The sequence below is a fragment of the Pavona decussata genome, unplaced genomic scaffold (assembly GCF_977016875.1).
Source record: "Pavona decussata unplaced genomic scaffold, jaPavDecu1.1 SCAFFOLD_98, whole genome shotgun sequence".
In the NCBI taxonomy this organism is placed as follows: Eukaryota; Metazoa; Cnidaria; class Anthozoa; order Scleractinia; family Agariciidae; genus Pavona; species Pavona decussata.
In genome coordinates, this window is record NW_028145514.1 from 2916384 (window position 1) to 3058954 (window position 142571).

Genomic DNA, 142571 nt, shown 5'->3' on the forward strand with positions numbered 1-142571 from the left:
AACCAATCACAAAAGAAGTCCTGTTTCCTATGAGGTCTGCAATTTTTAAATGAACCAATCAGGAAGGGCTTTGCAAAATTTGGATCCTTTTGTGTTGTAGCCTGCGCGCGTAGCAAGCGTTCCGTGCTGTTTCCGAGCAAGGACCGCGCGAATATGGCGTTTTCTATTTCTTCCAAGTTAGCCTTTTTTTATATATTTATATTTTTTACCGAGAACTAAAATGGTGAGATTAGAGATCGGCGTATTAAATCGCCGATATCTGACATGCCAGATATCGGCGATTAAATTCGTCAAGTGTGCCCTAGACTGTTCACAGCCCCCCTATTTTTCCGTGGGATTCTCGAGACCGGTACGCTTCGTTATAAGCGAGCGCGATCTGGGGAGTGTGTCTAAACTACCGAGGGGAGCGGGAGTGGGTGTTAGTATAGTGGGGGAAGGGAAGCGAAAAAATAGCCTATTTTCCCGCCCCCTCCCAACTCCGCTCCCCTCCCCTTGGTAGTTTAGACACTCTCCCCAGATCGCGCTCGCTTATAACGAAGCGTAACGGTCTCGAGAATCCCACGGAAAAATAGGGGGGCTGTGAACAGTCTAAGTGTGCCCGTTCCCGCGATTTTTTTACGCTCATCGCTGCGAATTGCCAGTAAAGTCAATCAGTCAGGTTGGGCGGTTTTATCACATGAACAACGCCGCGATCGGCGAAAAAAAAAATCGCCAGGTGTGTCCGCATCAATCGGTGGCGAAAATCACTTGCGATTTTCGCTGGCGATCAAATTCGCTGCGATCGTCGTATAAAATGCCCAGGTGTGTCGCCAGCTTAAGACGTATTGCATCTTACGTAGGATGGCAGTATCTTATAGCCTGCTTCGGCGTCTTAAAATTTCCACAAGACCAAAAAACGTCTTAAAATAAGGACCCCATCGACTCAGATTAATACAATTAAGACTGGTCTTTCTTAAAGTAAGATGCCTCAATGTTGATTAAGATAAGCGCTTCTCAAATGAAGACGATTTAAAGACAATATTTAAGACGATCTTTTATCTTATATACTAACTGAGACTCCGATAGTCTTCATTTAAGATCTCCTGTGTTAAAATAAGATGATTACCGTCTCAATTTAATGTGGTGGTGGTCTTGCATAAGACGGGAAACGTAAGATAAAATCTTAGTTTAAGATTTTAGTTTTTACGGAGTAACTTTGTCGACTACATGCATGTAAGCTTAACTCTTTTTCATGTTGGAGTACTTACTTAAATTATAAGAGTTAAAGCTGTAATGAAGCTTAACTTTTATTAATGCAGCCATTAATCAACGAAGTATCTAGTAATGAAATATAAACTGACTGGTTGATACTTAAGCTTAAGATTACGTTTCATTTCGAAAACAGAAGCTCACACCATTTCACGTCAGCTTCGCGTTTTAATTTCCCGCCATAATTACTGAGTTAAATGACAATATACACCAACTACACGTCTTGTCGGGTCTTCTATTATACTCAAACTTACCCCAAGCTCTTCTTTCGATCCTTCTCCTAAAATATCAGAGTAATAACCTCTTTGTCGAATTGTAGGGTAAGATAATCCACCTGAAGCAGGGGACTTCGGAGTCCCAGTTGATGTGTGTCTCCCATTTCGAGAAGGTGCTCGCCTCTGAGCACTCATAACGATTCAATTTGTCTGAAATACTACAATCTTCAGAAACAAATTATTTTTCGACCGATCAATCGTTTCAGACGGATGAACAACACAACCTTTTTGTGCGTCTAATTATTTCATGCTACTGTCCGCCATATTGTTTCTTTACTAAAAATCCCGGGCCTGAAGTTGCTATGACAACGTTGGCGGACGAACACAGAACAGTGGAAAGGCGTTTGTGGTAAAAGTTGGCAAAAATTATTTTGAAATTGTCATTCTTAGGATAGGTTACCAGCACTTTCACCTAAATATGATTATCAAGAATCAAAATGATCATGAAAACATTCGTGTTTACTAGTAAACCGTTCATTTGAGCAGTGTAAACATTGAACAACTTCGTTTCGCTTCGGCCAGTGTTCGGTAATCTTCGAACTTTCCGATATTATAGCAAGTCCCGGATATTGGTTGGTTTCAAGATGGCGACCCACAGTGGATTGTGTTTGGGTCGCGCTCTTCTTCGCCGTGCTGTTTTCCAGAGACCACAGGTTTTGCTAGGAATAAGGAGAGGTTAGTTTTTTTTCCTGTTAACATTATCCAGTTGTCATCCAGATGGTTTTAGATGCAATGATCGGGGAGATTAATAAAAAAGTGCCAAAGTGATTTCATTTATAAGCTTGGATGTCTTTGGTAAAGATACAAATATCCATTTTTAAGACTTAATTCTCAGTAGTTGAGCGTCTTTGGGGTTACCCCATCTTCATTTATTTGCAATAATACGCTCGCTTTCCCTTTTAAAACTCGGAAGTTTTTGCAAATATCGTTTTCAGTTTTGCATGATCACGTAAAGGCCAATGTATCGATATCAACATGAAGTCTTGATTGTAGATGTTGTGATGTTAAGAACAAGTTTCAGCTAACATACTTTTGTATTTAAGGTTATTTTAAACCTTCAAAAGCTTTCATTGTCGCATAGGCTTAAAACTGGTAGGACAACGCAAAATTTGTCAAAAGTTTTCAAAAGGAAATTAACAGAATTTTGTAAACAGCGAAGAAATAGTCACTTACAAGTGTTAAAATTAATTGTGCAATTGCTATACTGAGCAAGTTTCGCTTGACGCAGACAAATTTACATTCACCTCCCTGCCGGCCATGGAGCTACAACAGGTATTATTTCCACTGTTGCCCACAAGTTTTTGAAGCCCTCTTCATTAAGCTGAGATGACTGAGAATTTACTTCTTCAATAGGTTTTCCATCCATTTTGTAGCTCAGCAGCAGTTCCGACAACCAAGTAAGAAAACAGTGCAAACAGTTGAATGGTTTCCAGTTCTGATTGCCTGGCTACATTATTTCTTCTTTCTTATTGGCTCAAAGCAGCAGGCTATATTACCTCCTTTAAATTCTCCATTTAAGCCCACAAAGTACACCGTAATGCCCATTGAAATTATTATAATATTGATTTTCAATACCAAGCAAATGAATAATTATTAATCTTTTCATGTTGCACTTATCAATTCTACTAATGCGTTTTAGTATCCCAAACTAATGATATTTGTTTATTAAACTGATTTGAGCATCTTCAGCTGAAGTAACAACTGGTTGCACTTTAAATGAAAAATTATGTAATAGCTACTCACTTCTTTTATACAGAACCTGTTTGATTTAAGTTGTGTTTTTGTCTGTTACACTTCACAGCCCATGACGATCACTTAAAGTTTCCAATTCCAACTCCAGAGAATGACTGGAAAGGATTTAAACGTGAATGGCCCGATGATGGATACGCTTTGGGAGACTATCCTAACCTTCCAGATATTTCTTATCAAAGAAGACAACACAAGGGATGGTGGGATTGGCAGGATCGTAGAAACTTCAATGAGCCAGTAATTTGAGTCCTGACATGTGTTGAATATGTAGAGAAGCAGTGCTGTTATGAATAGCCAACAGCCAGTTATTATGGCTTGTGGCTACTTAGAGTTTGAAAATCACTGAAAACAACCAACAAAAATGAGAGACTTTGTTCCCTGTTTTAGTAACAGTCCTGAGTTTTATCCAGTTGAACCACAAAGTGCCAGACTTTTGTACCAGTCAGTGACCAGGTTCTTTGTGACAGCATAACGTACAAGTTAACATTGTCAGTGCTTTCAGCCTGTAATCCTGGCCAGTTGAGTTAGGGACACTTGGCTCTTTTTAAATTTCTTTGCATATAACCTTGCTTCAACAGTATTAACATCCTTGCTGGAAGTTGCTCACTAATGTAACTCCACCCCCTGTTTTATGTTGCGCATTAACACTAATATCTTGTTAATCGAGCAGGGATTCATCTTAGTTCATCAACATTGCAATGGGTGTGTGTTGGGGGGGGGGGGAGTGAAAGCCATGTCAAGATTGGCCCCAGCAAGGCCTCTGTTCTGAACAATTTGGCCAGGATATTAGCAAATGATCCCTACAGCTAACTTGTTCCTCCCTTTAAGTGATAGTCGTAACAAAATTATCCTTGTTGGGTCTCCAATAGCACAGTCAGGCTATCAGTGACCTTATAAAAGTCTTTTGTTTTGTGATCTTTTCACTATGTTACAATAACTTTTATTTAACTTTTCACTTTGTTTAGATTCATGAGAATGAAGATGGAATGAATGTTTGGGTGTGGCAAGAGGTCGAATGCAATGACATTTATACACCGTAAGTATACAGACAAACAAAATAATTATTGATCACTCACTAATCAGGTGTGGCAATAATATTTTTTATGAGTAATTCGTAACATTTCAGTAGCTGTCACAAGGCTGTGCTGAACAGTCAAACCACATTATGAGCAACACTCATTGGACCAGAGAATGTGTTGGGTGGGACCAAGAAAACTGTCTGTAATAACAGGGTGTCCACATTGAGTTGATGTCCATATTGCAGGGTTCCACTTTATAGCAGCCTATGTGACTATTAGAAAGTTTCTTCTAAAGATTTTCAGTAGTGATTTTGTTCAGTAATATATGAGTTACAGTGTAGCTGCAGTTTGTACTCTGCACTGTTGTGTCATACATGTGCATCAGTGAATGACCACTTGGCCCAAAATTGGCAGTGACTTGTACAAAGTACCATCTAGCTTCAGCTCAATTTATTCATCTGCATTGTACACATTTATAATTTAATGGGCTGATGACCATTGTAATTTGTCGCCAGGTTCAAGTTTTATTCCTCCTTGGGAAAATTGGTCTGTTTTTGTCTGCCCTCGTCTTGAACCCAATTTCCCTCATTTGTGTACCGGTTTATACACAGGATTATATAAAGTCAGTAAGAAAGTTACCAAGTTACAGTTACCCCTTTGGATACACATACTTTCCATTTGCTTTTGTACTCAAGCTAATTTTTACTTTATCTACAGACATCAAGCACTACTGCATATGGTTATTGCTTTCTCCATTGTTGGCTTTGTTGGATTCTTATCTTACCTATATGACAAGACAGACCGTAACCCAGCGGTGAGAGATGTTTTCCAAATAAAACATAGTAATAATTTTTAGAGACTTGGAAAAGCTACACTAGTCAAGTCACAATCTAAGCCCTGTTACATTGTATGTTATAGAGGAGAGACAAAGACAATAATAGACCATTTCTGAGTTGCTATGAACCTCGATTTAAATAGCCCGCAGAACAGGCGTTATTTTTTTTGCATTTTTCAGGCAAGCAGAAGGAGTGCACCCCTCCCGCTGTGCGTGACTCTTGCTCCACGCTTGTCTCGCATTTGCCTCCACTCGTCTGAAAAATGCAAAAAAAAAAAATTAATAACGTCTGTTCTGCAGTGAGGCTAAGTTCAAAATTTTTATTATGAAAATTCATATGCAAACAAAACTAATTTTCATATGAAAAGCTTTGCACTTAGCCTCGCTTTCATAATAAGGTTTCGCAGCAACTCACAAACCATCTATTATATAGGTAGAGATGGAGACACTGGCTACTTGCATGTAAGTGCCTTGAGCACTAAAATGGGAACACTGTCTCGTGGAAATTTCTTCTTTTGTGGCTTATCAGAAACATCTTTCATAAGCAAAATTTGCATTTGGCAAATATTTTGTAATTGATTGAAAAATTCCCTTTTTTGGAGCAAGACAATTTTGCTTTTCTGTACAGCTAGGTGGTGAAACAAAAGCGTCACATTGTTTATATGTTTTACGGGTTTCCTGGTATTTTGTCAAGTTTCCAAAGCACTTTGTTGCCATTTATTAGAGGAGATAGGTGTAGCTTATTAGCCACAAAATCAGGTGTGTGTTTGATAAGATAGAAAAAAACGTGGAGTTTCACCTGCCAAATTTGAGGTCAAACACTCTTCCGTCCCTTTTTTGATGTCTCAAAACAGTGAAAAGGTGCACCAGTAAAAGCATGCTTACCGATAGTTCTCTTCAAACCACTTCCATGGTTATGTTTAATTTGTTTAGTTTTAAGTGATTATTCAAAACAAGTATGAAAAGTATTGGGTAACAGTATGTTATATTTTCTTGAAAAAAATCTCAGTCAAATTTTATTTCATCTTGTATTTTGGTATGAGTATGAGAGGTAATGGGTAACAGTATGTTGTATTTTCTTGAAAAGAATCTCAGTCAAATATTTTGTCATCTTGTATTTCAGATTCCAAAGGAATATCCCTTCAATAACCTCTACTTAGAGCGGGGAGGGGATCCTAATAAGGACCCAAGTGAGGAGAAACATACCTCGACAAAAATCGTTACTGGCAATGTTTATGGCTTTTGATTAATCGCTTCTCTTTCTCAAGATAGTTATCATCGTAAGATGGAATTTTTAACAACGTTGGAACATTCATCGTGTGAAGAGTTGAAAGTCGTGTTATAATACTGACTGTGTTTGTGCAAGGGTTTTAGTGTGATTGATCTTCCCAGCGGTTCGCAGTCTAATTTCATTAGATGGCTTGAGAGATGTCTGTTTCTTAAATTGAGATGTACATAACATGTAATTTTGATAACTCGGTATTAAAGCAATACAACGCATTTCGTTTTGTTTACTGCGTCTTCGGAATGGCCTCATCTAAATGTTAAACTAGCTATGCTTAATTGATTCGTCTAAGACCGATATGAGAGTTTAAGCAAAGGCTAAGTCGACGCGTTCATATTTCTATTGCAAAAAGAAGATCTTATTCTCCTCTGCACAATGATTTAGCTTCAGCAAGAGCTATATAGATGGAAATTTTGCGTAAAGCACCTCACGCAAAGATACATTTAGCGATACTGAGTGATTTAAGACATACAATTGTAACAAAAAGTTAAGAAGCTACTAAGTATTTGAAACAAGGTTCAAAGATTCACAGTCAGATAAACTTTGCTCGTAGATTCTTTCTTACCGGTTTTCTAACTAAATTCTGTTGGTTTCATTACTTCCACAAGTCCGCGCGAATTTTTTCACACACGCCTCAGACAACCACTTTTTAAGCCTTGGTCAAACGGTGCATGATTGTCGATGATAGCTGAAACTCGTACTTTCGTTTGACAACCAACCATAATGCACCATCATCAACTGTCCAGGGTTCGTACGGGTCATGGAAAACCTGGAAAGTCATGGAATTTTAGAATTTCATTTTCCAGGCCTGGAAATTCATGTAATTTAAGTGTGGGTCATGGAAAGTCATGGAAAAGGTGGTTATTAAAAAGTAAAAAAAAAATTGGGTTTATTTGCGAAGAAAATAGTAAAAACATGCGCAAAATAAAAGATGATTTTCAGGAAAATGTTCAATTTAGGTCATGGAAAACTTGGAGAAGTCAAGGAAAAGGTGATGGAAAGTCATGGAATTTCAAAAGCTCAAAAAAAAGTACCAACCGTGACTGTCTAAGCCTGTTCAAATTCTTCTTGACAGCTTCTCCCGTTTGACCACGCGCACGACCGTTGACAATAGTTTCTCTGTCAGCTGTCCCCCCTCCCCCAAAAAGATTGTGGGCTCGTGCTCTTGAAAAACTATAAACACAAGAACAAGGAGAATACACGTTTATCTTCTAATGAAGATGCTGACTACAACAATGTTGAAAAACGAAAATCAGAAGAAAAAAAGGCGTCACCGTTCATTAGATGGGGGATAGGACAAGAAGAACAAAGTGGGACCCCTCTTTCACCGAGAAAAATCATGATCTATCCTTGACAATTTTGGTCATATCGCAACGCAGCCGGGTTTTGTACTATGCGAGCTTTGATATGTGGTTCTATATGTGCGCGCGCTGCCCAAGGCACGCGAAAGCATCACGAGCGTGCAAAATCACGAGGAGTTAGCTGAGGAAATCCCGCGAGCATGGCGGCTCTCGGAAAAATTTCCCCGTATATTCCAGGTAGGTTCCAAGGTGTGCTTACAGTAGCTAGATTGTGTTTGGGCTTGAAAATTCAAAAAAAAAAAAACGTGTTGTCTAATGGTTGCCGGTCGTTAACAGCCTTAGTTGTGATTTTGCGCCAAATGCCTGAACACAAAGGCAGCATAGTTGGAGATCGCGCGCGCTGGAACCCGGGTTTTCCCGGAAACAAGCATGCGCAATGGCTTTCTCATCGGAGGTCGCAATAACTTTTTTTTTTTTTCAAACCTAACCGTACAACCTACGTTCAAATTTTTGCTGTTGACAGAAAACACTAAAACGGAAACGTGAACATCTTTTTAAGAAAATCTGTCAGAACATTTTTGAGGAATTTTCAAATATGACAAAATCTCCCAATTTTTCATTTGCCAAATTTATACCTGGCAAAAATTCCGTATTTTTCCCCGTAAATACGTATTTTTGCCCACTTTCCAAATCCTGAAATTTTGAAGAGGGGTCTTACGGCTAACTTTAGAGCAAGACAACTTTAAAAGGTGTAGTTTCCAGGCCTCCAGGCCAGTAAGACTCATTCTTTTGTATTTTTATTTTATTATGACACTTTTTGAGCATAATTCGCCCCCATAATTCACAGGTCCCCGTTCACTCTAGTTTGGCTATGAGCACATTGTATAGCGGCTCGCAGACAGATGGACAGACTTGAAGTGAGCTGGTAATACTGGTAATACCTTAATTGCCCACACCATACCTTTAATTGCCAACGAGTCAGCCGAGCGAAGACGCGAGGCTGGCGAGGCGGCAGCATTATAGAGCCGTGCGAAAGTACTGGTGCAGGCGGAAAAAATCTCGAGTGATCGAGAGGCTCTCTCCTCCACAGAGGCTCCATCAGTGGAGAAACGTAGCTTTAATATTTCTCTCCTCCAGGCTCTACTCGTTTAATTTCTCTCTCCCCAGGCTTTCTAAGAAGCCTCTGCGGAGGAGAGAGGTTTGTAAGGTAGGATTCCTGAGTGTAAGGTAAGATTCCTGAGATTCCAATGACGTAGCGAAAATTGCAACGGACCAATCGTAGCTCGCAACTCGCAAAGATTGTGACGTCAATGCCGCATGGTTCTGATCGTCGCTTAGGCATTTATCGAGTGTAGACCAAGTTTGAGGCAAGAAAAACGCCATTTGGACCCGTTTTTGTAAGGTCTATTTGTTTTTATTACCAATTCTACGTGAGTGTACTTTACTAAGTGCCACTGTGGTATATTTATCGAGCTAGCAAGCTCAACAATCGGCCAGAGAGCCAAAAGAGTACTCGGCCAGCGTGCCACATCCACGCTAGCGGGCATAAAGCAATCAAAGAAACTGAGAAACCTCTTTAAACTGAATTCAATCTAAGCAAAGCTAAAGCAAACGACAACTGTAGCACTGAAACTATCGGCCAGCGAACCACACGAGAGTAAACTCGACATCGGCCAGTGAGTCAGCTTTGTCACCGCCAGCGAGCAAAAGGCAATCAAAGCAGCTGAGATTTAACTTAATCAAATTCAAAGCAAAAATTAACGTTTCAAGCGACGAGCGAGCAAGCTACATTCTGGGAATTCAACAGCCAAAAAATTACAGGTTTGATTGTGAATTTGTACTGAAATACTATTCTAATTGACCGATTCTTTGTACTCTGAACAGTTTTTGCGAAATATTTGAAAAACGTGCCCCGCACGGGTCGATAAATTCGCTTCGAAATGGACTTGTATCCTTCAAATCGCTTGCGCGTCTCTCGTCTCGCGTTTATAATTATACGCGTTTCTTTCTAAGGCGTAAACAAAGACTTTTCTGAATAAATTTTTCATTTAAGAAAGCTTTCTGTGTGTTTTTCTTTCTATTTTCATTGAGAAAACGTTACACCTTTGTAATCTTGCGTAAACAAACACATGCTCTCGAGACGATTCAAATTTCACCCATGTGATGCGCGGATCAAATTTCATCGAAATTTCGGAATTTTTTACCGTCAAGTTTGTTTTTTTGGAAAATGTTTAATCGGCAACTAGTGTATTTTATTCCATAATTAGTAATTTTAACTATCTTAGACGAAAGGGGTGTTGTTCTTTGCCAATTTTGCTGAATTTTGGAAAACCTCTGGAAACGGCTGGTGCATAATGGGTTAATACCATTAACATCGAACTGGCCCTTGCGTACCAAAGCAAACAGTTTGTGCATGTCCTTTGCCATCTGTTCGAATACGAAAAACATAAAATAATTGAAATATTTTGTTACTGTTTATGCTCACATGTTAAAGATTTCACTAAACTATACAACAAGTCTCGGAACGAAATGCATGTAATTTTCTGTGTAAAGCCTCAAAAAACGTTTTTGTCAATGAAATGTACAATACTATTGTTCATTGTCCAAGTACGTCATAAGATGCATTGAAATTGTTACTGTCTACAGCTTAAGAAGATAAAAAGTTGTTGTTGGGTTCATTTTTGTTCTGTATTCTTTTGTTAAAACCGTAATATCGCGATAATTTAAAACCAAAAATCTTCTTCCATTTTGGCAATTCTGGGGACAATTCTCCGCTGTCGATCAAAATATTCACATAACAATTCAACACATTTCAAATTGTCTTCAATACTTCACTACAAAAAAATGTCGTACACAAAACATGCATGAATGTGTCTTCAAATTATCAGTAGTTCTTTTGAATGCCTGCTCGTTGGCACTTAGCGAGAGCTATATCTAGTAATAATATCACAACATGATCAATCAGCAAATAACCTTTACATACTATTTTACTATTAACTATTACCATAACATAACGTGAGGTAATGAACACAGCCTCCCTTTGGCTCGGCAGCAACAAACAAAAATCAAAGGACCTCTTGTGTGATCTCTGGGAACAGAGCATTAACTCTAACAAGAATCATTTTACCTATAGTATTGAGATAAGTTTTAAAATCAAGAAGTCGCCGATCAGTAACTGTGCAGGTTGTCAAGAACGACAACCTTGTTCCTGGGATAACGAGTTCGTGTCAGGTGAACTAATTTTTTTTTTTTTTTTTACAAAAAAGCTTCCCCTCTAAAGAAGGCTCTCGTGCTGTACGTGAATCCTTTCCTTAGGCGATGAAACACATTCAATACCATCAATTTATGATGGAAGTATGCTCTGAGCCAAGCGAACCAACCCAGTCCTATGAACATTCGTTCAAACACTCACTCATCAAATTACCAGTTGTTAAATTGACATTTAAAGCGACCGAGCACTCAAGTTTATTGCCTTTAGGCATATTTATTACTTAGGTATGACAATCGATGGTCATACATTATTGGAATGTATCTGTTTGATGTTCGAAACAGCAGAAATTCGACGCGTGAATCGGTTCCGTACTTCTGTCGGGTATTGCGACTTGCGGCAAAAGTTCGACGGCCGATATTCAGTCGCGACCTGGATTAAATTCGGCACGAGAAAAGTGCGACATTTAAACCGGGCTTTAGATCGTACTTCACTCCCTTATGTATGCTTCATTGTTTTATATACACGAGTGTTTAACTGGAAAGTGTACAAATCGTAAAAAATTCATACGAAACTATATCCGGGACCCGTATTTTCCATATCCTCACAAGTGAGAATATCGATGACAGCATTACCCGCTTTTACACGGAGGTTTATGCAAACAGTCTGTAAAACACTCGTGTCCATATCATATAAAGAAAATTACACTGTGGCTTGAAGATATGCGCTCGTTCGTTAAATATTGTTTTTACTACTCGAAAATAAAATTCATATCTTCGCGCTGCCGTGTAATATCCTATATATATTCTTGCAAATCAGTTCTGAAAATCCATCGCCCAGAATTCTATTTTGTTTTGCGACATGCACTTGCATAGCCTCCCACGCAGTCGTTTTTAGGGGACTCGTATTACCTCCTCCCCACAAACGCCTGCTTACCCAAGCGCCACATTCCTTTCCCATTGTTTTACTCCCCAGCACCCTAGCCAATCACCATCGAGGCGTTGTCTAATGATATCAAATCAAATTCCTGGTTACAACGGCCGCTTCCGTTTCCCGCGAGCTTTGTACAGTCTCTGGTACAGTCTTGAGAGATGCGGAATATATGTATTTTTTCACTTCTGGAATGGCTGGTCATGGCTGAAACGCCAAAACAAATGTCGAATGTGAATACAAGCGCTTCTTGTGCGTCATTTTAACACCGTTATCTGCTGGGAGAGTCAAAATCTTCGGGAAAGTGTAATCGATCGTCTCCGCCTGATCGAGTTGACAGTCGATGAAGATATCACCTCTTATGGGTGCGGAAACTCTGTAGCAGATTTGTTTGTTTGTACGAAGTGGTTCGAGAGACTAACTCGATTCGAGGGGAGATCTACAGTATTTATCAGTCCATTAAAGACTATTAAACGGAAAGTTAAACGACAAAGAGGCGATCAACTTGTGGTCCTTGTAGAAAATGTCGCACATGCCCCCGAACAAATTGCAACAACAAAGCGAGTTTCAACTGCAAAATCTTTAAAGTTTACCGACATATCTTGTAATATTTCGGTTTCCTCCACACCTACAAGGTCGACAAGATTGAAGGGAAAGCTTGATAAATATTAAAGCGACTTTGCGTTACAACCAGTCGGCAAATTGACGAAAATATCGCTATTCCCCGTCACGAATTCTTTGATTGCAGTCAGTTTATAGGCATGTAAACGAGAAATTTTTAACGTAGGGCACACAGCTCACGTACGCTCGGTAAAGTTCTGTCTCCGCCGTGATGTTTTCACTGTTCGAGACCGCGAGAGGCGTTCTGAGGTCAAGGTCAACCTTCCAGATTTTAGAAGGTTCACTGTGATTGGCTTAGCGGCGGAAAGGAATGTGGCGCTTGGGTAAGCAGGCGTTTGTGGGGAGGAGATAATACGAGTCCCCTAAAAACGACTGCGTGGGAGGCTAGCACTTGCAGTGCCATATTTTTTTAACTCTACGCATAATGATTTTCTTAACTCGGCCACGATTGGTCAACAGATTTACCTCGGATCTCTTCGCAGAGTTCAGGTGTCGTCAATCAAACAATTGGAAGTGTGAAGCAAACTTCAAGACGTGACATATCGTTTACCGTAGTGCTCTAAATAGGAAGCGCTGCTTATTCAAAACTATTTTAAACAGCTTTGAATAACAAAAGAAGATCAGAGAGTTTGAATACGCAAAAAATTAAATCGTTGACGGATTAAACGATGCGGAAAGGTTTCCCCATATATCTATGAATTATTCGCGGTTTGGAAAGTTGTTATCATCGAACTAGGGCGAATAATTGTGTGATCTAATTTAAATAATTAATTATGCGGTCCTACATGAGTTTTAAGCTGAATAATGACTTAATGTTATTGTTTGAGTTTTATAATAAAGATTAGCTAAATGCTCGCCTTCAAGACACTTTTAAAGAAATTATCGTTGGTGCCAGTCTGAAAGCCTGGTTTCAACTTAAAGACTCGTATAAAGCGCCAAAATCTGTCAGAAGTAAAATACGTGATCGGATATATGCTAAATGCTGACGTATAAGGACGTAGGATGTCTTTCTATCGTTTTTTTTTTCACATCTGATGATGGATCGCCTGGAGCACTTATTTTAATTTATATTGCTTCCCCCTTAGTAGACGTCAACAAGTCGTAAACACAAGTCAATGAGTTTTTACTTAATCTAGGTTTTCTGTAAAAAAAACAAAAAAACAAAAGGTTTACCTGTCGCAACCGTCAATGGTGACGTTTACACGTGGTGCAGACATAGCAACATTCATTCTGACCTAGTTAAAATATTAATTTTAAAAATGAATGGATTCATTGTATAAATATTATTATTTATATCTGGCTAAAAACGTGATACCAAGTGACGTCCAAGCGTCGTGAAAGTATGACATGTAGTCGAGTGGTCATCTGAGAGGGGCATAAGAGATTAAAACAACGAGGAAATGTTCATGAAATCTCAGTAGAGCCTAAAACCTCAAAACCTGATTTATATTTGAGCTAATGTAAACTAATGAATATTGTTATCCATCTTTCGAGGGAAGTAGCTAATGTAAGTTAATTACTTTCATAGAACTGACCTTCTGTCACGATATTAGTCCACCTATGATTTGCATAAGCTTAAAATAAATAAAGCGCATTTTGCTCGAAAACTCACCCCGCCTCAATCCAATATTTACTTGAGGCTATGTTAACACACCTTTCTTCCAATTTCTTAAATTTCAAACCCAGTGCTTTGTAGTTTAGACACCGGAACAACATGGAAGTCAAATTATGGTTTTGGATTCTTGGCTGGATGCTAACCATATTAACGGTTTCTGGCAATGCTTTGTTGATATATCTTATCATTTCAAGAAAACGTCTTCGTAATACAGACAACATGTTTTTGTTTTCGCTCGCTTTGGCTGATCTCTTCGTTGGTTTGACACGTCTTCCAATAATGACGGCCTGCAATTGGCCTGCTGCTCCCTGCAAAAAGTGTGTAACGACAGTTATTGGATGGTTATTTCTCAATTTGTCAATGACCAACCTATGTGCACTGTCCATTGATCGCTATATTGCGATTGCCTACCCATATACGCACACGGTGTTCAAAGCTAAAAGACGGTATTTCATCTTACTAGCGGCAGCATGGATTTTACCATTTGTAATCCATTTTGTCCCGTTTACATGGATCTACTGTGCTGGGATGAAAAAAGCTGTGAGACATTTTTTGACGGTCAATTTGTTCGTGTTCAAGCTTCCTGTATTTCTCTTTTTACTCCTCAGCTGCTTAAAAACTTTATACACTGCTCATAGCCAGAAAAGGAAAGCCTTTGTTCAACTTTCTCAGCTAAAGTTTAATGGATTTTCTCCGGTAGAAACAAAAACTCTGAGAATACAGACACAAGCAAGTACTTTTGCCAAGGCTCTGGGGATCATTGTGGCCATCTTTTTAATTTGCTATGCAATTGAAGTTGTTCGGCTTATCTGTTACACCTTTCGTTGTTCAAAATATATTCCTTACGTTTTGGTGGAAGTACAACATTTGCTATTCATTTTTAATTCAGCAAGCAATCCTTTTGTGTATGCTTTTCTAAAACGAGACATTCGTGAAGAACTGAAACGTTTCCGCGTAAAAGTTAAATGCACCTTAACTTGACAGCAAGAAAATGCAGTGAAACGTTCGCAGAGCACACAAAAACTTTGCGTGAAGGAAGAATGACTATTGTTTACGTGTTTACTACAACATAATAAAATTAAAGTGGTGTATGCAAAGCTACGTGACTGTGTGATCAGTCATCAGCTCAGCAGATCTCCAGCCATTTTAGCAGGTTTGTAACTATAATCCTAGCTGTAATTAAGGTTATAGTAAGGTTATTTGTTTGGATAGTTTATCACTTCAAGCTTTCGGTTCGGAACGCCAAAAGCTGTTGACTTAACGAAGTGCCAAGGTACTAGGGAAATTGGTTCGTTATATCGAGGTTCTGCTCCATACATTTTATAAAGGCCTGGCTGGAGAATATCGCTCGTTATACTGAGAACTTCGTTACATAAGATTCGTTAAATCGAGGCTCCACTGTACTATAAACTATAGAATTTAAACCTAGAAAAAAATGAAGTTCAAGAAAAAGCCCGCCCAAGAAGAAAAACTAGTATTCGAAGAGATCGTAACCCAAGTGCGCCTAAAGGTTAAAAAAGGAAGTTGAAAATTGTACAGGGCCATGTCCACCTATACCCACTGGATAGCAATGACGATGAGGCAATTTTCACTGACTCGAAGTATGAATATGCTATTAATTTGTTGATTTATTCTGTCAATAGGCGATAAGGAAGACCACGGATTATGCATTCAGGTGAATTACCGGCCTTTAAGTGTCAACCCTTCTCTCTCTTACAGTGTTCTCTTGTCGATACAAAATTAACCAAACAAACTGAACTTTCTTTCAGTCTTAGTTTCCAAAGATTTGCATTCCTTAGAATCATGAAAAAAAAGAGATAAACCTACTCCAGCGCATGAGTGGAAATCAGTTCAGTGACGAACGAACGCTCCGTTGTCGGTTCCTACTGCGGCTCGGATGACTGATAAACCATTTCACAACAAGAGGTCATCAATAAAAATTTCATTATTTGGCTTCGACGCCGGTGTTGCGGCATAATGGGCAAGCAAGTTTATAAGAGCAGTTGAAGCGGTGGCGCATTTAATGTCTTAAAAATATTAGGAATGTTAGTTTAAGGCCTAACTCAAACGCCGTACTTTTCATGTTAAAGTGCCTATCACCCTTACACAGTTTTAATGAATTTCGAAAATTTATGCATGTCTAAGACGCTTTGCGAAGAAATAAATCGTATTCCATGTTTCGTTTTGTTTTTATCAGACGACAAAATCGCTCAAAAATAGGCCGTTTTCCGCCATATTGAATACAAAAAGGAGCAGTTGAGAGACTGGGTTCTAACAAGCTTGTGACGTCGACCCGGTATCTCAGCCACAGAGCATTTGCTCATTTGTCACTACATTCTCTGTACTGAACTTGGAATGTGCCAGGAAGGTATGTGGTAGGTGAATATGCTGCCTTCTCAGTTATGTAGATAGATCGATTTCATGAAACAAAAGCGGGCTAACCCAGAAAATCGTCAATATGCTCCAAGCACTTCACGAACGACGACTTCATGCGTCGATTCTGATTTATTAATGAAGTGAGTAACAAGCCAATCCTCTCAAGACTGAAACGAGATGATATCGGTATTAATGTGACGCCATCTGCCCATGCTAAAGCGGTGACCACAAGTGAGGTGTACTGATTTGAACCATTGCCAAACATCGCCGCGAACGAGCGGTAAGAAATGTTTCATTTCTTTTTATTTAGGCTATTTAAGCTTATAGGTGCAGTCAAAACAAACGTACTGAAATAGTAAACTTATTTTAATTTATAATTGGTCTAGACTCACAAGAATGCGAAGAGGCGAATGGAGTCTCTTACTTCTGAGACTGCTGTCTGTTGGCGAGCGGATGAAGGGCCACAGTGACATGATAAAGCTAGTTCTTTTTCTTTCTCAATTCCACGTGTATAAATTTGGGAGTAGCCTTTCTACGAAGAACAGATCATTCTTTTTAAAAAAGCTTCAGTCTTGAATTTGTCTGTGAAGAACGAGGTAAAGAGTCAATCGAACATCTCGGTCGATTGACATGCTGCTCAAAATACTGCTCAAAAGGTCGGCTTTTCTTACCTGGAAATCGAGATATTTTGAAAAATAACACACGCAACGGCTTTCCAAACGTTGTGCAGTTTTACTTCTCTAACTACCAGACCAATTTCAGCTAAAAAACAATTTAAAAATGGCAAAAATATCAACTGAACAAGCTTATATTTACGCCACGAAAAATGTCTCCTCAGCGGTCCGTATGTTGCCGCGAAGTAAAATTTGATGTGGTGGTTTCGTTGACAAAAGGCAAGCCTCTTGTTCACAGGAAAAGTCTTGCTTGTTTACACTTCTCTCGGGCCCCAGTAAAATATTCTTTAAAACCGAAAGATTTCAAATATTTAGAAAATAGCAAGCTCCCCCAACACAAACCTCAGAGCGGAGCGAAGCGAGGCGATGCAAAGGGTCATGCAAAAACGAAGCCGTAACTAAACAAACTTAAGCCCTCAATTTCACGCATTGCATAGCTCTCGATACAGTGCTAGAGAAAAGAACAAAAAACAAATAGCAACGATCATGCAGAGACACAACATCTTGCCACAAAAACAAGTGGCCGGGCCCCGTAATACAAAAACTGTAAGATAAACTGATGTAATTGCACAGTTGAATCCTAACAAAGACAAGAAGCTGTTTTCAGCTTATACTCGGGCCATATTTGACTGCGTGCTGCGTAAGCCTACGATCTTTTAGCAGTGATACCTTCCAGCATCGCTGACTCCCCAAAATCGATAGACATAGACGGAGATATACACCCAGGAAAAAAAATAGTTCAGGCTCCAGAAGTGATTCATCGTTTTATTCCTACAGCTCTGTTTCGTATATGGTCGGGAGCTGACCACACTCATCACGCAACTTCAACGAATGACCGTAAAGTATATAAAGTTATCAAAAACTGGTGATTTAAAGCGAGCAGCTGGTAGGCGATAAAATACAATTCCACGTGCCGTGAGAGAGTTCACGTGCCATGATACAAACAGTTACGTTACGTTATACAAGAGGTTTTTGGTACGTATCTATTAGGGCATGGATTTATGAAATCATTGGAACTGGTGATTTAAAACAAGCGTTTACTGGGCGATGAATTACTAATGCTCGTGGCGTGATACAATTCACGTGCCATGATACAAACGGTTACTTTACGTTTTTCGAGAGGTTTTGAGTACATATCTATTTCTGTGGGGGTTTGGACTTGGTAATTCATTGCTTTTGTTCAGGCTACTAAGATCTTTTCTACGGAAATAAACTTTTCGTGAAGACATAGGTTACATTTCTTGTTAATCAGTGTTATTATCGGGTTTGAACTTCGTGAGTACTTGCCATTTAATTAGAAATGTTTTGTTTGCGTCCGTCAGGGTCCATATATTGTTCAGATAGTTCCGTTGCATTGCGTCTGTTGGCGTTTCGGAAGAATGTGTTGAGCCAGTCCCACGTACGATTCAGTTGTTGTTACCGGCGTTCGCTTGGAGGCATTTACCATCAAGTGGGCATTCTGCTTTAATTTCTTCCTGCAGTTGCAGCTCGGGTCATGATTTTGGTTTGGGGTTGTTGCTACATTTGAGAGTATCTGTTTTTTTTATGTGATGCGATGATGGTTTTCATGTTTGGCATGCACGAGTAGCTGAGTTTTAGTGTCTGTCTGTTGAAGACCTTGTTTATTGGGTGGTTCTTGGGGAAGCATTTGTCGACTGACGATGGATAAAAATTTCTGTAAAATTGACAATTTCTAATTCTCCTATTTAGTATACACTGACATAAACACTCTAATATCAACTTATCCATGTAAGCTCAAATTCTTTTACTCAGATTTATCAACGATATGAAACATGATTTAGCCAAACAAAACTCTGTGAGCAGGATAGGACACAAATTAAAGAAGTTTGTTGACAAAACGGTTTCCTTCTTGAACAAATTCAAAAACTGATGACAAAATTGCAAGTACGTTTGCAGACCTTCGCATGATTTTTCGTGTGTGTTGTATTCCTTGGCCCGCCAATTTTTCTGCACGTGCCTTGTTTCGCGTTTCGTAATAAAAATGCTCCGCGCAATAACCCATGAAGGGTCAGGATTTTTCCGGCGGAGGAATCAAACACGAGAATTGTCATCGCAGGACGGAGTGTGACACGATAGCGATCGCGTCACCTATTAATTACATCTCTATAAAGTCAAATTGGAAAATTAGGTCTTATTGTGATCACCTAAATCAAAGCTAGTCAAAAACTGTCTCTCTTTTCCCCTCTTACTCAGCGTGCACTTGCATGCGATCGATCGTTCGATTCTACATGACCATTCTTCTTCTGTAAAACATTCGCGTTGCTTGCAGTGAGGTCTGCATTCGAACCTTTGGAATTCTTTGAATTTTCTGACCATTCTGCAGCGTCTTGCGAGGGTCCAGAGGAAAGCTGCAAAACGTCACTACACTTTTCTGTTTCGATTTCGCATTCGCGTTTTCGATACCCACCATCTACATCATGCAGAGTTAAATTCATGCGCTTGCTGCTCGTGCGACAAACCTCCCAAAGGTTCATGATTTCTTGCACAACTGTCACCCTCGCTAATCAGACGAAACAGAATGCACCATGTTCAAGCTACCTCCTCTTCTCTTATGCCAGGGCCGTAGCCAGAAAAAAATAACGACTGAGGCAATATCCATGGTTGAATTCCCCGCCCAGCTGTTTAGGGTTTTAAGTATGATGGCTACGTTTAAACAAAACACTGGAATCAAAGCTTATTTGACAAAAATTCCGCTAGGAGCCCTAAAGGCCGTATAGATCTAGAGATCTAGGTGTATTTGGGGGGGGGGAGGGGGGGAGGGGAGCTATTTAAATGCTACTTAAGGGGCTCTGTGTTCTTGTATGCGACTTCTCGATGTGTTTGTTGGTGGTTTGTTTCTATATGAAGGCCTTAGATAACAACGACCTAAACCAGGTTCGGCTGACCAGCGGTTTCGTGAAAAGTAGGGTCTCACAGGCTCATAAAACCTGGTCTCGGACGTTCTCGTTTCTAAAAGGCAACGAATTTAGCTGTTAAATGCCAGCGTGATTCACTTGTTCTCACTAGCATCCCATCGCTGTAGAACCTCGAGCGGGTCCACAGGGATTTCGCTGTGGACTTGGGCTAATGCAAGGCCATTCAACCTGTGCTAAAATACTGAATGTGACTGGGCTGAAAGCCTGGCCTTAGCAGTTACGCCCGACATTAAGTTTTATGCAAGTCACTCCAGGTCTTCAACTTGCGGAGAGCGCTAAAGCTGCGCTCGCACGAACAGCTTCCTGTACTTAGTCGCGCTGTCGCTTGTTCGCTTTCGGCCTCTACAACTTCTTTCCCACCACCTTCTTCACTGACATCCCCATCTTTACTAGATGGACTGAAAGTCAAAGTTGCTTAGCTAAATAATGTCAAAACAAGCTTAAATTTTGTTTCGATTATTGAGAAGAACTGAAAGCATGTTATGAGAGCATCTACTTACCGCTTTCTTTGAAAAAAGCTGTTGATTAGATAGAACGTTCCCTGCTAGCAGAGGTCTCTGACGGCAGAGACCTCTGCTATCCGGGAAATAGAACGCCGCATTTTGATAGATTTTCCTCACTCAGATCAGAGAAGACAGAAAACTCGAGAAATGACGTCAAAACACATGAAAAAGAGGCAGTTTTCTTTACGAAGTCGCTGCCTGGTTAGCATGAATTTTTGCTTAATTTTTCTCATCTGTAATTCAGGCCACTGCCTGATTCGCGTTATCATTAAACATAATTACATAATACCATGTTGCGTTAACATTTATTTTTTTATATTAATTTAACTGTTTGTCAATTTATTTGCTGCTAGTGCCTTTCTTTCTCCTTTAAAAAAAATCTTACTTTCCCCGAAAAAAAAAAAAAAACAATGACTGAGGCAAGTGCCTCGGTTTGCCTCATACTGGCTACGGCCCTGTATGCTATATCCACGGGCTTTAATCCTTACGTTTAAGCTTTCTTCGCCACTCGACATGCTATTATTGCCTTCACCTTTTTGTTCTAACGACTCCAGAACCCTATCTGCGCTGAGGGAAACGTTCACAAACGCTTCACAACCGACGCCAAATGTTTTGATTCGAAAGAATAGTGACTCGCAAAAAACATCGGGGAAAGGGAGGGGGGAGCTTAGGAAGCAAAAAAAATTGGGGAGTTCGGGACCCTCCCGTCCCCTTCCCCGATTACTTAACTCGGCGCCTCACGGCCCGAGTACAAAGAACGCGAAGAATTTGATAACCCCACCGAAAACTTTACTCGTGCCACTCGAGTACAAAAAACGAGACCGAGAACAATAACTCGTGGCCCGAAGTCTTATCTCTCGGCCCATCGCGACCCCAAAGAGAAAAAAGAATTTGATAATGCTACCGAGACCTTAATTTGGTCCGCCTTACGGCCCGAGTAATAACAACAATAGCGGTCGCTTTCGGAGGTTAAAGATTATCACACGGTTCAATCCTAACTAGAAGCTGTACTGTCACCGGACCGCGAACTGAAACGAGCCAAACTAGATGTAAATACTAGTAAAATGAAATGGCATAAGAACGACAGCGGCTAAACAGAAACAACAAGAGGTGAAATAAACAGGTGCTAAACGCAGAATTCTAAACCCAAAATGTCCTTTGAGATCAAAATACAAAACATGCTACAGTTAAGCAAATGGTTTTGTTCTATGATTATCATACAAATCCTTCAAATCGTCATGCCAACCCGCTGTAAACATACAAGAAGCTAAATTGATCAAAAGACTGAGATAGAAGCGCTAAACATGCGAGTAGGAGTTGTGTAGGCCGTTCATTCCTATTTTAGGTCATTTTACCAACCTCGTTCCCAGGGTCTCTCCTCTTCTCGTCTTGGGACGTGAAGAGGAGAGACCCTGGGAACGAGGTTGTCATTTTACGTGCTTGATCGTCGCGTCAATCACGTAGCCAGGGTTGTAGTTAAATTCTGAATCATCTGAGTTGTAGCTTTGCTCGGATTCGGTGTCAGTGTTCGGCTTTTGGGATAACAAATCGGCCAGAAACCTCAAACAGCTCGCGTAGAATTCACTCCGACTCACTACTGTTTTGTTGTGTGATACCGGGTCGACGTCACAACTCACTAGTGCCAATCCTCTAATGGCGCGGTTTTAACTTCGGAAATTGTGATTTCGGTCGCGTTTTAAAATCCGAGAATAACTTCAAATCTCATTATTTTGCTTGTTTTGGCTTACTTTTTACGTCTACTTTTGAGAATGAAAGGAATTGGGTAGGGGTGATAGGCACTTTAATGAGTTGAGTCGAATTGAGTTCCGCTCATGTGAAGTTCACCGTTTGACCCAGACCTAACAGATGTATGTAATGGTCACCTTTAACTTGGTTTTCCTGATATGATTGCTAAAAGATTGCAAACGATCCCTTCGACATTACTGGCAGTCTACAAAAACTGTTGAGTACGGATCGTCGGCGATGTATCCCTCTTGTAATAAACTGTGCCTTAGTTTAAAACTGATTTTGACTGAGTGCATTGTGACGTTACCTTACATCAGAAACTGCAGCGGGTATTTTCATGCTTGTCGTCCTATTTTGTATTTTTATTTATTTTTAATTTAAAACTGAAGGATCCATAAATGGAGACTGAAAGGAGGATGACCTTTGATGGCGATTTTATCTAGCATTCACTTCTTCCTGCCAGGGTTATTCACACACAAAAAGCCAAGAAATTTTTTCGTTGTTAGATATTCAAGTGAAATGAGATTGATAAAGGACTATTCTTGATGCCGTTTGCGCCTTTTTCTGTGGTATATATGTTGTGCTGGGAACATGATTTCAGTTGCGGTTCAGTTTTGTTTTGTTTTTTTTTTTTTTTTTTTTGTTTTTTTCAAGAAGACCTCAAATGTTTGACGTTCAAAAAAATGTGCATTAGCGCAAAAGGAAATTTTGAAGACAACAAAATACAAAGTCAATTTATGTACCATTGAATATGACGACAATCTTGGAAACAAACGAAAGAGAGAGAGAAAGAAAACGAGAAAGCAGGCGACGAATAAGCGAAGTTCAACGTGAAATCATGTGGTGAGCAACTCGCAAGTCGGGTAGAAATCACATGCATTCTTGCAGGAAACTGTCGTTTATTTTCCATATTAAGGGTATTTCAAACTATACACAGATACTTAAACCGTTGCCATAAAACAAATATTCCAGATATTCGTGGATAAATGAATTTTTGAACGTCCACAGAGCTATTTGCAGAGTTGAAATATTCACAGAGTTATGAATTGTTTGTAATTCATTCGCAGCGCATATTTTTATATACGCCCTAATTTTTAAAAACGCTCAAATATTTCGGACCACAACCAAAAATTATAATTCCTTTTTTTCCACGATTACATGCTAATCCAAAAATGCACTGAAAATAAATCTTGCACCGACCGGCTATGAAGAATTTCTGTTTCATGTCCTGTTTTGTTTTGTTGTTGTAGCTTTAACTTGAAGGTAAAGCCATATAATAAATCCTTTATTGACCAAGCTTGTTCGGTCAAGATGGCTGGATATTGGCCTCGTTCTTTTTGTGCGTTTTTATGGACCGAGACGACAACGCAAAAAAAGAACTTGGCCAATATCCAGCCATCTTGACCGAACAAGCTTGGTCAATAACGCATATATAAAGTTAGAGCTCTAAGATAATTTAGGATTCCTTGTTTTCCACGATGACATGCTAATCCAAAAATGCACTGAAAATAAATCTTGCACCGACCGGCTATGAAGAATTTCGGTTTCATGTCCTGTTTTGTTTTGTTGTTGTAGCTTTAACTTGAAGGTAAAGCCATATAATAAATCCTTTATTGACCAAGCTTGTTCGGTCAAGATGGCTGAATATTGGCCTCGTTCTTTTTTTGCGTTTTTATGGACCTCGACTTCGCCTCGGTCCATAAAAACGCAAAAAAGAACTTGGCCAATATCCAGCCATCTTGACCTCACGCTTGGTCAATAACGCATATTTATAGAACTGACCTTCTGTCACGATATTAGTCCACCTATGATTTGCATGAGCTTAAAATAAATAAAGCACATTTTGCTCGAAAACTCACTCCGCCTCAATCCAATATTTTCTCGAGGCTATGTTAACACACCTTTCTTCCAATTTCTTAAATTTCAAACCCAGTGCTTTGTAGTTTAGACACCGGAAAAAGATGGATGGCAAATTATGGTTTTGGATTCTTGGCTGGATGCTAACCATATTAACGGTTTCTGGCAATGCTTTGTTGATATATCTTATCATTTCAAGAAAACGTCTTCGTAATACAGACAACATGTTTTTGTTTTCGCTCGCTTTGGCTGATCTCTTCGTTGGTTTGACACGTCTTCCAATAATGACGGCCTGCAGTTGGTCTCCCGCTCCCTGCAAGAAGTGTATAACGACACCTCTTCGCTGGTTAGTTCTCAATTTATCCATGACCAACCTATGTGCACTGTCCATTGATCGCTATATTGCGATTGCCTACCCATTTACGCACACGGTGTTCAAAGCTAAAAGACGGTATTTCATCTTACTAGCGGCAGCATGGATTTTACCATTTGTAATCCATTTTGTCCCGTTTACATGGATCTACTGTGCTGGGATGAAAAAAGCTGGGAGACATCTTTTGACGGTCAATTTGTTCGTGTTCAAGCTTCCTGCATTTCTCTTTCTACTTATCAGCTGCTTAAAAACTTTATACATTGCTCATAGCCAGAAAAGGAAAGCCTTTGTTCAACTTTCTCAGCTAAAGTTTAATGGATTTTCTCCGGTAGAAACAAAAACTCTGAGAATACAGACACAAGCAAGTACTTTTGCCAAGGCTCTGGGGATCATTGTGGCCATCTTTTTAATTTGCTATGCAATTGAAGTTGTTCGGCTTATCTGTTACACCTTTCATTGTTCAAAATATATTCCTTACGTTTTGGTGGAAGTACAACATTTGCTATTCATTTTCAATTCAGCAAGTAATCCTTTTGTGTATGCTTTTCTAAAACAGGACATTCGTGAAGAACTGAAACGTTTCCGCGCAAAAGTTAAATGCACCTTAACTTGACAGCAAGAAAATGCAGTGAAACGTTCCGGCGCAGAGCACACAAAAACTTTACGTGAAGGAAGAATGACTATTGTTTACTACAACATAATAAACAGTTAAAGTGGTGTATGCAAAGCTACGTGACTGTGTGATCAGTCATCAGCTCAGCAGATCTCCAGCCATTTTAGCAGGTTTGTAACTATAATCCTAGCTGTAATCAAGGTTAGAGTGAGGTCATTTGTTTGGATCGCTTATCACCCCAAGCTTTTGGTTCGCGAGCCAACACTGAACAGATCTCTTATAATAAGCAAGAACTCAGTGGAAAAAGCTGTTGCCGAGGGACTGGGGAAATTGGTTCGTTATATCAAGGTTCTGCTCCATACATTTTATATAGGCCGGGCTGGAGAATATCGTTCGTTAGTATCGAGGTTCTGCTCCATACATTTTATAAAGGCCGGGCTGGATAATATCGTTCGTTAGACCGAGGACTTCGTTATATAAGATTCGTTAAATCAAGGTTCCACTGTACTTTAAACTTTAGAATTTAAAGCTAGAAAAAAAAAAAGAAGAAGAAAAGCTAGAATTCGAAGAGATCGTAACCCAAGTGCGCCTAAAGCTCAAAAAGGAAGTTGAAAAATTGAACAGGGCCATGTCCACCTCTACCCACTGGATAGCAATGACTTTGAGGCAAGTTTTACTGACTCGAAGTATGATTATTCTATCAATTTGTTGATTTATTTTGTCAATAGGCGATAAGGAAGACCACGGATTATGCATTCAGGTGAATTATGGACCATTAAGTGTCAACCCATACAAAATTAACCAAACAAACTGAACTTTCTTTCAGTCTATTTTAGCTTCAGATGGTCATGATCTTAGTTTCCAAAGATTTGCATCCCTCATGAAAAAAAAAAAAAAGATAAACCTATTCCAGCTCATTGCAGTGATGAACGAATGCTCCGTAGGTAGATATGATCATGTCTATCATATCATATCATATCATATCATATCATATCATATCATATCATATCATATCATATCATATCATATCATATCATGAAAATACAAAACTGAATACAAGGCTGGCTCATATCATATCATATCATATCATATCATATCATATCATATCATATCATATCATATCATATCATATCATATCATATCATATCATATCATATCATATCATATCTTCTTGTCTTACTCTGCCCGCTTCGATTAGCTTTCGCTACCCGCGGTCCAGTGTATTTAGTAAAAGAAGTTGCATTTCTCTGTATTTATACATTTAATGTATTTATAAATTTAATGTACACTTAATGATGAAATAATAAAGGAAGTTGTCGTAGGTGTCGACTGTGGCTCGGATGACTGATAAAGTATCTCACAAGAAGAGGTCATCAATAAATCTTTAATTGTTTGGCTTCGACGCAGGTGTTGCGGCATAATGAGCAAGCAAGTTTATAAGAGCAGTTGAAGCGGTGGCGCATTTAATGTCTTAAAAATATAAGGAATGTTAGTTTAAGGCCTATCTCAAACGCCTTACTTTTCATGTTAATGAGTTGAGTCGAATTGAGTTCCGTTCATGTCAAGTTCAGCGTTTGACCCAGACCTAACAGATGTATGTAATGGTCATCTTTTATTTGGTTTTTATATGATAGCTAAATCAAGATTGCCAACGATCCCTCCGACATTACCGGCAGTCTACAAAAATTGTGGAGTGCGGATCGTCGGTGATGTATCCCTCGATTTGTACTGTAAACTGTTCTTTTAGTTGAAAACTGATTTTGACTGAGAGCAGTGTGACGTTACCTTATATTAGAAACAGTTATAGCAAAAATTGTCTTGCTTCAAATTTAACCTCTTTTATTTTCTGCAATGCCAAGGTAAACCAAATATAAGAATATTAAAAAATTATGCGCAATGAAAGTTTAATGGCCTAGTTTAATGACCTTAGCTCCCACGAGTCTCCTGTAGCTCAGTAATAGAGCATCCGAACTAGTAATCGGAAGTTCTAAGGTTCGACTCCTGATAGGAGCACTCGGAAATACATCATTCTCATTAAAATGTCAGTTTCCTTTGCCGGTTAGTCGGCAGGAAAGCTTATTTCCACTATAAAAATTCGTTTAAAATACACATGGACGTAAACTGCAGTTGGAATACACGTGTTTTAGCCAGTTTTCATGAGAACTGCAATAGTTATTATATTTTCTGTATTGCACAAGAATTAAGGTGGGCTAAAACAGTTTTCTAGTTTGCAGGTATTAGTAAACGTTAATTCGACTGAAAACTACATAGTTCAGGGCGCCCGAAATTAGCATGGTGCAAGATTAACCAACAAGGAAGAAATTTTGATACGTGTTGTTGAACTAGGTACCGTTGCCTTCGCAACGCAGCGAGCTATTAACCGTCCACAAATAATAGTTTTCCTTAATTTTAAGAAAATGCGCTCGTTAGATTATTTTTCCATCTTTGTCTCCAGATTAAAAAACTCATAAAATACTGACATGGTGACAGTGCTTTCATCTCTTGTTAATAACAGTTTTGCACTTTAATGTTTTGTGAAGATACCCTCTGTCAGATTTGGGTTTTTGTTTGTAGGCGAGTTACGCTTTTAGAAAGCTACTGTTTTGTCAAATTTCATGAAATTCTAACGAGCAGTTCCTGAGAAAACAGTACATTTCCACTAAAACAACCAGTAGCAATTTTTTGGTCAAATGCGCATGCGTGGCTTTTAATTCGGTTTTCACGAGGTTTTCACAGCAAAGATGAAAAGCGCGCAAAAAGACTTAGCTCTTCGTGAACTCACTTTCTTTGTTCGGTGATAAAAGAAGAAGGGTTCACAAACGAGATCTGAATTATTTTAAGAACAAGACTCGACGTTGTGATCCAATTGATATAAAATTGATGGATCGCTTTATCGACGCCATATTTGCTTACCACAACCCTAGCGCGTGCTTACTACGTGTCGCGCAAATTGTGTGCGGCCACCTTAAAACACGGCCTCTTCTGTCACCGTTATTTGCTATCACGCCTGTAATCAAATTCTTACGCTTTTATTAATATGTACAAACTCATTTTCTCCTCTTAAAGGAAACCACCACTCTTGAAATAATTTAACGTTTAATTGTTGAAAATACAATCTAATTTCAAATTTCATTGAAAAACATATGTCCATGAAGTCTGGGAAAGCCCCAGGATATGACGATATTTCTATGTATGTTATCAAAAACACTTTTGAAGTAATAGATCAAACACGAGGAAGAGTGTTTCCTTCGATTTCCAAACACCGAGAAGTAGATTGGAAAAACGAGGCGCAGCCGAGTTTTTTTTAACCAACTTTGAGGTGTTTGGAAATAGGAGGAAACACTCTTTAGAGTGTTTGATATAGCTTCTCAAACTATTGATAATTCTTAGAAAAATTCGAAGCAAAAGTTCACAAAAATTTATGATAATTAAGATCACATTTCCAAACCTCCTTCACGGTAGTGATTTCCTTTGTTTTCTCTTCATGAATTATTAATGCATTTGAGAAGTAGTATCGGAGCCTCTTAAGAATATTATTAATTTATCCTTTTCCAAAGGAATATTCCCGGACAAGCTTAAACTTGCCAAAGTGATTCCTGTAGTTAAAGGTGATGAACCCGATTTATTCACTAATTACAGACCAATCTCACTACTTCCTAATTTTTCGAAATTATTCGAAAAGGTCATGCACAATCGACTGGTAGAAATCGGAAATAGCCATGACATTTTTTACCAACTCCAGTTTGATTTTCGCAAAAACCATTCCACTGCGCTGTCGCTAGCTTACCTTGTTAATAAAATTGCAACGTCCATTGACCAAAATGAAATCACGGCAGGTGTTTTTCTTGACCTTTCTAAAGCGTTTGACACGCTAGACCACCAAATCTTATTTGACAAACTTGAACATTATGGTGTCTGTGGACTAGCATTGCAATGGATTAAAAGTTATTTCTCCAACTGTACCCAATTCGTCCAGATTAACGATACCCGTTCCTCCGAACAGATAATTAGATGCGGTGTTCCACAGGGTTCCATATTAGGCCCTTTATTTTTCATATTATATATCAATGATCTTCCCAAAACAACTAGACTGGCAGAATACCTGCTCTTTGCAGATGATACTAGTATCTTTTACTTCAATTCAGACCCTGATCATGTTGCCTCTGTAATGAATAGTGAACTGACTAAGATTAGCTTATGGATGAAATCAAACAAACTTTCTGTTAACATAAAGAAAACCAATTATGTTATATATAAAACCAAACAAAAATCTGTCCACATGAGCTCCCAAATTTCACTTGACAGTATACCCCTCAAGCAAGTAACAGAAGTTAAGTTCTTAGGTATTTATATTGATGAAGGTCTCACCTGGAAATCGCATATCAGTTATATTTGCAAGAAAATCTCTAAGACCGTTGGTATAATGTACAGATTTCGTTTCCTTTTGTCATCAAACACTAAAAAATCTTTGCATTATACCTTAATTTATCCCCATTTAACTTATTGTACTACAGTTTGGTCTTCTACTTATGTAACAAACTTAAATCGAATTTTTCTTCTTCAAACACGAGCTGTGCGAGCTATGACAAATTCTAATCACCTTGCACCTTCTGCACCTTTATTTGCACAATTGAATATCTTAGATATTTTTAAAGTGAATTCCCTTTATATTACAAAATTTATGTTTTCCTATCACCAACGTTTGCTGCCTTCGCCCTTTTTAAATTTATTTCCGAATGGTGGTCAAATTCATAATTATGATACTAGAACCTCAGCTCATTTTCGACCTCACACCTGCCGAACTAATATCAAGCAATTTACTATACTCTATAGAGGGCCAAAAATATGGAATGCTTTGCCATTATCATTATCAATTACGTCTTCCCCTAGTCTATCCACCTTCAAAAGAAAGCTTCTTGATTTCCTCAGTTAATTGCATGAAACGTCCGACTCTGTTATGTCTTTATAGTCTTACCACCGTATGTTAAAAAATCTAAATACAATGTCTTTACTGGTCTTAAAGTCCTAACATATCTCCGAGGAGATCTCTCAGTATAAGCCCGGGGGTTTCTTGAGGTCTCCTCGCCACTTTTTACTTCTTCTTTTACTATTATTATTATTTACTCTAAACTTATGTACGATCCTAGTCTATTGTTCATTGTAACTTTCTATGTTTGTATGTCGTGGTGAATAAATAAATAAATAAATAAATAAATAAATAACATGGAAATAATATTTCTGTGTCTGACAAACCAGAATTTGAGTACCGCCTATTTTTCATTTTAAATTTCCCGAGCGCTTCTGACGTTATAACATAGAGGGAAAAATTACCGAATGCTGATAAGTCAAGACAGAGGGCATCCTTTCACCGAGGGCAAAATAACTCACTCCTGATTGGTCGAGCGGCGAAAATGCTTGCTCCTGATTGGCTGAGCGCGCCATTTTTACATTTAATTGGTTTCTTCATTTTGTGCCGCACATTGCCGCAACAACTAGACTTCCTTCTGGTTTTTTAGAGTTTGACTTTTTAAGCCAGATTGTTTGTGCCACAAATACCTGGAAATCAAGTGCTACAGCTACAAAAGAAACTGCTAAAGGTCAACTTTCGTTTCTTACAAGAAACAGCAAGAGATTATTTGTGTCAAAAGTTTAAAACTTGATCGGATTTGTTTGGTTGAAAAGCTGAAATCATTCATGGCCGCGACCAAGTGCTTTCGCCTTGCTACGGCTTTTTCCAACGATCGATAACCGAACCTAACAATAGTGCCCTTGCCTTTTGACGGTAGGAAGGAGCAGGTCAAATTTAGTGGAAGGAATTACTCTGCAAGTACCTTTTTTTGACCCACGGTTTGCTATTTTTATCGATCTGTGTTCGTGTGATTTTCAAGCAGTAGAGAGCTTCACAGTGCAGGTGAATCAAAATTATTGTTGCCTAACATTTAGTTTAATTGTTGTTAGTTCGCTCATGAATTAAACTTTAATTCTCTCTTAATTACATCTATTTAACAAATAGATTGCATTTCGCCGTGCGTCTGTACTCTGATAACGCACAGATGACGTCAAAACGTGGTGAGAGCGGCTCGTAGCGTGACTGATACTCTCATCACGTTTTGACTTCCTTTGTGCGTTATCAGAGTACAGACCCACGGCAAAATGGAATATATTTGTTTTATACAATAACGAGGACATTTCAACACATTTCGTGAGCGAGCATCGCGTTGCCTGAGCTGAGACAAAAACTTTCCAACAAACTCAGTTTTAGACTACTACACACATGCAGTTGTGATCTTCTAAATTTGAGTATAATCTGAAAGAATTTCACCAACAATATTTTCAAAACTAGCCTTTATTCCAGAAGGAAATCCTGACCCCAAAATATTACGGCATGTAAGTCACTTCACTGCGATTTGTCAGTAATCGATTTACTCGCCATTACTGGATTTTTATCGGCGACATATTTCGACAAATATTTACTTCCTTTTCACGTCACAACAAAGTTCTAGCTTTTTTGTCCTGGTTGAGGTCGCTCTCAACGGTCTTTGCCCAATGTTTTATTGGGCAGTTTTCCTTTCCTGCGAAAATTTGCCTGTGTTTGTCCGCTACTCACAAAAACAGTTTGCAAAACTTTGTTGACCAGTCACTCTGGCTCTAGACTCTGATCACGTGCGCCGGTCACACCACTCGATGACGTCAATCGTGATTCTATACTCTAATCACACACTCCTCTAGACCAATCAAAACGCGAGTTTTACAGAGTTCATTGTATAAATAACAATCAACGTTTCTCGTTTTGTATTTGTCTTGTATTTTCAAAGTTTTCGCAAATTGCCCGAGTCGCTTGCGAAAACTTTGAAAATACGCGTTAAAAATAATCCTTAATTCTCCTCGACCTCATGCGATTACCGTATACTAATACGGTTGCCCAATTGTTCCAAACTTCTGCTTACTGACAATAGCGGCAACCGTGTGACGTCATGAAATCCAAATTGGCGGCGCCCGGGGAATTTAAAATCGAAAATAGGCGATAATGATATCTAATTTTTAGCACACTCGAATGTCTCTTCTACTTTTTAAACTAAAATTTAGAACTAAGAAACTATTTCTGACAATTTAACGTCAATTTGTTGTCGGAGTGCAGGTTCCCTTTAATTTCAATCCATGAACTCGATCGCTCGCGCAAATAACATGCAACGTGTATAATGATACTGGGCTTTTGGTTGGATACTAACCATTCTGACAGTTTTGGAAAAACGGTTTGATGATGTATGTTAAATGTCCCTTAGCACGGAAGATCGCGGCGATCTGAGTATAAAATCGCCAGGTGTGTTGCCGGTTTTATGGACGCACGGCCTTGCGTACGTCAAGAAATGTACCACGATGATGCCAATAGGAATTAGATAGGGAAGCACGCGCGCTATGTTATGGTTTATTGAATGTAGTCGACATTGTTAAACAACGGAAGAAAAGAAAGGACTTAATTAACATACTTGACCTTGCCCGCAAGAATAGACGATTGGGCAAGGTCAAGTATGTTAATTAACGATAAATCTTTCAAGGCTGGATCCAAGATAAGGTGTTCTTGTTATGTTTTATTCTATTCTTGTCCTGGTTCAGTCGTTTGAAAAAAATAAGTTGTCCAAACTCGTATGAAGTACTACTTTTCAATTCATTTCATTTTGTAGAATCATAGTCTAATGCCAATAAAAGTAAATCTCTGAATTAGACTGCGTTCTTGCATAAATTACCATTTTTTCGCAAAACCATCTTGAGAATCTCGATTTGTCTTGCAAAGCGAAAAAAGTCTCAGGCTCACAACAACATTGCTCGTCTGGCCGTCATTTACCATTCATTACTGTATGCATAGCCTTAAGCTCGATGCTGAAACCTTGTTACTGATTCCATCTTACTGCCCGCGTCAGTTTCTTTCCAATTTTGAGTGTCATTGCTCCTCCCGAGCCATTTCTCAGTTTGGGAACGCTCATTCACTGTCTGTGAAAATTTTTCTGCACAACGATTTCTAGAACGAAAAATACTGCTCGGCAGTCATGACTTGTTAAGTTCAGTTAAATGTGTGAAATGTGACAGATTCGCCAAAGTTATACCCTTAACCTGGTAATTAACTCTTCTAATTAAAAGTGCCACACATCACCGAATTCTCCAGTGCTACTTCCAATACAGGTGACCGCACATTGCTGGGAGAGCTACAAAGAGGATGACGGCAGCTTTTGGATTTCTGAAGATGTAAGACAGCAGTGGTTCTCAGCAGGGTGCCAGATTACATCCAAACACGCTACGCAGCTGTAATCCCGTTTGGTTTATTTTGTTTTTTGTTTTTTATGGCTTTCGTAGGACAAGTAAGAACTTTAAAATTATTGAATAAAAAAAACAACATTTTGGCCATGGAAAACTCAAAGTTTTGGGACGAAGCACTTAACACCTGCCAATATTTTTTATTCAGTCATCATGTGTGATCAGGATCATAATACCTTAATTAAATAAGCATTTTAAAAACACTTTATCCATACAGAGATATCACGTTCCAGTATAAGATTAGCTGCACTTCATGAAAAGTAGATAAAAAGCTCGATAAAGGACAATTAGATGAACGGGATAATTACACGTCTGTGGAAATCAAACAGAAAGATTTTCTACGAAGAAGGTCATACGTTGAACCAGCATAAATTAACTCCCTCTGAACTTCGATTCCCTGACTGTAGCCTTGACAGTGATTTATTTGATAGCCATCAATTAGCGCGGGTCCTTACTTGCATGGAGAGTTTTATAATTATTGTTATATTGTTTTAAATTCTTATCTCAGTTACCCCCCCCCCCCCCCCAAAAAAAAAAAAAAAAAAAAAAAAACGTTTCACTTGACACAAAACTGAAAATCAAGGACGACAGTAAAGTTTTGTATGAATGGCTAAATCTTTGGATTTTACTCACGGACTCAAAGATCGGAATTGTTATATATCCTTACATGTTATTTTTGTTGCTGTAACTGTTTTATTGTCACAAAGGGAAGACTTCGATAATGAGAGAATATATGACCCATTTTTGTACTGCTTTGACATTGAAGGCGAGCAGATATGAAGCACGTAGGCTTGGTCAAAATCATGACGTGTTCCGACTTGTCTTGAACGGCAGCAAAACAACTTCCAACAACGTCTGGCAAGAGCCTTTCCATCGATCATGATGGAACCCAAAAAAAGGGGATTAAGAACAGAGTTACAGTACATAAAAATGTTGCTAAACGTTGAGACTTTTCTGAACTCAGGACTTGATGAACCTCCGCCGAAATCGTGCCACAACCAAGTGACATGTGTCGGTAACATGCAAAGGGCGAATACTACCACTGCTACGACAAATACTTTCACAATTTTGACGTTCCTCTGCAATCGTATGTCAATCGATTCCCTCGAAACCGGGATTTCTCTCTTCATTTTTAAGGACTTGATGTCTTTGTAAAACACCCGAACCATAGTTGAGTAGAAAAACGTCATGATAAACAGAGGCACCAGGTACAGGAATATGAAGATCGTAAGAGTAAATGCTTTTCCGCTGAACTCCTTTGGCCACTGTTCAATACATTCAGATCCGGTGAACACCAAAGCAAGTGAAAATGGCAGAACAACCAAGCAAGATAAAACCCATATGCTAATGATGGTAATTATCCCAGTTTTGAATTGAATTCTCGGCTTCATCGGTGTGACTATCAATCTGTAACGTTCAGCGCTCATGAATAAAAGTGTCAAAACGGAAGCATAAACAAGAACGGACTGGATTGGGTAAATAACTCGGCAAAGAGCGGCTCCGTACGGAAATCTACCAATCAGCTGCTCAGTGATGTCCAAAGGAATACTCACAAGGCATGTCCCTGCATCAGTAGCAGCCAGGTTTAAAAGGAGATATTCGTGTAGCTTTCTCCTTTTCAAGCTGAATATTGCTTTTAAAACGAGTAGGTTGCCAATTGCTCCAAGGAACGAAATCAGAATAAGAAGGGAAACTGCCGCTATTGGAGTTGATTGTTCTTGTTCCTCGCCGCTTCGGTTGGAAGACGTTTCGTTGAACAGAGAACTTCTGTTTGAAATAAAGGTGGAATGTAAAGATTCCTGGCTTGTATAAGCTTGAGACATTTTCTCGAATTTTTGAAAGACTACCCTGCTCTAAGTTGCCAGTTTCGGATGTGGTGTACGATTCACGCGCACAAACCGACGGACAGAACTTTCGAGCCGTAGGGCCAATTATTGTAACTTACACTGCCAATGACGGTGGTCGTCACTTATCACACTGAAAAAGGTCATGGGAAGATCACATCCATTCCTATTTTTGTTTAAAATAAAAGTAAAATTAGGGTCACGTCTTCCGAAAATGGAACCCGTCTTTACAATTGGAAAGCAGAGTTTCAAAAAAACAAACCCGTTTCATCACAACCAAGAGTCATTCTGCCCATGTTGTAGAATTACTTCGTATTGTTCTAATTTTTAAATTTTTACAAACGGTTGTTTTACCCGGTGCTAGAAAAACTAGTTTTCAGAGCGAAACTGTCAACATCTCATAATATATACGATACAGTGAAGTAAATGACTGTACATCTAGAACCTTCTTTGAGTAAAGACTCAAGGTTTAAAGATACGTATATAAGACTCCAAACTTGATAATAATTCCACGTTTTTGATTTGATAACATTTTCTTGTTTTATGTATTGTGTATTTGAACGGGGGCAACTTGCGTTCAGTAACCGGAAGTTTCCTTCCCTGTACTAACAATGTAAAGTTAAATCTCAGCGAAAACAAGAAAAGGTTTTTTTGTACCATTTCCAATGTTTTGCTATGGTCAATGTTTTAATTTTTATACAGATTTTTATCAGATCATACCAATCAATTCTTTCGAACTGTGCTGTTGAAATGAATATTAATATAAGCAATGTATGAACTGACATATTTGAACTGCAGATGACAGATTAAATAGAAGAAAGACCCTCGTAGTTAGTCACGCAACTGAACGACGCGGGTCCTTCTCTGACCTCTCGCAAGTCTACGTACACATTTCTTGCACAACGCAAACATTGGTCGAGAATCTTGCAAAAAAGAAAGAGACAAATGGATCCTTGCATAAAAAAGCTATCTGCAAAAGAAAGCTTAGATAGCTAATTGCAGCGAAACTTAGGAAAGCACCGTTTTCCATTTTATAGATTTTTTTCGCTTGCCGCTTGATTGTTTTTTTGTTAGTTACTGACCGTTTTATACTTGCTATGTGATAAAAGATTGGTTGTGGGTCTATTATCGAGTTAAGGAAGTATGTATGCATGTGAATAGATGTAAGGATGTGCATCCTGTTGGAACACTAACTGCACCAGCTTGTTTGGGCCTAGTTGACAAAGACAGCTCAGTACAACGGAATGAATGCTACAAATCAGTCACGCGTCGCTTTCATGTTGGCTGTGAGATAATTGACATCTTACTGCCGTGATCTCATAACATAAGCTTCGTGTGATTGTTTGGTGAGGGAAATTAAATTATCACATTTTGCTTCGGTTTTTTTGACGGAGACGAAACGCTTTTCTTTTCAACTTTCTAGATGTTTTCTCAAAACGTCCAGCCAAAATATGGTATTGGCAGAAATCGAAATAATTACAAGGATCATTTTTATCAAAAACAAGATTAAAATGATTAAAGCGAGTGAAGGTTTAAATTAAGGTTGTTATGTTAACAATTGTCCAAACTTAAAGTCATCATCTCTTTCCAAGAAGAACTGAGGGCTGGAATAGAGAGCACACACGTTTTTCCATAAATTACAACAGAACGTGCATACAGATTTTAATAGAGTCAAGGAGTAAAGGAAACGAGTGAACTAGACCTCCACTAGACCTCCTCAAGTCTTGCTATCCCTGCACCCTCATGGTTTTTAAGCATTTCCTGTTTGTATTTCTTTCGTTTGAAACAATAATCAAGTAGGAAACCATTTCCTCCGTCAGCTTCCCATTGTTAAAAACGATGATGACCGCATCAAGGCTACTTTTATACTATAGAATTTCGGATAGGATCCATCTTGTATGGTGTTTTGGAAGAAATCTTTACTGTCTCTGTCTAGTGCTCTTGCATTACTTTGTGTAAACCCCAATCAAAGGCTGTTTGGAGATTTAATCCCTTAGAGCATTTTAATCGTAATGGTAATGTATTTATATACCGCACATATCACATAGTCTCGTGGCGGTTTACAATTCCTCTGTGGGGTGAGATCGGACGTCAGCATGTAATGGCGCCACACTGGCAGCCGCTATCAGTCCATATTTTGACCTCACCCACCCACCCAACCCACCCATGAATGTGAAAAGACAGTTGAAAACAGAGCAAGAGACAGATCACCACACCGGGTACTACGCTTTTTTAGCAGTGTGTGGGTTTTTAACGTCCCACTGATTATTAGGAACAAATGTTGTGTGTTGTTTCATTTATTTTACGAGACCTACGGTTATCGTCCTTATCCGAGAGATTAGAAAGTCTAACGGTTTTGCAGATGTCATTACAAAGGCAGCACCCTGAGTGTTGGTCCGGCCAGGGTTTGAACCCGCTATCTCTCATACGGTAGTTCGGTGCTCTCCCAGCCGAGCTAACCCCTTAAAAGCGCTATTTAAGGCACTTTGGCAGTATGCTATCTAGTAGCGGTAAAACATGTGTAAATATATATATTTTGGATAGGTCGAAAAAATTGACAACTTTTTTCGTTCTTGTGTGCATGCAAAATTGAGAACTGTCAAAAGCAAAATTGTGAAAGGAAAACGTTCTCGTGTAAAACCAACCCTAGCGATCGATCAAATATATGCTGATGAATACTTTCCTGTATGTGTTTACTGTTGTGTCGTTTCCAGCTGGCAAAAGCCTCTTGTGCTTACACAAGGAGCAGGGATGGCGCAGTGGCGAGAGCACTCGCCTCTCACCAATGTGGCCCGGGTTCGATTCCGTGATTCGGCGTCATATGTGAGTTTAGTTTGTTGTTGGTTCTCTTCCTTGCTCCGAGTTTTTTTCTACGAGTATGTGACGGGAGGTTTCTCCACTCTAAGCGAACTGGAACGTTTCGGGCTATTCTGTACTTCAATGGGAAACTTCTGTGACAATTCTCGGGGAAGATTAACTCAAAGGAGAGCTCGCTTGCGAGAAAGGGCCGTCACTCCATCGACGTACCACGATCTAGCCGCAACTGGATGGCAGAATTAACAGCGATAACTGTAGTAACATGAGGTCCTAACTGACCGCTGACCGGCGATAGCGATCAGGGAGTTGTTGTGCATTGATTTGTGCATGCGGTATGAATCGATCGTATTAAATCATGCTGTGTTTATGCCTGTGGTCTTGGTACTTTTCCGGACTCAACATGGTGTCAGAAGCGAGATCTTCCTACTAGCCTACAGCTGCTGAGATCAAACCAGTCGAAGAAACGATCGAATAGACGGCTTAATCGGTCAAAGTGCACGTGGTTTCAAACAAGATGGCGGAAAGCATGCCATTCGCCAGACCGCCGGAACCGCTGGAAATTTCGACGGGAAATCCTGCTCACTCGTGGGGGAAATGGAAACAAAAATTCGAAATTTACCTCAAGGCAATTGGAGCTTCAAAGAAACCCGATGAAATGAAAGTGGAGCTGCTTTTAAACCACATCGGCGAGCCGTGTTTGGAAATTTACTCAAATTTTACCTTCTTACCCGAGCGTGACGACCCCGCGGGAGGAAAAGACAAACTTCCAGCCGAAAATTCCGACAACTACGCGACCGTTACGGCAAAGTTTGATGAATACTTTCAGAAACGGGACCCTCAACTCATGCCGCGAGAGAAATTTTGGATTCACCTTAAACGAGAGCCGACGCAGACCTTTGATTCGTGGGTCGTGACTGTCAAAGAAAGAGCCGCCGAGTGCAAGTTTCCAGCCGATTTCTGTGAGCAAGCAGTCAGAAACAAACTTACCTTTTCCTGCAAGGAAGACAATTACAAGCTAAAGCTCTATGACGAAGGAGCAGCCCTTTCACTCGAAAAGGCGGTAAAGATCCTGTCTTTGAAGGAAGCAACAAAACGCGAGTTACAAGAATCAAAAACTGCAGAGATTGAGAGTGTCACACCGCGAGGGAACAGGTCAGGTCCTAACTCTGATCAAGTTACAGATCAAAGGAACTAGCGAGACTCTAAAAGGAAGCCCTTCCAAACAGTTGGCCGAAACTGTAGTTATTGCAACCGCCAGCACCCCCCTGGAAGGAGAAACTGCCCAGCCGCAGATACACGATACAGCAAATGAAATAAAATGGGGCATTTCCCTATCATATGCAAGAGTGTAAAAGTCAACCAGGTTCTCGAAGCTGAGAATGATCTAAGCCCCACATTTGTGGGAGGGGTAACCACACCCACATGTTCCAATATTTCCTAATCAGAACCAGCTGAAAACCCTCAAACCGGTAGGTCCGACGCCGGATGGCATGTGCAGCTCAAGGTCCAAGAGCAAGACATGCTAACATGGTGCATTGACACAGGAGCACAAGTGTCTGTGATGCCTGAAGCCATCTACAAGTCATCATATGGGCCGCTTTCAAAATCCGACAGAGAACTTGTCGCAGCAGGGGATGTTCCTCTGGCGACCCTTGGATGTGCAGTCATGAACCTCACTCTAGCTGGAACAGTCATCAAGGAACAAGTGTACATAGTCAGAGGGAAGTTGCTTCTTGGGATGCCTGCCATCTGAAGTGTTGGCCTTATCCATGAAATCCCAGAGACATACAGTGTCAAAGCTGTTCATCTGACGCTTGATAACCATACACCCCAAAGGAGTGTATCAAGCAGTACCCAACACTCTTTCAAGGCCTCGGCAAACTGGAGGGTGAACATACAATTCGTTTAAAGGAAGGAGGCACACCCTTTTGTCTGACCACTCCCAGGCGAGTACCACTGCCACTTATGAAAAAGTTGCAGGAAGAGATCAAACGTATGGAACAACTGGATGTTATTGAACCAGTAGACGAGCCGACAGAATGGTGTTCGCCGATTGTGGTAGTGCCAAAGGATTGGTCAACCACCTAATGAAGTTCTGTCCAGATCTGGCTGAGAAGACGAAACCCTTACGAGACTTGCTCAAGAAAGAGAGTGCCTAGGTATGGGGCCCGGCCCAACAAGTAGCCTTTCAACAGTTGAAAGCAGACATGGCATCCGAGCAAGTTCTTGCACTGTACGATCCAGAAAAGGAGACCATGGTCTCATCTGATGCCAGCAGTTTTGGACTAGGTGCAGTTTTTATGCGGAAGCAGCCATCCGGCGAAATGAGGCCAGTGGCCTATGCTGAGACAGAGCGTCGTTATGCCCAAATTGAAAAAGAGGCTTTGGCTATCACATGGGCACTTGAACACTGGACAGAATTCTTGGTCGGAATGAGATTTAAAGTAGAAACAGATCACAAGCCATTGATTCCGTTGTTTTCCACTAAATTGATAGACGAGCTTCCAGTGCGCATACAACGTTTCAGGATGAGACTCATGAGGTTTGACTTTGCCATCGCGCATGTTCCTGGTAAACTCCTGTACGCAGCTGATTCATTGTCACGATCCCCCCAGGAAGGTAAAGCCCAAGAGTTCAAGTCATGGAAGGACCTTCATGACGAAGTCGAGTGCTATGTGAATGCTGTACTAGTGACCTTACCTGCCTCGAACCAGCGGTTAGACGAGATACGTTCTGAGCTGAAGAACGACGACACACTCAAAACCGTGATGCGGTATGTTCAGCATGGGTGGCCGGAAGAGAAACGAAGAGTCCATGGGCCAATAGCTAAATACTGGAGAGAGCGTGGCAACATATCCCTTTACAATGGGCTACTCCTGAGAGGACGACGAATCATTATACCTCCAAGGTTAAGAGCAGATGTACTAAGGCGTACATGATGGTCATCAAGGGATTACCAAAACGCGTGCGAATGCGGCCTCTTCGGTGTGGTGGCCCGGGATCTCCCAAGACATCACAAATGTCGTGCAAAACTGTGCCATTTGTGAGAAATATCGCAGAGAACGCATTGAGCCAATGAAAGGTACTGAATTTCCGGATCGACCGTGGAGTAGAGTCGGCGTAGACTTCTTCCAGCACAAGGATAAACACTACCTGCTGGCTGTAGATTACGTTTCAAGAGATGTAGAGATATGTCGAGTGTCCAAGGATGTGAACTCTGCCCAGACTATCCTGCAGCTTAAAAGAGTTTTCAGTCGTCACGGGATTCCAGACATCTTATTTACCGACAATGGCCCCCAGTTTGATTCACGTGAGTTCACCGCCTTCTCCACTGACTGGTAGTTTCAGCACGTAACCTCTTCTCCAAGATATCCCCAGGCCAATGGAGAAGTGGAAAGGGCAGTCCAAACTATGAAGATGGTCTTAAATAAGGGTAGTGACGAATACTTGGCTCTCCTGAATTACAGAGATACTCTGTTGCATCACGGTTACTCTCCAGCACAATTAAGCATGGGTCGGAAACTACGTACTAGAGTCCCCTGTCACCCGGATAAGCTGAAGCCAGAGACCCCTAACTATGATCACGTCAGAAGAAAAGAGAAGGAATACCGAGCAAAAATGAAGTTCGATTATGACTGGAGGCACAGAGTAGTAGAGGGAGAGGAGCTGTCATCTGGTGACCGCGTTTGGATCCCTGACCTGAAAGCAGAAGGGACAGCAATTACGCAACACGAATCTCCAAGGTCCGTAGTCATACAGACCTCAAATGGACAAGTGAGAAGGAACCGGAGGATGACAAGAAGAGTTCTTGATGAAAGACCTCCAGCCTCACCCCAGAATGAGGGCTGTGGGAATCACGAAGCACCACCAACAAGAGAGATGAGCCCAGAGGGCCAAGAAGACTTCGGAGAACTGCCTGTCCCTGAGGACCAACCAGCAGGAAATGAGCCCTTACAGCCTAAACCGCTGCTGACCCGCCTTAGACCTAGAGGAGCTCTTAGAAGACCAGAAAGACTTATTGAACGATGCTAAGATTAGTATTTATTTATGACTGTGGATGTGCTTATTGACATTTAGTTAAGTTAAAAAAAAAGGAAGATGTAGTAACATGAAGTCCTAACTGACCGCTGACCGGCGATAGCGATCAGGGAGTTGTTGTGCATTGATTTGTGCATGCGGTATGAATCGATCGTATTAAATCATGTTGTGTTTATGCCTGTGGTCTTGGTACTTTTCCGGACTCAACAATAACTTCATTTTTGGTTCCAACAGTAGTTTATTCTTGAAAGTCGAACTGACATAAGTTGGTCCAACAGTAAAGGTTGTAATCATGTAATCATTTGACAATAAAAATCTGCGATGAAATATTGTAAAACATAGCACGACGTTTCGACGTTTCCAGAACGTCACTGATGTAATCACCGATGTAATCACTAAGCGCTACATACAGGGTTGTATATATATATGATTTGTACATGTATTCATTGTTGACGGAATACAATAAGGGCAATAAAAATAATTACAGAGGACGCGGCGGTACTTTGAATAACGCGTAGAAGATTAAAAAGCCAAGTTTTAGCACCAAAACCTCACTAACGACTACACTTGTTAATCAAGGAGAACTTGCACTATTCAACTGTCCTAAATTGAAAGTTCTTGATGTGCTTAAAGGTAGCCGGCAAATGAGGTTTCCGAAGTGTCAGTGAGCGCCGCGCTATTACCGTTATAACAGTTCACAAAGAAATTCACTTAGTATTCATAACTAAAAGGTTGAGTTAATCATATACAGGGCGGAGCGGGATCCGTAAAGGCTTAAAGATAAACGACAAACTAACACAAGTTGTTGATTAATCCGATTGAATACTCCAGAAAACGCAATTACAGAACGGAACTCATTTCAAGAGTATTCAACGAAATTGACCAATTTACTTCTACCAACACTTCTAGAACCTTTAAGTTGATTAACCTTATTCAGGTCTACGAAGATAATTTAAAACTATTTCCTTGCATAGTTACTGTCGGCTTTTCTGATTATTTTCCCTTTAGTAACAAGCATGATAAGGTTTTCGAGCTCTTTTGCACAACTTGGCAAATTACTGAAAAACTAAAACGGAAACTAAGTGAAACTAGGTTACCATTGCTCTTACTACTTGAACGATATACGATATAGAACCAATAATAACACAACCTTAAACCACAAAATATACTTGGATAAATATGAAATCATTCCCTATAAACTCGAATACGAGTACGATAAATATCGACCGAAATTTCCCTAACATACGCCTTCCCTTAAGAACTCGACGTCCAAGTCGAGCAAATAAGTAATACTCACTAACTTGTTGTCAAACAGCTAAAGGAGTAATGATAATCGCCCGGTGTCGACATGCTAAATATTGTTTATTTTATACGCACATCATGGCGGTCCAAAACATAATTTGTAAATCTACAACGAGAAACCCAATTAAATGTACACAAATTCAATAATTTATTGATTTTCTCTCCTAACAAGCACTCTGGTTTTCCTCCCTCCACAAAAAAGCAACATTTCCAAATTCCAATTCGACCGGGAACGCACGGTCACCTTTGAACGAGTTCCTAGAGATCTCTTTGGTGATCGGTGGGTGAATCAATTACATTTACGTTTATACTTGCACGTGTGCTTCAAGTCGGTTTTAGGCCATGCACTAAATAGGCCATTTTCTTGATGGCGTTCTTGACTAAAACAACGGAAATTAATTTCCTTTTTCCTTTGAAATTATGTTATCCCAGAGGGGAGAAAGTAGTTATAGCTCTAGTTAGTACAGAAAACAAAACAAAGCTAAGTTAGAAGGGTTTTTATTGTCAAATGTCCTATTAAACTCATTTCTCAACGACCTCAACCTAACTGTTCAAATGTGAAACAAATGAAGAAGCGACAAAATAAATTCATAAAAAAAATATTGTGAGTACTCCCAACGCCAGGTGCAAGTTAGATGCTCTATCACTGAGCTGAGCGAGAATATATTTATACTGGTTCAAATGTGATAAAGTGCTGCCAGAACTGCAATTCTCACATATGTCATCAATATGTCAACAGCCAAGTGAGAAATGAATATATATGGTAAGTGGTCTGTAGTTGGCGAACTGGATTAAATTCAGTCGCCATTTCACATATTTATGTTCATTTCTCGCTTTGTGTCATGTCATCGCTGAGTTTTGTGTCACAAAAGAATCCTGAATTGTTCACCACGAGTCCCAATATACCTCAGTGGCAGAGCATCGACAGACATCTGGAAGGTAATGAGTTCGACTCTCGTTAGGAGTTCTTCAGTTTTTATTTCTAGTTTATTTCGACTTGAGAGCAGTGTCATTCTTCATTTATTTCATTTAATCTAGGTTGCCATTTCACTTATCATTTGTTCACATATGACTCAAGTGGAACATATTAACATGCAGTCTGTTTATATATAAGTTTGTATGTTAGATGAACTCAGTGATCCAGGTTCTCTTAGCTGTAATTTGTTTCTTTTCAATCGAAAGTGATGGGTAAATAGTGGATCTGGCGCCAAATTAGTGTCTTTGTTGTCTTTGTTTTTCTTTGAAATTTCCTCAAATAATTTAGTACAGTTTCTCTAAGAGCGGCGCACATGTTTTGAGGGACTTTAAAAGGGCCGCAAGACTTTGCTTTCTGAATTAATAATATTTTTTTACGCTTTCAATTGCGTTTCTTAAAACCTACCAAACATTGTAAAAGTTCTCTATTCGCATTTTTGAAAAAATTCCACATTCAATATTGTATGTACATTTTGTAATGTTTTTAGAACTATTATAACGAAATATAAGTTTTATCCCCTTTGCGTTGTTTCTTGTTGTTCCTGAAAAGACCCATTGGTGGGGTTCAATAATGTATGCATGTAAGTATTCAAAAACTAATTCACGTCACGTTGTTTTGACTTCGCCATTTGCTCCGTTGTTAAGCAATATTTAAATATATGGCCTTTTTCCAGCTGGCATTATACATTAGTAATACACCTAACAGTTTTAAAGCAACATAAAACTGATACCGCTTTTATTAAATGGCAGTATCGGAAAATGGATACTCAGTTGGCACCGATATTTCCCTGATTCAAACACGTTTCATCCGTGTAAAAGCAAGCAAATGACGGTGGGGAAAAGTTTGTGATTCCAAGAGAGTTGGAAATACTCCATCTACTTTGCCATGTTACTGTTCGAGAAAGACTGCTCCGATGTACCTCCTCCGATGTTCCTTTCGTTCTTCACGACAATCATTTCTATCGTCCTGATCTTCTTTACAGTGCCAACCAACTTTTTAATATGCCTAGTGGTGTTTAAAGAGCGAAAAATACTTCTTCGAAACGCGTTCAACTGCCTGGTGGTCAACTTAGCATTCGCCGACCTCGTTGTTGGAGTTGTAGTAATGACGATTTCTACCTACGTTCACATCTTAGAAGCAACAACCAACCATCCTAATTTACCAGTTCTTCCAGTAGGACACATCTCTTATTTTATTTGCTGTACTGCCTCAACGCTCAGTCTAACAGCAATGGCAGCTGAACGCTACATCGCTGTCGTCCATCCCATCATCTACAGAAACAGGATAAAGCAACGACAAGCTCTCACATCTTCTGTCTTTATTTGGTCTGTATCCATCGTGTTGCCGCTAGCTCTTTATTTCCAAGTCGGTTTCATTAAATACGCTTTCATTTTTGCCAATACAGCTATCGTTGCGACGTTGGTGATATTTTTTTTTTCGTACATCTCCATTTATCGCAAGCTCCACGCGCAGTTTGAAACGTCATCGAAACTGCAATCTGAAAGTGCGCAAAGGCGAGCATTGGAACACGAGAAGCGTATAGTGAAGACATTTGTTCTCGTACTGTTGGCGTACCTCGTTTGTTACGCGCCGTCATGCGTTATAATCTACATTTTGAACTTCTGCCGAAGTTGCAGTTGCATAACAATTCACTGGCTTAGAGATCTTCAGTACCTTTTCATTTGGATCAACTCAAGTCTGAACCCTTTCCTTTATGCATGGCAGATTCCTAGCTTCAGAAATGCTTTGTTAGCGTATCTTCCCTGCAAAAGAGAAAACAGACGTTTGAGCCAGGTGTCTCCCGATCGGCTAGTTGCCAATAATGGATGCGAACGCATCAACAATTTGTCAAGAGTAGCTAGGACTGAAGGGCTGACAGAAACAAAACTCTAGTTCGTAAAATACTACATGTTTTAAAGCAGAAATCTTGAGACAAACTTACAAACATTATTGTCTCATTCCTTCGATTATTGCCTAATCGGAAAACAGAAGAAACTGCTCAAGCTAAAAATGCCAAGAAGACCTGAATATGAAGAAAGACCAAGAGACATCCTCTCTTGGAAAGACTTAATTGCCAAAAGTTGCACTGTATAACACGACTGGAAAGGTCAAGATAAAGTTGCAAAATGAAATCCTTATTATTTTGCCACCACGTACAGGGGCGTGGCCAGGATTTTTCCAGAGGTACGCACAATTTTCCAAATCCCCCTACACCCCCCTCTCCCCATCCAATTTTTTATTATTATTATTTTTTTTTTAAGTGCTATGATTAAATGTTCTTTATCGTCAGGATGGTGAGGTTAATTTTTTTAATGTAAACGTGATACCAAAAGGCAACTACGTCGTCAAATTCTTTGCTGCTTCCTTGGGTTCATTGAAGTGCTTCGGACCCTTCATCCATTAAGCCAACAAGCTAGCGGTATCTCAGGATTTTATTCACAAATGAGTACTTTTTGCCACTTTCGACCACATCATTGTTTTTGAGCAGCATTAAGTACGCACTTACTCGTGATCAGTATAAATATACAAATAAACAATTAAAGTGTACATCGCCAAAAGCAAAAAAACTGAGACACCAAAAATTAATATAAGTGTAGATACTTTAGCTTTCATAAAGGCATAAGGGATATAACGGTTGACCGTTACAACTATCGGCTGTCTTTCCTTCCAGCAAAGACAGAAATGACCTCATTGAGGTCTATTTCCTTGTGTTTGTGAATAGTTATTACAGATAGCGAGGACAAGGTAACCTCGCATCTGACTTAGCACTCCGAAGTGGCGTCTTAGGCCTCTCCACGCCAATAAAGCTTCGCTCTGCAGCACACGTAGACACAGGCTACGTGAGAAGCGTCTTCTAATTCTACTAATTCTACGCCTCGGAACTGATTTGTCGCCTCTTTACCTACTCAAGTGATGTCCATACGTATAATACTAAATTTTCTGATGCTGGTAATGTCTATGTCAATAAATCAAGATTGAGTGTTCGACTTAATTCTTTTTTGTAGCTAAGGTGTGGAATTGCTTGAAGCCTGATCTGCGTAAGCTTAGAAGGAGACTTTTTAAGTACAAAATTCATCAATTTTTGTACATGCGGTGCTTGATGATGAGGATGATTATGTTGATGTCTCGTCTTTAATCTTTAAAATCACTAACTATTGCCAATTAAACTTTATATTTGCTTTTCTTCTTGTTCTTGTTTTCCCCTCTTATTATATATGCGTATATATGTGTATGTATAATTATGTATATTCTACTTATTTAATTTTCTCTTATCTAGTTGCTTAAAAGGACGAATGAGTGTACTTATCCTGACTTACTTTATATAGTTATATTTACTAATTTATTCTAATTTTATTCATGTTTGTAATAATTATTAAGTTACACAACCCGCCTCGATTAGCTCTGCTATATGCGGGCTGTGTATTCCTGTAAAAAATATAGGTATATCAAATAAAGTTGTGGTTGTTTGTGTTTTTCCGTCAGGTTTTGAAGAGTTCTTGAAATTTTAATCGGTCTCTGCTTCTTTTATCATTAATTTTAATCACGTCGCTTCTCTGTGGAAACCGACATTCGGGTGTGGAAAAACACACTCCGTTGCTTTATAAAATTATTTCAAAGACACAAACTGAGTCAAATGACTTGAATTGATTGAAATTGTGTTTTTTATCAAATCATTAGGTTTTACTCGTTTGCTTTTTATTCATTTTATTCTATTTCATCTTACATGATTTAATTTGATTTTCGAATTCCCCCCCCCCCCCCCCCCTTTTCAGGTAAGCACGTGTCTGTGTGCGTACAGGTAGTTACGCCCCTGACGCACTCGTAACAGAAGAGAAAATATTAACCTGAGTAACAGACCCAGCTGTGTTTCCACAACAAGGAACGTACAAGAGATTGAGCTTTGGGTGATAAAGAATTGTTTTTGCAATGCCTTGAAGTTTAATTTTTTAAACTCAGTTATGTCACCACGAAAGTGGAGCGCAGAAAAGTTGTTCTAAAAGCTTCAGGGCGGCTCTTCGTCATTATACAGGAAAACCATTGCGATTAAACGGAGAGGCCTGGAGTAGATCAATGAAAAGAACTCTCTCCTCTCTGTTGTTGACAATTTTCTTGCCTGGATTGCGGTCATGGCCTAAAGCAGTTCACCAAACCACATCTCTGCAACACCTCCTTGATTTTGAGCTGGAAGAGGGTGGAGGCGAAGTCTAAGATGGAAAAACAATCTTCGACAATGTCTGAGGATTGTTTTTCCATCTTAACCTCCTCCGCCACCTGCTTCCAGCTCAAAATCAAGGAGGTGTTTTATATTCATTGTGAGAAACCCACACTTAACAGGCAAATGTAATTTCATGTAAATCTTTCGCTAGCTATTTAATAATGTTTGTCTACTCAGTATGTATTTTCTGTTCCGTTCCTTTGTTATCGTCACCCAGTAATTAGCTATATTTTTACTTTACTTGTAACGTTGTAATTGGTTGGTTGCTATCTTTATTGTCACGTCAGTGCCATTAGCTATATTGTATACTTCTTGTATTTATTTCACACCCACTAACGACTGAAGATGGATGAAGTTTCATTCGAAACTTGTTTACTTTAAGAAATGTCGTAACCTTCATAAAAATTATTTCAGTCATGCCAACTGACTCTACGAAAATAGTAATTAGCATTATCAAGGAGAATATTGTTTGGAGCCGGGCTGTTTAGAATTAACGTGAAACGTATCCTGTGTAATAAAATGCATCATCAATGTTGCTACTGCTATTTGGTCCCTTGCACAGCAAACATTTTATTATTAAACAAACGAGATAGAAGTTCCCAACATTTTGACGCCATAGTTTAAAATAAAAATGTAGAATCAAAACGTTTGTGCCATGTTCCTTTTAGAGAAAGACTGCTTCCAGTTCATTGTGATAGTTATTTCTTGTCTTTATGGTCATTTGTTCCTCGGGTGGAATGCCAACAAACTTTCCCCCCTTCTTAATTGTGTACAAAGGGCCACAAGAACATTTGCCAAATGCTCGGTGAAACTGACAACTTTGTAATGGCTGATCTCGTTCTCAGAGTTTTTGTGCTTTTATCTGGTTGTTGTTGTTGTTGTTGTTGTTGTTGTTGTTGTTGTTGTTGTTGTCCAAAATGGCGTCGGTTGTGAAGCGTTCGCGAACAGTTTGCTTTTAGCGCATTGAGGGTTCTGTAGCTGTTACAACAAAAAGATAATAGGAATGATAGCATGTCGAGAAGAAAAGAAAGCGATCTATATCGTCAGCTGCAGTATACAAGCGACGGATCAACATACAAGTTAAGTATAATCTGTACTGCGTGACTGTGTTATTGCGTAAGCACATGTCTGAAATGCAATGAAATGTTATTTATATTTCGAAACCTTGCTTCTTCCTTCGGATAAATGTCTAGATTTATATTTGAGTATAGGGAGCTCGATCTATTTAAAGGAAAAAGGTTATCTAGCTGCTAGGTATTTCCTTATATATGACATATATTGAGAGTGAAGTATAATTGTATTTAAAAATATTGAGGGGCCGTAGCCAGGAGGAAACAGTTAAAATTTTCGGAAACGACCTCTGGCTAAAATGACTAACAAACTACGAGCTTTCGACTTCCCGAACTGCGGTCTTCGACGGGTAAAATGAATGATATGAAAGCGATGAGAAAATTTAAACACAAAGGGTGACTTGCGAAATGAAAAAAATGTAAATAATTATGAATGTTTGTTAAAAAGAATAATGTATTGTCCAGGTAACGAGCAAGAATTGTTATCTGCGTTAGGTGTCACTCTGGTATTCCACTCTTCTAATGTTTTTCTGGTTCTGAAGGTGCCTTTGTCAACAATTGACGCGTTTTCAAAATCAATGACATGGTTGTTGGACAAGGCGTGATTACCAATTCTAGAACCTTAAGCCGCAGTTTTGGTGTTTCTCGAATGTTCTTTTTTTCGGGTATTGAAAGCTCTGCCGGTTTCCCCAATATAACACCACGACCAATTTGTACAGGGAATTTTATACACGACGTTGGTCTGCGATTCCATCAAAGGTCGAAATTTCGGGGCTGGGAACTGTTGTTGTAGTGTGGTAAATGGTTTGTTTACAACTGTGACACGTATCCTCAAAAAACACGATGTGACACCTAACGCAGATAACAATTCTTGCCCGTTACCTGGACAATACAACATTCTTTTTAACAAACATTCATAATTATTTACATTTTTATTATTTCGCAATTCACGCTCTTTGTTTAAATTTTGCTCACCACTTTCCTATTATTCATTTTACCCGTCGAATATTGCAGTTCGGGAAGTCGAAAGCTTGTAGTTTTTAGTCATTTTAGCCAGAGGTCGTTTTCTAAAATTAACTAAATTTGAAAACTGATGATTTTTGAAAATAGAAGGAAATGTGAAATAAAGTTGTTGTTGTTGTCGCTTTGATCGTGAGCTTACGCAGCGTTTAGTCAAATATGACACGAGTTTAAGCTGCTATCAGCCTCTTGTTTACGTGGGGCTGATACCATGTATGGACTTCAGCTTAGTGATTGCAAACGCTTCTTCGCTTCGAGTTACAGTGCAGTCAAGGCTATCAAAATTATGCAATTGAAAACAAGAAACTGTACACCAGAGTTATGATAGACATTCAGCACCACGTACTTGTTTTAGTTCCTCCTTCCGCACTTGCTTTAAACCACATGCAGTATTGGAAACAACACCAGGAAATTCTCCTGGCCAGAAAATACTACAACATAAGATATTTTCCACAATGCTGATACACTTAATTTTCTTTGACCGTTTATTTCAGAGTTGGTTGTACCGCACCCCACAAGTCCTGGTGGAGGCCGATTCAAGACCATTTTCTCAAGCTGTGTTTCACCAAGTTTTTGTCAATTACTTCTTTATTCTTTCTAAAATGCTTTCTTAATGTTAGCTTAGTGTTCAAGAAGTATTTGATGTGTAAGCTGAAGCTTTTAATATTTATCCTTGTGCTTGTTGATTTTTCTGATCATCTAATGGACAGTAAAGCTGCAAATAAGTTTTTATCCTTTTATCTTCATTTTCAGTTTCACAGGATAATTTTTTTTTTCAGTTAATACCAACCTAAGAACTTTAATAATAAACACTGAACAGCTGGAATGAAACCAACAAGCAAACGGCAAGCGTTCAAGGCGTTGATCGTTGTCTTTGTTAAAAGCTTTTAAAACAGCTTGGATGTCCGGCTGACAAAATATATTTTTACCTATGTTGAAGTGTCTTGACAAGAGCAGACATGTGAAACCAATCCAAATGTTTCAACTCGGTGTAGCACACATTTTAACACAATAAGTTTAGTTTTCATGATAGAGTAACCAAATGTTAAACATATTCTCTACTAATAAGCTGGCGCTTGAGAGAAAAGCAACGAGCAACGCGATCTGAGTTTCTGATAAGCTTTTTTTCCTAAAGGCTAAAAAAAGGTTGCAGGAAGTAAAAGTTTACTTTTCGTAAACTGGCCTATTTTAGCTATGACCACAATTTCGAACGGACTTTCTACATTTATTTGTTTCCTTTTTGTGACTGAGCGGCAAATTTGCATAGTCAATTCTTCGACTCGCATGATATTTAACTGTCCGTTAATGACTATATTAAGTAATTTTAACATGTCTCCATTTTGACTCGTGACAATATCATTTGACATGAAATTATGGCTACTTCCTCCTATCTTTCAATATTTCTGTTTCAACTTACGGCATCCACATGCACTCACAGAGTGCCTCTATTTTCTTATTGTTCGTGAAAAGCCTCATTGGGGAAGTTCAATAAAGTGTGCATGTATGTATGTGTTCAAAATTTACTTCTCGTTTCCGCTTGCAATTAAATACTTCAATATTTCTTCCGTCTTAAAGCAATATTTAAATATATGGACTTTTTCCAGCTGGCATTATATACATTAGTCATAAAGCTGTCAGTTTTAAAACAACGTAAAACTGATACCGCTTTTTATTAAGTATCAGTCTCCGAAAATGGATCATGACTCAGTTGGCACCGATATTTCCCTGATTCAAACACGTTTCATCCCTGTAAGAACAAGCAAATGAAGGTGGGGAAAAGTTTGTGATTCCAAAAGAGCAAGTAGAAAATATTGCACCTACTTTGCCATGCTACTGTTCGAGAAAGACTGCTCCGATGTACCTCCTCCGATGTTCCTTTCGTTCTTCACGGCAATCATTTGTATCGTCCTGATCTTCTTTACAGTCCCAACCAACTTTTTAATATGCCTAGCGGTGTTTAAAGAGCGAAAAATACTTCTTCGAAACGCGTTCAACTGCCTGGTGGTCAACTTAGCATTCGCCGACCTCGTTGTTGGAGTTGTAGTGATGACGATTTCTACCTACGTTCACATCTTAGAAGCAATAACAAACCATCCTCATTTACCAGTTCTTCCAGTGGGTCACATCTCCTATTTTATTTGCTGTACTGCCTCAACGCTCAGTCTGACAGCAATGGCAGCTGAACGCTACATCGCTGTCGTCCATCCCATCATCTACAGAAACAGGGTAAAGCAACGACACGCTTTCGCATCTTCTGTCTTTATTTGGTCTGTATCCATCACGTTGCCGTTAGCTCTTTATTTCGAAGTCGGTTTCATTAAATACGCTTTCATTTTTTGCCAATACAGCTATCGTTGCGACGTTGGTGATATTTTTCTTTTCGTACATCTCCATTTATCGCAAGCTTCACGCACAGTTTGAAACGTCATCGAAACTGCAATCTGAGAGCGCGCAAAGGCGAGCATTGGAAAACGAGAAGCGCATCGTAAAGACATTTGTTCTCATACTGACGGCGTACCTCATTTTTTACGCGCCATCATGCGTTATAATCTACATTTTGAACTTCTGCCGAAGTTGCAGTTGCATAACAATTCACTGACTTAGAGATCTTCAGTCCCTTTTCATTTTGATCAACTCAAGTCTGAACCCTTTCCTTTATGCCTGGCAGATTCCTAGCTTCAGAAATGCTTTGTTAGCGCATTTTCCCTGCAAAAGAGAAAAAAGACGTTTGAGCCAGGTGTCCCCCGATCGGCCGGTTGTCAATGATGGATGCGAACGCATGAACTATTTGTCAGGAGTAGCTAGGACTGAAGAGGTGACAGAAACAAAACTCTAGTTCGCAAAATACTACATGCTTTAAGTAGGAGTCTTGACACAAACTTACATACATAATTGTCTCATTCCTTCGATGATTGCCTAATCGGAAAACAGAAGAGAATACTCAAGTTAAAAATGCCAAGAAGACCTGAATATGAGGAAAAAGACTTAATTGCCAAAAGTTATACTGTATAACGCGACTGGAAAGGTCAACATAAAGTTGTAAAATGAAATCCTTTTTATTTTGCCAACATGTACTTGCAACAGAAGTGAAAACATTAACCTGAGCAAAAAACGCAGTCGTGTTTGCACAACAAGGAACATACACGAGATTGAGCTTTGGGCGATAAAGAATTGTTTTTGCGATGCTTTGAAGTTTACATTTTTAAACTCAGTTATGTCACAACGAAACTGGAGGGCAGGAAAGTTGTTCTAAAAGCTTCAGGGCGGCTCTTCGTCATTAGACCGGAAAACCATCGAGATCAAACGGAGAGGCCTGGAGTAGATCAATGAAGTGTTCCCGTCTAAGTGAAAAAAAAAACTCTCTTCTCTCTGTTGTTGACAATGTTCATGCCTGTATTGCGGTCATGACCTAAAGCAGTTCACCAAACTATATCTATGTAACAGCTCCTTGATTTTGAGTTGGAAGTGGGTGGAGGCGAAGTCTAAGATGGAAAAACAATCTTCGGCAATGCCTGAGGATTGTTTTTTCATCTTAACCTCCTCCTCCACCTGCTTCCAGCTCAAAAACAAGGAGGTGTTACATATTCATTAGGAGAAACCCACACTTAACAGGCAAATGTAATTTCATGTAAATTTTTCACTAGCTATTTAGTAATGTTTGTCTACTCAGTATGTATTTTCTGTTCTGTTCCTTTCTTATCATCACGCCGTAATTAGCTATATTTTTACTTTTCTTGTTTAAGCAATAGAGGACTTTTTCCGTGTTTCCATAGCCTCATCTAAACACGAGGGGGGTTGGGAGAATTCGAGACAGTGCGTCTCGGGTTTGCATAACTTTCGAGAATTCTCCCAACTCCCCGAGTGTTTAGATGAGGCTATGTAAACACAGGAAAAAAAGTCCTCTATCGCTTTTAGAAAATATTTCTAAAAAAATAGTTCGACAAATGAAGGGAAATTTTGTGTATTTATTTCTTGATTGAAATAGATGTTCTCAGTACACGCTCTGGACAACCATTTTTGCTACTAGCCAATGAAAACGCGCATCTGACAACACATGAACCAATCAAAATTTGCGTTATAAAAGTCAAAATCAAGTTGAAATTTGTGGCAAGCGTCAGCGAGCCCCGTATGGATGACGGCGATTTCAGCTTTGAACTCTCGTGAATCTTACAGAAAACTACCAAACATTCGGTGAAAACTAGAAGAAATGTTCAAAATATACGATTCTGTAAGGAAAGAACTTCAAGATGAGGAGTTTATTTAAGCTGAAAATGAATGTCACTGTGCATGGTCGCTCTTGAAAGTTACGTGAACTTGCCCGATGTGGCAGCCTGAGATGGCTGAGAAGTCGAATCGCTCATCGTGCCTTGTGAAGTTTTGCTGTTTAGGAATCATAGCACAAGCAGCGGATCCAGACTGTGAAGTTGTTGCTGTTAATAGTAATCGTAGCAGTAGATTATTACGCTGAGAAAGTCTCAGAGAAAATACATTTTATACAAATTTGACAGCCAAAACACGGAAACCGGCCGTACAAAGTTTGATTTGAAACATTTATAGTCTGTAGCATATAGTTTTGTGTTCGTTTTCGCGTACATTTTTTGAATAAAGAATGTCTTTTAGAGAATTTTATTGTGGTACTCAGATGCAAAACCTTGAAAAAAGTTTACTGCGTATTTGTTGTATATTTTGTCGTCTTCACTTGAGCTTCCTCGACGAGGTCGTCTAGCGAGGCAGGGGGAAAGACAGGCATACCCCGATAAAAATTTTGGGAAATTTGTCACCATTTCCTTAACAGTTGTACTTGAGATTACTTTGCGAGTCTTGCGAAAGCTTTGAAATGTTTTCAAATTGTGCCGGGAGACACACAAAGCGTGACGTCACAACTGTGTTTACATACTCTCATCTAAACACACCTATCGACCAATGAGGACGCGCGTACTATCTCATATATTTTATAAAACGTTATAATTGGTTGGTTGCTCTATATTTATTGGCGCGTCAGTATTATTACCTATATTGTATACTTCTTGTATTTATTTCACACCCACTAACGACTGAAACTTGTTTACTTTAAGAAATGTCGTGACCTTCATAAAAATTATTTCAGTCACGCCAGCTGACTCTAAGAAAATAATAATTTGCATTATCAGGAAGAATATTTCTTGACGGAGGGCTGTTTAGAATTAACGTGAAACGTATCCTGTGTAATAAGATGCATCATCAATGTTGCCACTACTACTTGGTCCCTTGCACAGCAAACATTTTATTATTAAACAAACGAGATAGAAGTTCCCCCAACATTGAACCACACTTGGAAATAAAAATGAAGAATCAAAACGTTTGTGCCATGTTCCTTTTAGAGAAAGACTGCTTACAGTTCAATGCGACAGTTATTTCTTGTCTTTCTGATCACTTGTCCCTCAGAATACCAACCAACTTTTTCTCCTGCTTAATTATGTACAAGGGGCCACAAGAGCATTTGCCAAATGCTCGGTGAAACTGACAACTTTGCAATAGCTGAGATCGTTCTCAGAGTTTTTGTGCTTTTATCCGTGGACGTAGCCACTAAACATTTTTAATAAGCCAAAAGTTAATTTTTATCATGGCGTATGATGGCACCATGCACAATTACAACTATCCCTCAGTTTTCTTGTTGTTGTTGTTGTTGTTGCTGTTGTCCAAAATGGCGTCGGTTGTGAAGCGTTTGCGAACGGTTTGCTTTAGGCGCATTGAGGGTTCTGGAGCTGTTACAACAAAAAGATGATGGTAATAATAGCATGTCGAGAGGAAAGGAAAGCGATCTATATCCTCAGCTGCAGTAGACAAGCGACGGATCAAGGTACGAGTTAAGTATAATCTGTACTGTGTGACTGTGTTATTGCGTAAGCACATATCTGAAATGCAATGAAATGTTATTTATATTTCGAAACCTTGCTTCTTCCTTCGGATAAATGTTTAGATTTATATTTGCGTACAGAGAGATCGATCTATTTAAAGGAAAGGGGTTATCTAGCTGCTTGGTATTTCCTTATATATAACATATATTCAGAGTGAAGTATAAATTGTATGTTCTATGTGTTTTCAAATTGTTGTAAATTACAGACTTAAAAGTCTGTAATTTATAACAATTTGAAAATTTTTGAAAATAGAAGGAAATGTGAAATAAAGTTGTTGCTGTTGTTGTTGTCGCTTTGATCGTGAGCTTACGCACCGTTTAGTCAAATATGGCCTGAGTTTAAGCTGCTATCAGCTTCTTGTTTGCGTGGGGCTGTTACCATGTATGGACTTCAGCTTAGTGATTGCAAACGCTTCTTCGCTTCGAGTTACAGTGCAGTCAGGGCTATCAAAATTATGCAATTGAAAACAAGAAACTGTACACAAGAGTTATGATAGATATTCAGCACCACATACTTGTTTTAGTTCCTCCCTTCGCATTTGCTTTAAACCACAGTATTGGAAACAACTCCAGGAAATTCTCCTGGCCAGAAAGTACTACAACATAAGATATTTTCCACAATGCTGATACACTTAATTTTCTTTGACCGTTTATTTCAAAGTGGGTTGTGCCGCGCACCACAAGTCCTGGTGGAGGCCGATTCAAGACCATCTTCTTAAGCTGCGTTTCACCAAGTTTTTGTCAATTACTTCTTTATTGAGAATGATGTACGCAGGATGTTTGTCCCATGAACCTAGTTTAATGGCCTAAGCTCCCACGAGTCTCCTGTAGCTCAGTGGTAGAGCATCCGAACTAGTAATCGGAAGGTCTTAGGTTCGACTCCTGATAGGAGCACTCGGATTTTTTTCCGAGTATGCCTGTGTCACTTTCTGGAATAATACATCATTCTCATTCATTCACCAGGCTTGAAATATAACATCACATTTATTTGATATACTTCTTTATTCTTTCTAAAATGCTTTCTTAATGTTAGCTTACTGATTCAAGAAGTATTTGATGTGCAAGCTGGAGATTTTAATATTCATGCTTGTGCTTGTTGATTTTTCTGATCATCTAATAGACAGTAAGGCAGCAAATAAGTTTTTATCCTTTTATCTTCTTTTTCAATTTAACAGGACAAATTTAATTAAGTTAATACCAACCTAAGAACTTTAATAGTAAACACTGAACAGAAGAAATGAAACTAGCAAGCAAACGGCAAGCGTTCAAGGCGTTGATCGTTGTCTTTTTTAAAAGCTTTTAAAACAGCCTCGATCTCCGGCTGAAAACAATTAATGCAAAAGATATTTTTACCTATGTTAAAGTGTCTTGACAAGAACAGACAGGTAAAACCAATACAAATGTTTCAACTCGGTGTTGCACAAATTTAACACAACAAGCAAATCTTTCATGATAGAGTAACCAAATGTTAAACATATTCTCTCCTAATATGCTAGCGCTTGAAAACGAGCAGCAGTTCGCGAACCACGCCTTGCGCAATAAATTCCCTCAATTGTTTCTAGAATGCATTCAACGTCAAAATTTCAAAATAATACGTAATATTTTATTTTCCGGTCCAGTTCTGTTTTTTTTTGTTTTTTAACACTGTCCGTCATTCGCCGGCCGCCATTTAAGTTTATGGCCTCACTATAGTGTCGAGCCTGAACTCAATAAATTGCGATTCATTTAATTGGCTAGCGGTTTGTTTTTCTTGTGACGTAACCTAGTCAAGAGGTTGATGACTACCCTAGGCTGTTTATGAGAGCAAAATGTACGCTTTCCAAAAACCATTTCTCTCGCAAAAAGCAATGTGATATATTTAAATAACGATTCTTAATGTCAAGGCCACTTTATTTAATATTTATAGATTGTAGTTTATGCTTGTTTTGGCACAGGCGAAGAGAGTGAGAGTAGTGAAATAATTTGGCCCATATTTAGCTATTTTCCGTTTCCTTGAAAATATAAAGATATTGTGCCGAAAAAATATCGAGTGCTTTTCAACATGCATTAACTTATTTCAATTTACTCTAAGATATAAATGAAATCGAATTTTCAAGGCTTTGGCGGTTTGTCTATTTTTTTTTTTTTTCGACATTTCCACATAAAAGCTCGAAATGAATGCAACATCAAGTTCGCTTTCAAGAGAGCTTGATAGTAAAAGATAACATCCGTGTAGAGATGATGTCTGTTGTATACGTTAGCCCTACGTCAGAAACGACCTGAAAGTAAAACTTGTTGTTCAGTAAAGTAGGAGAATTGATGCCGACAAGATTGATCAAAGATTCGAGTGTTGAATTACTGTTTTTATATTTATCAGCCACTAAAAAATTAAAGGTTGTGATGAACATCCTTAACATTTGTTTCGTTTTTATAGGTTCCTCTAACACATTTTTTGCGTTGATTTGGATCTATTGTTTGCTGAACCTTCTTTCTTTTTGTAACTGAGCTTTCAAACTATATTAAAAAGTCTTTCGCACTCAACGAGAGAAGTTTGTCATTTTGGTCAATCATTGTAAAGGAAACATGGCGCTGGTTACATGCTTTTGTCATTTATTACACATATTCTCTCACCATAGTAATTGATTATGTCAGAGATCATTTAAGTCTTTTGCAGCATTACGTCCCCATCAAGAATTGCTTTTTTATTATTTCATTGCAGGGAAAACGACCTGCTCATCAGTAGATTGCGCATCCTAAAACATTTGTTGGGAAATTCACCCTGAAATAGAGTATTTTACCATTTTAATCGTCTCTGCTCGACTTAAAGAACCGGAGACATCACATTCAGTATGTTTGCCGTGAAGGCACAAATTCAAGCCTTGTTTAGAGTAGAATTGTTCTTCTATATAAAAACTCTTCCCTTTTCAGTTTAATAGAACAAACAGTGTCTGTAGCTTTACTGTGGTATTGCACTAAGATCTCTGTATAAATGCTAGTAATTACACCTGCTGTGTATAGCAAATGTACAACAACTTTATTTGGAATTAAAAGTCTTATAATTACATGAAAAATATGCAATAAAATGAATGTCACCATCCTTTATTTTCAACAGACAGTGCAATGATAAGCAAAAATTAAGAACACTTAAGAACACTTTCAGGCTGATTTCACCTAAAATACCCGATATATAAGAACCCAATCAGCCTGAACCCCGGAAATGTGTGTTCTTGTATGCGGGTTTTTACTGTATATGCACTAAAAATATATTGAATAACTTCTGAAAGGATGAGGCATTTGTAAAGTTATTACGTTCATACGGTAACCATAACCAGACTTAAATAAATGCTATTAAAAAAGGAGTCGTGGAGCTCCACTTTTAGGCTTATTTAAATATATATATTAAGAGCATGTGTACGTGTCTGACCACTCGGCAGCACCGCCTTCCTGAAAGATTGACAAAATATGACCAGATAAAAAAGCCATAAGCTTGTCATTCGGACGTTCGTGGACTCGTCAAAATAGTCTTCCTCCCGAGGACGATAATAAGTCGTTTCAAGAGTAACGAATTGATAAAAATGACATTTCTAGTAATGAATAATGTGCACGAAGATAGGTGTTCGTAAGGAAACGCAGGCCCGTGGCACGTGCGTCTGTCTAACGTCCCGGTAACTTTCTTTTTTTTTTCAAATCCCTTTTTTTGTCGATTGATGGTTACGATTAGTGCAACTTGCCCAATGTATTCCATAAATTATAAAGATTTTAAAATCAAGCTTTCAAAACAAATAGAATCTAATCCCCGTTGACAGAATTGGGTGTCGTATAATTAGGTTTCCGGCCCGGTGAGTTGTCACGAGAGTCAAGAAACGAGCCCCTGATTATATGATTCGATTCGATTCTATTCATTCTATTTATTATCATTCATTTTTGTTATTATCATCATTACTTCCACTGTTACTAATATTTGTTAAAAACCAAATTACTCAGAGGGTTTTCCCCTAAAACTATTTGTTGGTCAAGGATGGGCTGATTACTTGGCCGAAATGAACAAAAATGGCACCTATGGAGATCATATCACTTTACAGGTTGCCTCGAACATTTTCAATATTCAAATAACTGTTCATTCTTCCCTCCGTGTGGAGGCGAACGCAATAATTTCTCCATTTACGGTGGTGGGAGTTGATTTGAACCTAGGACACTTTGCAGAAGGGCAAGGGAAGCATTATGTGTGCTTAGAGGAAGAGGATAATGCTGCTGAAAACTGTTCAAATGAAATGCAAGAGAACCAGGAAGTATGGAATGAAGAAGAAAACGAAACGGAGAAAGCGGAAGTAAATAATGACAAAAAAGAAAGAAAAAGAATAGTGCAACCAACAGAGAGGACAAGAACAGCGAAAGCGGGCGCTTGCGATGGCATATATAAGAATCAATATGAGAATGATAATCAGCAAAGAAGAAGATATTTGACCACCTTCGAAACGAAATCTTTGAAACAGCTCTACGATCTTACAGCAACTCAAACCCAAGTGATACCTGCATCCTTTTTCAGCAGACTAGGAATTTGTGCTCCCGATTTCGCCAGTGCGACGATACTTTCACTTACTTGCTACCGAAAACATATACTACTGTGGCGGATCCCCTGCTATAAAAAAGTTGGGTTAAGACGTTTAATTAATTAAGAGCAATCGTTGGCATCATGCATGGCTCGAATAATATGCCATAGGTTTAGGTTGTTTCAGAATTAAAAACATTTTTTAGCGCAAATAACATGCTATTTCCTTTGTTTAGTCATTTTTACCGTACTAGCGTGTTTTCGGTTGTTGTTATTGCTATACTTTGTTGTTGATATACCTGTTAGAGCAGTTTTTTGTGCCAGAACAGACAACAACTAACGTAAAATACACAGTGTGATACGAAGTTCAAAGTTCAATACGATGTAATAAGTAATTAAAGTTCCTGTTCAAAGTCTTAGTATTACAATGTCCTTTCAGTACTTTCGTGGCAGAAGAGATCACGATAGACTCTCCAGATATTCCTATGCATTTTTTTCCCGTAACTGACCCAGCGGCTTTACAGCAGGCGGCTCTTGGCCTACAATCGTCGTCCGTCAAAACGTTTTGGGACACTTTATTAAAAGCGGAATATTGTACTAATTTTGTATGGGAAATTTAACAAGGGGGGGAGGGGGGTCAGGAATTTCCCGAGGTAGTTACGCAAATGTTAAGGTGTCCAAAAAGTTATGACGAAGATTGTAGTTTTAATATAGCCACAAGCTACTGTAACCTGGGGCCCAAGATCCAGTCCATGGCCCATGGCCCTCTCCCTTATAACAAAGCCGCCATATTGAATATTGGTAAACCCTTGGATCGAAGTCCAGTACCAATAGATACGTTTTTGACTTCCTGTATATCAGAATATTGCAAAAAAAAATACCTGGCATTAACTGTACGGAAAAGTTTTCAAAAATGATGGAATGCATTTTAAATATTCATTTCATACTAACAATCAACGGTTATGAACATCAGCGGTGTCGGTTACCACACATTGGAAATAAATCATTACAATCTTCGTCAGACGTTATTACAATTTGCGATACTTACCTTATCAGAAAATTCGTACGTTGGATTTATTACAAAACGCTGCACCCTTTATTACACAATGAGTACATTATTGCAAAATGCCGCGCTTATTCGAGGTGGACGCTTATTGGAAGGTGGGCGGTTTACCGAATAAATACGGTAACTTTTTACAAAATGCCGCAGTATCAATATTCATTTATCTCTTTTAATCCAGGTCGCCATTTCACTTGTCATACGTTCGAATACGACTCAAGTGGAGCATATTGACATGCGGTCTGTTTATATATAAGTTTGTATGTTGGATGAACTGATCCAGGTTCTCCTGGCCTTTATTGTTTTTCGTGCCAAGCGAAAGTGATGGGTAAATAGTGGATCAGGCGCCATATTAGTGTCTTTGTACTCACTGTTTTCTTTGTTTTTTCCCCTTTTTTGTGGCTACCCTCCACTATAGTGCATGGAGCCACTATGGGGGTGTTAACATAATATCAGCGCGACTTTCATTCCGGTACGAGTTCACTCCGGTTACCTCTCATGGCTCTGTATTAGTTTACATGATACCAGTAGAAAATCTCATACCGGAGCGAGATTCTCATTTCAGTACGAAAACTCAGGTAAACGTGGTACGACTGTTCCTTCCGGCATGAAATCACTCTCTCAGAAATCTGAAACGGGTAGCGGGTGGCATAGTCTACGACATCCAATCCAAGATGGTGTCACGATCACGTCGGCCGACATAAGCTGTCCCCTCATGTAAACACGGTATGAATCACGATGTCATGCCACTATGAAACTTGCACCGGGGCGAGTTTTCACATGTAAACACCACCTATGTTATCACCTCTGTTCGTGCACACGGCTGCTACTGTGTAGGTTGAAATGCAAGCTCAATTTACATAGCAAGTTTAATTTGTCTCAAAAGGGAGGCGAGTAGTTCTGCGAGTTATCGTAGTATTAGGAGTTAAACAGATTGGCTATTTCCCGAGGATTTTCAGCTGAAGATCTTAACGGCGTACCATTACCTGGGTCAGTGGATGTACTGGCTGATATTGGCGTCGAGACTCGATCAGGAATTGTATGCGATTTGGAATTCAGCTTTAATATCGTCAAAAACCGCTTCGGGTTTGTGTTTAGGTCGGACTCGACAGAACCAAGAAACTCATCATGGCTGTTCCACTGCATGCGCTTAACTGTTTTGTGCAAGTTTTTTAACTTTTCCGTCAGGTGGCTCGAGGAGATAGTTTCAGCTTTTGTCTTATAGATTCCTTTAATTAAGTATGGCACCAGACATCCAAGCTATGGGATTCCGTTCCTTAAGCCTCTTGGTCTGTATATAGTTAGAGACCGCAAAGGAAATGTGTCTTTCCATTGCTACTAATTGATAAATATATCGTCATTCGCTATGATCGAAGAGAGGTTAATTGCTGACAGAGCCGTACACAGACACTTAAAGTCGCCTTTTGCATAATCGTAGACAAATCTCAGGGTTTTTGGTGGGGCTTTTATAAAGGCGTTAAACTGGAAAATAATGACGCTATGGTCTGTAAAAAAAACCCGTATCTTTTGGAGACAATAGGTCAGTTATATTGACATTGTTGCCCCGAGTGGGTTTTTCATTGATTTGTGCATGTCAAGAGGTGGTCGTGAAGGGTTTCAATAAAGGCTAGTTCGTTAACACCCGATGCGCTGTCAATGGAGTCCCAGAGGATGTCTAGCAAATTGATCTCACCCGAAATTACCCTATATTCAAACTGGCACAAACTTCATGAAGAAAATTATCGAATACATCCATCCAACTTGGGTCTTCATTGGATGGCCCATAGCAAAAACGGAATAAAATTCTTTGACCAGTAAGCGCACGTAATTTCGGCAAAAATGGTCTCAAGCTGTTGCAGCTCGCCTTCCGATTCAGGTTTAAGTTCTTTGACAGCTTTGAAGAAAGCTGCTTTAGTTGCGATAAGAACTCCACCACCACCTCGATCAGACCGATCTCTCCTGAATATTGTAAAGCCAGAATGCAATATTTTAGAGTTGCCGATATTTTGGTTCAACCGTGTCTCATTGACACATTTAAGGTCAGAGTTTTCAGTGAACACCAGGTCCTGGAAGCGATGAAGAATACACACGGATTACTAGTTTATTGTGCTGTCTTTGTGTTAACTTTTTAAGCTTTTGGCATTCATCACGAGGCAATTGATCTTACCAGCAGTCGACGAAGAAACCGGTCCAGGGTTAGGATTGATGTCACCAGACATCAAGAGGATGAGGCGAAAGGTAGCATCTGAGTTGTTGTAGTAACAAACGTGGCACATTTTCATTACATGACACAGTAATAAATGTTGACTTAATAGCCAAAAACAGAAAAATAGCAACCGCTTTCACAGAGCTTTTCGAGTGAAGACCTGATTCCTTTAAAAATGTCAACAATCCATCGAAGGACAATCGTTTTCGGTAAAACGGTAATAAAAATTTTGAGAATGAAAAAAGGTAAAAGGAGTCCAAGACTAGCGGTACCTCTAAGACTACAGGCCGTTTGACCACGAGTCATCCTTCTGTCATTATATCTTTTTAGCCCAAGAGCATGCTCAAACCGCAAAACGGACCACATGGAAGACAAAATGACTATATCGTCATATATATACATGGCTGAATCTCAGTTTAAGTCAGTAAGGTGAAACTGAGGTGCCAACAAAAGGGATCTGTCTCATATGGTCTCTCACTTACTGCCTTGTCGGGGACAAGGTATCAGAAAGCAGCGCGGAACCATCTCCAGCTGGCTTAAGCGAACCGTGCATCGTCATGGTACAACGCTCCAGCAAAGTGTCCAGAGGTACCGCTGTAGACTGTATTTATCTCTCTTTTTCAGCCATATTTTAAAAGGCTACCAAGTCGCCCGAAGACATCGTAGGGAAAGAAGTGTTTCATTTATGTCCCTTGTCATGTCCTTGTCAAATTGTCGACGGGTATTGTGTAAATACATGTACGCGCTGGGTGGGGGGGGGGGGGGGTTGCAACCCTTAGGTGTCCAAGATCAAGGGCCTGTTTCACAGGAAATTCCTCCGCGAGTCTGGAGAGATTTTCGGAAAAAATGTCAGGGAACATGAGATAATTACGATACTGCAAGATATTAAAACTTGGGCAATTAGAAATCTTTTCCGTGAACGACAACGAATAATTGAGAGGATATTCCAATTTTCCGGAAGAGGGTAATTTTATTGCACAAAAATGCCTGGAGAGGCCCATGCGTATTTTACGGCCTTGTCAAGTGGAGAAAAAGCGCTGGTCATGTTCTGTGTAAAATAGTATCGTATCGAGTATTAGTATTAGTGAGATATAATAATAATTATAATAATAATAATAATAATAATAATAATAATAATAATAATAATGATGATGATGATGATGATGATGATGATGATGACGATGACGATGATATCAGCAATTTTGTTAAAATGAGCTTTGGTGAATAGCATAGTGCTACGTAACATTTTTCTCACCTTTTCATTGTCTTTAGAGACTATTTCCGCGATTTCTGCCTTGTACTTTCGTGGCCGGCAGGCTGACTGCAGTTCCCGGACACCACTCACAGTGCCCATGAGTCCCCCGAGCTCAGAGACCCCTTTTTTGCTCCAAATATTAAAAAAAAACTAATTTGACGCACTGGCGACCGCAATCCCCTAATCCTTATGTGAATAACTCCTGACTCGCGGGGATTTCAGAGGTCGATGTGTCGACGACTTCAAACAAAAGAGACACGCACGTTATCACTTGTGGACTTTTAGCCTGTTTTATGTAGACGGCGGATTCACGGCTGTTGTCGATCACGCCGCCGAGTTGAAATAGTTCTGTATTATCGTGTTTAAATTGACAGCTGACATACACAGCGTGATATAGAGATACAAAGAACAACACATGATGGAAATCAGGGGAGCCGCCGTTATTTCCTGGCGCGCTACTTGCCTTCAAATTTCATTGGCAAAGACGGTGTTAGAGCGAAAAGTCAAGTGCGATTTTTTACGAGCCTGACAGGGGTGCTGACAGGCAGGAAAAACAAACGAGGCCTTTTTTACCCAGCTAGAACAAGCGTTTTAATAAAAATTCTCAGCAAGCTAGCTATTTAAAAACGTTCCAGCCAGTTAACCGTCTAATGTATTCAGTTCCCAGTCAGCTCTATTCCAGCCTACAAAGCGGGTTTTTACTCGAGCGGCCCCATCTGTAACCTGCGATCAGGGGTTCTTTTTTTCGGGGGAGTGCGAAAGTGTGGCAGCGCGAGAGTCGGCGTTCGGAAGAAGGGAGTAAAAAAGGAACGCCAGATACATTACTGGACGAGTCGTCTGCCGCCCCTTGTGTGCTTACGTGATGTTTTCTTGTGTCATTCTTTTAAAGTAAGCCAATCAGATTTTACCGGAAATGAACACATCTTCAGCTAATTCTCAAAATTTTAAAAATATTTTTGAACACTCAATATTATGCTACGAGCAAATGAAATCTATGATTTTAAATGCCAATTCTAAAATTTCTCAAACTACACAATGGCTTTCTCTAAGCCGAAAAAAGCTGAGCTCTAGAATTTAATTATTTCCAAACTTTTAGGCATGAATCGACGAGACAACTAGTCAAGAAGAAGGTCAAGAAGGCAGCTGAGGTATTACTTACATCGACGGAAGTCAGAGAGCGGTCCATGAACAGCATCTTCCAATACTTCTCCTCGTGGTGCCGCTTAAAGAAATTTTTCGCGTAGATGCTGCGTTTCCGTGTCAAGTTACGACATGCAGTCGAACAGCGCAGGACTGGTCGCATAATTCTCACTGAGAACTCCAAGACAGATCCAATTACCCCTGATGAGTTGGAAAGTGCTGAGAGGGAAATAATCAGACATCTCCAAAACGAGAGCTTTGAAGAGGAAGTAGCCACGCTGAAACGGTCTGGTTCCTCAGTTCCGATAGGTGAAGGGGTGAGGAAACGGCATATTAAGAAAACCAGCAAGGTCATCAAGTTAGATTCTCGATTATTGGACGGCATTTTGCGCGTCGGAGGGAGGCTAGGCAATGGGCCTTTTCAACCAGAGTCGAAACATCCTATGATTCTACCCAAGTCTCATCCTGTCGTCACACTAATTATTCGTCACTATCATCAGGTATCTGGGCACTCAGAGGCAGAGTATGTTCTTAGCCTGTTAAGAGAAAGAGTTTGGATCATTGGCCCCAGGGCTGCGGTACGAAAGTCTCTCCGCGCTCGTGTCTATTGCAAGAAAAGACAGGCCCGGGTTGGCGAGCAGAAGATGGCAAATCTGCCTAAAGACAGAATCACACCAGACAGGCTCCCGTTCACCTATGTAGGCGTTGACTGCTTCGGCCCCTTCTTGATTCGTCGTGGTAGGAGTGAAGTCAAACGTTATTGAGTTCTCTACACGTGCTTAGTGGTACCGCGATACACATCGAAGTTGTCCACAGTTTGGATACCGATTCCTTCATAAACAGCCTGCGGCGTTTTATGGCCAGGAGAGGGAGTCCGGAGCGCATAAGGACTGACAATGGCAGTAATTTTGTGTCTGGGGAAGCCCAAATAAGACGTGCCCTTAGCAACTGGAATCAAGATAAGATAAGGAATTTCCTTCTTCAAAGGAATGTGGAATGGATATTCAACCCCCCAAGTGGCTCACACCATGGAGGAGTATGGGAACGTTGCATCAGAAGTGTCCGGAAGGTGTTAAACGCTTTGGTTCGAGAGCAATCGCTTGACGACGAATCATTGTTAACGCTTATGTGTGAAGTGGAGTCGATTGTTAACGGTATGTCCTTGGCTAAGGTTTCTGACGATTCCCGCGACCTCGAGCCTCTCACGCATAACCGCCTTCTCTTTCTACAGGCTGGCCCATCGCTACCACCTGGGGTCTTTGCACGTGAGGATCTTTATTCCCGTCGTCGATGGTGCCAGGTTCAGTACCTGTCTGATGTGTTTTGGCGCAGGTGGACGAAAAAATATCTTTCCGGTTTACAGGAGAGGCAAAGGTGGACCAAGCTGGAACGAAATTTTCAAGTTGGGGACATTGTACTCATTGCTGACGAGAAGCCTCCAATAGGGCTATGGCCCCTTGGTCGCAATGTCGATATGAAAACAAACAGGAACGACGGATTCGTAAGAAGCGTCATGCTGAAGACCAGACCTACGATACTAGAACGCCCTATTGACAAGTTAGTACTGTTGGAAGCAGCAGTATCTCAAGAGGATAAATCACCGAAGCAGGACGTTCAATGAACAATTTGTTCAAAGATGAACTTGAAATTAGGGAACTGTATGACTATTGCAATCAGCATCTGCTTAGTCTATAGTTTTTTGAATCTGCCCTCTCTTCTCAACTGTGTAAATGCTTAAACTTCGCATTTAGGGGCCGGAATGTAGGATTTAAACGTGAACATTCCTTATACTTTAGATTTTTCTTGCTCATTATGCTTATTATGCTTATCACGCATTCCCCCGGCGCTGTATATTTTAGTCGCCTTTGCTTGTACTTAAGGTTTTTGGGGCCTCAACCACTCATTATAATTTTCTCGTTGTCAACGCTCTTCGTCAGATCGATTTTCACAAGACTTCTCATCCTTCTACGCTCGATTCATTTTTTGGTTGTGTTCTGGAAAACATTTGCAAGTGCGCAGTTTGTCAGTTGTTATTTCTTGTCTTTTTCCCTGCTACTTATTTATATTATTTCTTGCTTTAGTCGTACCATCACGATCATCATCATTTACTTAACTCTTCAACAATTTACCGTTCTTGGCCTTCGCCAGAACTTCAATTTCAAGAGTAGATGCGTTTGAATTCCAGCGCAACACCAGTAAAGTTCACCGATTAGTTGTATTGCCGTCTCAGTGTCAATTACAGCCAGAGCTTGACAAACAAGTTGAAAAGTTAATCAGAGCCTGCTACCCATGCCAATTGGTTGGACCCAGACCAAAACCAGAACCGATGAGGTCTACACCACTACCCCAAGGACCGTGGAGTGAAATTACTGTCCACTTACCAGAGAGGTTGATTATTATTCAAAGTGGCCAGAAATAGCTTTTCTGACCAAGACTGTTATCAAATGTATGGAGAGCATGTTTCGCACTTATAGTTTGCCTGAAACACTCAGGAGTGATCCACCGTTTGCTGCCCGAGAATTTGAAGGATTCTTTGAGTACTTAGCAATGGATAACAAGAAAGACATCCCATATTGACCTCAAAGTGATGGTGAAGTAGAGAGGCTCAACAAACCCTCATGAAGGCAATCAGAATAGCACAGCTACAAGGCAAGGATTGGAAAAGATAAGTCCAGGTCTTTCTTTTCCAGTATCGTAGTACTTCTCATACTGTCAGTTCACTGTCTCCAGCTGAGCTTCTTATGGGAAGGAAACTAAGAGATAAGTTGCCTCAGGTTCAACCTCCTCGTGAACAAGCTACTGGAGCAGAGTGGCAAATTCTTCTCAGAGAAAGGTATGCCCGCAGAAAGCTAACTGAGAAAGAGTATGCTAATTCAAAGAGACATGCAACGACAAATGACATAGCAGAGGGCAACCTGATCCTGCTACGTCAGAACCGAGAAAACAAGTTGTCTCCAAAGTTTGAACCGGAGCCATATCGGGTCGTGGAGAAGAATGGAAATGCCGTTGTCATTGAGAATTCCGCCGGCCAGAGCAAAATGAGAAATGCTGGTAACATGAAGAAATTTGTAGACCGAGGAACTGAGAGGGGTGCTACAGAAACCAAGTTCCCCGCTCCATCAATAGCAACTGATACGCCTAAGGAAGGTGTTACTTTCAAGCAAGATCCAGTAGGTGGATTTCAGCAAAATTCCCAACCACAAACTGTACCTCCTTTGCTGAGTCCAGCTCCAGAACAGCCACAGAGTCGTCTGGTTAGGAAAAGAGAAACCCCCAAGTGGATGAAGGACTTTGTTTGCAAATAGCGACTGAACTCTTCAAGACTGTTTAACATGTATCTATTGTTTACATTTTTATTCAATCATTTTGAGACATTAGACTGTTAGAGCCCAGATTAGTTCGTCTTATTTTATTAGACTTTATGGGAATCTTTATTAAGTTGGAGAGTGATGCAGTGTATGCCCATATATGGTATTTCCTTAGTTGGAAATGAACATGTGTTTTTGTAAGAGGACGCTATCTTGAACGGGGAATTAAAAACGTTGTGTTGTTTAGCTGTCTTTGTTTGATCCGCAAACGCTACAGATCCGCGGCACATGACATGCTCTGCCCCAATGGGAAAACGTATTTGATTTGGGAGGTATAACAATTGCAGTTATTTACTTGCTATGATTCTCTGTATCTCTAGGGCACTCGGCCGCTTCTGATAACTCTGTTATGTAGTCCTTAGGACTGGATAAGAGATAGGTATTCTTTATAAATAAATCTCTATTAAACAGAATGTATATTGTAGTTGCCAAAAAGGTTTTTTCTTATTTTGAATTTTTGAAGCAGCAGGCGGTATGTTGTCAACCCGAGGTTTTCAATTTCACTGAAAGTTGTTGCGCGATCTAAGTGTCTGATAAGCTTTTTTCCTAAAGGTTAAAAAAAGTTTGCAGGAAGTAAAGAGTTTCCTTTTCGTAAAATGGTCTATTTTAGTTTTAACCACAATTTCGAACGGGCTTTCTACGTTTATTTATTTCCTTTTTGTGACTGAGCGGCCAATTTGCATAGTTAATTCTTTGACTCACATGATATTTAACCGTCTGTTATTAAATGACTGTAAGTAAATTTAACATCTCTCCATTTTGACTCGCAACAATATAATTTAACATGAAATTATGGCCACTTCTTCCTTTCTTTTAAAATTTCTGCTTCAACTTACGATATCCACATGCGCTCACAGAGTGTATATATTTTCTTATCGTTCGCGAAAAGCCTCGTTGGGGAAGTTCATTAAAGTGTGCATGTATGTATTGTATGTATTCAAAATTTACTTGTCGTTTCCGCTTGTAATTTACTCCGTTTTAAGGCAATATTTAAATATAACGAATTTTTCCAGCTGGCATTATATACATTAGTAATAAGGCTGACAGTTTTAAAACAACGTAAAACTGATACCGCTTTTTATTAAGTGTCAGTCTCCGAAAATGGATACTTAGTTGGCACCGATATTTCCCTGATTCAAACACACGCTTCATCCGTGTAAAAGCAAGCAAATGACAGTGGGGAAAAGTTAGTGATCCAAAGAGAGGAAGTCGAAAATACTCGATCTACTTTGCCATGTTACTGTTCGAGAAAGACTGCTCCGATGTATCTCCTCCGATGTTCCTCTCGTTCCTCACGACGATCATTTCTATCGTCCTGATCTTCTTTACAGTGCCAACCAACTTTTTAATCTGCCTAGCGGTGTTTAAAGAGCGCAAAATAATTCTTCGAAACGCATTTAACTGCCTGGTGGTCAACTTAGCATTCGCCGACCTCGTTGTTGGAGTTGTAGTGTTGACGATTTCTACCTACGTTCACATGTTAGAAGCAACAACAAACCATCCTAATTTACCAGTTATTCCAGTGCTCCACATTTCTTATTTAATTTGCTGTACTGCCTCAACGCTCAGTCTGACAGCAATGGCAGCTGAACGATACATCGCTGTTGTCCATCCCGCTATCTACAGAAACATGATAAAGCAACGACACGCTCTCGTATCTTCTGTCTTTATTTGGTCTGTATCCATCGCGTTGCCGTTAGCTGTTTATTTCCAAGTCGGTTTCATTAAATACGCTTTCATTTTTGCCAATACAACTATCGTTGTGACGTTGGTGATACTTTTCTTTTCGTACATCTCCATTTATCGGAAGCTCCACGAGCAGTTTAAAACGTCATCGCAAATACAATCGGAAAGCGCGCAAAGGCGAGCATTGGAACACGAGAAGCGCATCATGAAGACGTTTGTTCTCATACTAACGGCGTACCTCATTTGCAACGCGCCGTCATGCGTTATGATCTACATTTTGAACTTCTGCCGAAGTTGCAGCTGCATAACAATTCACTGGCTTAGAGATCTTCAGTTCGTCTTAATTTTGATCAACTCAAGTCTGAACCCTTTCCTTTATGCCTGGCAGATTCTTAGCTTCAGAAATGCTTTGTTAGCGCATCTTCCTTGCAAAAGAGAAAACAGACGTTTGAGCCGGGTGTCCCCCGATCGGCCAGTTGCCAATAATGGTGCGAACGCATAAACAATTTGTCAGGAGTAGGTAGGACTGAAGGGGTGACAGAAACAAAACTCTAGTTCGCAAAATACTACACGTTTTAAAGTAGGAATCTTGACACAAACTTATTAGGCTAATCGGAAAACAGAACAAAATGCTCAAGCTAACAATGCCAAGAAGTCCTGAATATGAGGAAAAAGACTTTTAAATTGCCAAACGTTACACTGTATAGCGCGACTGGAAAGGTCAACATAAAGTTTCAAAATGAAATGTTTTCTTTTGCCAACACGCACTCGCAACAGAAGTGAAAATATTAACCTGAGAAAAAAGCAGCCATGTTTATACAACAAGGAACATACACGAGATCGAGGTTTCGGTAATAAAGAATTGTTTTTGCGATGCTTTGAAGTTTAATTTTTTAAACTCAGTTATGTCACCACGAAACTGGAGCGCAGAAAAGTTGTTCTAAAAGCTTCAGGGCGGCTCTTCGACATTAGACCGGAAAACCATTGAGATCAAACGGAGAGGCCTGGAGTACATCAATGAAGTGTTCCTGTCTAAGTGGAAAAAAAACTCTCTTCTTTCTGACAATGTTCATGCCTGTACTGCGATGAGGTCACCAAAGTATATCTATGTAACACCTCCTTGATTTTAAGCTGCAAGTGGGTGGAGGCGAAGTCTAAGATGGAAAAGCAATCTTCGGCAATGTCTGAGGATTGTTTTTCCATCTTAGCCTCCTCCTCCAGCTGCTTCCAGCTCAAAATCAAGGAGGTGTTGCATATTCATTAGGAGAAACCCACACTTAACAGGCAAATGTTATTTCATGTAAATCTTTCGCTATCTATGTAGTAATGTTTGTCTACTCAGTATGTATTTTCTGTTCCGTTCGTTTGTTATCATCGCGCCGTAATTAGCTGTATTTTTACTTTTCTTGTAACGTTGTAATTGGTTGGTTGCTATATTTCTTGTCACGTCAGTGTAATTAGCTATATTGTATACTTCTTGTATTTATTTCACACCCACTAACGACTGAAGATGGATGAAGTTTAAATTCGAAACTTGTCTACTTTAAGAAATGTCGTAACCTTTATAAAAATTATTTCAGTCATGCCAGCTGACTCTACGAAAATAGTAAGTTTCATTATCAAGCAGAATATCGCTTGACGGAGGGCAGTTTAGAATTAATGTGAAACGTATCCTGTATACTAAGATGCATCATCAATGTTGCTACTACTATTTTGTCCATTTTATTATTAAACAAACGAGATAGAAGTTCCCAACATTTTGAAACCATAGTTTGAAATAAAAATGTAGAATCAAAACGTTTGTGCCACGTTCCTTTTAGAGAAAGATTGCTTCCAGTTCATTGTGATAGTTATTTCTTGTCTTTCTGACCATTTGTTCCTCGGGCGGAATACCCACAAGAACATTTGACAAATGCTCGGTGAAATTGACAACTTTGTAATGGCTGATCTCGTTCTCAGAGTTTTTGTGCTTTTATCCGTGGACGTAGCCACTTAACATCTTTAATAAACCAAAAGTACATTTTTTTGATGGCGTCAATTGACCATGCACAACTAAAACTATCCTTCAGTTTTCTGGTTGTTGTTGTTGTTGTTGTCCAAAATGGCGTCGGTTGTGAACCGTTCGCGAACGGTTTGCTTTTAGCGCATTGAGGGTTCTGGAGCTGTTACAACAAAAAGATGATAGCAATGATAGCATTTCGAGAGGCAAAGAAAGCGATCTATATCGTCAGCTGCAGTAGACAAGCGACGGATCAAGGTACGAGTTCAGTATAATCTGTACTGCGTGACTGTGTTATTGCGTAAGCACATATCTGAAATGCAATTAAATGTTATTTATATTTCGAAACCTTGCTTCTTCCTTCGGATAAATGTTTAGATTTATATTTGAGTATAGGGAGATCAATCTATTTAAAGGAAAGGGGTAATCTAGCTGCTAGGTATTTCGTTATATATGACATATATTCAGAGTGAAATATAATTGTATGTTCTATGTGTGAAGTCTGAAATTTGTAACAATTTGAAAGTTTTTGAAAATAGAAGGAAATGTGAAATAAAGTTGTTGTCGTTGTTGTAGTTGTCGCTTTGATCGTGGCCTTACGCATCGTTTAGTCAAATATGGCCCGAGTTTAAGCTGTTATCAGCTTCTTGTTTGCGTGGGGCTGCTACCATGTATGGACTTCAGCTTAGTGATTGCAAACGCTTCTTCGCTTCGAGTTACAGTGCAGTCAAGGCTATCAAAATTATGCAATTGAAAATTGTACACCAGAGTTATGCTAGACATTCAGCACCACATACTTGTTTTAGTTCCTCCCTTCGCATTTGCTTTAAACCACTGTATTGAAAACAACTCCAGGAAATTCTCCTGGCCAGAAAGTACTACAACATAAGATATTTTCCACTATGCTGATACACTTAATTTTCTTTGACCTTTTATTTTAAAGTGGGTTGTGTCGCGCGCCACAAGTCCTGGTGGGGGCCGATTCTAGACCATTTTCTCAAGCTGCGTTTCGCCAAGTTTTTGTCAATTACTTCTTTATTCTTTCTAAAATGCTTTCTTAATGTTAGCTTACTGATTCAAGAAGTATTTGATGTGCAAGTTGGAGATTTTAATATTCATGCTTGTGCTTGTTTATTTCTCTGATCATCTAATAGACAGTAAGGCAGCAAATAACTTTTTATCCTTTTATCTTCTTTTTCAGTTTCACAAGACAAATTTTCTCCGTTAATACCAACTTAAGGACTTTAATAATAAACACTGAACAAATGAAATGAAACTAGCAAGCAAACAGCAGCGTTCAAGGCGTTGATCGTTGTCTTTTTTAAAAGCTTTTAAAACAGCTTGGATGTCCGGCTGAAAACAATTAATGCAAAAGATATTTTTACCTATGTTGAAGTGTCTTGACAAGAATAGACTTGTAAAACCAATCTAAATGTTTCAACTCGGTGTCGCACACATTTAAACACTATTAACAAAGCTCTAATGATAGAGTAACAAAATGTTAAACATATTCTCTCCTAATATGCTAGCGCTTGAGTGAAAAGCAACGAGCAGCACTTCGCGAACCACACCTTGCGCAATAAATTCCCTCAAGGAATTGTTTTTAAAATGCATTCAACGTCAAATTTTAAAATAATGCGTAATATTTTATTTTCCGGTCAAGTTCTGTTTTTTCGTTTTTTAACACTGCCCATCATTCGCCGGCCGCCATTTAAGTTTATGGCCTCACTATAGTGTCGCGCCTGAACTTAATAGCCCACTCTGAAAAAGAGTGATGGCCTGGGTCGAAAGTAGCTGCCCAAGCGATTGTGGGAAGGTTTGGGGGACGTTGGCTATTATTATCGTCCCCCCAAACAATCCCACAATCACTTGGGCAGTTACTCTCGACCAAGGCCATCACTCATTTTCAAAGTGGGCTATAAATTGCGATTCATTTAATTGGCTAGCGGTTTGTTTTTCTTGTGACGTAACCTAGTTAAGAGGTTGATGACTACCCTAGGCTGTTTATGAGAGCAAAATGTACGCCTTCCAAAACAACATTTCTCTCGCAAAAAGCAATGTGATATATTCAAATAACGATTCTTAATGTCAAGGCCACTTTATTTGATATTTATAGATTGTAGTATATGCTTGTTTTGGTTCGCTTTTGAGAGAGCTTGATGTAAAAGATAACATTATTGTAGAGATGATGTCTTTTGTATACGTCAGAGCTACGTCAGAAACGACCTGAAAGTAAAACTTGCTGGTCAGTAAAGTAGGGGAATTGATGCCGACAAGATTCATAAAAGATTCGCGTGTTAAATTACTGTTTAACTTTTTATATTTATCGGCCGCGAAAAGAAATGAAAGGTTGTGGTAAACATAGGATAGGATTACTTAGGTGATAATGTCAGCGCTATTTTTTTTTTTTCGGGGGGGGGGGGAGGGGGTGGTGTGTTTAACAACATACCTTGGTCCACTCCCCAGTGTGTAACAGTTAACATTCTAATTCTTATTGTTGGTATGTAGTTTACTGTATGTGCACTAACAATATACTGCATAACCCCAGAAAGGATGAGGAATGTTGTAAGGTTATTACGTTCATACGGTAACTATAAGCAGACTTAGATAAATTCTATTAAAAAAAGGAATTGTTGAGCTCCGCTTTTAGGCTTGGGTAAATATATATATTAAGAGCATGTGTACGTGTCTGACTTCTCCGCACCCCCTTCCTGAAAGATTAACAAAATATGACCTGATACAAAAGCCATAAGCTTGTCATTCGGACGTTCTTGGACTCGTCAAAATAGTCTTTCCCCCGAGGACGATAATAAGTCATTTCAAGTGTAGGGAATTGATAAAAGTGAAATTTCTGGTAATGAATATTGTGCTCGTACCGAACGGCAGGCCCGTGGCACGTGCGTCTGTGTAACGTCCCGGTAACTTACATGGTCCGAAGAGGGTTTTTTTAATTTATTAATTTTACTTTATTTTTCAAATCTCTTCTTTTGTCGATTGGTGGTTACGATTAGTGCAACGTGCCCAATGTATTCCACAAAATTATAAAGATTTTAAAATCAAGCTTTCAAAACCAATAGAATTGAATCCCCGTTGACAGAAATGGTGGTCGTATAATTAAGTTTTCGGACCCGGTCAGTTATCAGAAGAGTCGAGAAAAGAGCCCCTGATTATATAATTCGATTCGATTCATTCTATTTGTTATTAGTATAAATCTACTAGTGTTCTATCACGAATGCCGTTCTCCTCGAACATTTTCAATATTCAAATAACTGTTCATTCTTCCCTCCGTGTGGAGGCGAACACAATAATTTCTCCATTTACGGTGGTGGGAGTTGATTTGAACCTAGGACACTTTGCAGAAGGGCAAGGGAACCATTATGTGTGCTTAGAGGAAGAGGATAATGCTGCTGAAAACTGTTCAAATGAAATGCAAGAGAACCAGGAAGTATGGAATGAAGAAGAAAACGAAACGGAGAAAGCGGAAGAAAATAATGTCAAAAGAGAAACAAAAAGAATAGTGGAACCAACAGAGAGGACCAAATACCAAAAGAGGGCGCTTGCGATGGCATATATGAGAATCAATATGAGAATGATAATCAGCAAAGAGGAAGATATTTGACCACCTTCGAAACCAAAAAAAATTGCCTTAACTGTTTGAAACAGTTCTACGATCTTACAGCAACTCAAACCCAAGTGATACCTACATCCTTTTTCAGCGGATTAGGAATTTGTGCTCCCGATTTCGCCAGTGCGACGATACTTTCACTTACTTGCTACCGAAAACTGTGACAGATCCCCTGGTATAAAAAAAGTTGAGTTAAGACGTTTAATTAAGAGCAATCGTTGGCATCATGCATGGCTCGAATAATATGCCATAGGCTTAGGTTGTTTCCGAATTAAAAAAACAAATAACATGCTATTTCCTTTGTTTAGTCATTTTTATCGCAGCAGCGTGTTTCCGGTTGTTGTTACGGCTATACTTTGTTGTTTATATACCTGTTAGAGCAGTTTTTTGTGCCGGAACAGACAACAACTAACGTAAAATACACAGTGTAATACGAAGTTCAAAGTTCAAGACGATGTAATAAGTAATTAAAGTTCCTGTTCAAAGTCTTAGTATTGCAATTTCCTTTGAGTACTTTCGTGGCAGAAGAGATCACGATAGACTCTCCAGATATTCCTATGCATTTTTTTTCTGTAACTGACCCAGCGGCTTTACAGCAGGCGGCTCTTGGCCTACAATCGTCGTCCGTCAAAAAGTTTTGGGACACTTTATTAAAAGCGGGCTGTTGTACTAAGCCTAATTTTGTATGGGAAATTTAACAACAGGGGGAGGGGGGTCAGGAATTTACCGAGGTAGTTTCGCAAATGTTAAGGTGTCCAAAAAGTTTTGACGAAGGTTGTAGTTTTAATATAGCCATAAGCTACTGTAACCTGGGGCCCAAGATCCAGTCCATGGCCCATGGCCCTCTCCCTTATAACAAAGCCGCCATATTGAATATCGGTAAACCCTTGGATCGAAGTCCAGTACCAATAGATACGTTTTTGACTTCCTGTATATCAGAAAATTACAAAAGAATACCTGGCATTAACTGTCCGGAAATGTTGTCAAAAATGATGGAATGCATTTTAAATATTCATTTCATACTAACAATCAACAATCATGAAGATCAGCTGTGTCGTTTACCACACATTTGAAATAACTCATTACAATTTTCCTCAGACGTTATTACAATTTGCGATACTTACAAATATTACAAAACGCTGCAGCCCTCATTGGAAAATTCGTAGGTTGGATTTACTACAAAACGCTGCACCTTTATTACACAATGAGTACATTATTACAAAATGCCACGCTTATTCGAGGTGCAGGGTGGGCACTTCTTGGAAGGTGGTAACTTATTGCAAAATGCTGCAGAACAAGTGTCATTATTCATTTATTTCATTTAATCTAGGTTGCCATTTCACTTATCATTTGTTCACATATGACTCAAGTGGAACATATTGACATGCAGTCTGTTTATATATAAGTTTGGATGTTGGATGAACTCAGTGATCCAGGTTCTCCTAGCTGTAATTTTTTTCATGCCAAGCGAAAGTGATGAGTAAATAGTGGATCTGGCACCAAACTAGTGTCTTTGTACTCACTGTTTTTCTTTGAAATTTCCTCAAATAATTCAGTACAGTCTCTCTAAGAATGGTCCACCTGTTTTGAGGGACTTTAAGACGGCCGGAAGCCTTTTCTTTCCGAATTTATAATATACTTTTTACGCTTGTATTCAATTGTGTTTCTTAAAGCCTTTTTTTTAACCCTACCTTAAAATCTGATTCGCCTACTCACAATTTTGAAATACCGCACATTCAATATTATATGTCTATTTTGCAATGTTTTTGAATGCTATTATAAGTTTTTTTCCCTGTTTTGTGGCTACCCTGCACTATAATGCATGGAGCCGCTACGGGGCTGTTTACATGATATCAGCGCGACTTTCATTCCGGTACGAGTTCACTCACTAGAAAGCCTTTGCTACTTTGACCACCACACACATTTTATAATTTGTACTGTATTTATTTTTATCTTGTAATTATCTGTTGTAATACTTTACTTTTTATGTTTATGTTGTGTAAATAGTGTGAAATAAAATGAACCATGAACCATGAACCAGTTCCCTCTCATGGCTCTGTATTAGTTTACATGATACCAGCACAAAATCTCATACTGGAGCAAGATTCTCATTTCAGTACGAAAACTCATGTAAACCGCGTGATACGACTGTTCGTTCCGGCATGAAATCACTCTCTCGGGAGTATGAAACGGGTAGCGGGTAGCGTAGTCTTCGACATCCAATCCAAGATGGTGTCACCATCACGTCGGCCGACATGAGCTGTCCCCTCATGTAAAGACGGTATGAATCGCAATGTCATACCAGTATGAAACTCGCACCGGGGCGAGTTTTCACATGTAAAAACCCCCTATGTTATCACCTGTGTTTGTGGCGCAAATAAGCCCGCAAAGCGTGCACGCAGCTACTGCTGTGTAGCTCGAAATGCAAGCTCAATTTACATAGCAAGTTCAATTTGTCTCAAAAGGGAGGCGAGTAGTTCTGCGAGTTATCGCACTCTTATCTGAAAGATAGTTTACAAAATAAAATCATTGAAATTGTCGTTTCTTTTGGTAGGTTAAAAAAATAAAAGAGGATTTTCCTTTGGTATCTCCTGTCATGATGTGATTTGTGCTCCGATATCACGAAAATAAACAAGTCTATTGAAGGCGTTCTCGAATTCCAGTAACCGAGTTCTTTGTATTGCATAGCCATATGATTAATTTTGTAGTTTCGAACATTTTTAGTACACGAGCCTGTGGTTTTAATTTTCAGAAGCAGCATGGAATTCTTGTTGCGCGATCTAGCTTTCCTGGGCACCCAACGACCCTTTTAGAGAAAATTAATCGTATGTTGCACTAAACACTAGCTGAGTGTTCCTACGTCAATCTTGGTTACTATTTAACGTTCCTGGGAAAAAATACCCGCTCTTCACTGCCAGCGAGCAAGACTTTTAAGAAATGAAAATCCAAGCCAGCTGTAGGTGTGATGTCTGTCAACTGGCCAGCAAGCAAGTCAGCTTGTAGGTACGCAGCAGCTTCCTGAGACTTAATTTGTTTATATATTTTTGTGTCATCGGCAAACATGGCAACATGGCTCGTCAGGACCGAATCGGGCAAGTTATTTACATAGATGAGAAATAACATCGGGCCTAAAATGTAGACCTGAGGTATTCCGGAGCTGACAGGCAAAGTATCAGAGGTTTCACTCAGCACTGTTAGGTTGGATGTGCATGATTTCCCTCTAATGAATCCATGTTGACAATCTTTTACCACCTCGTACAGTCTATCATTAAAGTGTTAAATACACATCGCTCCAAGACTTTGGATACCAGTGACGGTAAGTAGATGGGCCTGTAATTCTCTGTGCACTTGGGTGGCTTTTGTGACATCAAGGGCTTCGTGCACGGATTGGACTTCGCTAACCGTGAGCGTTCATTCCGACATATCAGGAGAAGCTGGTGCATTGGCACCGCTTCTAGATGAAAGGGGGAGAGGGGGTGTCATGGGCGAAACCTAATGCGAAGTAGGTGTTAAACAGATCGGCTATTTCCCGAGGATTTTAAGCTAAAGCTGTTAACGGCGTACGATTACCTGGGTCAGTGGATGCACTGGCTGATATTGGCGTCGAGACTCGATCAGGAATTGTATGTGATTTGGAATTTAGCTTTACTATCGACAAAAAACGCTTTGAGTTTCTGTTGAGGTCGGACTCGACGGAACCAAGAAACTCATCCCGACTGTTCCACAGCATGAGCTTCACTGTTTTGGGCAAGCCTTTTAACTTCTCCCTCAGGAGGCTCAAGAGAGATAGTTTCAGCTTTTGTCTTATAGATTCCTTTAATCAAGTACACCAGACATCCAAGGTATGACAAGGTATGACATTCCGTCCCTTAAGCTTATGCCAGTCAGTATTTATATCGTCATTGGCTATCATCGAAGAGAGGTTAATTGCTGACAGAGCCGTACGCAGACCGTCAAAGTCGCCCTTTGTATAATTGCAGAAAAATCTCAGGGTTTTTGGTGGGGCTTTTGTAAAAGCGTTGAACTGGAAAATAATGACGCCTTGGTCCGTAAAAACCCCCGTATCTTTTGGAGACAATATGTCGGTTACATTGACACGGTTTGGCACGCTCGTGATTACAAGGTCAAGTATGTTGTTGCCAAGAGTAGGTTTTGGTTTTTTATTGAGTTCTCCATGTCAAGAGGTGGTCGTGAAGGGTTTCAATAAAGGCTAGTTCGTTAAACCTGATGCAATGTCGGTGGAGTCCCAGAGGATGTCTGGCAAATTAAAGTCACCCGAAATTACCATATTGTCAAACTGGTCACAAACTTCATAATACTTCCATGAACTTGGGTCTTTATTGGGTGGCCCATAGCAAAAACAGAATAACATTTTTTGACCAGTAAGCTTAGTAATTTCGGCAAAAATGATATCAGGCTGTTGTAGCTCGGCTTCCCATTCAGGTTTAAATTCTTTGACAGCTTTGAAGGGGGCTGTTTTGATTGCGATAAGAACTCCACCACCACCTCGATCAGACCGATCTCTACTAAATATTCTAAAGCTGCAATATTTCAGGGTTGCTGATGTTTCGGTTCAACGATCTCTCATTGACACATATAACGTCAGAGTTTTCGGCGTACACCAGGTCCTGGAAGCGATGATGGTTACACACGGATTACTAGTTTGTTGTGCTGTCTTTGTGATAACTTACTAAGCTTCTGGCATTCATCATGAGGCAATTCATCTTACCAGCAGTCGAAAAAGAAACCGGTCCTGGGTTAGGATTGATGTCACTAGACATCAAGAGGCGAAAGGTAGCATCTGAGTTGCTGTTGTAACAAACGTGGCACATTTTCATTACATGGCACAGTAATAAGTGTTGACTTAATATCCAAAAACAGAAAATTAGAAACGGCTTTCACAGAGCTCTTCGGGTGACGACTTGATTCCCTTAAAAATGTCAACAATCCACCGAAGGAACAATCGTTTTCGGGAAAACGGCAATAAAAATTGTAAGAATGAAAAAAGGTAAAAGGAGTCCAAGACTAGCGGTACCTCCAAGACTACAGGTCGTTTGACCACGAGTCATCCTTCTGTCATTATGTCGTTTTGCCTCGTGCGCATGCTCAGACCTCAAAACGTACCACATGGAACACAAAATGACTATATCGTCATACATATATGGCTGAACCTCAGTTTAAGTCAATAAGGTGGAACTGAAGTGCCAACGAAAGGGACCTGTCTCATATGGTCTAGGGGCCGACTTTTCCCTCCCCCATTGTCTTGTCGGGGACAAGGTATAGGAAAGCAGCGCGGAACCAACTCCATCTAGCATAAGCGAACCGCGGGCCCAAATCTCGTGGTGCATCGTCATGGTACAACGTTCTTGAAAAGTGTCCAGAGGTACCGCTGTCGGCTGTTTTTTTCTCTCTTTTTCAGCTATATTTTAAAAGGCTGCCAAATCGCCCGAAGACATCGTAGGGAAAGCAGCGTTTCATTCATGTCCCTTGTCATGTCCTTGTCAAATTGTCGACGGGTATTGTGTACTATTCATAGCCTTTAAGCCATTTCTGCACATTACACACGTACCTTTGAAAATATAACATCGATAAATACGTTAACGCGCAGGGGGGATTGCAACCCTTAGGTGTCCAAGATCAAGAGCCGGTTTAACAGGAAATTCCTCCGCGAATCTGGAGAAATTTTCGGGAAAAACGTCAGGGAAACATGAAATAATTACGATACAGCAGGATAATAAAACCCGGGAAATTCGAAATCTTGTCACCGAAAAATTGGGAGGATATTCCAAATTTCCGGAAGAGGTAATTTTATTGGTGAGATAAAATATTGATGATGATGATGATGATGATAATGATGATATCAGCAATTTCGTTAAAATGAGCTTTGGTGAATAGCGTAGTGCTACGTAACATTTTACTCACCTTTCTATTGTCTTCAGAGACGATTTCAGTGATTTCTTCCTGGTACTTTCGTAGCCTTCAGGCTGACTGCAGTTCTCGGACACCACTCACAGTCCGCCATGAGTCTGCCGAGCTCAGAGAGCCCTTTTTTGCTCCAAATATAAAGAAAAAACTAATCTGACACAGGGGCGACCACAAACCGCTATACCTAATGTCAATAACTCCTGATTCGCGGGGATTTCAGAGGTCGATGTCTCGACGACTTCAAACAAAAGAGACACGTATGTTATCACTTGTGGACTTTAAGCCTGCAAATGTAGAGGGATTTCCGGCTGTTGTCGATCACGCCGCCGAGCTGTAATGATATGAAATAGTTCTGTATTACCGCGTTTATATTGACAGCTGGCATACACAGCGTGATATAGAGATAGAAAGAACAACACATGATGGAAAACAGTGGAGCCGCCGTTATTCCCTGTTGTCAGGGGTCCTGACAGGCAGGAAAAACAAACGAGACATTTTTTACCCAGCTAGAACCAGTGTTTCAATAAAAATTCTCAGCAAGCTAGCTATTTAAAAACGTTCCAGCCAGTTAACCGTCTAATGTTTTCAGTTGCCAGGCAGCTCTATTCCAGCCTGAAGAGCGAGATCTTAGTCGAGCGGCCCCATTAGGTACTCCTGAGCTTTGATAAGATTTTTCCCCAAACGTTTAGCTTGCGCGTAGCAAATATATTCGGTTCGTAAAGTGGTCGCTTTTAGCTTTAAGCACAATTTCGAATGATTATACTGAACATTCTTCGGCTTGGAGCGTTTTGCGGATTCCAGCAAGTGAGCCTCAAATCGGCTAGAATTCTTTCCTCAAGACAAAATAAGGGCAGCATAAAGAATACAGAAATGGCGATAATTAGTTCATTATCCCTCCTGCATACTCATTAGCATTTAGTTATGGGGAAAGTCACCCCAGACGAGCAAGCTCGCTGGGGAAAACCTGAGAGGTGCTAATAGAGTAAGCAGAAGGGGTGGGTGGGTGGGACGATTCCAACCACAGTAAGGCAAAACTGACAACGATGAATAATTAACGCATGCTTATTTTCTATGCACGCGGGCTAATGAATATTAATAAAGTATGAATAGTTCATTATCCCTCCTGCATACTCATTAGGATTTAGTTATGGGAAAGTCCCCCCAGACTGCGCCCCGCAATCGCCGTGGAATTCGCTGGCTAATCCAAACAATCATACCAAAATAAGTCCCCCAAGTCCCCAACCTTACCCATCCTCAACCCAACTAATTTCCTAACCCTCACTAATATTTCAACATGACCGTCATAGATGCTATAGAGAAAACCATGCCAAACTATTTCAGGCCTTGAATGCATTTCCAAAATTTATTGCCACAAAAACAAAATGAACAAGGTAAGATCAAAGGAACCTACGAAGACTATGGTAAACTATGCTAACTTACTTGTAAACATTCGCTAGTATCTACCTCTATCTAAACAACAAAACCAAACCTTAGAATGCTTTGGGAAAAAAGGATAAACAAGCATTTACATCCTGAAACAAACGTAATGCTTAGAATTCTAAATTAAAACCAGGTTGGTTATTATACTGCTTGTAAGCTTTCGCTAAATCTACTTCCAACGAAGACAAGGTGTCCGCCGCTCCACCAAGGCCAAGCACCTGATTCAACTTAATATAATGACGTGCAGTCGATGAGGAATTCCAGCCCACGTGATCCATGACCGCATCAAGCTTCGCTCCGGCAATGGCGAGCGAAATTGCACAGCCACTCCTTAGACCATGTAAAGTAACATTCCGATAAGCAAAAGCTGGAATTTGGCGAACATACGTCGAGACCCGCGCCTGAGCCGCGGCCGACTCAAAAGGTGCTGGCAATATTTCTCCAGAAGGGTTGAGGGGCCGAAACAAAAAACCTTGTCGGATAGAGATCTTCAAAAGGTCGCATAAGCTAATGTAAACCTCAACTGCAGTCACCGGGCAGACGGAAGGGTCCGCATGACGCTTGAGAGCAAAAACGTTCGAAGTGCCGTCTCGCAGCGACTTAGTTAGTGTATGGTTAAAGAGTAGAGCCTTTTTTTCCGGAAAATAGAGAATCTCCTTTGTTTTCATTCGACCGAGGTCTCCGGCCCTGTCGCCACCAAAGAATTGCACCTTAAAAAAGGCTTGATCTCTTACGAGAACAAATAGCTGTGTCGAAGAACGAACATGTATGTTCATGCGCTTAGTTATTTCTGAAGATAAAAACACCAAATCCGGAAGAAAGAAAGGTTCAGCCTGTCTCTGCATTACCCTTGCGGCGAGCTGTTCCTCTCTGACAGCTGATAAATAGGACTTAATCAGTGGTGAAGCCGCGGGGTTGGCGATCCCAAGGAAAAGACTATCAGTTGTTGATCTCCCATACTTGTTGAATATAGCTCTTAATTTTCCAATTATCGAGTCAATGGAGCCGTATGCTAAACGCTTAGGGCAAACACAAGAAGAAGCATTCTTCTCACCCAACAAAGGGCAGGAATCAATATGTACCACCATCTTGCCAAAATTATCCTTCCAGATCAAGAAGTCAATCACGTCGTCAGGTATTGCCGAGCAAATGTCCCTCTTCGAGGTGGATTCTAAGAACTCTGAAAACTCCATCTCTAAAGCACTTCTTTGTTTCTGATAAGGGGTAGCCTGTTGCCTAGTAACCAAAGTTTTCTTTCTCCCCCTTATTAAACAGAGGTCAATAGGGGCCTTGAGACTCTTCAAAGTTGTATGTGACTTTGTCTGACGCTGATAGCCACATCTCTGACAATAGCGAAAATCAAAATCATTGGGTTTGGAACTAGCCGGGCACGACACAGATGGCTGGAAAAGTCTGGGTACCAACGGCAAAGACTGAAAAGAGAAAAAAGGTTTCTCCCGTTAGGCAGTTTACGACATGTCTTTCCCAATCTTAAATGCCCAGAGGCTATACGGAGAGGAGCCAGGAATAAAACCGTCCTTTGAAGGGAAAAGGAGCGTATCCGGCTGGACAATGCATTTAATAACGGCCATCACCCGGGTAAGGGGGACATCAATGGTACTACTATCATAACAACTGCATTCACTGATGCGAGGAAACGCACAAGAGGCCCAATAAGTGAAAATGGTGGGAAAACATAGGCGTTAACGCGGTTACCATCGCAAACAGAGAGGTCTTGGTTAAAAACATTGACACCCGATGACTCTGGAGTAGGGAAGGGCGTAAAGTGCTTTAACGAGTTCCCTTGCAAGTCCCGTTGAACATTGCAATCTAATGACATTAAATCAAGATCATGGCCATTAATTCCGCCAAACCGACGCTGGACGATTTCCCAAGACTTCGGAGAAAGCATAGCATCCGAACGAGACAGTCTCCTGGAAAACCAATCTGCCTGGTTCAGGTGAGAAGGAACAAAACACATTTCCAGGGAAAGGTTTCTATCCACCAAGAACTGGAAAATCAATCGCGAAATCTGAAATAACTTTCTAGAGCGTGGCCCACGGCCCGACCAAGCGTGGAAAACAACCATGCTGTCCACCTGTGCATCAATCCTGCAATCAGAGAAGCTTTCCGGGAGTGACTGCAATCCCCTGAGGACGGCCCACATCTCCTTCACATTAATATGCTCGCTTCGAACGGTTTCTTTCCAGTAGTCGCCGACAGAAATGGTCTCGGTAGGCAGGTGAGTTACCGCTCCCCAACGGAAAGGCGAAGCGTCTGAGGTAAAAGAGATGGCAACATGACGTTGACTTCTCCACCGAATCGCCTTGTCCCAACTATCAAGGAACCTCCAAAACACTATTTGCTCTCTCAGATTCGGAGATAAATTCACCTCACCACCTCTGGAAGCCTTTGCGATTGACGCCGCCATTTCCCTAATGCAGAATTTAGACGCTGGAAAAGCCAGGGAGAAGGAATTGTATTTCCCCATCAACCTCTGTAAAGACTTCAAGGAGATAGAAGATCCACGCGAATGTATTTGCTCACGTAGCTGAGAGAACTTTATCTTCTTATCTTCAGGAATGCGAAAAGCCTGCGCTATCGAATCCACCATCATGCCCAAGTAACGGATGCTGGTTACAGGGACCAGAACGCATTTGGGGAGGCCCAAAAAATAACCCAGGTTTACCAGCACGAAACAGACTATGTAGAAAGCCGCCTCCGCAGATTGATAACTGTATTCCGGCGTCCTCTGCAACAGTGGGCGTGACCAAAATCCCTTCAAAGCAAACAGCTCCCCATTCAAACGGTCGTCAATATACAGGGAACACGCGACCCTTAAACTCCTGAAAAAATTTGTGGGGCCCAGTCCAACAATTTGGTATACAAATGGAGAATTCTTCCACCCGAAGGGGAGCGTAACTCCAACCAACCCCCACCCCTGCCACTCAATACCAAAATACTGCTGAGAATCAAAGGAAAGCAAAATATGGTCATAGCTGGACTTGTCATCAATTTTGCTCATGTAGGAATTAGGATATACGAAACGAGGGACGCTAACAAGCGTGTCCAACGAAAAGGGGGTGTCGATCATCCACAAGTTTAAAACCTGGCATCAATGCATAACCTCGGCTTTTGTGGTTCGATCGTCATGGGAAGGACGAGGTGGGGCGGCGCCCCTACACCCACTTTACCCGAAACATGGATCGCTCCTGTCTCGATACGTTTCAAAATTGTTTCCGTAACAAATTGCGAAAACTGTTTGCAAGAGTATTGGTTCTTAAAAACCCTAGCCGGGGGTTCCGCGCTCTCATTCTTAACACCCATAAATGATCCCTTAAAGGGCTTCATGAATTTTTTGATATCCTCCCCATGCTCCAACCATTCTAGAACGTCCTTTGCAGGTTCGTACCCGGCCAAAATGTTTTCCCAGAGTCCAATTCGGGTGCGAAGTTGACCAGGTTGAAAGGAGTCCGGATCGCGAAGCGACAGATCCCGCAGGTTAGGAGTTTCCCCCGCCACAATGCCTTGAACATGGGTTAAACAAGCGTCTTCTGACGTCATTTTCTCCGAACTCGGTTTACCCTCCATGGATACCCATCGTATTTCCTTATGCCTGCTTTTTCCCTCCGCTTCCAAAGGCATAAAGGTCACCATATCTCCCTTGAGACGTTTTGGTTTGGGCTAGAACAAAAACACCAAAAAGGAAAAAGGATCAGAATGATGTACTCAAACAGAGACTGCAAACCCGAGTTCGGAGAAAATGACCGCCGTAGCCCGAGTAATCGGGCTCAAGGGTATGCCTATGGGCAAAACGCTTGTGGGGTCATTTTCCCAACCTCGAGACCACAAACTAAAAACGACTCATATTACTCAGTGCCTTTACATTTTATTATTTTCAATTGCAAGTACAAGGGCAATCCCGAATTCCATTGCAACACACATCACTTTAACAGATTTCACAATCTTTAATGCTTGTCCGGGCAAGAGCGTGAGATGTGTTCCGCCTTTCCACACACCCAGCACTTCCTCTCCGAAAGTGATCAAAAACCGAGATTGGTGCCGCGCCTCTGGTATGGAGCTTTGTGCGTCCGTCCAGTGAACGAAGCTTGATTCACCGAAACGGGTCGTTCGGTTGCCTTAGCAGTAACCTTGGCCACCTCGGCCTCCTTTTTCGACGCCACCAGCTTTTTTAACACCTGCTGAAGGCACGGGTTGCTCAACAACGGACGGCACTGCCTTAGCACCATTCCATAACGCGACGCTCTTTCATCCTTTTTTTCCTTCGTAACATTGACCACTTCATCCAGAGCGGCGATCGCAGCATATGGGTCAAAAAGAGCCGCTGGACGCGCGATCACCATCTGGAGACACGACAAAGCAGACTCGACTGCCGATGCATCCATTTTTCCCTTCCACTCATCAAACTCCTTCTTTAGTGCCCCGACCGTTGCGGGCGGGAGCTACAAAAGAAGGAAAACACCAAGTAACTCCTCAATGTCCTTAAAGACGGTTTGCTTGTCGCCTTCCATTCTTACGCCACCTCACGGCACAGAGCGAAAAGAAAACTCATTGCACAAGTGGTGCCCGACCGATTTTTTCACTTTTCACGCCACCTCGTGGCACAGGGCAAAATTTCTCGACACACCTCCCTATCGGTCCTCGACCGCTTATTTCGTGTTTTCCTTTTTCTTTTCCACGCCGCCCCTTGGCACAGAGCAGAAGTCCTCGACACACTGCTCGATCGGTCTTCGACCGATTTTTTTTGTTCATGCCACCTCGTGGCACGAAGGAGACGTCCACGACGCACTGATCAAACAGTCCACGTCACCATGTGGCCAGACAAGCAAAACGGAACACCACTGTGAGACTAACACGGACCTTGGCCGAGGCCGCACATTCCGCGCCCCTCAAGGGACAAGTAAGGAAAGGTGCAAACCCCATAAATAGTTTCTACGGTCCTCCAACACAAACAGCTCCCAAATATATTGCAACCCTAATTCATAAGAAAAAACAAAAAGAAGAAAACAACTGAGTGCGACAGCAAAAACATAATATAAAACAACAGACTATCGCCCAGACATTTAAAAGAACTGTATCGTGGCGAACCCAGAAGAATACGCGCCGACCATTTGCTCCAAGCGCGAAATTTAAAACCGGCTCCCCAGTAACGGCAAAAAACATAACGAGAAAATGTAATGTTGGGCAAACAGAAATAAGCAACAAACCCCGGCTAAAATACAAAACTAAAACATTGTAGGCGAATATATACCTCAAGGTTGACTGTTGAGCTGTTCGACGTACTCGTCTCATTAACGTTTTCTCGGGCAGAACTTTGGGCCGCAATATCCCCGCTCGCAGTTGCTCCTAAAGTTGCACCAGCCAGTTGCACCAGCGGAACAGCCTGTTCAACAGCGCCTTGAAGTGGCTGTAAAATTTCCTGGGCCCTCGCAGGGTCGTTCACTTGGGACGGATGCTCGGACATCTTCAACCGATTCCAACCACAGTTAGGCAAAACTGACAACTATGAATAATTAACGCATGCTTATATACTATGCACGCGGGCTAATGAATATTAATAAAGTATGAATAGTACTAACCAATTCCTATTTCCAGAATGCAACCCATTCAAAGACAGTTATCAGCTCGTAAACCCGACGACACTCCTGGCGATTTTATACGCCGATCGCCGCGATCGGCGAAAATCGCCAGGTGAGCCCGGTGCAGCGATTGCGATTTTCGCCGACCGCCGTGATCGGCGTATAAAATCGCCGATATCTGGCATGTCAGATATCGGCAATTAAATTCGCTGGCATTCCCCAAGTATGCCCGTTCCCGCAAATTCCTCCGCTTATCGCTGCGAATCACCAGTAAAGTCAACCAATCAGATTGGGCGATTTTATCACATGACGTTTCAAAATACCCCTCGATGGAGTCCGGGAACAAGGTTGAAGTGCCACATCGCCGCGATCGGCATATAAAATCGCCGGGTGGGTAGCCGGCTTAGTAAATAATTGTTCAATATAAACTTGACCATTAAGCACTTTAAAACTGGGCCCAAGGGAAACAGTGAGATTTGTTTACCCGAGACCCTCAGGGGAACATTGAGGGTCAAGAGGAAACAAAATTCACTGTTTCCCGTGGGGAAGTGTTTTGTTATACCTCAAAACTCAAAAATAAAACATATTATATACTGGTGTCACCTTACGATTTCATTGCAAAATCTTGAAAGCTTTCGTCCAAATTTTGCTCTTTGCAGAAGTCTCTCAACGTTTTCACTACATTGTGAGTGGCCTTGTCAGTAGATTTCGAGTTTTTTTCCGGAAGAAGCTGTTAAATTTCTTCTTCAGTTCTTGTTTGAAAGCGTTTAGCTGCCATGACCACAAAAAACTATTTTCTTGATACGGGCTGGCAAACAAATTTGCCGCCGTTTCAAGGTGCACGACCTGATCACGTGCGAATCGAAAGTTCAAGTTGTTGTTTCCTTTGGGTACTCGGCCGCTTCTGATAATTCTGATATGTAGCCCTTAGGTCTGGGTAAGAGATAAGTATTTTTTATTAATAAATTTGTATTAAACACAATGTATATTGAAGTTGCGAGAAAGGTTTGTTTTCTTTAGTTTGAATTTTTGGAGCAGCGGGCGGGTATGTTGTCAACCCAGGGTTTCCAATTTCACTAAAAGTTGTTGCGAGACCTGAGTTTCTGATAAGCTTTTCTTCCCAAAGGCTAAAAAAAGGTTGCAGGAAGTAAAGAGTTTACTTTTCGTAAACTGGCCTATTTTAGCTTTAACCACAATTTCGAACGGGCTTTCTACTTTTATTTATTTCCTTTTTGTGACTAAGCAGAAAATTTGAATAGACAATGTTTCGACTCGCCTGATATTTAACTGTCCGTTAATGACTATATTGAGTAATTTTAACACGTCTCCATTTTGACTCGTAACAATATCATTTAACATCAAATTATGGTCACTTCCTCCTATCTTTCAATATTTCTGCTTCAACTTACGGTATCCACATGCACTCACAGAGTGCCTATATTTTCTTATTGTTCGTGAAAAGCCTCATTGGGGAAGTTCAATAAAGTGTGCATGTATGTATGTATGTGTTCAAAATTTACTTCTCGTTTTCGCTTGCAATTAAATCTTGTTTTGCCTTCAATATTTCTTCTGTCTTAAGGCAATATTTAAATATATGGACTTTTTCCAGCTGGCATTATATACATTAAATAGAAGAAAAATCCTTGCAGTTACTACGCAACTTAAGCAGTTGCGAAAAGAAAGCCTGAAAAAAATTCAGGCTTGAACGGGATTCGAACCCATGACCTCTGCGATGCTGGTGCAGTGCTCTACCAACTGAGCTATCAAGCCAACTGGGAGCTGGTCATATTGTGAGTTCGTAATATACCCGTGAAGGATGAATAAATGAATGTAAATATATGAAAGACATATTTAAACTGTGGATGAAAGATCAAATAGAAGGAAGATCCTCGCAGTTACTACGCAACTTAAGCAGTTGCAAAAAGAAAGCCTGAAAAAAATTCAGGCTTGAACAGGATTCGAAATTCGCATCCCGTTTGAATCCCGTTCAAGCCTAAATTTTTTTCAGGCTTTCTTTTCGCAACTGCTTAAGTTGCGTAGTAACTGCGAGGATCTTTCAGCTATTTGATCTTTCATCCGCATTTCAAATTTCGAAATTTCGGGGCTGGGAACTGTTGTTGTAGTGTGGTAAATGGTTTGTTTACAACTGTGACACGTATCCTTAAAAAACACGATGTCACAGTTGTAAACAAACTATTTACGACACTACAACAACAGTTCCCAGCCCGAAATTTCGATCTTCGATGGAATCGCAGACCAACGTCGTGTATAAAATTCCCTGTAGAAATTGTTCGCGGTGTTATATTGGGGAAACCAGCAGAGCTTTCAATACCCGAAAAAAAAGAACATTTGAGAAACTCCAAAACTGCGGCTAAAGGTTCTAGAATTGGTAATCACGCCTGGTCCAACAACCATGTCATTGATTTTGAAAACGCGTCAATTATTGACAAAGGCACCTTTAGAACCAGAAAAACATTAGAAGCGTGGCATACGAGAGTGACACCTAACGCAGATAACAATTCTTGCCTGTTACCTGGACAAAACACCATTATTTTTAACAAACATTCATGATTATTTACATTTTTATTATTTCGCAATTCACACTTTTTGTTTAAATTTTTTCTCACCACTTTCCTATCATTCATTTTACCCGTCGAAGACTGCAGTTCGGGCAGACGAAAGCTTGTAGTTTTTTAGTCGTTTTAGCCAGAGGTCGTTTTCTAAAATTTTAAATAAATTTGAAAATATTTAAAAATAGAAGGATATGTGAAATAAAGTTGTTGTTGTTGTTGTTGTTGTTGTTGTTATTGTTGTCGCTTTGACCGTGAGCTTACGCAGCGTTTAGTCAAATATGGCGGCCTGAGTTTAAGCTGCTATCAGCTTCTTGTTTGTGTGGGGCTGTTACCATGTATGGGCTTCAGCTTAGTGATTGCAAACGCTTCTTCGCTTCGAGTTACAGTGCAGTCAAAGCTATCAAAATTATGCAATTGAAAACAAGAAACTGTACACCAGAGTTATGATAGACATTCGGCACCACGTACTTGTTTAAGTTCCTCCTTCCGCACTTGCTTTAAACTACAGTATTGGAAACAACTCCAGGAAATTCTCCTGGCCAGAAAATGCTACAACATAAGATATTTTCCACAATGCTGATATACTTAATTTTCTTTGACCTTTTATTTCAAAGTGGGTTGTGCCGCACACCACAAGTCCTGGTGGAGACCATTTTCTCAAGCTGCGTTTCACCAAGTTTTTGTCAATTACTTCTTTATTCTTTCTAAAATGCTTTCTTAATGTTAGCTTATCGTTCAAGAAGTATTTGTTGTGTAAGCTGGAGCTTTTAATATTCATGCTTGTGCTTGTTGATATTTCTGATCATCTAATGGACAATAAACCTGCAAATAAGTTTTTATCCTTTTATCTTCATTTTCAGTTTCACAGGATAATTTTTTTTGAGTTAATACGAACCTAAGAACTTTAATGATAAACACTGAACAGATCAAATGAAACTAGCAAGGAAACGGCAAGCGTTCAAGGCGTTGATCGTTGTCTTTTTTAAAAGCTTTCAAAACAGCTTGGATGTCCGGCTGAAAACAATTAATGCAAAATATATTTTTACCTATGTTGAAGTATCTTGACAAGAACAGAAATGTAAAACCAATCCAAATGTTTCAACTCGGTGTAGCACACATTTAAACACTATTAAACAAAGCTTTCAAGATAGAGTAACCAAATGTTAAACATATTCTCTCCTAATATGCTAGGACTTGAGAGAAAAGCAACGAGCAACGCGATCTGAGTTTCTAATAAGCGTTTTTCCTAAAGGCTAAAAAAAAGTTGCAGGAAGGAAAGAGTTTACTTTTCATAAACTGGCCTATTTTAGCTTTAACCACAATGTCGAACAGGCTTTCTACGTTTATCTATTTCCTTTTTGCAGCTGAGCGGCAATTTCACTGAAAGTTGCGCGACCTGAGTTTCTGTTAAGCTTTTTTTCCTAAAGGCAAAAAAAAAGCTGCAGGTAGGAAAGAGTTTCCTTTTCGTAAAATGGTCTATTTTAGTTTTAACCACAATTTCGAACGGGCTTTCTACGTTTATTTATTTCCTTTTTGTAACTGAGCGGCAAATTTGCATAGTTAATTCTTCGACTCGCATGATATTTAACCGTCTGTTAATGACTCTATTAAGTAATTTTATGCGCCTTTGCGTTAGACACATTATCAAAACCTTGATCTTTGTACCCATTGCCTTGGTTTTGCTCCGTTTGCTGGGATGGAAGATGACACGACACCGTTTGGCATATTTTGGCCACACACGTGGCCGTTTATTGTTAGCAAAATATGACATAATGAGAGAACAATAACTCTAAATAAAACTGTACCCAGCAAAGGTGAGGGGATACACGCCACCGTTCTAGCACGATGAAAGAGTGGACTAGGACGCCCCCACCCAAAACCAAGGCAACTGGAAAATTTTACGTTGTTTAATAGTGGAAATGCTGCACCGCCCCTGCAAATGCAGCTACACGATAGGTACCTAGATATGTGAAGCGTTAAGTGGTCTTAGTCCTGGTAAACGTATATACAGTATAGCAAAGTCAGGAGGGCCTATAAATGTAACAATCATCTAAACGGCGGACAGTGCCAGAAGTTGTGTAGCCCCTGCGTACACTGGGAGGAACTGTTCGTGTAAAAGAGACAGCCTATGCATGTAACAATTATCTGTCACGCCAAACAGTTCCATAAGGTGCGTAGCCCCTGCGTACGCCCGAAGGAACTGTTTGTTCGCCTAGCGCTACTGTAAAATGCACTGGAAATATAAGAGATAAGTATTTATAACACCGAACAGGTCCTTACGGTGTGTAGCCCCTGCGTACACCCCGGGGAACTATTCGGAGAAATGGTCTTAAAGAGGAATTAGTGTAGATATCGGAGAAAATCGTCTGTTAATGACTCTATTAAGTAATTTTAACATGTCTCCATTTTGACTCGTAACAATATCATTTAACATGAGATTATGGTTACTTCCTCCTATCTTTCAATATTTCTGCTTTAACTTAACGCACTCACAGAGTGCCTATATTTTCTTATTGTTCGTGAAAAGCCTCATTGGGAAAGTTTAATAAAGTGTGCATGTATGTATGTATGAGTTCAGAATTTACTTCACATTTCCGCTTGCAACTTCAATATTTCTTCCGTCTTAAGGCAATATTTAAATATATGGACTTTTTCCAGCTGGCATTATATACATTAGTAATAAGGCTGACAGTTTTATAACAACGTAAAACTTTTTATTAAGTGCCGGTCGCCGAAAATGGATACTCAGTTGGCACCGATATTTCCCTGATTGAAACACACGTTTCATCCGTGTAAAATCAAGCAAATGACGGTGGGGAAAAGTTTGTGATTCCAAGAGAGGAAGTTGAAAATACTCGACCTACTTTGCTATGTTACTGTTCGAGAAAGACTGCTCCGATGTATCTCCTCCGATGTCCCTTTCTTTCTTCACGACAATCATTTCTATCGTCCTGATCTTCTTGACAGTGCCAACCAACTTTTTAATATGCCTAGCGGTGTTTAAAGAGCGTAAAATACTTCTTCGAAACGCATTCAACTGCCTGGTGGTCAACTTAGCATTCGCCGACCTCGTTGTTGGAGTTGTAGTGTTGACGATTTCTACCTACGTTCACATCTTAGAAGCAATATCAAACCATCCTCATTTACCAGTTCATTCAGTGCTCCACATCTCTTATTTAATTTGCTGTAATGCCTCAACGCTCAGTCTGACAGCAATGGCAGCTGAACGCTACATCGCTGTCGTCCATCCCGTCATCTACAGAAACAGGGTAAAGCAACGACACGCTTTCGCATCTTCTGTCGTTATTTGGTCTGTATCCATCGCGTTGCCTTTAGCTCTTTATTTCCAAGTTGGTTCCATTAAATACGCTTTCATTTTTGCCAATACAGCTATCGTTGCGACGTTGGTGATATTCTTCTTTACGTACATTTCCATTTATCGCAAACTCCACGCGCAGTTTAAAATGTCATCGCAAATACAGTCGGAAAGCGCGCAAATGCGAGCATTGGAACACGAGAAGCGCATCGTGAAGACATTTGTCCTCATACTGACGGCGTATCTCATTTGTTACGCGCCGTCATGTGTTATAATCTACATTTTGAACTTCTGCCGAAGTTGCAGTTGCATAACAATTCACTGGCTTAGAGATCTTCAGTTCGTCTTAATTTTGATCAACTCAAGTCTGAACCCTTTCCTTTATGCCTGGCAGATTCCTAGCTTCAGAAATGCTTTGTTAGCGCATCTTCCTTGCAAAAGAGAAAACAGACGTTTAAGCCGGGTGTCCCCCGAACAGCTATCGTTGCGACGTTGGTGATATTCTTCTTTACGTACATTTCCATTTATCGCAAACTCCACGCGCAGTTTAAAATGTCATCGCAAATACAGTCGGAAAGCGCGCAAATGCGAGCATTGGAACACGAGAAGCGCATCGTGAAGACATTTGTCCTCATACTGACGGCGTATCTCATTTGTTACGCGCCGTCATGTGTTATAATCTACATTTTGAACTTCTGCCGAAGTTGCAGTTGCATAACAATTCACTGGCTTAGAGATCTTCAGTTCGTCTTAATTTTGATCAACTCAAGTCTGAACCCTTTCCTTTATGCCTGGCAGATTCCTAGCTTCAGAAATGCTTTGTTAGCGCATCTTCCTTGCAAAAGAGAAAACAGACGTTTAAGCCGGGTGTCCCCCGATCGGCCAGTTGCCAATAATGGTGCGAACGCATAAACAATTTGTCAGGAGTAGGTAGGACTGAAGGGATGACAGAAACAAAACTCTAGTTCGCAAAATACTACATGTTTTAACGTAGGAATCTTGACACAAACTTATTAGGGTAATCGGAAAACAGAAGAAAATGCTCAAGCTAACAATGCCAAGAAATCCTGAATATGAGGAAAAAGACTTAATTGCCAAAAGTTACACTGCATAGCGCGACTGGGAAGGTCAACATAAAGTTTCAAAATGAAATCCTTTTTTTGCCAACACGCACTCGCAACAGAAGTAAAAATATTAACCAGAGCAAAAAAATCAGCCATGTTTACACAACAAGGAACATACACGAGATCGAGGTTTCGGTGATAAAGAATTGTTTTTGCGATTCTTTGAAGTTTAATTTTTTTAAACTCAGTAATGTCACCACGAAACTGGAGCGAAGAAAAATTGTTCTAAAAGCTTCAGGGCGGCTCTTCGATATTAGACCGGAAAACCATTGAGAGCAAACGGAGAAGCCTGGAGTAGATCAATGAAGTGTTCCTGTCTAAGTGAAAAAAAAAACTCTCTTCTCTCTGTTGTTGACAGTGTTCATGCCTGTATTGCGGTCATGACCTAAAGCAGTTCACCAAACTATATCTATGTAACACCTCCTTGATTCTGAGCTGGAAGTGGGTGGAGGCGTAGTCTAAGATGGCAAAACAATCTTCGGCAATGCAAGAGGATTGTTTTTCCATCTTAGATTCCTCCTCCACCTGTTTCCAGCTCAAAAACAAGGAGGTGTTACATATTCATTAGGAGAAACCCACACTTAACAGGCAAATGTAATTTTATGTAAATCTTTCGCCAGCTATTTAGTAATGTTTGTTTACTCAGTATGTATTTTCTGTTCTGTTCCTTTGGTATCATCACGGCGTAATAAGCTATATTTTTTCTTTTCTTGTAACGTTGTAATTGGTTGGTTGCTATATTTATTGGCGGTCATGTCAGTGTAATTAGCTATAATGTATACTTCTTGTATTTATTTCACACCCGCTAATGACTGAAGATGGATGAAGTTTCATTCGAAACTTGTTCACTTTAAGAAATGTCGTAACCTTCATAAAAATTATTTCAGTCATGCCAGCTGACTCTACGAAAATAGCAATTTTCATTATCAAGAAGAATATCGCTTGACGGAGGGCAGTTTAGAATTAGCGTGAAACGTATCCTGTGTAATAAGATGCATCATCAATGTTGCTACTACTAGTTTGTCCATTTTATTATTAAACAAACGAGATAGAAGTTCCCAACATTTTGAAACCATAGTTTGAAATAAAAATGTAGAATCAAAACGTTTGTGCCACGTTCCTTTTAGAGAAAGACTGCTTCCACTTCAATGCGACAGTTATTTCTCGTCTTTCTGATCACTTGTCCCTCGGAATACCAACCAACTTTTTATCCCGCTTAATTGCGCACAAAGGGCCACAAGAACATTATGCCAAATGCTCGGTGAAACTGACAACTTTGTAATGGCTGATCTCGTTCTCAGAGTTTTTGTGCTTTTTTCCGTGGACGTAGCCACTAAACATTTTTAATAAAGCAAAAGGACATTTTTATCATGGCGTATCTGATGGCACCATCTACAACTAAAACTATCCCTCAGTTTCCTGGTTGTTGTTGTTGTTGTTGTTGTTGTTGTTGTTGTTGTTGTTGTTGTTGTTGTTGTCCAAAATGGCGTTGATTGTGAAGCGTTCGCAAACGGTTTGCTTTTAGCGCATTGAGGGTTCTGGGGCTGTTACAACGAAAAGATGATGGCAATGATAGCATGTCGGGAGGCAAAGAAAGCGACCTCTATCGTCAGCTGCAGCAGCTTCAGTATACAAGTGACGGATCGAGGTACGTGTTAAGTATAATCTGTGCTGCGTGACTGTGTTATTGCGTAAGCACATGTCTGAAATGCAATGAAATGTTATTTATATTTCGAAACCTTGCTTCTTCCTTCGGATAAATGTTTAGATTTATATTTGAGTATAGAGAGATCGATCTATTTAAAGGAAAGGGGTTATCTAGCTGCTAAGTATTTCCTTATATATAACATATATTCAGAGTGAAGTATAATTGTATGTTCTATGTGTTAAGTCTAATTTAAAACAATTTTAAAATTGTTGAAAATAGAAGAAAATGTGAAATAAAGTTGTTGTTGTTGTTGTTGTCGCTTTGATCGTGAGCTTACGCAGCGTTTAGTCAAATATGGCGGCCTGAGTTTAAGCTGCTATCAGCTTCTTGTTTACGTGGGGCTGTTACCATGTATGGACTTCAGCTTAGTGATTGCAAACGCTTCTTCGCTTCGAGTTACAGTGCAGTCAGGGCTATCAACATTATGCAATTGAAAACAAGAAACTGTACACAAGAGTTATGATAGACATTCAGCACCACGTACTTGTTTTAGTTACTCCCTCCGCACTTGCTTTACACCAAAGTATTGGAAACAACTCCAGGAAATTTTTCCTGGCTAGAAAATGCTACAACATAAGATGTTTTCCACAATGCTGATATACTTAATTTTCTTTGACCTTTTATTTCAAAGTGGGTTGTGCCGCGCACCACAAGTCCTGGTGGAGGCCGATTCAAGACCATCTTCTCAAGCTGCGTTTCACCAAGTTTTTGTCAATTACTTCTTTATTGAGAATGATGTACGCAGGATGTTTGTCCCATGAACCTAGTTTAATGGCCTTAGCTCCCACGAGTCTCCTGTAGCTCAGTGGTAGAGCGTCCGAACTAGTAATCGGAAGGTCTTAGGTTCGACTCCTGATAGGAGCACTCGGATTTTTTTCCGAGTATGCCTGTGTCACTTTCTGGAATAATACATCATTCTCATTCATTCACCAGGCTTGAAATATAACATCACATTTATTTGATATACTTCTTTATTCTTTCTAACATGCTTTCTTAATGTTAGCTTACTGATTCAGGAAGTATTTGATGTGCAAGCTGGAGATTTTAATATTCATGCTTGTGCCTGTTTATTTTTTTGATCATCTAATAGACAGTAAGGCAGCAAATAAGTTTTTATCCTTTTATCTTCTTTTTCAGTTTCACAGGACAAATTTTCTCCGTTAATACCAACCTAAGATTTTTAATAATAAACACGAACAAATGAAATGAATGTAGCAAGCAAACGGCAAGCGTTCAAGGCGTTGATCGTTGTCTTTTTTAAAAGCTTTTAAAACAGCCTCGATCTCCGGCTGAAAACAATTAATGCAAAAGATATTTTTACCTATGTTGAAGTGTCTTGACAAGAACAGACATGTAAAACCAATACAAATGTTTCAACTTGGTGTTGCACACATTTAACACAATAAGCAAATCTTTCATGATAGAGTAACCAAATGTTAAACATATTCTCTCCTAATATGCTAGCGCTTGAATGAAAAGCAACGAGCAGCAGTTAGCGAACCACGCCTTGCGCAATAAATTCCCTCAATTAATTGTTTCTAGAATGCATTCAACGTCAAAATTTCAAAGTAATACGTAATATTTTTTTTTCCGGTCCAGTTCTGTTTTTTTTGTTTTTTAACACTGTCCGTCATTCGCCGGCCGCCATTTAAGTTTATGACCTCACTATAGTGTCGAGCCTGAACTCAATAAATTGCGATTCATTTAATTGGCTAGCGGTTTGTTTTTCTTGTCACGTAACCTAGTTAAGAGGTTGATGATTACGCTAGGCTGTTTATGAGAGCAAAATGTACGCCTTCCAAAAACCATTTCTCTCGCAAAAAGCAATGTGATATATTTAAATAACGATTCTTAATGTCAAGGCCACTTTATTTAATATTTATAGATTGTAGTTTATGCTTGTTTTGGCACAGGCGAAGAGAATGAGAGCAGTGAAATAATTTGGCCCATATTCAGCTATTTTCCGTTTCCTTGAAAATATAAAGATATTGTGCCGAAAAAATATCGAGTGCTTTTCAACATGCATTAACTTATTTCAATTTACCCTAAGATATAAATGAAATCGAATTTTCAAGGCTTTGGCGGTTTGTCTATTTTTTTGTTCGACATTTCCACATAAAAGCTCGAAATGAATGCAACATCAAGGTCCATCAAGTTCGCTTTCAAGAGAGCTTGATAGTAAAAGATAACATCCCTGTAGAGATGATGTCTGTTGTATACGTTAGCACTACGTCAGAAACGACCTGAAAGTAAAACTTGTTGTTCAGTAAAGTAGGAGAATTGATGCCGACAAGATTGATCAAAGATTCGAGTGTTGAATTACTGTTTTTATATTTATCAGCCGCTAAAAAATTAAAGGTTGTGATGAACATCCTTAACATTTGTTTCGTTTTTATAGGTTCCTCTAACACATTTTTTGCGTTGATTTGGATCTATTGTTTGCTGGACCTTCTTTCTTTTTGTAACTGAGTTTTCAAACTATATTAAAAAGTCTTTCGCACTCAACGAGAGAAGTTTGTCATTTTGGTCAATCATTGTAAAGGAAACATGGCGCTGGTTACATGCTTTTGTCATTTATTACACATATTCTCTCACCATAGTAATTGATTATGTCAGAGATCATTTAAGTCTTTTGCAGTATTACGTCCCCATCAAGAATTTCTTTTTTATTATTTCTTTGCAGGGAAAACGACCTGCTCATCAGTAGATTACGCATCCTAAAACAATTGTTGGGAAATTCACCCTGAAATAGAGTATTTTACCATTTTAATCGTCTCTGCTCGACTTAAAGAACCGGAGACATCACATTTTATGTTTGCCGTGAAGGCACAAATTCAAGCCTTGTTTAGAGTTGCCCAATGTATTTTAAAAGAGCATACCTTGCTCTCCTATGTAACAGTTAAAAGTGTAGTTTACTGTACAGTAAAAACCCACAAACAAGAACATGTGGATTAAGAACACCCAGGGTGAAATTTGGTAAAAAAGGAGCATTTTATAAGAACACATTCAGCCTGAAAATTGAAAATTGTTCTTCTATATAAAAACTCTTCCCTTTTCAGTTTAATCGAACAAACAGTGTCTGTAGCTTTACTGTGGTATTGCACTAAGATCTCTGTATAAATGCTAGTAATTACATCTGCTGTGTATAGCAAATGTACAACAACTGTATTTGGAATTAAAAGTCTTATAATTACATGAAAAATATGCAATAAAATGAATGTCACCATTTGTCAAAGTGTCAGTCACATCCTTTATTTTCAACAGACAGGGCCATGATAAGGAGAAAACACACAAAAAAAATTTAGAACACTTAAGAACACTTTCAGGCTGATTTCACCTAAAATTCCCGATATATAAGAACCCAATCAGCCTGAACCCCGGAAATGTGTGTTTTTGTATGCGGGTTTTTACTGTATATGCACTAAAAATATATTGCATAACTTCTGAAAGGATGAGGCATTTGTAAAGTTATTACGTTCATACGGTAACCATAACCAGACTTAAATAAATGCTATTAAAAAAGGAGTCGTGGAGCTCCACTTTTAGGCTTGGCTAAATATATATATTAAGAGCATGTGTACGTGTCTGACCACTCGGCAGCACCGCCTTCCTGAAAGATTGACAAAATATGACCAGATAAAAAAGCCACAAGCTTGTCATTCGGACGTTCTTGGACTCGTCAAAATAGTCTTCCTCCCGAGGACGATAATAAGTCGTTTCAAGAGTAAGGAATTGATAAAATAAAGATTTTAAAATCAAGCTTTCAAAACAAATAGAATCTAATCCCCGTTGACAGAATTGGGTGTCGTATAATTAGGTTTCCGGCCTGGTGAGTTATCACGAGAGTCAAGAAACGAGCCCCTGATTATATGATTCGATTCGATTCGATTCATTCTATTTATTATCATTCATTTTTGTTACTATCATCATTACTACCACTGTTACTAATATTTGTTAAAAACCAAATTACTCAGAGGGTTTTCCCTCAAAACTATTTGTTGGTCAAGGATGGGCTGATTACTTGGCCGAAATGAACAAAGATGGCACCTATGGAGATCATATCACTTTACAGGTTGCCTCGAACATTTTCAATATTCAAATAACTGTTCATTCTTCCCTCCGTGTGGAGGCGAACACAATAATTTCTCTATTTACGGTAGTGGGAGTTGATTTGAACCTAGGACACTTTGCAGAAGGGCAAGGGAACCATTATGTGTGCTTAGAGGAAGAGGATAATGCTGCTGAAAACTGTTCAAATGAAATGCAAGAGAACCAGGAAGTATGGAATGAAGAAGAAAACGAAACGGAGAAAGCGAAAGAAAATAATGACAAAAAAGAAAGAAAAAGAATAGTGGAACCAACAGAGAGGACAAGAACAGCGAAAGCGGGCGCTTGCGATGGCATATATAAGAATCAATATGAGAATGATAATCAGCAAAGAAGAAGATATTTGACCACCTTCGAAACGAAATCTTTGAAACAGCTCTACGATCTTACAGCAACTCAAACCCAAGTGATACCTGCATCCTTTTTCAGCAGACTAGGAATTTGTGCTCCCGATTTCGCCAGTGCGACGATACTTTCACTTACTTGCTACCGAAAACATATACTACTGTGGCGGATCCCCTGCTATAAAAAAGTTGGGTTAAGACGTTTAATTAATTAAGAGCAATCGTTGGCATCATGCATGGCTCGAATAATATGCCATAGGTTTAGGTTGTTTCAGAATTAAAAACATTTTTTAGCGCAAATAACATGCTATTTCCTTTGTTTAGTCATTTTTACCGTACTAGCGTGTTTTCGGTTGTTGTTATTGCTATACTTTGTTGTTGATATACCTGTTAGAGCAGTTTTTTGTGCCAGAACAGACAACAACTAACGTAAAATACACAGTGTGATACGAAGTTCAAAGTTCAATACGATGTAATAAGTAATTAAAGTTCCTGTTCAAAGTCTTAGTATTACAATGTCCTTTCAGTACTTTCGTGGCAGAAGAGATCACGATAGACTCTCCAGATATTCCTATGCATTTTTTTTTTCCCGTAACTGACCCAGCGGCTTTACAGCAGGCGGCTCTTGGCCTACAATCGTCGTCCGTCGAAACGTTTTGGGACACTTTATTAAAAGCGGGATGTTGTACTAATTTTGTATGGGAAATTTAACAAGGGGGGGAGGGGGGTCAGGAATTTCCCGAGGTAGTTACGCAAATGTTAAGGTGTCCAAAAAGTTATGACGAAGATTGTAGTTTTAATATAGCCACAAGCTACTGTAACCTGGGGCCCAAGATCCAGTCCATGGCCCATGGCCCTCTCCCTTATAACAAAGCCGCCATATTGAATATTGGTAAACCCTTGGATCGAAGTCCAGTACCAATAGATACGTTTTTGACTTCCTGTATATCAGAATATTTCAAAAAAAAAAAATACCTGGCATTAACTGTACGGAAAAGTTTTCAAAAATGATGGAATGCATTTTAAATATTCATTTCATACTAACAATCAACGGTTATGAACATCAGCGGTGTCGGTTACCACACATTGGAAATAAATCATTACAATCTTCGTCAGACGTTATTACAATTTGCGATACTTACCTTATCAGAAAATTCGTACGTTGGATTTATTACAAAACGCTGCACCCTTTATTACACAATGAGTACATTATTGCAAAATGCCGCGCTTATTCGAGGTGGACGCTTATTGGAAGGTGGGCGGTTTATCGAATAAATACGGTAACTTTTTACAAAATGCCGCAGTATCAATATTCATTTATCTCTTTTAATCCAGGTCGCCATTTCACTTGTCATACGTTCGAATACGACTCAAGTGGAGCATATTGACATGCGGTCTGTTTATATATAAGTTTGTATGTTGGATGAACTGATCCAGGTTCTCCTGGCCTTTATTGTTTTTCATGCCAAGCGAAAGTGATGGGTAAATAGTGGATCAGGCGCCATATTAGTGTCTTTGTACTCACTGTTTTCTTTGTTTTTTCCCCTTTTTTGTGGCTACCCTCCACTATAGTGCATGGAGCCACTATGGGGGTGTTAACATAATATCAGCGCGACTTTCATTCCGGTACGAGTTCACTCCTGTTCCCTCTCATGGCTCTGTATTAGTTTACATGATACTAGCAGAAAATCTCATACGTGAGCAAGATTCTCATTTCAGTACGAAACCTCAGGTAAACGTGGTACGACTGTTCCTTCCGGCATGAAATCACTCTCTCAGAAATCTGAAACGGGTAGCGGGTGGCATAGTCTACGACATCCAATCCAAGATGGTGTCACGGTCACGTCGGCCGACATAAGCTGTCCCCTCATGTAAACACGGTATGAATCACGATGTCATGCCACTATGAAACTTGCACCGGGGCGAGTTTTCACATGTAAACACCACCTATGTTATCACCTCTGTTCGTGCACACGGCTGCTACTGTGTAGGTTGAAATGCAAGCTCAATTTACATAGCAAGTTCAATTTGTCTCAAAAGGGAGGCGAATAGTTCTGCGAGTTATCGTACTATTAGGAGTTAAACAGATTGGCTATTTCCCGAGGATTTTCAGCTGAAGATCTTAACGGCGTACCATTACCTGGGTCAGTGGATGCACTGGCTGATATTGGCGTCGAGACTCGATCAGGAATTGTATGCGATTTGGAATTCAGCTTTAATATCGTCAAAAACCGCTTCGGGTTTGTGTTTAGGTTGGACTCGACAGAACCAAGAAACTCATCATGGCTGTTCCACTGCATGCGCTTAACTGTTTTGTGCAAGTTTTTTAACTTCTCCGTCAGGTGCCTCGAGGAAGATAGTTTCAGCTTTTGTCTTATAGATTCCTTTAATTAAGTATGGCACCAGACATCCAAGCTATGGGATTCCGTCCCTTAAGCCTCTTGGTCTGTATATAGTTAGAGACCGCTAAGGAAATGTGTCTTTCCATTGCTACTAATTAGTAAATATAACGTCATTCGCTATGATCGAAGAGAGGTTAATTGCTGACAGAGCCGTACACAGACACTTAAAGTCGCCTTTTGCATAATCTCAGGGTTTTTGGTGGGGCTTTTATAAAGGCGTTAAACTGGAAAATAATGACGCTATGGTCTGTAAAAAAAAAACCCGTATCTTTTGGAGACAATAGGTCAGTTATATTGACATTGTTGCCCCGAGTGGGTTTTTCATTGATTTGTGCATGTCAAGAGGTGGTCGTGAAGGGTTTCAATAAAGGCTAGTTCGTTAACACCCGATGCGCTGTCAATGGAGTCCCAGAGGATGCCTAGCAAATTGATCTCACCCGAAATTACCCTATATTCGAACTGGCACAAACTGCATGGAGAAAGAATACATCCATCCAACTTGGGTCTTCATTGGATGGCCCATAGCAAAAACGGAATAAAATTCTTTGACCAGTAAGCGTAAGTAATTTCGGCAAAAATGGTCCCAAGCTGTTGCAGCTCGGCTTCTGTTTCAGGTTTAAGTTCTTTGACAGCTTTGAAGAAAGCTGCTTTAGTTGCGATAAGAACTCCACCACCACCTCGATCAGACCGATCTCTCCTAAATATTGTAAAGCCAGAATGCAATATTTCAGAGTTGCCGATATTTTGGTTCAAGCATGTCTCATTGACACATTTAAGGTCAGAGTTTTCAGTGAACACCAGGTCCTGGAAGCGATGAAGAATACACACGGATTACTAGTTTATTGTGCTGTCTTTGTGTTAACTTTTTAAGTTTCTGGCATTCATCACGAGGCAATTGATCTTATCAGCAGTCGACGAAGAAACCGGTCCAGGGTTCAGATTGATGTCACTAGACATCAAGAGGAAGAGGCGAAAGGTAGCATCTGAGTTGTTGTAGTAACAAACGTGGCACATTTTCATTACATGACACAGTAATAAATGTTGACTTAATAGCCAAAAACAGAAAAATAGCAACCGCTTTCACAGAGCTTTTCGAGTGAAGACCTGATTCCTTTAAAAATGTCAACAATCCATCGAAGGACAATCGTTTTCGGTAAAACGGTAATAAAAATTGTGAGAATGAAAAAAGGTAAAAGGAGTCCAAGACTAGCGGTACCTCTAAGACTACAGGCCGTTTGACCACGAGTCATCCTTCTGTCATTATATCTTTTTAGCCCAAGAGCATGCTCAAACCGCAAAACGGACCACATGGAAGACAAAATGACTATATCGTCATATATATACATGGCTGAATCTCAGTTTATGTCAGTAAGGTGGAACTGAGGTGCCAACAAAAGGGATCTGTCTCATATGGTCTCTCACTTACTGTCTTGTCGGGGACAAGGTATCGGAAAGCGGCGCAGAACCATCTCCAGCTGGCTTAAGCGAACCGTGCATGGTCATGGTACAACGCTCCGGCAAAGTGTCCAGAGGTACCGCTGTAGGCTGTATTTATCTCTCTTTTTCAGCCATATTTTAAAAGGCTGCCAAGTCGCCCGAAGACATCGTAGGGAAAGAAGTGTTTCATTTAAGTCCCTTGTCATGTCCTTGTCAAATTGTCGACGGGTATTGTGTAAATACATGTACGCGTTGGGTGGGGGGGGGGGGGGGTGTGGTTGCAACCCTTAGGTGTCCAAGATCAAGGGCCTGTTTCACAGTAAATTCCTCCGCGAGTCTGGAGAGATTTTCGGAAAAAATGTCAGGGAACATGAGATAATTACGATACAGCAAGATATTAAAACTTGGGAAATTAGAAATCTTTTCCGTGAACGTCACCGAAAAATTGAGAGGATATTCCAAATTTCCGGAAGAGGGTAATTTTATTGCACAAAAATGCCTGGAGAGGCCCATGTGTATTTTTATGCCCTTGTCAAGTGGAGAAAAAGCGCTGGTCATGTTCTGTGTAAAATAGTATCGTATCGAGTATTAGTATTAGTGAGATATAATAATAATAATAATAATAATAATAAGAAGAAGAAGAAGAAGAAGAAGAAGAAGAATAATAATAATAATAATAATAATAATAATAATGATGATGATGATGATGACGATGACGATGATATCAGCAATTTTGTTAAAATGAGCTTTGGTGAATAGCATAGTGCTACGTAACATTTTTCTCACCTTTTAATTGTCTTTAGAGACTATTTCCGCCCCAAATATTAAAAAAAACTAATTTGACGCACTGGCGACCGCAATCCCCTAATCCTTATGTGAATAACTCCTGACTCGCGGGGATTTCAGAGGTCGATGTGTCGACGACTTCAAACAAAAGAGACACGCACGTTATCACTTGTGGACTTTTAGCCTGTTTATGTAGACGGCGGATTCACGGCTGTTGTCGATCACGCCGCCGAGTTGAAATAGTTCTGTATTATCGTGTTTAAATTGACAGCTGACATACACAGCGTGATATAGAGATAGAAAGAACAACACATGATGGAAAACAGGGGAGCCGCCGTTATTTCCTGGCGCGCTACTTGCCTTCAAACTTCATTGGCAAAGACGGTGTTAGAGCGAAAAGTCAAGTACGATTTTTTACGAGCCTGACAGGGGTGCTGACAGGCAGGAAAAACAAACGAGGCCTTTTTTACCCAGCTAGAACCAGCGTTTTAATAAAAATTCTCAGCAAGCCAGCTATTTAAAAACGTTCCAGCCCGTTAACCGTCTAATGTATTCAGTTCCCAGTCAACTCTATTCCAGCCTACAAAGCGGGTTTTTACTCGAGCGGCCCCATCTGTAACCTGCAATCAGGGGTTCTTTTTTTCGGGGGAGTGCGAAAGTGTGGCAGCGCGAGAGTCGGCGTTCGGGAGAAGGGAGTAAAAAAGGAACGCCAGATACATTACTGGACGAGTCGTCTGCCGCCCCTTGTGTGCTTACGTGATGTTTTCTTGTGTCATGCTTTTAAGGTAAGCCAATCAGATTTTACCGGAAATGAATACATCTTCAGCTAATTCCCAAAATTCTAAAAATATTTTTGAACACTCAATATTATGCTACGAACAAATGAAATCTATGATTTTAAATGCCAATTCTAAAATTTCTCAAACTACACAATGGCTTTCTCTAAGCCGAAAAAAGCTGAGCTCTCGAAATTAAATATTTCTAAACTTTTAGGCATGAATCGACGAGACAACTAGTCAAAAAGAAGGTCAAGAAGGCAACTGAGGTGTTCCTTACATCGACAGAAGTCAGAAAGCGGTCCATGAACAGCATCTTCCAATACTTCTCCTCGTGGTTCCGCTTAAAGAAGTTTTTCGCGTGGATGGTGCGTTTCCGTGTCAAGTTACGAAATGCAGTCGAACAGCGCAGGACTGGTCGCATAATTCTCACTGAGAACTCCAAGACAGATCCAATTACCCCTGATGAGTTGGAAAGTGCTGAGAGGGAAATAATCAGACATGTCCAAAACGAGAGCTTTGAAGAAACGGTCTGGTTCCTCAGTTCCGATAGGTGAAGGGGTGAGGAAACGGCATATTAAGAAAACCAGCAAGGTCATCAAGTTAGATCCTCGATTATTAGACGGCGTTTTGCGCGTCGGAGGGAAGCTAGGCAATGGGCCTTTTCAACCAGAGTCAAAGCATCCTATGATTCTACCCAAGTCTCATCATGTCGTCACACTAATTATTCGTCACTACCATCAGGTATCTGGGCACTCAGGGGTAGAGTATGTTCTTAGCCTGTTAAGAGAAAGAGTTTGGATCATTGGCCCCAGGGCTGCGGTACGAAAGTCTCTCCGCTCTTGTGTCTATTGCAAGAAAAGACAGGTCTGGGTTGGCGAGCAGAAGATGGCAAATCTGCCTAAAGACAGAATCACACCAGACAGGCCCCCGTTCACCCATGTAGGCGTTGTTATGGAGTTCTCTACACGTGCTTAGTGGTACGCGCGATACACATCGAAGTTGTCCACAGTTTGGATACCGATTCCTTCATAAACAGCCTGCGGCGTTTCATGGCCAGGAGAGGGAGTCCGGAGCGCATAAGGACTGACAATGGCAGTAATTTTGTGTCTGGGGAAGCCGATCTAAGACGTGCCATTAGCAACTGGAATCAAGATAAGATAAGGAATTTCCTTCTTCAAAGGAATGTGGAATGGCGTCCAACCCCCCGGGTGGCGCACACCATGGAGGAGTATGGGAACGTTGCATCAGAAGTGTTCGGAAGGTGTTAAACCCTTTGGTTCGAGGGCAATTGCTTGACGACGAATCGTTGTCAACGCTTATGTGTGAAGTGGAGTCGATTGTTAACGGTAGGTCCTTGGCTAAGGTTTCTGACGATTCCCGCGACCTCGAGCCTCTCACGCATAACCACCTTCTCTTTCTACGGGCTGGCCCATCGCTACCACCTGGGGTCTTTGCACTTGAGGATCTTTATTCCCGTCGTCGATGGTGCCAGGTTCAGTACCTGTCTGATGTGTTTTGGCGCAGGTGGACGAAAGAATATCTTCCCGGTTTACAGGAGAGGCAAAGGTGGACCAAGCCGCAACGAAATTTTCAAGTTGGGGACATTGTACTCATTGCTGACGAGAAGACTCCAAGAGGGCTATGGCCTCTTGGTCGCAATGTCAATGTGAAAACAAACAGGAACGACGGATTCGTAAGAAGCGTCATGCTGAAGACCAGACCTACGATACTAGAACACCCTTTTGACAAGTTAGTCCTGTTGGAAGCAGCAGTGTCTCAAGAGGATAAATCACCGGAGCAGGACGTTCAATGAATAATTTGTCCAAAGATGAACTTGAAATTAGGAACTGTATGACTATTGCAACCAGCATCTGCTTAGTCTATAGTTTTTTTAATCCGCCCTCTCTTCTCAACTGTGTAAATGCTTAAACTTCGCATTTAGGGGTCGGAATGTAGGATTTAAACGTAAAAAAAAATTCCTTTTACTCCAGATTTTTCTTGCTCATTATGCTTATTATGCTTACCACGCATTCCCCCGGCGCTGCATATTTTAGTCACCTTTGCTTGTACTTTAGGTTTTTGGGGCCTCAACCACTCATTATAATTTTCTCGTTGTCAACGCTCTTTGTCAGATCGATTTTCACGAGACTTCTCATCCTTCTACGCCCGATTCATTTTTTGGTTGTGTCCCGGAAAACATTTGTAAGTGCGCAGTTTGTCAGTTGTTATTTCTTGTCTTTTCCCCTTCTAATTATTTATGTTATTTCTTGCTGTAGTCGTACCATCACGATCATCATCATTTACTTAACTCTTCAACAATTTACCGTTCTTGGCCTTCGCCATAACTTCAATTTCAAGAGTAGATGCGTTCGAATTCCAGCGCAAGACCAATAAAGTTCACTGATTAGTTGTATTGCCGTCTCAGTGTCAATTACAGCCAGAGCTTGACAAACAAGTTGAAAAGTTAATCAGAGCCTGCTACCCATGCCAACTGGTTGGACCCAGACCAAAACCAGAGCCGATAAGGTCTGCACCACTACCCCAAGGACCGTGGAGTGAAATTACTATCGACTTACTAGAGAGGTTGATTATTATTCAAAGTGGCCAGAAATAGCTTGTCTGACCAAGACTGTTATCAAATGTATGGAGAGCATGTTTCGCACTCATAGTTTGCCTGAAACATTCAGGAGTGATAATTATAATGGTCCACCGTTTGCGGCCCGAGAATTTGAAGGATTCTTTGAGTACTTAGCAATGGATGACAAGAAAGACATCCCATATTGACCTCAAAGTGATGGTGAAGTAGAGAGGCTCAACAAAACCCTCATGAAGGCAATCAGAATAGCACAGCTACAAGGCAAGGATTGGAAAAGATAAGTCCAAGTCTTTCTTTTCCAGTATCGTAGCACTTCCCATACTGTCACTTCACTGTCTCCAGCTGAGCTTCTTATGGGAAGGAAACTAAGAGATAAGTTGCCTCAGGTTCAACCTCCTCGTGAACAAGCTACTGGAGCAGAGTGGCAAATTCTTCTCAGAGAAAGGTATGCCCGCAGAAAGCTAACAGAGAAAGTGTATGCTAATTCAAAGAGACATGCAACGACAAATGACATAGCAGAGGGCAACCTGATCCTGCTACGTCAGAACCGAGAAAACAAGTTGTCTCCAAAGTTGGAACCGGAGCCATATCGGGTCGTGGAGAAGAATGGAAATGCCGTTGTCATTGAGAATTCCGCCGGCCAGAGCAAAATGAGAAATGCTGGTAACATGAAGAAATTTGTAGACCGAGGAACTGAGAGGGGTGCTACAGAAACCAAGTTCCCCGCTCCATCAATAGCAACTGATACGCCTAAGGAAGGTGTTACTTTCAAGCAAGATCCAGTAGGTGGATTTCAGCAAAATTCCCAACCACAAACTGTACCTCCTTTGCTGAGTCCAGCTCCAGAACAGCCACAGAGTCGTCTGGTTAGGAAAAGAGAAACCCCCAAGTGGATGAAGGACTTTGTTTGCAAATAGCGACTGAACTCTTCAAGACTGTTTATCATGTATCTATTGCTGACATTTTTATTCAATCGCTTTGAGACATTAGACTGTTAGAGCCCAGATTAGTTCGTCTTATTTTATTAGACTTTATGGGAATCTTTATTAAGTTGGAGAGGGATGTAGTGTATGCCCATATATGGTATTTCCTTATTTGGAAATGAACATGTGTTTTTGTAAGAGGACGCCATCTTGAACGGGGAATTAAAAACGTTGTGTTGTTTACCTGTCTTTGTTTGATCCGCAAACGCTACAGATCCGCGGCACGTGACATGCTCTGCCCCAATGGGAAAACGTATTTGATTTGGGAGGTATAACAATTGCAGTTATTTACTTGCTATGATTCTCTGTATCTCTGGGGCACTCGGCCGCTTCTGATAACTCTGTTATGTAGTCCTTAGGACTGGATAAGAGATAGGTATTCTTTATAAATAAATCTCTATTAAACAGAATGTATATTGTAGTTGCGAAAAAGGTTTTTTCTTATTTTGAATTTTGGAAGCAGCAGGCGGTATGTTGTCAACCCAGGGTTTTCAATTTCACTGAAAGTTGTTGCGCGATCTAACTGTCTAATAAGCTTTTTTCCTAAAGGGTAAAAAAAAGTTTGCAGGAAGTAAAGAGTTTACTTTTCGTAAAATGGTCTATTTTAGTTTTAACCACAATTTCGAACGGGCTTTATACGTTTATTTATTTCCTTTTTGTGACTGAGCGGCCAATTTGCATAGTTAATTCTTTGACTCGCGTGATATTTAACCGTCTGTTATTAAATGACTGTAAGTAAATTTAACATCTCTCCATTTTGACTCGCAACAATATAATTTAACATGAAATTATGGCCACTTCTTCCTATCTTTTAAAATTTCTGCTTCAACTTACGGTATCCACATGCGCTCACAGAGTGCATATATTTTCTTATCGTTCGCGAAAAGCCTCGTTGGGGAAGTTCATTAAAGTGTGCATGTATGTATCGTATGTATTCAAAATTTACTTGTCGTTTCCGCTTGCAATTTGCTCCGTTTTAAGGCAATATTTAAATATAACGAATTTTTCCAGCTGGCATTATATACATTAGTAATAAGGCTGACAGTTTTAAAACAACGTAAAACTGATACCGCTTTTTATTAAGTGTCAGTCTCCGAAAATGGATACTTAGTTGGCACCGATATTTCCCTGATTCAAACACACGCTTCATCCGCGTAAAAGCAAGCAAATGGCAGTGGGGAAAAGTTAGTGATCCAAAGAGAGGAAGTCGAAAATACTCGACCTACTTTGCCATGTTACTGTTCGAAAAGAACTGCTCCGATATTCCTCCTCCGATGTCCCTCTCGTTCCTCACGACGATCATTTCTATCGTCCTGATCTTCTTTACAGTGCCAACCAACTTTTTAATATGCCTAGCGGTGTTTAAAGAGCGTAAAATCATTCTTCGAAACGCGTTCAACTGCCTGGTGGTCAACTTAACATTCGCCGACCTCGTTGTTGGAGTTGTAGTGTTGACGATTTCTACCTACGTTCACATGTTAGAAGCAACAACAAACCATCCTAATTTACCAGTTCTTTCAGTGCTCCACATTTCTTATTTAATTTGCTGTACTGCCTCAACGCTCAGTCTGACAGCAATGGCAGCTGAACGATACATCGCTGTTGTCCATCCCGCTATCTACAGAAACATGATAAAGCAACGACACGCTCTCGTATCTTCTGTCTTAATTTGGTCTGTATCCATCGCGTTGCCGTTAGCTCTTTATTTCCAAGTCGGTTTCATTAAATACGCTTTCATTTTTGCCAATACAACTATCGTTGTGACGTTGGTGATACTTTTCTTTTCGTACATCTCCATTTATCGCAAGCTCCACGAGCAGTTTAAAACGTTATCGCAAATACAATCGGAAAGCGCGCAAAGGCGAGCATTGGAACACGAGAAGCGCATCATGAAGACGTTTGTTCTCATACTGACGGCGTACCTCATTTGCAACGCGCCGTCATGCGTTATGATCTACATTTTGAACTTCTGCCGAAGTTGCAGCTGCATAACAATTCACTGGCTTAGAGATCTTCAGTTCGTCTTAATTTTGATCAACTCAAGTCTGAACCCTTTCTTTCATGCCTGGCAGATTCCTAGCATCAGAAATGCTTTGTTAGCGCATCTTCCTTGCAAAAGAGAAAACAGACGTTTGAGCCGGGTGTCCCCCGATCGGCCAGTTGCCAATAATGGATGCGAACGCATAAACAATTTGTCAGGAGTAGCTAGGACTGAAGGGGTGACAGAAACAAAACTCTAGTTTGCAAAATACTACATGTTTTAAAGTAGGAATCTTGACACAAACTTATTAGGCTAATCGGAAAACAAAAGAAAATGCTCAAGCTAACAATGCCAAGAAGTCCTGAATATGAGGAAAAAGACTTAATTGCCAAACGTTACACTGTATAGCGCGACTGGGAAGGTCAACATAAAGTTTCAAAATGAAATGCTTTTTTTTGCCAACACGCACTCGCAACAGAAGTGAAAATATTAACCTGAGAAAAAAGCAGCCATGTTTATACAACAAGGAACATTCACGAGATCGAGGTTTCGGTAATAAAGAATTGTTTTTGCGATGCTTTGAAGTTTAATTTTTTAAACTCAGTTATGTCACCACGAAAGTGGAGCGCAGAAAAGTTGTTCTAAAAGCTTCAGGGCGGCTCTTCGTCATTAGACCCGAAAAACATTGTGATCAAACGGAGAGGCCTGGAGTAGATCAATGAAGTGTTCCTGTCTAAGTGAAAAAAAAAACTCTCTTCTTTCTGTTGTTGACAATGTTCATGCCTGTATTGCGATGAGGACGTAAAGCAGTTCACCAAACTATATCTATGTAACACCTCCTTGATTTTGAGCTAGAAGTGGGTGGAGGCGAAGTCAAAGATGGAAAAGCAATCTTCGGCAATGCCTGAGGATTGTTTTTCCATCTTAGATTCCTCCTCCACCTGCTTTCAGTTCAAAATCATGGAGGTGTTACATATTTATTGGGAGAAACCCACACTTAACAGGCAAATGTAATTTCATGTAAATCTTTCGCTAGCTATTTAATAATGTTTGTCTACTCAGTATGTATTTTCTGTTCCGTTCCTTTGTGATCGTCACCCCGTAATTAGCTGTATTTTTACTTTTCTTGTAACGTTGTAATTGGTTGGTTGTTCTATATTTCTTGTCATGTCAGTGTAATTAGCTATATTGTATACTTCTTGTATTTATTTCACACTCACTAACGACTGAAGATAAATGAAGTTTAAATTCGAAACTTTTTTTCTTTAAGAAAATAAATTAAAAATTATTTCAGTCATGCCAGCTGACTCTACGAAAATAGCAATTTGATTATCAAGAAGAATATTGTTTGACGGAGAGCTGTTTAGAATTAACGTGAAACGTATCCTATGTAATAAGATGCATCATAAAAGTTGCTTCTACTATTTGGTCCCTTGCACAGCAAACATTTTATTATAGAAGTTCTCACATTTTGAAACCATAGTTTGAATTAAAAATGTAGAATCAAAACGTTTGTGCCATGTTCCTTTTAGAGAAAGACTGCTTACAGTTCAATGCAACAATTATTTCTTGTCTTTCTGATCATTTGTCCCTCGGGCGGAATACCAACCAACTTTTAATCCTGCTTAATTGTGTACAAAGGGCCACAAGAGCATTTCCCAAATGCTCGGTGAAACTGACAACTTTGCAATGGCTGAGATCGTTCTCAGAGTTTTTGTGCTTTTATCCGTGGACGTAGCCACTAAACATTTTTAATAAACCAAAAGTACATTTTTATTATGAAAAAAAAAAAAAAGACATGATGGCACCATGCACAACTAAAACTATCCCTCAGTTTCCTGGTGGTTGTTGTTGTTGTTGTCCAAAATGGCGTCGGTTGTGAAGCGTTCGCGAACGGTTTGCTTTTAGCGCATTGAGGGTTCTGGAGCTGTTACAACAAAAAGATGATACCAATGATAGCATGTCGGGAGGCAAAGAAAGCGATCGATATCGTCAGCTGCAGTATACAAGCGACAGATCAAGGTACGAGTTAAGTATAATCTGTACCGCGTGACTGTGTTATTGCGTAAGCACATATCTAAAATGCAATGAAATGTTATTTATATTTCGAAACCTTGCTTCTTCCTTCGGATAAATGTCTGGATTTATATTTGAGTAGAGGGACCTCGATCTATTTAAAGGAAAGGGGTTTTCTAGCTGCTAGGTATTTCCTTATATATGACATATATTGAGAGTGAAATACAATTGTATGTTCTACGTGTTCAGTCTGTAATTTTTAACAATTTGAAAATTTTTGAAAATAGAAGTAAATGTGAAATAAAGTTGTTGTTGTTGTTGTCGCTTTGATCGTGAGCTTACACAGCGTTTAGTCAAATATGGCCTGATTTTAAGCTGCTATCAGCTTCTTGTTTGCGTGGGGCTGCTACCATGTATGGACTTCAGCTTAGTGATTGCAAACGCTTCGATTCACAGTGCGGTCAAGGCTATAAAAATTATGCAATTGAAAACAAGAAACTGTACACAAGAGTTATGACAGACATTCAGCACCACGTACTTGTTTTAGTTACTCCCTCCGCACTTGCTTTAAACCAAAGTATTGGAAACAACTCCAGGAAATTCTCCTGGCCAGAAAATGCTACAACATAAGATGTTTTCCACAATGCTGATATACTTAATTTTCTTTGACCGTTTATTTCAAAGTGGGTTGTGCGGCGCACCACAAGTCCTGGTGGAGGCCGATTCAAGACCATTTTCACAAGCTGCGTTTCACCAAAGTTTTTGTCAACGACTTTTTAATTCTTTCTAAAATGCTTTCTAAATGTCAGTTTACTGATTTAAGAAGTATTTGATTTGTAAGCTGGAGCTTTTAAATGGACAATAAAGCTGCAAAAAAGTTTTTATCCTTTTATCTTTATTTTCAGTTTCACAGGATAATTTTTTTTTTCAGTTAATACCAACCTAAAAACTTTAATAATGAACACTGAACAAATGAAATGAATCTAGCAAGCAAACGGCAAGCGTTCAAGGCGTTGATCGTTGTCTTTTTTAAAAGCTTTTAAAACAGCTTGGATGTCCGGCTGAAAACAGTTAATGCAAAATATATTTTTGCCTATGTTGAAGTGTCTTGACAAGAACAAACATATAAAACCAATCCAAATGTTTTAACTCGGTGTAGCACACATTTAAACACCATTAAACAAAGCTTTCATGATAGACTAACCAAATGTTAAACATATTCTCTCCTAATATGATAGCGCTTGAGTGAAAAGAAACGAGCAACGCGATCTGAGTTTCTGATAAGCTTTTTTTCCTAAAGGCTAAAAAAAGGTTGCAGGAAGTAAAGAGTTTACTTTTCGTAAACTGGCCTATTTTAGCTATAACCACAATGTCGAACGGGCTTTCTACATTTATTTATTTCCTTTTTGTGACTGGGCGGCAAATTTGCATAGTCAATTCTTCGACTCGCATGATATTTAACTGTCCGTTAATGACTATATTAAGTAATTTTAACATGTCTCCATTTTGACTCGTAACAATATCATTTAACATGAAATTATGGCTACTTCCTCCTATCTTTCAATATTTCTGCTTCAACTTACGGTATCCACATGCACTCACAGATAGCCTATATTTTCTTATTGTTCGTGAAAAGCCTCATTGGGGAAGTTCAATAAAGTGTGCATGCATGTATGTATGTATGTATGTATGTATGTATGTATGTATGTATGTATGTATGTATGTATGTATGTATGTATGTATGTATGTATGTATGTATGTATGTATGTATGTATGTATGTATGTATGTATGTATGTATGTATCTGTTCAAAATTTACTTCTCGTTTCCGCTTGCAATTAAAACTTGTTTTGACTTCAATATCTCTTCCGTCTTAAAGCAATATTTAAATATATGGACTTTTTCCAGCTGGCATTATATACATTAGTAATAAGGCTGACAGTTTTAAAACAACCTAAATCTGATACCGCTTTTTATTAAGTATCAGTCTCCGAAAATGGATACTCAGTTGGCACCGATATTTCCCTGATTCAAACACGTTTCATCCCTGTAAGAACAAGCAAATGAAGGTGGGGAAAAGTTTGTGATTCCAAGAGAGGAAGTCGAAAATTCTCCATCTACTTTGCCATGTTACTGTTCGAGAAAGACTGCTCCGATGTTCCTCCTCCGATGTTCCTTTCGTTCTTCACGGCAATCATTTCTATCGTCCTGACCTTCTGTACAGTGCCAACCAACTTTTTAATCTGCCTAGTGGTGTTTAAAGAGCGAAAAATACTTCTTCGAAACGCGTTCAACTGCCTGGTGGTCAACTTAGCATTCGCCGACCTCGTTGTTGGAGTTGTAGTGATGACGATTTCTACCTACGTTCACATCTTAGAAGCAACAACAAACCATCCTCATTTACCAGTTCTTCCAGTGGGCCCCATATCTTATTTTATTTGCTGTACTGCCTCAACGCTCAGTCTGACAGCAATGGCAGCTGAACGCTACATCGCTGTCGTCCATCCCATCATCTACAGAAACAGGATAAAGCAACGACACGCTCTCGTATCTTCTGTCTTTATTTGGTCTGCATCCATCGCGTTGCCGTTAGCTCTTTATTTCCAAGTCGGTTTCATTAAATACGCTTTCATTTTTGCCAATACAGCTATCGTTGCGACGTTGGTGATATTCTTCTTTTCGTATATCTCCATTTATCGCAAGCTCCACGCGCAGTTTGAAACGTCATCACAACTGCAATCGGAAAGCGGGCAAAGGCGAGCATTGGAACACGAGAAGCGCATCGTGAAGACATTTGTTCTCATACTGACGGCGTACCTCATTTGTTACGCGCCGTCAAGTGTTATAATCTACATTTTGAACTTCTGCCGAAGTTGCAGCTGCATAACAATTCACTGGCTTAGAGATCTTCAGTTCGTTTTTATTTTGATCAACTCAAGTCTGAACCCTTTTCTTTATGCCTGGCAGATTCCTAGCTTCAGAAATGCTTTGTTAGCACATCTTCCCTGCAAAAGAGAAAACAGACGTTTGAGCCAGGTGTCCCCCGATCGGCCGGTTGTCAGTGATGGATGCGAACGCATGAACAATTTGTCAGGAGTAGCTAGGACTGAAGGGGTGACAGAAACAAAACTCTAGTTTGCAAAATACTACATGTTTTAAAGTAGGAATCTTGACACAAACTTACATACATAATTGTCTCATTCCTTCGATGATTGCCTAATCGGAAAACAAAAGAAAATACTTAAGCTAAAAATGCCAAGAAGACCTGAACTATGAGGACAAAGACTTAATTGCCAAAAGTTACACTGTATAACGCGACTGGGCAGGTCAACTTACAGTTGCAAAATGAAATCCTTATTATTTTGCCAACACGTACTCGCAACAGAAGTGAAAATATTAACCTGAGCAAAAAACGCAGCCGTGTTTGCACAACAAGGAACATACACGAGATTGAGCTTTGGGTGATAAAAAATTGTTTTTGCGATACTTTGAAGTTTAATTTTTTAAACTCAGTTATGTCACCACGAAAACTGGAGCGCAGAAAAGTTGTTCTAAAAGCTTCAGGGTGGCTCTTCGTCATTAGACCGGAAAACCATTGATATCAAACGGAGAGGCCTGGAGTAGATTAATGAAGTGTTCCTGTCTAAGTGGAAAAAAAACTCTCTTCTCTCTGTTGTTGACAATGTTCATGCCTGTATTGCGATGAGGACGTAAAGCAGTTCACCAAACGATATCTATGTAACACCTCCTTGATTTTGAGCTAGAAGTGGGTGGAGGCGAAGTCAAAGATGGAAAAGCAATCTTCGGCAATGCCTGAGGATTGTTTTTCCATCTTAGATTCCTCCTCCACCTGCTTCCAGCTCAAAATCGAGGAAGTGTTACATATTTATTGGGAGAAACCCATACTTAACAGGCAATTGTAATTTCATGTAAATCTTTCGCTAGCTATTTAGTAATTTTTGTCTACTCAGTAATTTTCTGTTCTGACGGTTCCTTTGTTATCCTCACGCCGTAATTAGCGAAATTTTTACTTTTCTTGTAACGTTGTAATTGGTTGGTTGTCATATTTATTGTCATGTCAGTGTAATTAGCTATATTGTATACTTCTTGTATTTATTTCACACCCACTAACAACTGAAGATGGATGAAGTTTTGTTCGACACTTTTTTACTCTAAGAAATGTCGTAACCTTCATAAAAATTATTTCAGTCATGCCAGCTGACTCTACGAAAATAGTAATTTTCATTATCAAGAAGAATATCGCTTGACGGAGGGCTGTTTAGAATTAACGTGAAACGTATCCTGTGTAATAAGATGCATCATCAATGTTGCTACTACTATTTTGTTTATTTTATTATTAAACAAACGAGATAGAAGTTCCCGACATTTTGAAACCATAGTTTGAAATAAAAATGTAGAATCAAAACGTTTGTGCCACGTTCCTTTTAGAGAAATACTGCTTTCAGTTCATTGTGATAGTTATTTCTTGTCCAAACAGGCGTGAAGAGAGACTTAAGCAGCAAAAAGAATGGAAGAAAGGGCAAGTAATGCTGTAACTACAACGCGACAGGACGTGAACGCCGATAAAGCAAGTAATCCCGCAAATGATGTGAGAGAGCGACTAGGGGTGTACCAAGTGTGAGCGAAAGTAGACCAGAGCTGTACGGACTCAAGGGCCGACTTAATAATTAGTAATTAGGCGATTAGTTGTAATTGACTCATCTGAATTTTCCTTTACACACAAAAACTATTGTGGTAAAGAAAATTGTATTCCGCTGTTGAAGAATTTGACAGTGTAAATGTACATTTTGGATTATGACACAATCACGCGCATAAGAGGACGCTAGCGCCCTCTGCTGTTAGTAATGTGGAGCAGAATTTACTAGCATCCCTAACATACCCTTTTTGAGGACACACGGGGATTATTCCGTTTTGAGACCACAAAGTTGTCATAATCTGTTTTAATGTCTACCAAAAGAATATGATCTAACTTAAATCATCGAGCAAATTATACGTTTTCTGAAATAAAGTACAATATTTTCTCGGACTGTAGTCTAGAGGGCAGACATAAGTCAAGCGTCAGATCCCGTGGCATTTGGCGGGCGGTCCTGTTGTGACTAATTGTATCTTTTCACCTATTGTCTGCGATACCAGATACACTAATTGTTTCGCGGTTTTCCGAAGAGGCTAAAAGAACCTGAAAATTGAATACAACATTTGCACCAGAAAAAACAAGTCAACTTCTAGACTAAAGCAAAATTCACACGCACTTTTCCATAGAAGAAACACCAGACTGGCCCCGCAGAACAAGGCTTATTTTTTGTATGTGTTTCACGGGCGAGCACAAAAGGCGAGGTGAACGCGCACTACGAGTCACGCGCGACAGGAGTGATTAGAAGAAAAGAATATACATGTATATACATACTTCTAATTTGTTCCATCGTATTAACGATGCTACAGCAAACTGTATAAGGAAGGGACAACCTTCAGTCTTGTGGAAAATTTTATTTCATGTTATTTTAGAGCGTGTCTGTAACGGGGTGTTATTCACCGCTCTGATCGATACAAATTGACTGATGGCTGGCTGCACTGGTCACTACATTGTTACATCATACCATTTAAGGTAGATTCCAACCATCCTGATATATAAACATATAAGTAGCCGCATTAATAGTGTTTTTTAATGTTACATCAGACCGTGTGAGGTGTGACACCCGCCGTTCTGATGGATAAAAAATTAAAGGCTGAGTTGCTGTATTAGCGTTTTTTATGTTACATCAGACCGTATAAGGTGTATCACCCGCCGTTCTGATAGATAGAAATTATAAAGCGCTGAGTTTCTTTATTAGCGTTATTTTTTTTATGTTACACGAGACCATGGCACCGACATCAACCATGGTATGGCTGTGCATTTTTGTTTTTTGCATTTAATTATTTTTACGAGTTTGCTTCATAGTCACTTCCTTCATTACTTCACCAGCTGTATATTTTCGAGTTTTTTATTGCTTGTTTGTTACTGACCTTACTGATAAAAGTGTTCTATATAGTCCCCTTGTTATGGTTTTCGTCTGGTGTGGTAGCTTATGTCCTCTTGGCTAAGCGAGCCTTACCTTGGTTCTGTCTTGGTTATGCCTGCCATTTCACATAATTAACACGCGCCAATTCCTTAGCAGAAGAATACGTCTCTCATTCTTTTGTCGTCGCATTTGTCTGGCGTCCCTTTCATTAGCGGCCTTTAGGAATCGCTTCTTTTTGTTTCTTGCTTTGCGGATCTTTCTTCTTTTCCTCTAATGAACTTTCACGCGACTTTCGTGGCATGATCGATCACAATTTCGGAAGGGCGCGCTTTCCTCTCGTTCCCGCTAAACAGTACCGCAATATAATTCCGCGATCGCGGTTCAAGATACTTGTATATGTGCCCGCGTTTCGACACCGTGATACTTATTATCCAAATTCGAATAGACAGCGGGTAATCAAAAACAATAGAAAACATTAGGTGCGAAAGCTTTGTTCCAGAGGTGAATGTACAACTAGTAGATCTAAAGGATGGCGATTAGTTTGCAAGCTTTGTGCACAGGACGCAGAGAAGTCAAATCTGACGAAATTCAGGCTAATATTGCAATTGCAATTGCAATTGCAGCGAAATTCGCGAAAATCGATCTTGTTGATTCATTACAAAACAAAGTACGTGGCCAAACAAAGCGTCATTTTGCCGACGCGTACCTTTTATATAATGATAGGTATATATATTTTTTGATCGGCATGATCAACTTACGCTGCAATCGCACGGTCACGCTAGATGAACAACTGAACGACTGAGTGGACAGCTCTTTTTGTTTGCAGTTGTGTGCGTTTATAGGAATCGATTGTCTGATATTCTAGTGCAAACTTAAAATCGCTTATCTTTTCGGAACGAGTGAGAAGCGACGAGCTTTCGTTCTTATTATTTAATGTTAAGTAATTATTGAAAATCTTACGCACGTATTTTAGTGAGCTCACCAAAAAGATAATTAAGAAACAGCATAGAGTGACAAAAGCAAAATAAAGCTCCGTCTGCTCAGAGGGTCTGTCAATCTCGTCAGGGGCACAGTGAACAGACCCGGTAGAGAGTTTAAAAAAGCGCCAAACAACGAAAAACACGAAGGAAATATGTAAACGTCTTAACGAGGGGGTAAATTATGAATAAATTCAGGGTGAATCTCTCTACCACACGTTTCAAACTGCGGCACGACAGCTGGCCCTACGTGCCTGAGCAGACATGTAGCATTCTATACAGTTTTAGCAAATTATAAAACTTATGTTACCTTGTACCCGAGCGTCCGGCGTCTGCAGAAGGAGAGTTCTTATTTTGCATGACATACAGCCGGTTTGATTAAGTTTCCTCGTCGCACTTCGTAGGTAAAACAGCTCGGAAATGTAAATTGTTGAAACATGGAACTGAAGAACGGCAAATTAACAGCTAAACTTTGAAACTTTTACAGCTATAACTGAGTGTTTAAACTGGCTCCTTTGATTTAAACAGTTAAGTTTGTTGATCTAACGCTCGCGACATTACTTGAACACGACGTTTTATTCAAACGGAAACGTCACACTTTAGTACCCAGGCTATCTCAAAACTTAAGCCCCGTCTACACGAGTAATTTTTATGTGGCAATTTTTACGTGCCCGCGTAGATGATGAAAAATGACCAATTTTTATGTGACAACTGCATTTGCTGAAAAGCTGGCGTGTTAGTTTTTATGTAACAAATAAAAATTGCCACATAAAAAAATTGTCCGTGTAGACGAGATGCCACATAAAATGTAACAATTTGTTCAACGTCATCCGTAGAACCCAGTCCCTACAGTCCCTAACATTTGCGCATCCAGCATGGCGGCTTCCTCGAGTACATCTTCTAGATGAACAGATGCGCTTGTTTCTTTATTACTAGAGGCATTGCGAGATAGGGAAAGTTTGTGGAATAGTCGCAGCGAGAAATATAAGAACCGTAATAGCGCGCTTGTTTCGGTTCATGGATTAAAGAACGAGTTATACTCATACGTAGCGCGCTTGTTTCGGTTCATGGATTACCGAACCAGTTATATTCATGCGTAGCGCGCTTGTTTCGGTTCATGGTTTAAAGAACGAGTTATATTTATGAGTAGCGCTTGTTGGGTTCATGTATTAAAGAACGAGTTATATTCATGCATAGCGCGCTTGTTTCGGTTCATGGATTAGAGAGCGAGTTATATTCATGTGTAGCGCGCTTGTTCAGGTTCATGGATTAAAGAACGAGGTATATTCATGTGTAGCGCGCTTCTTTCGGCTCATGGCATGAAGAATCAAGGTATTTTGCTTATAGATCGACATATATTCAAGTCATGACGTTTGTTTTGAGATGCAAATTCCAATGGTTAACCAATCGACTGACTACTTTTCCTTTGGACCAGTGGTACCAATGGTACTAGTCGATCATTCGCTCAAGTTTCAAACGGCTTACATGTGTTAATGAGATGCATTTCACCAATGTTGTACCAATGGAATGCCATGTTACTCCATTAGTATTAATGGACGACAGGAATACCGCCGTACTCAACCCGATCTATTACGAAAATAGTCTAAGTCCCCTAATGAGATGCATTTCACCAATGGTGTTCCAATGGAATGCCAAGTCACTCCATTGGTACCAATCGTACCATTGGTATCAACGGACGACCGGAATACCACCATACTCAAACCGATCCATTACAAAAATGGTCCAAGTCCCCCTAATGAGATGCATTGCACCAATGGTGTACTAATGGAATGCCAAGTCACTCCATTGCTACCAATCGTACCATTGGTACCAATGGACGACCGGAATCCCACTGTGCTCAACCTGATCCATTAGGCTTTCACCAATGGTGTACCAATGGAATGCCAACTCACTCCATTGGTACCAATCGTAACATTGCTACCAATGAACGACCGGAATACCACAGTACTCAAGCCGATCTATTAGGAAATTAGTCTAAGTCCCCTTAATGAGATGCCCTTTACCAATGGTGTACCAATGGAATACCAAGGCACTACATTGGTACCAATGGACGACCGGAATACCACCGTACTCAACCCAATCCATTAACAAAATAATCTAAGTCCCCTAAATGAGATGCATTTCACCAATGGTGTACCAATGGAAGCCAAGTCACTCCATTGGTACCAATGCACGACCGGAATCCCACTGTACTCAACCCGTTCCATAAGGAAAATAGTCTAAAGCTCCTAAATGAGATGCATTTCACCAATGGTGTACCAATGGAATGCCATGTCACTCCATTGGTACCAATGGACAACCGGAATCCCACCGTACTCAACCTGATCCATAAGGAAAATAGTCTGAGGTTCCTAAATGAGATACATTTCACCAATGGTGTACCAATGGAATGCCATGTCACTCCATTGGTACCAATCGTACCATTGGTACCAATGGACAACCCGAGTCCCACCGTACTCAACCTGATCCACAAGGAAAATAGTCTAAGGCTCCTAAATGAGATGCATTTCACCAATGATGTACCAATGGAATGCCATGTGACTCCGTTGGTACCAATCGTACTATTGGTACCAATGGAGGACCGGAATCCCATCGAACTCAGCCTGATCCATAAGGCTTTCACCAATGGTGTACCAATGGAATGCCAAGTCATTCCAATGGTACCAATCGTACCATTGGTACCAATGGACGACCGGAATACCACCGTACTCAACCCGATCCATCAGGAAAATAGTCTAAGTCCCCCTAATGAGATGCGTTTCACCAATGGTGTACCAATGGAATGCAATGTCACTCCACTGGTACCAATGGTACGATTAGTACCAATGGACGACCGGAATACCACCGTGCTCAACCCAATCCATTAGGAGAATAGTCTAAGTCCCCTTAATGAGATGCATTTCACCAATGGTGTACCAATGGACTGACTAATCGCTCCATTGGTACGATTGGTACCAATAGAGTGACCTGGCCACCGTTCTCATCCTGATCTCTTGGGAAATATCCTAAGTCTCCTTAATGAGATGCATTTCACCAATGGTAAACTAGCTGACTACATTTTTCTCACCTTTTCATTGACTTCAGAGACGATTTCAGTGATTTCTTCCTGGTACTTTCGTTGCCTTCAGGCTGACTGCAGTTCCCACCACTCACAGTCCGCCATGAGTCCGCCGAGCTCAGAGAACCCTTTTTACCTCCAACTATTAAAAAAACTAATCTGACACAGGGGCGACCACAAACCCCTAATCCTTATGTAAGTAACTCCTGACTCGCGGGGATTTCAGAGGTCGATTTGTCGACGACTTCAAACAAAAGAGACATGTACGTTATCACTTGTGGACTTTTAGTCTGCGAATGTAGACGGATTTCCGGCTGTTTTCGATCACGCCGACGAGTTGTTATGATATGAAATAGTTCTGTATTACCGCGTTTATATTGACAGCTGACATACACAGCGTGATATAGAGATAGAAAGAACAACACATGATGGAAAACAGTGGAGCCTCCGTTATTTTCTGACGCGCTATTTGCCTTCAAATGTCTTTGGTAAAGACGGTGTTAGAGCGAAAAGTCAAATAAGATTTTCTACGAGCCTGACAGGGGTCAGCAGGAAAAACAAATGAGACATCTTTCACCCAGTTAGAACCAGCGTTTTAATAAAAATTCTCAGCAAGCTAGCTATTTAAAATTTAAAAACGTTCCAGCCAGTTAACCGTCTAATGTATTCAGTTGCCAGCCAGCTCTATTCCAGCTTGCACAGCGTTTTCTTAGTCGAGCGGTCCCATTAGGTACTCCTGAGCTTTGATAAGATTGTCCCCAAACGTTAAGCTTGCGCGTAGAAAATATACTTGGTTTGTAAAGTGGTCGATTTTAGCTTTAAGCACAATTTCGAATGGGTTTTCTACGTTTAATAGAACGCGAGATATTAGTTTTTGCTTTTTCTGATTGAGCGACAAATTTGCATAATCTAGTATAACGATTAGCATTCTCCAGCTTGGAAGTGTTTTTCGGATTCCAGCAAATGAGCCTCAAATCGGCTAGAATTCTTTCTTCAAGAAAAAATGAGGGCAGCATAAAGAATACAGAAATGGCGGTTATTACTACCAACCAATTCTTATTCCAGAACGCAACCCGTTCAAAGACCGTTATCAGCTCGTAAAGCCGGCGACACACCTGGCGATTTTGTACGCCGATCGCCGCGATCGACGAAAATCGCCAGGTGTGACGGCTGCATTCTCGACCCCACAGCCGTTCGGCTTTGACTACGTCATCAGTCATGCGCAAAAGGGAAGAGCTCTGGAGTCGAGAAAGTGCCCGGTGCAGCGATTGCGATTTTCGTCGATCGTATCTGGCATGTTAGATATCGGCGATTAAAATTCCTCGGTATTCGCCAAGTGTGCCCTTTCCCGCGATTTTCTACGCTTATCGCTGAGAATCGCCAGTTAAGTCAACCAATCAGATTGGACGATTTTATAACATGACTTTTCAAAATGCCCCTTGGTGAAGCCTGGGAACAAGGTTGAAGTGCCACATCGGCGCGATCGGCGATAAAAATCGCCAGTTACCGGTTCCGCATCAATCGGTGGCGAAAATCGCAAGGGCGCTCAAATTCGCCGCGATCGACGTATAAAATCGCCAGGTGTTTCGCCGGCTTTAGTAAATAATTGTTGAATATAAACTTCACCATTACCGTAAATGATCTGATAAACGTCCCCTCTCTTATGAACGCCTCCTTTGTAATTAACGCCGCCCTAAACTGTCAAGTTTGTATTAAACGCCCCTCCCTAACAAACGCCCCCTGTCTAATAAACGCCCCCCTTCCTTGAAAACCACACATAAACTAGAAACAGATGTACAATACAATCAATCAATTTATTTGTGTTCTTGCTTAATTAACACCGGTATGCGAGTTGCGTCTTGACATTGAGCTATAAGGACTACCAGTACCCTTTTCCGCCGCTTTGTATGTACCATATACCTTTATGGATTTGTAGACGGTTTAGACTTAGCAGCGGACGGACTTGATAGTCTCCTCAAGCTCTGTCATTTAGGTTATTATAATACCGTATTTACGTTACCATGTTACAGTTATTAGAATAAACGCCTCTCTCTCTTTTAAACGCCTCTGTTATCTTTTAAACACCACCCTCGAACCCTTGAAATTCAATAAACGCCCACAGCGTTTATTACATACAATACAATACAATATTTATTTTGCCATATACAACATTTACAGATGGAAAAAAATGAAGAAAATTGATGTAAGAAAATAAATGGCGAGAAAACCTGAAAGAAACCACGAGGCTTATGACAAGTCAGGCTTCCTCACTTAAAATAACTAATCTTATATTAGAATTACAATATGGACTTATGGTAATTAACTTTGACTGCGTACACGTACACACACACACACACACACACACACATATGAAATAAGTTATTTAAGAATTACAGCCTTACAGAAGTTAATACCTAGAGAGAAGAAATTCTTTAAGCTTTCTTTTAAAAGAAGCGGAGGAGGGAGAACTAGTTATGTCAGAATTTAGCGAATTATAACAGTTTGGACCTTGAAAGTAGATTGAAAACTTCCTGTTGATCGTTTTACATCATTTACGGTAAGCACTTAATGACTGGCCCCAAGGGAAACAGTGAGGTTTGTTTACCCGAGACCCTCAGGGGAACATTGAGGGTCAAGGGGAAACAAAGCTCACTGTTTCCCGTGGGGCCAGTCATTAAGTGTTTTGTTATACCTCAAAACTCAAAAATAGAACATATTACATACGGGTGTCACCTTACGACTTTATTGCAAAATCTTGAAAGCTTTCGTCTAAATTTTGCTCTTTGCAAAAGTCTCTCGACATTTTCACTGCATGGTGGGTGGCCTTGTCAGTAGATTTCGAGTTTTGTCCCGAAGAAGCTGTTGAATTTCTTCTTCAGTTCTTGTTTGAAAGCGTTTAGCTGCCATGACCGCAAAAAATTATTTTCTTGACGTGGGCTGGCAAACAAATTTGCTGCTTTTTCAAGGTGCACGACCTGATCACGTGCGAGTCGAAAGTTCAAGCTGTTGTTTTTGTTCCCTTGGGCATGAGTGAGTTTTGTTCGCCTTAGGGAGTTTTGATCCATGGAACGTGGCACGTTCTCCTCCAATCGGAAAACGTATTTGAGTTGGGAGGTATAACAATTGCAGTTATTTTCTTACTATGATTCTCAGTATCTCTGGGGCACTCGACCACTTCTGATAACTCTGTTATGTAGTCTTTAGGATTGGATAAGAGATAGGTATTCTTTATTAATAAATCTGTATTAAACAGAATGTATCTTGTAGTTGCGAAAAAGGTTTTTTTCTTATTTTGAATTTTTGAAGCAGCGGGCGGGTATGTTGTCAACCCAGGGTTGTCAATTTCACTGAAAGTTGTTGCGCGATCTGAGTGTCTGATAAAAAAAAGTGTCTAAAAAACGTTTGCAGGAAGTAAAGAGTTTCCTTTTTGAAAACTGGTCTATTTTAGCTTAAACCACAATTTCGAACGGGCTTTCTACGTTTTTTATTTAATTCTTGTGACTGAGCGGCAACAACAACAATAATCAGATTAAAAACAGAGAGGTACAAGCTAGGTATATACCTACCTGAAAATAGCTAAAGCTAGTCAAGGCGGGTAGGTATGACCATATTAAACTAAATGCTAAAACTAAGTTTTGGTGTTTACAAATTGACATTAACAAAGTTTGCAAAGCAGCAGCAGCAACTGAAATAAGACTTAAATAAGTAGTAAACAAATAAGTGAATATACAGAACAAAAAAGGATTCGCAAGCTATATTGATAGAAGTTAAGGGATTGTTACAAATTTACAAGCTTTTGATTACTTCAGAAATATTGAAAGATAGGAAGAAGTGGCCATCATTTCATGTTAAATTATATTGGCAAATTATAGGGGCAAATTTGCGTAGTCAATTCTTCGACTCGCATGATATTTAAACGTCTGTTAATAGATATAAGTAAATTTAACATGTCTCCATTTTGACTCGTAATAATATAATTTAACATGAAATTATGGTCACTTCTTCCTATCTTTCAATATTTCTGCTTCAACTTACGGTAGCCACATGCACTCACAGATAGCCTATATTTTCTTATTGTTCGTTAAAAGCCCCATTGGGGAAGTTCAATAAAATGTGCATGTATGTATGTATGTGTTCAAAATTTACTTCACGTTTCCGCTTGCAATTAAAAATTGTTTTGACTTCACTATATGCTCCGTTTTCAGGCAATATTTAAATATATGGACTTTTTCCAGCTGGCATTATATACATTAGTAATAAAGCTGACAGTCTTAAAACAGCGTAAAACTGAGACCGCTTTTTATTAAGTGTCAGTCTCCGAAAAAGGATACTCAGTTGGCACCGATATTTCCCTGATTCAAACACACGTTTCATCCGTGTAAAAGCAAGCAAATGACGGTGGGGAAAAGTTTGTGATTCCAAGAGAGGAAGTCGAAAATACCCCACCTACTTTGCCATGTTACTGTTCGAGAAAGACTGCTCCGATGTTCCTCCTCCGATGTCCCTTTCGTTCTTCACGACAATCATTTCTATCGTCCTGATCTTCTTTACAGTGCCAACCAACTTTTTAATCTGCCTAGCGGTGTTTAAAGAGCGAAAAATACTTCTTCGAAACGCATTCAACTGCCTGGTGGTCAACTTAGCATTCGCCGACCTCGTTGTTGGAGGTGTAGTGATGACGATTTCTACCTACATTCACATCTTAGAAGCAACAACAAACCATCCTAATTTACCAGTTATTCCAGTGATCCACGTCTCTTTTTTTATTTGCTGTACTGCCTCAACGCTCAGTCTGACAGCAATGGCAGCCGAACGCTACATCGCTGTCGTCCATCCCGTCATCTACAGAAACAGGATAAAGCAACGACACGCTCTCGCATCTTCTGTCTTTATTTGGTCTGTATCCATCGCGTTGCCGTTAGCTGCTTATTTCCAAGTTGGTGTCATTAAATACGCTTTCATTTTTGCCAATACAGCTATCGTTGCGACGTTGGTGATATTTTTCTTTTCGTACATCTCCATTTATCGGAAGCTCCACGCGCAGTTTGAAACGTCATCGCAAATACAATCTCAAAGTGCGCAAAGGCGAGCACTGGAACACGAGAAGCGTATAGTGAAGACATTTGTTCTCATACTGACGGCGTACCTCATTTGTTACGCGCCGTCATGCGTTATAATCTACATTTTGAACTTCTGCCGAAGTTGCAGTTGCATAACAATTCACTGGCTTAGAGATCTTCAGTTCGTTTTCATTTTGATCAACTCAAGTCTGAACCCTTTCCTCTATGCATGGCAGATTCCTAGCTTAAGAAATGCTTTGTTAGCGCATCTTCCCTGTAAAAGAGAAAAACGGCGTTTGAGCCTCGATCTGCCAGTTGCCAATAATGGATACGAACGTATCGGCAACAATTTGTCAAGAGTAGCTAGGACTGAAGGGGTGACAGAAACAAAACTCTAGTTCGCAAAATACCACAGTGTTTTAAAGCAGAAATCTTGGTACAGGCTTACATACATTATTGTGTCATTCCTTCAATGATGGCCTAAGAAGACCTGAATATGAGGAAAAAGACTTGCCAAAAGTTACACTATATAACGCGACTGGGAGAGTCAACATAAAGTTTCAAAATGAAATCCTTATTATTTTGCCAACACGCACTCGCAACAGAAGTGAAAATACTGATTAACCTGAGCAAAAACAACATACACGAGATTGAGGTTTCGGTGATAAAGAATTGTTTTTGCGATGCTTTGAAGTGTAATTTTTTTAGACTCAAATGTAATTTCAGGTAATTCTTCCGCTAGCTGTTTAGTAATGTTTGTCTACTCAGTATGTATTTTCTGTTCTGTTCCATTGTTATCATCGCGCCGTAATTAGCTATATTTTTACTTTTCTTGTAACGTTGTAATTGGTTGGTTGTTCTATATTTATTGTCACGTCAGTGTAATTAGCTATATTGTATACTTCTTGTATTATTTCACACTCACTAACGACTGAAGATGGATGAAGTTTCATTCGAAATTTGTTTACTTTAAAAAATGTCGTAACCTTCATAATATGTATATTTAGCCAAGCCTAAAAGCGAAGCTCTGCAATTCCTTTTTAATAGCATTTATATGGATGCAAGTCTGCTTATTGTATGAACGTAATAACACGTAATAACGTTAAAAATTTCTCATCCGTTCTGGAGTTTAATATATATATATATATATGTATCTTAAGTGCATATAAAGCAACTGTTTATATGTCAGCGGAAAATGTTTTGAACCAGCTATTCTTCTTGATCGTCCGAGATAACAGTGCCTGAATTCCGATGACGTTCAAGAGCATAAAATAATTGTGGATGAAAACATTAAGCTCTCCGCAAATGTTTGTCCCGTGGAAGCTATTAATGTATCTGTGTAAAGCTTGAAATGCGTACAATAAGGAAAATTTATCTATTGTTGCCAGAAAGAAAGCATTTAATTTGTAAACGGCTTGCAAGTTGACTTCCGCGTGATGTTTTTCACGCGTGCAATTTGGAGCTCGAAAACAATGTTTGAAAACTCATTACTCTGTAAATATACCTCGTACAGAAATATTTATAGTCTCATAACAAACGTTAAAAAAAGAAGAAATAAAAGAAAAATAATGTTTGGTTATGGTTCGAAATATTTGAGCGTTTACTTTAAACTTAGGGCGTGTTCAGTTACAAATATTCGCTACGAATGAATTGCACAAGTCCAACACAAAATGTTCAAAACAATTCATAACTCTGGGAATATTTCTCCTAAAGAAATAATTATAGTCTCTAAGTAAACTTTAACAAAAGGAGAATATAGAAAAAAATAATGTTTGGTTGTGGCCCGAAATATTTCAGTGAGCGCTTAAAATTAGAGCGTATTTACAAATGTGCGCTGCGAATGGCGAATGAATTACCCAAGTCCAACACAAACTGTTCAAAACAATTCATAACTCGGTGAATAGCTCTGTGAATGTTCAAAATTAATTTATCGACGAAAGTTTGACGTATGGCAACGATTTAAGTATTTGTGTATAATTTTATTTGAAGTATGTTAAATATGGAAAATTACCGACAGTTTCCTGTAAAAATGCACAAGTCAATTAGAATTCTAAGTGACTTGCGAGTTGCCTACTCACCACGTTTGTTTTCAACTGATATTTCGCCTGTTTGTTCGTCATCAGTCTCAGTCGCTCTCGGGTTTCAAATTTGATTATTAGTCGCCTGCTTTGTCAACATATGTAGTTTGTCGACATATTCAACGGACACAAGAATTAGTTTCTTTAGAATTCTCGTTTGTCCTTCTAAAAGAAGTTGGTCATCCCACTTCCCGCTGAAAACACGCGGGGTTAAATTGAATGGGCATTTCACATTGGCTTACATAGAGGGGCGCACGTACGTAGGGACAGAGGGTCGGACAGTGACGTCATAACCCAAACTAAAATTTTTCGCATTCATGGGTTTACCAAAATCTCTTAATTTCCGTCATGCCAGCAGCTGACTCTACAAAAAATAGTAATTTGCATTATCAACCTTGAAGGCGGGCTGTTTAGAATTAACGCGAAACGTATCCCGTGTAATAGATGCATCATCAATGTTGCTACTACTACTTGGTCCCTTGCACAGCAAACATTTTATTTAAACAAACGAGATAAAAGTTCCCAACATTTTGAAACCATAGCTTGAAATAAAAATGTAGAATCAAAACGTTTGAACCATGTTCCTTTTAGAGAAAGACTGCTTCCAGTTCATTGCGACAGTTACCAACCAACCTTTTATCCTGCTTAATTGGCCTTGGATTGGAAGCGAGCCTGGAGGTGACCTTGTTTTGATACAAACCTCACTGCTTTTCATATGTAAATGCAAACTAGTTAGCATAAGAACAGCATGATCTACATATGAAAAGCAGCGAGGTTTGTATCAAAACAAGGCCACCCTCAGCCTCGCTTCCAATCCAAGGCCAGGTCACTAAGCACGCAACTGTAAAATGGCCTATTGTGTACAAAGGGCCACAAGAACATTTGCCAAATGCTCGGTGAAACTGATAACTTTACAATAGCTGATCTCGTTCTCAGAGTTTTTGTGCTTTCATCCGTGGACGTAGCCACTTAAAGGACACAGTCAGCTGGTGCACATGCGCATTAGATATCATTTCTAAGCTGATTTGCATATCACACTTCATCACAAGTCTCGCGCTGAGAAGCGCATCCTTTGAAAAATCTAAACAAACCTTGTCGAGTCGAAGTTTTTACCATTAAAAATTATTATAGTAGTTCTAGACCTAATGTCATATTAGAAAACTCATTTTTTTTTTTATACCATGAAGGATTTACTGACACGATGGACTTGTCCAAGGAAAGCCAAACGTCAACCAATACCTCTGAAGTCGAAGAATCATTTAATCGTTTATTTCGGTATCCGGTCGTGTGAAAAATTATCTTAGCTGTTTCTACGTTTCACAGTGTTCGCAAGAGAAGCAAATTGAGTTCAAATATTAGTGAATATGTCAATTTTAAAACGTAGCAAATCAACTGAACTGCAATGTAGCGAAACGACCGATAAGCTTTATTTCTGCTTTCAATCATATATTTTGCTTTTATAATTTCGTTTCTACAACTTCTCCACTATCTAATTTTAGGGACAAAACCCATGTCATTGTAAGAAGGCTTGCTCGACCCGTAGAAAACAAGGTTCTACTAGAGGTGTTCCTTGTCAAGGAGATAATCGACTGTGTAACGAAGCTTGTCTTCGTCTGAGCTCCAATCCAAGCAGCCATGACGCAAAGTTCGAATTGTTTACGAAGATTCCCTCCGCACGAACCTTTCGCCAGGTTGAGAAAATGCGATTTTCCAAATATATATCATGGTGATTTGCTCTGCAAAGTTTTAGATTGATTTCTTTCGTTATTTTAGTCAACGCAGGCATTTCTTCCGCCCGGCGCCTTCACGTTTCCCACGTCTTCTTTTCATGTTCCGTTGGAGACGCGATCCATAGTGTTTTCAACCAAATATGATAAAATAGTATCATAGGATGAGCAAAAGCATACTCAGAAACAGGTTTTTAGTAAACGATTGAAAATCGAATAAAACACTTGGAAGATTGAAGCGGATTTCTGGATGTATTCGACGCGTACCTTTTGATTTCAGGTTGAGGTAGACGCTTTTCAAACTGACAAAACTAGTGTCCAGGTCAGCTCGATCACAAAGCTGACTGTGTCCCTTTAACATCTTTAATAAACCAAAAGGACATTTTTATGATGGCGTCAATTGACCATGCACAACTAAGTCTATCCCTCAGTTTTCTGGTTGTTGTTGTTTTTCGCGCTAATGAGAGCTACTGTTCTTACCATTAGGACTACAAAATTTGAATTTGAAAGTGAAAACGAAGTGAATTCTGTTAGTAATAGGCAAATGACGCCATCATCAAAATGGCCTATTCCGGTTATAACTGAGTCATGTCTTTTATCAAGAACCACAGTCAGGGAGACCGTAAGCCTGGACTGAATTCAGATCCACTTCCTTGCCACACTTTACATTATAAACCCACACTAATACAATCAAATTTACCTGGGGCTGTTACCATGTATGGACTTCAGCTTAGTGATTGCAAACGCTTCTTCGCTTCGAATAACAGTGCAGTCAAAGCTATCAAAATTATGCAACTGTAAACAAGAAACTGTACACCAGAGTCATGATAGATATTCAGCACCACGTACTTGTTTTAGTTACTCCCTCCGCACTTACTTTAAACCACAGTACTGGAAACAACTCCAGGAAATTCTCCTGGCCAGAAAATACTACAACAGAAGATATATTCCACAATGCTGATATACTTAATTTTCTTTGACCGTTTATTTCAAAGTGGGTTGTGCCGCACACCACAAGACTTAGTCCTGGTGGAGGCCGATTCAAAACCATTTTCTAGAGCTGCGTTTTACCAAGTTTTTGTCAATGACTTCTTAATTCTTTCTAAAATGCCTTCTAAATGTTATCTTACTGATTCAAGAAGTACTTGATTTGTAAGCTGGAGCTTTTAATATTCATGCGTGTAGTTGCTGATTTTTCTGATCATCTAATGGACAGTGAAGCTGCAAATAAGATTTTGTCCTTTTGTCTTCTTTTTCAGTTCACAGGATAAATTTTTTCAGTTAACCTAACAACTTAAATAACAAACACTGAACAGATTAAATGAAACTAGCAAGCTTTTAGTAAAGCTTTTAATCTTTTAAAAATTAAAAGTTTAAATCTTTTTTAAAAGCCTAAAAGCTTGCATGTCAAGCAGCAAAAATCTCTTTTGCCAGATCAATACGAGCTCAAAAGTAGAGGTCGACATGCCGACCGCCCGCGAACAACAATTTTGCAGCGTCAAAACACTCCAAAAGACTTTTCTCGAAGTTCTAGCTACCGCGGTAATTGAATATTAGGATTATTTAAACCATTTCACATAAATGTGACAGAAAGCAACTTAGAAAGAAATTGCTGCACTTAAATGTCTGTAAAGTGTAAACTTTGTAATTCATTCGGCTGTGGCGACACGGCGACCCGTTTTAATGTAATGTTTAAAGCACGAGCAACAGTGTTTTATCGGGATTTTACGCAGCCAAGTGGTTTTAGACCCGATAAAACACGTGCTGCAAGTTTTTTGAACGGCTTCAAAAACATTCGTGGAAAAGCGTGTACCAAGAGAGTTCATAACAACGATGCTTTTGTGAATGTTGGAAATTAGCATACGAGAAAAACATTAAACACCGCATACTAATAAAGAGGAGGTTTTATCAGGTTCTAAAACCACTGCACGTGATGTTTTATCGACCATTTGATAGGTCAATGGGCTTACGAATTATTAATGAGTTTTTGAAGTGCGAGTCATGTCTTTCATTCCAACTTTCCAATGTCAATTCTTACTTCACCGTTTGCAACGGGTTCAATTCGCTGCTCACTATGTTAAGAACTTTCGGGATGTACTTAAAATCGGATGGCTTCCAATCAATGAGAGAAGAGATCTGAACCTCCTGAAATCATGTTTTAAAGCTTTGCATAACGCCAAGATCTGGCCAGATTATCTAAAACAGGAATGCCCCAAGGAACTGCGCTCAAGCAATTCAATTAGATTAGTGGTCCCGACCGAAAATGGCACTCTCCAAGATAATGCGTCGAAACTATTAGAAACTGTAAAGATTACAGAACCTTTTTAAGACTCTCAAGGAATTTTTTAAGAAACACAGTACAAAGCCATTAGTTAGTTTTACTGTAATTGTTTCCCGTCAATCCTGTTTTCTGCTGTATAATTTGTAAATAACTTAATTTAATTAAATTTGATTTATTTTGTAATTGTAATTATAATTTAACAGGGAAGAGCCACCCAGTGGATCTGTTAATAAACCATTATTATTATTATTATTATTATTATTATTATTATTATTATTATTATTATTATTATTATTATTATTATTATTATTACTTTCCCTGTCTTTTTGTTAAGTGTTTCCTTTTCGTTGTGGGAGTGTGAGTACATAAGTGAATGAACCGAGGAGATGATTATTTGTAGCGTCTTATGATATCTGAAAATCAAAGAAACACTATTAAACAACGCCTTTATGATAGACTAATCAATGTCAAACATATTCTCTCATAATAGACTAGCGCTTGAGTGAAAAGCAGCAAACAGTGCTTTGCAGCCGGTAAGATTCATCACAGATTTGAGTGTTAAATTACTGTTTTTACTTATCATTCGCAAATAAAATGAAAAATAGTTATACATTTTGGGCGAGCTGGTAAGTTTTCTATACATTTTGTTTCATTTTAGGTTCCTTCAAGGCATTTTTGCGTTGATTTGGATTTGTTTTTCGATGAACCTTCTCTTATTTTTTTTGTTTGCAACTATATTAAAAAGTCTTACGCATTCAAGGAAAGAGGTTTGTCATTTTGGCAATCATTTGTGAAGAAAACACGACGTCGGTTACAAGCTTTTATCACTAATTACACATATTGTCTCACTATTGTAATTGATTATATGAAATCATTTAACATTAGAGAATTAACATTAGCAAATTGCTTTTTATTATTTCATTGCAGAGAAAACGACCTTCAGTGGCATCACAATTGTTGTTATCCCGTACATCTCAGTCGGCGCTGAAGAATCACTTTGAAATACGGAATTGTTTACGTGGTTTGTTTAATAACCCATCACCACGAATGGTTCGTAATTTTATCGGTTAGCCGCTCAGTTTCATCTTAAACATCACCCCGGCCCACAGCCATTCTTCAGAGTTTTCAAGCTGTCTGGTTTTAAATTAAAAAAGAAAGAAAATGTGACATTGGTATATTTGGCACTGGAGAGTGTTTGCTTCGGAACACTATAATCCACAATTTGCTATTCACAAAGTGTGCCCTAGGATTTTAATGCGGGTCCACCAAAGAAAAACTCCACGCACCGAAGTCGCGCACGCAGAGCACCATGGGTAAGGGAATATGGCAACCTATCGATGTGAGAAATATTGGTTTTGGTAATGACGTCACTGTCCTTCGACCGTACGTCCGTAAGCAGCATCTGGGTAAAACCAATGCGAATTGCGCACTCAAGTTCACCCCTGCTTGTGCCAACTGCTTTTGAGAAAAACAAACGGGTATTTTGAAGAAAGCTAATTTATAATGGTAATTAAACTGAGTGGAGTGCAAAATTAAACGCGGGGCGAGCGCGCAGCGCGATTTGGATTTGAAATCACTAGTATGATTTCAGACCAAAATTGCACGAGACAAAGTTCAATTACCACTTTGTTACACCCATTTTGAAATCTGACAGTTTTTTTTTTTTTTTTTGTCAATATTAATATTTATTTATCCACTTCAGGAAACCTGTTTTTTTTTAAGGCAAAGGGGAAATTTGGGGAATAGAAGTTGAAAAATATCTCCCAAATGACAATTTTTTTTGCCCTATATTTTTCTGCAATCTGATTGGCTAGTACAGGTAAGCCATGAAATTTGATTGGTTAGTATTATTTCATATTCATTTTGAACGGCTGAAAAAGGATGCGTTTTAGAGCAAAAAATGGTGCGGTTCGTGAATAAATCATACTGTTGAGAGCCAATCAGATTGCAAGGATCATCAGTGATTTCAAAATGGGTGTAATAAATATATGTCGACAAATGAGGAAAGAAGAGAGAGAGAGAGAGAGAGAGAGAGAGAGAGAGAGAGAGAGAGAGAGAGAGAGAGAGAGAGAGAGAGAGAGAGAGAGAGAGAGAGAGAGAGAGAGAGCAACACGTGAAAAAGCAAGACAGCACGAGAAAACAGGGCGGAGACGAAACTATACTGGAGAGTAGCGAAATAAAGAGCAAGGCAGAGAACGAGACTAAATTATAGGGACCAGCAGCGGGAGAGTCAAAACGACAGAGCACGACAAAAGTACTCTTTAATAGATGGCACATCATAAACAGATTTATAGTGAATACTAGCCGTAAAGACAGAATGTTTTGCCGTTTCAATCGTCTTCTGTGCATCGTGTGGAGCGGAGATAGTACCTTTTTGTATTTGGCGTGCGCCACAAACTCATGAACTTTGCAAGCAAGCAAATTGCTCAGCAGTAAATGGCGCATCATAAATTTGTAGGGAAATTCACAGAATATTTTACCATTTCAATCGTCTCTGCTCGACTTATTGAACCGGAGATATAACATTTTATGTTTGCTGTGAAGGCACAATTTCAAGCCTTGTTCACATTTGCCCAATGTATTGACTATGCACCAGTCGATCAGCTGGAATCCAGTGAACTCTATAGAAATATCACCAAGTTGAGCGTCAAGGAAACCACTGGCGCCACTCGATAAACAGCCGATCATAATTTGGTTTTGAAAGTAAGTTACAAAGTAAGTAAGTTAGTAAGTGAGAAAGTAAGTTGATATTTTTTAGACCTCCCAGCTCAACAATAATCATGTAGCTAGGAATGTCAGTGCTATTGAAATTGTCTTTTTTTTGGAAGGTGGGGGGTGGAGAGGGGGTGTTTTTAAAAGAGCATACCTTGGTCCCCTGTGTAACAAGTTAACTGTATATGCACTAACAAGATACTGCATAACTCATAAGGACTGCATAAGGATGAGGAATTTTTAAAGTTATTACGTTCATACGGTAACCATAAGCAGACTTAAATAAATGAGTCAAGTCCAAGCAACAACCGTGGACGATAATCCTGCTGGTATACGTTGGATCAATTGTAGATCTGATCGGCTTTAAAAAATACAAATGATAAAAGAAGCAGAGACCGATACAACGTAGAATTACGGTTTAAAGGTTACTATATTTCGGCTGGCCAAATGTACCAGCTTTTTCCTTTTATCATTTTTTATTTTTTGTTACTATTATTTCATTTGCTTCATATTTACTGTCAATCAATTTAGTTTTACGTAGTTCCGCTATTGCGCAAATATTTGTCAGCTATATAAGCGTGTGTCCCAATGTAAATTTTCATTATACCTGAAGAAGGCTGGTTTGGCCAGCCGAAATATAGTAACCTTTAAACCGTAATTCTACGTTGTATCGGTCTCTGCTTCTTTTATCATTTAAATAAATGCTATTAAAAAAAGGAATTGTTGAGCTCCACTTTTAGGCTTGGTTAAATATATATATTAAGAGTATGTGTACGTGTCTGACCACTCGGCCGCACCGTCTTCATAAAAGATTAACAAAATATGACCTGATAAAAAAGCCACAAGCTTGTCATTCGGACGTTCTTGGACTCGTGGAAATAGTCTTTCCCCCGAGGACGATAATAAGTCATTTCAAGTGTAAGGAATCAATAAAAATGAAATTTCTGGTAATGAGTATTGTGCACGAAAATAGTTGTTCGTGCCGAAACGCACGATTGGTGGTAACGAACATGCCCAATGTATTCCACAAAATTATACAGATTTTGAAATCAAGCTTTCAAAACCAGTAAAGTCGAATCGCTGTTGTCAAAAATAGTGTTGATATTATTAAGTTTTCCGACCCAGTAATTCATCAGGAGATTCGAGAAACGAGTCCCTTGTTATATGATTCGATTCGATTCGTTTGATACGATTCAGCAAACCATTTTTAATTTGCGTCACGCTATGAATGAGTGTTTGTTATTAAGTGCTCCATTCCTAATAATCAATCCTACGTTCTAATAAATAGCTAGCTTGTTTTTGGATTAAGTTTTTCTTTTTTATTGTAATTCAAATTTAAATGCACGGCTCGATGGAAGAGCACGTTTTTATGAATTGATACCGCGTTTAAATAAAGCTCACGTATATGTATGTACGTATGTACGTCAAAACCGACCTCATCTAAAGAACGTGCCAACTGCAGAACTTTCTGTCCGATAAGTGACCCCAAAGGACCAAGTTGTTACTTCGTGCTGATTTAGCTTCTATCGTTTTCCTTGATGTGTTCTTACTCTTTCAGACTTTTGGGTAAAGAAGAACAAGTACCCCCTCTCTAATAAAGGCGCTTTAAGCTCCTAAAACTTAAGTGTGCTAATGAGCAGTCCAAGTTGTAGAAGAGCATGCACTGAGCGGTTTTACTATGACATAAACTGTTTTTCTTGTATTAAACATTGTATTCATTGCGTTTATTTCATGATCCATCTGGATTTAAAATCCTGCAAAAGTTAACTCTTCGCGAAAGAACTTTATCTAAGTTTAGCCCCGCAGTAAATCTTTATTAACCTGCCAGCATTTTATCATTTCCTTAATAAACATGAAAATAAGACAATTGCCACCCTCCGGGTTAGAAGTGTGTCGCTGGGTGATTTATATCTAAAGTAGATTAGTTTTCAACTCGAAAAGGTCATGATTTGTGGAATTAAGAAATGAAGAATGGACAACTGATAACCATGTGTTGTCATTGAT

At 39.7% G+C, this 142571-nt stretch overlaps 16 protein-coding genes, 1 non-coding gene and 3 pseudogenes across 19 annotated transcripts in view; 16 read left to right on the forward strand and 4 right to left on the reverse strand.

Moving 5' to 3' along the window:
- Positions 1 to 1808, reverse strand: part of LOC146472678 (dynein axonemal heavy chain 1-like) — a 74385-nt gene extending 72577 nt beyond the window's left edge. For both annotated transcript variants that reach the window (XM_085119417.1, XM_085119416.1), the window contains exon 1: positions 1503 to 1808. In XM_085119417.1, coding sequence (XP_084975543.1) covers positions 1503 to 1658 — 156 coding nt within the window. In that variant the 5' untranslated portion in view covers positions 1659 to 1808. The remainder of the gene's footprint in view (positions 1 to 1502) is intronic.
- Positions 1809 to 1967: 159 nt separating this feature from the next.
- On the forward strand, positions 1968 to 6626 carry LOC146472680 (NADH dehydrogenase [ubiquinone] 1 beta subcomplex subunit 8, mitochondrial-like). Its single transcript, XM_085119419.1, has 5 exons — positions 1968 to 2198; positions 3325 to 3509; positions 4238 to 4308; positions 5009 to 5105; positions 6250 to 6626. Exons 1-5 carry the CDS (start codon positions 2108 to 2110, stop codon positions 6370 to 6372), a joined length of 567 nt encoding a protein of 188 aa, XP_084975545.1. The 5' UTR covers positions 1968 to 2107; the 3' UTR covers positions 6373 to 6626.
- A 7474-nt stretch (positions 6627 to 14100) lies between these two features.
- LOC146472681 (octopamine receptor beta-2R-like) lies at positions 14101 to 25776 on the forward strand. 2 transcript variants are annotated; one of them, XM_085119490.1, is made up of 2 exons: positions 14101 to 15596; positions 25760 to 25776. In XM_085119490.1, the coding sequence occupies exon 1, from the start codon at positions 14186 to 14188 to the stop codon at positions 15065 to 15067; it is 882 nt and encodes a 293-aa protein (XP_084975616.1). In that variant the 5' UTR covers positions 14101 to 14185; the 3' UTR covers positions 15068 to 15596; positions 25760 to 25776. The 2 variants fall into 2 exon arrangements, with proteins under 2 accessions (XP_084975616.1, XP_084975619.1); XM_085119493.1 differs by lacking the exon at positions 25760 to 25776 and adding an exon at positions 15730 to 16172 and having other exon boundaries at positions 14101 to 15239.
- Positions 24193 to 25471, forward strand: LOC146472682 (adenosine receptor A2a-like). The gene has a single exon (XM_085119494.1). It carries the CDS (start codon positions 24283 to 24285, stop codon positions 25162 to 25164), a length of 882 nt encoding a protein of 293 aa, XP_084975620.1. The 5' UTR covers positions 24193 to 24282; the 3' UTR covers positions 25165 to 25471.
- Positions 25777 to 34060: 8284 nt separating the features above from the next.
- Positions 34061 to 35405, reverse strand: LOC146472683 (galanin receptor type 1-like). Its single transcript, XM_085119495.1, has one exon. It carries the CDS (start codon positions 35295 to 35297, stop codon positions 34128 to 34130), a length of 1170 nt encoding a protein of 389 aa, XP_084975621.1. The 5' UTR covers positions 35298 to 35405; the 3' UTR covers positions 34061 to 34127.
- A 4249-nt stretch (positions 35406 to 39654) lies between these two features.
- LOC146472684 (uncharacterized) lies at positions 39655 to 40223 on the forward strand. The gene is made up of 2 exons (XM_085119234.1): positions 39655 to 39849; positions 39972 to 40223. The coding sequence occupies exons 1-2, from the start codon at positions 39655 to 39657 to the stop codon at positions 40221 to 40223; spliced, it is 447 nt and encodes a 148-aa protein (XP_084975360.1).
- A 4875-nt stretch (positions 40224 to 45098) lies between these two features.
- LOC146472685 (adenosine receptor A1-like) lies at positions 45099 to 47288 on the forward strand. Its single transcript, XM_085119496.1, has one exon. It carries the CDS (start codon positions 45337 to 45339, stop codon positions 46342 to 46344), a length of 1008 nt encoding a protein of 335 aa, XP_084975622.1. The 5' UTR covers positions 45099 to 45336; the 3' UTR covers positions 46345 to 47288.
- Positions 47289 to 52584: 5296 nt separating this feature from the next.
- Positions 52585 to 55381, forward strand: LOC146472686 (adenosine receptor A1-like; annotated as a pseudogene).
- An 11565-nt stretch (positions 55382 to 66946) lies between these two features.
- Positions 66947 to 67606, forward strand: LOC146472687 (uncharacterized). The gene has a single exon (XM_085119235.1). It carries the CDS (start codon positions 66947 to 66949, stop codon positions 67604 to 67606), a length of 660 nt encoding a protein of 219 aa, XP_084975361.1.
- A 92-nt stretch (positions 67607 to 67698) lies between these two features.
- On the forward strand, positions 67699 to 68463 carry LOC146472688 (uncharacterized). The gene has a single exon (XM_085119236.1). It carries the CDS (start codon positions 67699 to 67701, stop codon positions 68461 to 68463), a length of 765 nt encoding a protein of 254 aa, XP_084975362.1.
- A 1115-nt stretch (positions 68464 to 69578) lies between these two features.
- Positions 69579 to 70150, forward strand: LOC146472689 (uncharacterized). The gene has a single exon (XM_085119513.1). The coding sequence runs from the start codon at positions 69584 to 69586 to the stop codon at positions 70145 to 70147; it is 564 nt and encodes a 187-aa protein (XP_084975639.1). The 5' UTR covers positions 69579 to 69583; the 3' UTR covers positions 70148 to 70150.
- A 1194-nt stretch (positions 70151 to 71344) lies between these two features.
- On the forward strand, positions 71345 to 72564 carry LOC146472690 (histamine H2 receptor-like). The gene has a single exon (XM_085119497.1). It carries the CDS (start codon positions 71445 to 71447, stop codon positions 72396 to 72398), a length of 954 nt encoding a protein of 317 aa, XP_084975623.1. The 5' UTR covers positions 71345 to 71444; the 3' UTR covers positions 72399 to 72564.
- Positions 72565 to 88853: 16289 nt separating this feature from the next.
- On the reverse strand, positions 88854 to 90446 carry LOC146472691 (uncharacterized; annotated as a pseudogene).
- Positions 90447 to 92182: 1736 nt separating this feature from the next.
- Positions 92183 to 92255, reverse strand: Trnaa-agc (transfer RNA alanine (anticodon AGC)). Its single transcript has one exon. It is a non-coding gene; the product is annotated as a tRNA-Ala (tRNA).
- A 3673-nt stretch (positions 92256 to 95928) lies between these two features.
- On the forward strand, positions 95929 to 96873 carry LOC146472693 (adenosine receptor A1-like). The gene has a single exon (XM_085119237.1). The coding sequence runs from the start codon at positions 95929 to 95931 to the stop codon at positions 96871 to 96873; it is 945 nt and encodes a 314-aa protein (XP_084975363.1).
- Positions 96874 to 110250: 13377 nt separating this feature from the next.
- On the forward strand, positions 110251 to 110874 carry LOC146472694 (uncharacterized). Its single transcript, XM_085119238.1, has one exon. It carries the CDS (start codon positions 110251 to 110253, stop codon positions 110872 to 110874), a length of 624 nt encoding a protein of 207 aa, XP_084975364.1.
- An 821-nt stretch (positions 110875 to 111695) lies between these two features.
- LOC146472695 (uncharacterized) lies at positions 111696 to 112847 on the forward strand (annotated as a pseudogene).
- Positions 112848 to 113728: 881 nt separating this feature from the next.
- Positions 113729 to 115198, forward strand: LOC146472696 (histamine H2 receptor-like). Its single transcript, XM_085119498.1, has one exon. It carries the CDS (start codon positions 113873 to 113875, stop codon positions 114878 to 114880), a length of 1008 nt encoding a protein of 335 aa, XP_084975624.1. The 5' UTR covers positions 113729 to 113872; the 3' UTR covers positions 114881 to 115198.
- Positions 115199 to 118469: 3271 nt separating this feature from the next.
- On the forward strand, positions 118470 to 120962 carry LOC146472697 (adenosine receptor A1-like). Its single transcript, XM_085119499.1, has one exon. It carries the CDS (start codon positions 118764 to 118766, stop codon positions 119769 to 119771), a length of 1008 nt encoding a protein of 335 aa, XP_084975625.1. The 5' UTR covers positions 118470 to 118763; the 3' UTR covers positions 119772 to 120962.
- Positions 120963 to 130827: 9865 nt separating this feature from the next.
- Positions 130828 to 132379, forward strand: LOC146472698 (adenosine receptor A1-like). Its single transcript, XM_085119500.1, has one exon. The coding sequence runs from the start codon at positions 131166 to 131168 to the stop codon at positions 132165 to 132167; it is 1002 nt and encodes a 333-aa protein (XP_084975626.1). The 5' UTR covers positions 130828 to 131165; the 3' UTR covers positions 132168 to 132379.
- Positions 132380 to 142571: the final 10192 nt, after the last annotated feature.

What these genes read in the sequence shown, in the direction of transcription:
- LOC146472680 (XM_085119419.1), top strand. Translation starts at nt 2,108, where the DNA reads ATGGCGACCCACAGTGGATTGTGTTTGGGTCGCGCTCTTCTTCGCCGT. An exon ending in TTTGCTAGGAATAAGGAGAG is followed by an intron (nt 2,199 to 3,324) that starts GTTAGTTTTTTT and finishes TACACTTCACAG; the next exon opens with CCCATGACGATCACTTAAAG. An exon ending in AGACAGACCGTAACCCAGCG is followed by an intron (nt 5,106 to 6,249) that starts GTGAGAGATGTT and finishes CTTGTATTTCAG; the next exon opens with ATTCCAAAGGAATATCCCTT.
- LOC146472681 (XM_085119490.1), top strand. Translation starts at nt 14,186, where the DNA reads ATGGAAGTCAAATTATGGTTTTGGATTCTTGGCTGGATGCTAACCATA.
- LOC146472682 (XM_085119494.1), top strand. Translation starts at nt 24,283, where the DNA reads ATGGATGGCAAATTATGGTTTTGGATTCTTGGCTGGATGCTAACCATA.
- LOC146472683 (XM_085119495.1), bottom strand. Translation starts at nt 35,297, where the DNA reads ATGTCTCAAGCTTATACAAGCCAGGAATCTTTACATTCCACCTTTATT.
- LOC146472684 (XM_085119234.1), top strand. Translation starts at nt 39,655, where the DNA reads ATGCTAACATGGTGCATTGACACAGGAGCACAAGTGTCTGTGATGCCT. An exon ending in TCAAGGAACAAGTGTACATA is followed by an intron (nt 39,850 to 39,971) that starts GTCAGAGGGAAG and finishes TACACCCCAAAG; the next exon opens with GAGTGTATCAAGCAGTACCC.
- LOC146472685 (XM_085119496.1), top strand. Translation starts at nt 45,337, where the DNA reads ATGTTACTGTTCGAGAAAGACTGCTCCGATGTACCTCCTCCGATGTTC.
- LOC146472687 (XM_085119235.1), top strand. Translation starts at nt 66,947, where the DNA reads ATGCTGCGTTTCCGTGTCAAGTTACGACATGCAGTCGAACAGCGCAGG.
- LOC146472688 (XM_085119236.1), top strand. Translation starts at nt 67,699, where the DNA reads ATGGCCAGGAGAGGGAGTCCGGAGCGCATAAGGACTGACAATGGCAGT.
- LOC146472689 (XM_085119513.1), top strand. Translation starts at nt 69,584, where the DNA reads ATGGGAAGGAAACTAAGAGATAAGTTGCCTCAGGTTCAACCTCCTCGT.
- LOC146472690 (XM_085119497.1), top strand. Translation starts at nt 71,445, where the DNA reads ATGTTACTGTTCGAGAAAGACTGCTCCGATGTATCTCCTCCGATGTTC.
- LOC146472693 (XM_085119237.1), top strand. Translation starts at nt 95,929, where the DNA reads ATGTTACTGTTCGAGAAAGACTGCTCCGATGTATCTCCTCCGATGTCC.
- LOC146472694 (XM_085119238.1), top strand. Translation starts at nt 110,251, where the DNA reads ATGGCGTCCAACCCCCCGGGTGGCGCACACCATGGAGGAGTATGGGAA.
- LOC146472696 (XM_085119498.1), top strand. Translation starts at nt 113,873, where the DNA reads ATGTTACTGTTCGAAAAGAACTGCTCCGATATTCCTCCTCCGATGTCC.
- LOC146472697 (XM_085119499.1), top strand. Translation starts at nt 118,764, where the DNA reads ATGTTACTGTTCGAGAAAGACTGCTCCGATGTTCCTCCTCCGATGTTC.
- LOC146472698 (XM_085119500.1), top strand. Translation starts at nt 131,166, where the DNA reads ATGTTACTGTTCGAGAAAGACTGCTCCGATGTTCCTCCTCCGATGTCC.